This window comes from Heterocephalus glaber, unplaced genomic scaffold (assembly GCF_053883595.1).
Source record: "Heterocephalus glaber isolate CG9 unplaced genomic scaffold, H.glaber_assembly_v1.0 deba00001666, whole genome shotgun sequence".
Classification (NCBI taxonomy): Eukaryota; Metazoa; Chordata; class Mammalia; order Rodentia; family Bathyergidae; genus Heterocephalus; species Heterocephalus glaber.
This window is the reverse complement of record NW_028258406.1, coordinates 19,949,416-20,093,594: the sequence shown is the minus strand read 5'-3', so window position 1 is coordinate 20,093,594 and position 144,179 is coordinate 19,949,416. Positions and strand designations below refer to the sequence as shown.

Below are 144,179 nucleotides of genomic sequence, written 5' to 3'. Positions count from 1 at the left end.
TCCCTTAACATTATGTTTTCAAGTTGTATCCATTTACTCACAAATGCTTCAAGTTTATCTTTCACAGCAGTGTGGTACTTCATTTTGTATAAGTGCCACATTTTCCTTATTCATTTATCTGTTAATGGACATATTTACTATTTCCAAGATCTAACTATTATAAATTGTGCTGCATGGGTATGCATACATCCCTGTAATATATGTTTTGGAAAACACCTAGAATGATATCTGGGTCAAATGGAATTTCTAGTTCTAGTTTTCTGAGCATTCTCCACATACATTTCCATAGTGGTTGTACTAGTTTACATTACCACCAACAATGTAGAAAAGTTCCCTTTCCCCCACATCCCCATCAGCATTTGTTATTAGTAGGTTTTTTGATGATAGTCATTCTTTCTGGGGCAAGATAGTACCTCAGTATAGTTTTAATTTATATTTCTCTGATTCGGATGCATACTAATCCTTGAGAACCACTGGCCCAAAGTCATGATTTCTTTTAGATTACAAAATGGTGACTAATACCATTATTCCTCTTCTGCATTTACTAACTTGAATTCTTTTTTCAAAGTAACAAGAAAATACTCCATGGACCACCAACGCTGGTAAATAAGGTTCATTTTATGGAGGAATGGGATCGTATTGAGAGCTCACAACTTGTGATGCACGCATATTCACTGCTACTGCGTCGTCACTGTTTCCAGGTTTCTTCAGTGGAGAGAGCTTGGAAATACTGTGCTTTCTGTAAAGTGTGGTGGGCCATTCACCATGTATAGTCCTTCTGATCCTGGGACTGTCAAGAGCAGCGTGGACGGTGCCATCTTGTCCCGGAAAAGAAACCCACGCGATCGGGTGAAAGTTCAGTGAGGGCCGAACCCGGTCCCTACATGTCTCCTCAGTCAAGCAGAGTGCCTCGTTTTTATTCATTTACTTTCAAGCTTTGCTTTTCCTTATACGTTACTTTTACCTCTTGTTAACAATACAAGTCTGAATTGTTTAACAATCCAAATCGCAGCCTTTGTCCTTAACTAGCAAGTATAGTTCATTTATACTTTTTATAATTATGTATATATTTAGACCTGCTTCCATTTTAATTTTTTATTTCAGCCTGTCCCATTCTTTCTATAATTACTGCTAGTATTTTTTAATTGATAACTATCTCTTCCCCTTAATAAGAACAAAACTTTATTATACTCTTCATTTCTATTCTTCAACCTATGTTATCATCTACACTTTAATGCCAGATTGTTGCACATATGTTCTCCTCCCCCCTTCTCTGTTACTGGGGATTGAACCCATGCCTTGTCATCACCACACTTGGCTTTTTTTCTTTAGTCTTAACTATTGTTCTAGTCAAACAAATTTTACCAATCTATTTGATCATCTTCACATATTTCCCATAGTAATACTACACTTACTCTCCTGTTTTGGTAACATTCTCCTCTAGCAGGTACCAGGAAATCCCCTTAGTCCAGAACATCTCTTTTTCAAGCATTTTTCTATTCCAGATCCAATCCCTTTGCATCTCTTTCCCTACGATTTTTTTCCCTCTGATTCTTTTTTATTTTTCCTTTGACATACTCAGAAATGGTTACTTTATTTCAATCCAAACAGCTCAGCATCATACAAATGACAGAAAGATCCATGTGTTCAGACTTGGCTTGCTTTCTTGTTTTTGTTTTAATACTGGAGGATAAACCAAAAAAATAAGTAATTTTTATCATTTGTATCCTTCATTCTACTTCACTGAAGGGAAATCCCCAGGGCCTTCAGATAGTCTAGGAAGACCTGACTGTTTCTGGGAGGAAAGTGCAGCCCTGCTGAGCTTTACTCAGAATAATGCATGATAGATTCAACATAATTCCCAGGAAAGAGCCCAGTCACTCCATTCATAACTCCCTCATACTAACCATAGTCATTCTTCTTGATGACATAAATAATGGCTCCTTCCTGAAAGGACAGCTCATCTTCCTTGTCTTTTGTATAATCATAAATTGCCACAACCTTTTCCAAGTAAGACCTTGGTGCCCAGGGTGGGTCCTCCTCAGCATAGGGGTCACTGTACTCGACCACAGCCGCTTCCTCCTCTTCATAATCCTCTGGAGGAGGGGGTGGAGGTGGGGACTCATCAAAGACCGTTCTTCTACAGGTGATGGTGGAGGTGGTGTATCTGAAACTGGATTCTGGCTATAAAAAGGTTCACCATTCATCTGGTTCTGAAGACTTGCTTGTGATGTTATAGAGGGAGGGCGTCGATAGGGCAGGGAGCCTCCTATGGTTGGGGGCGTGTGGCGAGCGGCGGGCCTGTTCATGCTGTAGAACTGAACAGGATGGCCTGGAAAAACACTGGGAGGTGACGGAGTAGGAACAGCAATAGGAACCCCCACTCTCCCACTTCCACTGTTCTCCCGACTGCTGCTCCGACTACTTGGGTGGCTTCCTCCCCTCTGATTCTTATTCATGTACTCAGGCCTGCTATATGTCAGGCACTGTGCTAGGTCCTGATTCAGACAAGTGTATAGGAAGGACATGTGCTTAAGTAAAAGGGCTGAGCATGGTGGCAGTTGAAGTAGGAGGACCACAAGTTTGAGGCCAGCCTGGATAATTTAGCAAGACCCTCAAAATAAAAAATAAAAAAGGGCTAGGGATGTAACTCAGTGGTAGAGTATTTGTCCAGCGCTGGGCTCAGTCTCCAATACAGGGCGGGGGGGGGGGGGGGGGAGAGATAAGAAAAGGGGGAACAGAAACAGAGCCAAGGCTTGGGCACCAAAGACAAACGGGGCCTCCTTTCTCTTGCTTACAAAAGCAGGGAGACAGCACAGCCCTCCGTGATAGATCACCTAAAATGGTGACAGAAACTGTTCTAACCTTGACTCATTAGAACCACCTAAACCAAGGACCTTTTTAAAATCCCCAAAATGTCCAGACACACCCTGTTCCAGTTAAATCATAATGTCTGGAGTTAAAACCCAACCTTTGATATATATTATTTGATTCTTTAGGTAAATTCAATGTGCATCGAAGCTTGAGAACCACTACTTGACTATGCAGGGGAGCGCGAGGTTTAGAATCAGGAGTTTCAGGTTCGATGCTGTTCAGATCAAACAGTCTGCAGATACTGCTAGTAACAACAGGTTATGCTGTAAGCCTCCAGAAAAATAAATAAAACCTTGGCCGGATCTGGGTAGCCTCTGCTGTGCTTTGGCCTAGTTAGCCCCCAAAGTTTGCCATTCAGCCTTGTCCTGGAAGCAACCTTGTTCCTAAAGTCCGCCTCTAGGAGGCGCGCTGACTCCAGATCCTGAGGCTGGAGGAACCCTGAGAGCTTCGGTGCTGGCCACCACCCTCCTGCCGCCTCCCAGGGCCTCCTTGGCTGGGCAACGGGCGGGTGCCACGCTGAGCGCACCCCAACGCCCAGCGTGCTGCACGACTTAACTCTTGACAGTCCTGCTTTTCCTCTCCAAAGAGTAAACTAAGGCTCAGAGAGGTTAAGTAACTGCTCAAGGGCCAAACAGTTTATGGGTTTTGAGTCAGATCTGCTTGGCTCCAAACCCTGCAAAACGTCTTCGTGGCCAAAGGGGGCCCCAAGTGTACAGCCCTCCAGAGGGGGCCAAGGACAAGACCCCAGGGCAAGGAGAGCAATAGCGGCTTTTATTACTTTCTTTTCTCTCCCCGGACCCTTCCCAGGCCACCACGGCCCTGGGTACCCACCCCCACCCCCGCTGTTTGCATTCAGTAATGGTGATCAGTGCTTTAACTGTCCAGCTTTATTCTGAAAGTGAAGGGGATAAGGATTAATTCTTATTCTTCCTTTCCCCCTTCTCCATCCTTAGGCATGGATGATTTCACAGCCAAAAGGATGCTTAGATTGGCTTAGGATAGGGTGTTTTAATTGTTTATTGCCTGTCCATTGAAGGCAGGCACACAAAAAAACAACAGTGTTTCAAAATAGCTACAAGAAAGGAAAAAAAATTTTTTTTTCTGTACTGGAGATTGAACCCAGAGCCTTGGACATGCTAGACAAGTGCTCTACCACTGAGTTACATCCCCGGACCTGAAAAAGGGGTTTTGGATCTCCCCAGCACAAATGACAAGAGTTTGAGATGATGTGTGCACTAATTGAGGTGATGAATATGCTAAGTGCCCTGATCTGATCATCATGCATTGTGTGCACATATCAAAACATCATATTGAACTCCATAAAATGTACAATTATTATACTGTATATCAAATAAAGTGAGTAGTAACTACATATAACTGATGTCCACCCTGCTGGACAGTAGATGTTTTTACCTGAAGACATAGTCTTTTGTGCTAGAAAAACTGACTGATAGCAATTTGGTGTTCTGTGTCACTGGGTTTGTATTTGGAGGCTGTCAGGGTGACATTCCTCAACCCCTTCCTGCAGTCACCCAACCAACACTTCAGGGCCATGCGAGGCTCTGTGCTGAAGCTGTGGAGGGGCAGACCTGACCCAACAGCCCACGGGACGTGCATAACCGCAGAGTGTCACTCACAGGACAACTGGCCTAGAGCGCATATACAGAACTCGCTCCTTAATTGAGACCATGCTCAGTGGGAAAGGGACCAAGAGATGGGGGGAGGGGTTGCGGAGAGGGGAAGGGGATGAAAAAGAATTAAAATGTGTTACGTACATGTGCCAACTCTCCACATGGAATGTCATCATTATGTTCCTCAAACATGTACTAATACAAAATAAAAATTGGGAAAAATTAAGACTGCTCTTGTGGAAGATGCCAATTCTTTCTGGAGTTTGTGTCATCTGGTTTTACATCCATCTTTTTAAGAGAATTAGAACTATTTCGGGAACATGCTCAGAGGCAGGGACTCTGGACCTTTCTGCTGCATTAACCAAACCCAAGCCTGTGGACACAGCCCCTGCCTTCTCTGTTGTAAAATAAGCAACACAGGTGCCTTTCTGGCTCTGTTGGCCTCTTGTGTCACAAGCTGATATGATCCATTACTGCAGCCTTGAAATTCCTAATAGCTAACCTGCCCACACTAAAGCGCTTGGGCATAATACTGTACATTTACAAAATGGCTATACTGAGGCCCATGGGACCGCCCAGCCTCCCTTGGCTTCCCACTGGACATTTATTGTAGGGTCATGGCTCAGGCTCTTTCTGCTTCAGGGCCCCTCCCTAAGCCCTTCCTTTTCTGATGTCTTTGTTGACAGACTGCACTAGCAATGTCTCAGTAAATATTATTGGGTACTATGGAAGGCTGAGACGTTGGAAAGGTGCTTGGGAATAAAGTTATACTAGAAGTTGTGCAGAACAATTTCTCTGCCTTGGTGGAGCCAGATGAAACCGATTATCAGGTCCAAACTTTAGTAGTCTTTCCTTGTCCCCATTCCTGGCTGAGCTCCTTTTCGCACACCCAGTGACTGGAGTCTTAACCCTGCCCACACACAGCTCCCACAGGAGCAGAGGCCATAGCCTCAGACACAGACAGGACAAGCATCAGGGGCTGGCTCTTTCTTTCATGAGCTCTGTGAATGTGGATGAGTACCCTAGTCTCTGAGCCCAGCATTCTTTCCAAAATGAGGACAGGAATATCTAGTAGGATTCCTTCAGGACACACAAAAGAGTGAATATTAAACACTGGCATGTTGTATATGGTAAATAAATGATAATTTTTTTGGTGTAAAGAGTGTTACCTTGAAGGGCTGGAGGTACAGCTCAATGGCAGAGCCCTTGGTTAGATCTTAGCACTTGCTCAGGACCTGGTTCAATCCCTCCAGCAAAATCAAAAAAGAAAGAAAGACAAGAAAAGAAAAGATTACCTTCCAAGGGATACTTGCTGATTTCTTGTTTGTTTGTTTTACAGTATAGTACTGGGTATCGAACTCAGGTATTTGCAATTTTATATGCACAAGGTCCAGTTAAAGGAAGAACCTCATAGTGAATTACAAGTCAAGTCATAACCAGGAAGGGAATTGTGTTTAGAGAGCTTGGTCATCTTTCTACTGCCATTATAACATGGCAAGTGGGCAGTTACCAATAAGAAAAGCAGTTTTGATACTAGAATATAAGAATAATTGATAGAATATTCAGAATACTGCATTGTATTGACTTATCAATGCATTTTGATTTGGTTGGATCATTTGCCACCAAGAGCGGTTTCTTTAGGCAGTTAAGGCAGATACCATGATCCCCATTTCCAGAGATGCTATAGGAAGAAAGAAAATGAGCTCACAGAGGTGAAATGACTTGCTAGGAAGTGACTTAACCCTAGGGTTTGAATGCTCTGGAATTCCAGCTCTCTGATTTTTCTACCACATCCCAACTACAAATGTGAAATATGAACATGCTTAAAAGATCATTGAAAGCCACTGTATGGTCAAGGAACCCAGCTTGACTTGACAGCAGCCAACTTGAGCCATAACTGTCATGATTGTCCCTGAGTAACCCTGGTCGGTTCCCCCCCCCATTATTTCCCAGCAAACTATAAATAGACAAAACCATTAGAGTGGTGTGTGGAGCTTTACCACCCAGACCATTATCAGCACAGGAATGTGCCTGCCATCTTTGATATTAGTTTGAGATAAACCAGGAGCATTCTGGCTTGGAAGTCACTTTTGTCCTGACCTTATGATATGTTCCCTCCTCCTGATCCAAATCAGAGAGATCCACAGGTTTTGCTACCACCCAGGACTGCGCTTCTGTCAGTAAGTCCCCAGTAAATTGTGCTCTGTGGTATCCTAGATCTATCGGTCTCTTTCTTTGGTCTCATGGCAGCTTGGGGCCAGTTCTCATGCCAGAGGCTGGGTTGTTTGGGAACCCGACGTCTCACTGTGGCCAATGCAGCTGTCCTGAAGGAGCACATCTTAGATTTCAGGCTAAGAACTATGGCAGAATGTGGTTCTTACCCGCAGCTTTACCTTCTAGCTGACTTCTCTGGGACATCTTTGCTCTGTGCCATAGACAGACTAAACCTTTGACCTTGCCCTGCTCCTCTTCCAGTTTTCTTCCATCCATTGTTGTGCAGGATACTCCCATCTATCAGAAACCTTCTTCTCCCCCTCACTCCCACTCCCACCCCGACCTTCCCCTGCCCCCAGCCAGATGAGCTCTGTCCTCACCCTTTCCTCTCCCCTAAGCTAGTGACCATTACGGTTTTGTCTGGCTTTAGCTGGCATCCGGATCAGCATCAGCTCCCTCCCCCAGCTGGAAAAGCTTTAGAAAATTGAAATTTCTGGGCCTCACCCCAGAGGTTTCCATGCAGTAGATCTGGGCAGGGCCTGAGAATGCACATTTCTGACCAGTTCTCAGCCATACTGCCACTGCTGGTTTGGGGAGCACACTTTGACAGTTCCTGGTCTAAATAGCTATAATAGCTTCCTACTGCCATGGGACTGCCTTCCAATCTGTTCTCTACATCTCAGTCCAAAAGACCTTTTCAAAATCTAGAGGGGTCATGTAACTTCCTGGAAGTTAGATGTCTAAAAGTCTCCGTAACTCTCCACTGCACCTAGGAAAAAGGCTGTCTTCTATGCACAGCACCTTTGGATGCTGCACAGAGGTCCTTCTTCTTCTTCTTTTTTTTTATTTTGAAACAGAGTCTCACTATGTAGTTCAGGCTGGCCTTGAACTTGCTATATGGCCCAGACTGGCCTCATGGCGATCTTCCTGCCTCAGCTTCCCTAGTGCTGGGATCACAAGTGTACACCACCACCTCTGGCTACAAAGCTCCTTTGAAATTCATGCCATCAGACTAAAACTCTGCCATTCCTCCTGGCAGCTGGTAGCTGTCAGTGTCCTGGTCACTTCTTGCCCCTTAAGTACTGGAGTGTTCTGCTCATGCTCCTCATTTTCTCTAACTGCTTGTTTCATTACTTGGGGAATCATGTGTTTAATACCTTGTCCTCTCAGTTCCTTGACCTTCTTACCTCACATAATCTTTAGCCTTCTACTCTGGAGCATATGTGCCTGACCATGGCATCACCTCTATCATAGTTTAAATATGAAGTGTCCCCCAAAGACTCATGTAATCAGCATTTTATCCCCAAAGTGGCAATATTCAGAGGGGGGCCTGGAGAGATGACTGGATCATGTGGGTTCTAATCCATTGATGAGTTAATTGTCTGGGTGTGCTGTTAGGAGGCAAGTCCTAGTTGGAGGAAGTAAGTCACTGGGAACTTGCCTTTGGAGGGTGTATCTTGTCCCCAGCCCTCTTTTTTCTGGCTTACTTCCTGTTCTTTCTGCTTCCTAACTGCCATGAAGTGAACAGTTTTCCCCCTCCATGCCCTTCTGCCATGATGTCCTTGGAACTAGCTGACCATGGACCGAAACCTCTGAAACAATGAGCCAAAATAAATCTTTCCTTATTTAAACTGTGTATGTCATATATTTTTTCCCAGCTACAGGAAGGTGACTGATAACCACCTCAAAATCTCTATTTCAAGTGCCACCCTTCCTGACTATCTTTTCCTCTCCTTTCAGGTTAGTGGCTCTCAAGTTTCCACTTCAGAAATTCCTTGACTTCATCAATACCCCATCATTTATCATTCATTGGCCCTGTCTATTGACCTCATCTTTCATCTCTTAGATTTTCACTTGCTCCTGACCCAGAGTGTTAGTCAGCTTTCTGTACTATAATAAAGACCTGAGATAATCAACTCACCAAGAGAACAGGTTCATTTTGGCCCACAGTTTTGGAGATTTCAGTCCTATTGTTTTTGGTCCTGTGGTGAGGCCAGCACAACATTGCTGGGAGCATAGAGCAAACCAAACTATTCACCTCATAGCTGGGACACAGAGCAGAAAAAAGAGAAAGAGATCAGGGTCCCACAATCCTCTTTAAGAGCATGCTCCCAATGACCGCCTCTTAAAGGTTCCACTTCTGCCTAATAGCACCACACTGGGGACCAAGCCTTCAACACTTGGACCTTTGGGGGACACTTTGATCCAAACTATAGGAGTCAGTTTAGACTAAACGGTTCATCATTAACATCACTTCTTCGTAAAGACGACCAACTCCTAGAGTCTCTCTTCAGCCCTAGGTAACCCCATCTACCTCCTCTTCTATCCCTGTACCCAAGAAATGTGGGGAAAACACCAGCTAGGCTGAAGGTTCTCACTTTTAAATTGGTGGCCACACACCTCAAAGGTACCTGCACAGTACCCTAAATCCTATATAGTACCCTCCTTATTTAAAAGGTGCCACCTGATCCAACAGGGGACAGGAAGCTTGTGACAAATACAGACACCTAGGCCCCATCTGACAGGTGAGTCCCATCTGCATTGTAACAAGGTCCCCAGATCCCCAGGTCCCCAGATCCCCAGGGGATTCATTTCCACATCATCGTTCAGGATCACTGCCTCAGAGATTTGTTCTCTGAATTACCTGAATAGTCAGTTTCTCTTTTTCTCCTCAAACTTTCTAAGCCCTGGTGACCATCATTCCAAGCTTCCTACTCCATTGAGAATACAGAAGCAGTCACATGGGATTCTTCAATCTTCCCATTGCCACATATTCAACCTGCTTCCTATCTGTCTAAACCCTCCCTTTCCTCCTGGTGCAATGGCAGCAGAGCCCTGCTCTGATAATGGCTGTTTCTTTCTTAGCCTCTCCTGCATCCTGGAATCTCTAGCTGCTCCTTGGGGCTAGGAATGTAGCTCTGTAGTAGAGCACTTGCCTAGCATGCACAAGACCCAGAGTTCAGTGCTCCACAAAAACAATATCAGGTTGCTCCTTGGCCATGGACATGTTCTAGCACCATCTTTTTTTTTTTTAACCTATTTATTTATTTATTTATTTATTTATTTATTTATTTATTTATTTGATTAGTGTCTCACTAAGTATTTCAGGCTGCCCTTGAACTCACCAGGTAGCCCAGGCTGTCCTCAAAGTCAAAGACATCCTCCTGCCTCAGCCTGCTGAGTGTTAGGGTTCTCTAGTACCATCTTAAAAGACTCTTCTGATTCCACAGCTTGCTCCTTCTGCCCCTGTTTTGACTTCACAGCAAAGCTTTAATAGCTTGCAATAGCCTCATAGTCAACCCCTCTCTTCACTGAGGTCTTGACTCAAATGCCACTTTTGCAGAAGGGCCATGGATGCACCTTGAGACCATAATGTTAAAGAGAAATAAAATGTAAATAAAGAATAAAATTAAAGACAGATAATAGGAAGTAGAAAGATAGATCTTTCTCAAATGGGAAGAGGACCAAGAGATGAAGGAAGGAAGGAGGGAGGAGAGGGAAAGGCATGAAAAAAAGAATTAAAATGTGGTATGTGCATGTACCAATTTTACACAAGGAATATAAACATTATATACTATAAACACCACTAATAAAAAATAAAATAGCACATACTTATCCTTATTTAGCTTTAATTACCTAACAGTAAACACCCAATGCACTCTGTATTTCTTTGCTGCCTCTCTCCCATACTGGAATGTAAGCTCCTGGCAGTGGGGACCTTGTCCATTTTTCTGTGAGCCTGACACTCTTGTTGCATAGATGAGCATGGGCCTGTGTAAAAGGCCACATGTGGAAAGAGACATGAGGCCCCAAGCAGGACCCTGACAGAGCAAGACCTCAGAGACCCCTGCATTTGATATGAGGTGAGGGACAGATAACAGTGTCTTTTTCTTCTCGTATCACTTTCATTATCAGGGCTCATTCGTTGGGAGCCTACAGAAATGTACTTGTTACCTCAAGGGAAAATGGAGGGGTTGTTTTTTATACGAGGAGGGAGAATTTTACTGAATCCCTGGCAGTAAGTGTGGCATGATTCACTGGCCTCGGGAAGTCACTGGATGGCTGTGGTATTCACCCTTTCCCATATCCATGCCCAGAAGCAGGGCTTTCCAACACGAAATGGGCTTGACCTCTGTCACCAACAGGACTGAGGAAATATCAATGTGTGGCTTTCAGAATTAGGTCATCAAAGGCATTGCAGCTTCCACCTCACTCCCTCTTGGGTCAAGCACCCCTTAGTGCTCTGGGGAAGCTAGCTGTCATCTTAGGAGACACTCAAGAGTCCCTGGGGAAGTCCACACTGGGAAGAACTGAGGCCTCTGCCAACACCAGCACTCTCTGACCATAAGAGCGGCCCCCAGAGTGGATCCTCCAGACTTGGTCAGGAAGTTTCGTCTTTCCTCCTGTGTTCTTTTGCTTTCTGTGCCCAAATGCTCTGTTGTGTGTTCCTTTCTCATACTTCTCTCTGCAAATCTCCCTTCTCTGCTTACTTTTTAATATGCAATGGCCAAAATTGGTTGCCAGGTGTCAGTCTGCACCAGGGCTTGGCAAATGTTTTCTTTTCAGGGGGAGGTGGTAAATATTCTGAGCTTTGGAGGCTCTATGGTCTCTGCTATGACTCCTCCATTTGATGCTGTCTTTGTGATGCAAAAGCATCCTGTCACCTCACTGGACTGGAGTGGTGGTGTTCTAATAATATTTTATTTACAAAATCCGATAGCGGGCTGAATCTGGGCTGGGGGTCAGGCTCTGGTGTACAGGACCTCATTGTTTCAGGGCCTGATCCCCTTCCAATGGCCAAGCCCTAGTCTGTGCCCAATGCTGGGCTCAAATACGCATGAGTGGAACCACACATGTTGTAGGAAGATCAGGGACAGGGTTTCCAAGAAAGAGATGTGGGTGGTCAAGAGACATCTTTGCACACCACATCTTTGCACACTTGCATTCAGTCTGGTCGTCCATTAGCACTAATTAACTTTGACAAGAACTCAGAATATAAAGATGACTGCCCATAAGTACTTTAGTACACATTATCTCATTTAGCTCTCAAAATAACACTATGAGGGAACTGAAATTCAGAGAGGGTAAGTAACTTGTCTAAGGTCACACAGTAGCAGGGAGTCAAATTGCCTACTCTAATGTCAAAGTTCTTAACCCTTTTGATTCTGCTGTGAAATGCTGCTTCTTAGTTTCTCTGAGGATTCCTGACCTATGAAATGTTTATAATCTCTTTAGATTTTATTTGTAAATTCTCTCTTCCTCTAGTTTTAAATACCTTTCTGAAAAGACTTAGCTGTTGATAAGGCCAATGATGTACTTATTACTTCAATTTTTAATTAAGTGTTTCTACTCTTAAAAATGATATGGGGGGCCAGGGATGTAGCTCAGTGGTGCCAGGCCTGCAAGGCAGGCACAAGGTCCTGAGTTCAATTCCTGGTACCAGAAAGAAAAAACAAAAAAGATTTGGGGCCTGGGAATGTAGCTCAGTGGTAAAGCACTTATCTAGCATGTGTGAGGCCCTGAGTTCAATCACTATTATAGAAGAAAAAAAAAGACATGAGGAGAGAGCTCTGTTAACTGGCTAGAGTCTCCACCTGGCCACTTGCAACTTCATGCTGTTTGGTATCTGTGAGCCACTTATACAATGATGGTCATCATAGTCTGGAGCTGCCATTACTTATCACAAACATACTTTTAGAATCATTGTACATACAGTACAGGATGTTAGGGATTCAGCTTCAGTTAGTCTCTCTCCATCTCTCTTAACTTTTAGATGTTGAAACATGAATAAACATTGTAATTGTCCGTTTACATTGTTATTCAGTAAATTGCAGTGAATTGCATGCATAATTTCTCAGAAGAGGCTGTTATGATCTGAATGCTTGGGTTCCCCTCCCTCAAATACATATGTTGAAATCCTAGCCCCAAAAGTGATGGTACTAGGAGGTGAGGCAGGGCTCTGCCCTCAGGAATGGGGTTAGGGCCTTATAAGAGAGGCTCCAGAAAGCTGCCCTGCTGCTCTTTCACCTTGTGAGGTCACAGCCCTTTGGGTTCTGGAGCCCAGCTGCAAGAGGCCTTATAGTTTCCATTTTCCCTTTTTCAAAATCTCATGTTGTCACATAAGGAAGTCCAAATCAGACTAAGGAATGATGAGATTGATCTAGAAAGTGCCCCAGCTGACAGTCAGCACTACCATCCCAAACATGTGAGTGATACCATCCAAGACCCTTCTATCCCACTCTAGATGGCACAGCTGTATGAGTCACTGCTGGAGAAACCATCAGAAGAACCACCCAGCAAAGCCCAGTTTGATTGCAGAATGGTAAGAAATAAATGGCCATTAGTGTAAGCCATGATGTTTGGGCATGGCTTATTATGTAGTGCTGGGATAATTGGTACAGAGATATATACCAGCATTTTATGGATGTTGTCAGGGGTAGAGGAAGGGGGCACCATTAATATTTAATGTGTAGAATTTCAGTTTTTGAAGATATAAAGATTTCTGGAGATGGATGATGATAATGGTTGGACAACAAATAAAGCTACAAATACCACTGAACTGGTACACCTGAAAATAATTGATAGAAAATTTTATGTTCTATGTTCATTAAATTTTGTATTTTACCAATTTTTTTTTTTGTACCAGGGATTGAACTCATGACCTTGTGCTTGTGAGGCAGGTGTAATGCCACTGAGCTAAATCCCTGGCCCAAAAAAATGTAAAATTAAAAAAAAATGAGTCAGTATTGCAAAACAAGTGAAAAATAACCAGTATAGCATACTTTCCAGTATATGTAATTTCTTTAATGTTGAATATTAGAAGCCTTTGTATCTGATTCCACAAAATAATTACAGGGCCAGGGATTTAGCTCAGTGGTTCCACTGCCTGCCTCGCAAGCACAAGGTCCCAAGTTCATTCTCTGGTACAAAAAAAAAAAAAAAAAATTAGAATAGGGCCAAAGAAAACAAGCTAAAATAGAACATAAAGAAGGGGTAAAAAATGTAGGCTTATGGTTCTCAAACCATCACAGGCTAAATAGGTTCTGAAAAATGTGTACTGAGGCTAAAGTTTAAAAATTAAGTGTTAGGAAGATGTGCTGACCCAAGATCTTTTTCACCCACCAGTGTGTCTGACTCTATGCTAAGTGCTGCAGGTATAGCAGAGAGCACAACAACCTAGCTCCAGCTTACCCAGACTTTCTTGTCTGCCTTGGACCTCTCTCCAGTGGATCCATGGAAGCACCTAGAAAGGTCACCCAGCTAAGAAAGCCAGCTTTCTTAACAGTGCTCCCCCTTCCTACAGTACAATAGCTACTACAATGGGCCCTGACAACTCTAAATCCAGATGTATTCTCAGCCTCCTGTTAGCTGGTTGTGGTCATGGGATTAAATCTTGGACAATGATTTATAAGGAAAAATAACATATGAAAATTCCAGATTATGTCCTTAAAGAGAAGAATCTTGTCCTCCCTTCCCCCAGAGTACAACTGGGCCAGCATGGACTCATGGACCCTACGGATGAGGGGAACTGTCCTTTAACTTGTAGCTGTCAGGTATTTTGTCCTAGAAATGAGAAAGTAACATGAGACATGTGCCTAACAGTTAGGTAGACCATTAGAGAGAAGAATGAGGACTCTGGGAGGTGCTTCCTTGGACAGGACTCCCATGAAAGGGCATAAACATCTGCTTCTTTAAGACCACTATTATTTGGTGTCTCTCTGATCAGACATCCAGCTGAACCCTTATGTCTCACTGGAGCCTGGGTGGCTTCCTCCAGAGGTGACAACATGAAGGATGAGCAAAAATTGGCCAAGTGAATGAGGGAGAACCTTTGAGGTGGAGAAAACACTTGAGCAAAGGCTGAGAGGAGGCAAAGAACCAGGAACTGAGGAAACTGGGTAGAACATAGAGTGTAAAAGTGTGTGCACTGCATGCGTGTGTGTGTGTGTGTGTGTATGTGTGTCCTTTGATCTGTTCTTGGGGCTATCAGTTGGGTTTGGCTATCCCATATAACCTGAGCCAGCCTGGAACATACACAATGGGTAAATGAGATGACCGTGTCCAGGAGAATTGGAGACTGTATCATGAGGGAGGGTATATCACCAGGCCGAGGGGCCACTGATGCCTAGCTTCTGCCACTGTCGTGCAAGATTGCAGGCCAAGGTTGAAGGAGCAGCCCATTTTTTCTAGAGAAGTCAGAAATTTGATTATATTTGTGAAACTGTTGACTTTTCAATGTAGGCCAATTAAAAACAATAAATACTGTGTATGCCCCATCCGGCCCATGGGCTGCCAGCTGACATTCTTGGCTTTAGCTGCTCCTGCTCCTCTGCTGAGCTCTAACCTTTTCTCTCTTCATTCTCCAGAATCGGCAACTTTCTTTCAGGATTGTGGGAGAGGGCTGGATTTGGGATCTTCAAAGGGCTAAAAACAGCCCTCTTCAAATGTTGATTCAATTTGGGTTAATATCATTGCTGAATCTTACACCACAAGTTTTAATGACACTTAATGAGAAACTGAATTTTAAAAATGAACATAATTTCTTTGAGAATGCAAAGCACTGACTGTAGTGACAAGGAAGAAGGTCAGTGAATGTTTACATGCTACTTACCATAAGATTTAAATTAAGATTAAATTAAGCTATACTTTCATTCTGAAATTGGGCATCATGTGGTTATGTTTCTGATTATGTAGAAGGATAAATCTTTCTTGTCATAGAGTTTAATTTCAATAATTCTCCCCCAAGGACTGTTGATTTATAGCCTTGTGACTACGCATATTTAGTAGGGAAAATTGCCTTTCTTAAAATGTTTGTGGTAAAGAATGTTTATTCACTTAAAATTATCACCACTGTGGTTTTTACTAGAAGGTTATTTGCTCACCAGCATTGTTATATACTTGTGCTGAGTATGACCTCATTGGTCTAGATACAAATAATTCAGCTAGTGTATAGATGTCTGTTCCCTTAGTTAGTTATGGGAAGTATCTGAAAACCTTTCTTCCCTGCCAAGGAAATTTTTCCATGTAAAGAAAGTTAGTGATTCTAATAGATTCCTATTATTGTTGTTGTTATTATTATATTTTTGTGGTATTGAGGATTGAACTCAGGGCTGTTCTACTACTTAGCAACACTCCTAGCCTTTTTCATTTTTAATTTAAAAACAGGGTCTCACTAAATTGTTAAGGCTAGCCTCAAACTTGGCAATCTTCTTGTCTCAGCTTCCTCAGTGGCTGGGATTACAGGCATGTGCCACCATACCCAGCTTCTAATAGACTAGTTTTAAGCACAGTGTAGGTAGTTTTTGAAATGACTCCTGCCATGAGACCCATGGATTGCTTTGTGGCTCAGACTAGAGGGTGGCCAGCATGGGGACTTATCTCTTTTCATTGCTTCAAAGCCTCCCCTGCATCCCTTTCATCTCCCCTCACTCTTGCTGCCTTGCATTTGCACCTCCAAGGACATTAGCTTTCAGCCTGGAATGTTTATTTTTTCAGGAAGCTTGACCAAGTTATTATCTCCTGGAGGCTTAGTTTCCTCACATGTAAAATAGAAGAAATAGCAATACCTATCTCACAGGGGTTAAATGAAATGATTCATGTAAACGACATAGATCAGTTTTCAGCATCTAGTAAGCATTCGATAAATTTTAGTTATTGTTGTCTAGAAGAGGCTCTCAATGTGGCAGCTGTGGGTTATGTGGTACAGAAAGCCTAAGTAACATTCCCAGGATCGCTTAGTGGTCAGTGGATGAAATAGGACAAGAACCCAAAGTGAAGTACTTCTTATACTTGAGTAAACTCAAGAATATACTATTTATGAACACTAACCATTATAAACACAATACATTATTAATAACATAATGAACACATATAACAATGAACAAAATACATCATGAATATTAATGTTCACAAACTAAACAATTGGTTTTATTTTAATAAAGTGGTCCTGAGCTTGGCCAACTGTGTCACCAGAGTATACAATAGATACAATAAGCTGTGACTTCCTGGGCACTCCAAAAGTCATTTATTAGTTTATTTATTTACTGGTGTTTGATGTTTTGAGGCTTTGAACCGATAAGCCTCCTGCTTTAGCCTCCCAAGTGCTGGGATTATAGACAGGCACCACCACATCCAGCTGTAAAAGGCTGTGACTCTTATTTATACAAGTCCTTCAGGGAAGGATAATACCTTGAATTTTGTATGTAACAGTTGTCTATCCAACTGCTTGTGCATAGAAAACCCTATGGGAAAAATACCACTGCATAAACAAATTTCTAAGAGTGCTTGTGGATACCTTAGGGAATATTATATAATAATGGTGCCATGGGAAATGGCTCAGGAGGGATAAAGCAGCTACAGAGTCCTAAGAGACAGAATTTGAGAAGGTATCAACAATTTGTAAAAAAAAAAAAAAAAAAAAAAAAAAATTGAAGACAGGGCAAACTGAGGGTCTGAAATTTAATGTAACTTTTAAAAAATTTTCAAATTAGTCCTGGGGGTTCCTAATACTGCTCAAACTGGCAGCTGATCTTGGCATTTTTCACCTGATTCTGGTTTTATTGGTATGCAGAATCAAGAGTTGTGGGATCAAGGAGGCTTTTACCCATATTTCAAAGGAAGGCCTGGTAGGCCAGGCAGGAGTCCCTGAGAAGTCACTGTGTAGAGCTGTGGAGATGAAGCCAAAGGTGTAGTGGAGACCCCAGGAAGTTGGAGATGCCAGGAATATGGATCATTTACTGAGGAAAGATGAGAGTAGAGCCAGTCCAAGAAAGAGTTCTCATGAGCTACAACCACAAAGGCTATAGGGTGGAGCTGCCCAAGCGCTCAGGAATTTACATCTTGCCACCATGTGCCTTGCATGCCAGGCATGGAGCTACAGGACTAATGTTTGCCCTGATGGGTTTTGATCTTACTTTGGCCCAATTCTTTTCTATCCCCCTATTTCTCCTTTTTTGGAATGGGAATGTTTACTTTGTGCTATGTACCTTGGGATTATATCATTTGTTTTATATTTCTACAGATGTTCACAACTAAGAGTTTGCCTTGAGTCTCAGAAGAGACCTGGACTTGGACTTTTGAAAAATACTGAGGCTACTGTGTTCTGTCTTACATGGTGGCCCATTCTCATGCTGTGGGATGTACTTCTTTTCCTACTTTTACTTGGCCCAAACTTACTGTATAGAGCCTGTTTCTTTTTCTACCTTTAATAAAACTTTGCTAGCATTTTAAAAAAAGAAAGAAACTTGCTGCAACTGTTGAGATTTGGGATAAGGTATTATTATACTCCAGTTCAACTCAAAATAGTTGTATTATGTTGGGCAGAATTATGAACTTGCTATTGTCTTTATTTGGAGAGTAAGTATGGCTTAAGGAGATGTGTTTGGGTGTGAAGTTGACAAGGATGGATTGTGACCATTAATCCTTATATGTCAGCTTCACTGGGTTAAGAAATGCCTAGCAGATTAGTAAAGCACACTCCTGGATATATCTGAATAGGTCATAGAGGCATGGGCTTGAGAACTATATATGGTCCCTCACTCATTCTTCTTTGGCATTGTTCCCTGCTCTGCTTTCTGGACACTATGTACTAAGCAGCTTTGTTACACCACTCCCTTCTGCTATGAGGTTTCTACCTTGGAGCCTGCCAGCCATGTACTGAATCTCCTGAAACCATGAGCTAAAATAAACCTTTCCTTTTTTAAAATTGTGGATATTGGGTATTGTGTTTCAGTGATGGAAAAGCTGACTAATGCAGAAAATTTGTACCAGAGAAGTGGGGTTGTTGCCCTAAAGAAGGGCCTCCTAAGGAATGGGTTCCCTGGGATTAATTTCACTGTGCTTAGTTATCCTGGCACTCAGAGGCCACAGCATCTATGGTCAGAGGGGGCCTGGCCAGTGCTTCTGCTGACAACAGACCTTAGCATTATCCATGTGATGCTGGTATGCAAAATGTAAGAACAACTTTATGACAGCCTTTCTCAAAGTAAATATTATTTTAAAGGGGGGTAGCTTGGGATGTAATGGAGTGTTTATTTCACATGTGCAGGGCTCCAAGTTCAATCCCCAGTACCACACATACACACACACACACACACACACACACACACACACGCACACAAAAGTACAACCCTTTGACCAGCTTCTCTGCAGACTATTCCATAAGCAATATCTACTTCTTCAAATAGCATTTAATAATGAAACTAACTTAGGGAAATGAAAAGACACAAAGTATGGAGTTCCTTAAGGGTTGCATTTCTTCACCATGCAGTGCCTAGCATAATTTTCAGACCTCCTACTTAAACCCTAGCCTTTTTTTTTGTACTGGGGATCAAACTTGGGACCTTGTGCTTGTGAGGCAGACAGCAGAACCAATGATCTAAATCCCCAGCCCAACTCTAGCCTTTTTGACCCCTTTTTCTCAATATCTTTTACTGTATGTGTCTCCATCTTCTCATTAGGAAATTACAACAAATATGGGAGAGATATAGATAATTATAAGAAATTATTCTGTGCAACACTCTAGCAATACCTCTGAAAGTACAGGGAAATTAATGGCTTCCTAATAAAATATAACTATAAAACTGATCTAAGAAAAAGAAGAAAATATAGACTGCTACTCACAGAAGAGATTAAAAAGATAATTTGAATCTAACAGTTGATTCCACCAGGCCCAGGTAGCTTTGCATCTGTGTTCTACCTACCCCTAGGTACAGTAGTATTCCAAGTAGCCAATTGGAGAACTGTTTGCTACTGGCTTGCAAAGAGATAAGAAGCTTGCACTAGAATATCAGTCAACACATTGCTTTCTTCATCATCAGCAAAGTCTTGCTTTAAAAAAAAAAAAGTTGAACTCAACAATAGGCTTAATGGAGAAGTCGATTTACACATTAGCACGTGCAGTGCATATTTGATTAGCATTGCTTTATGAATGTATAATTTATTTTTATTTATTTATGTAATTTATTTCTATTTCTATTTAAACTATTTCAGGCTATAGGGGGAAAGCCTAAAATATTTTATAAAGGTATCTTAATCTTAAAATCTAAGTAAGATACTAACAGGAAAAAAAAGAGAAGAGGGAAAAAGAATTCTAGATACTGGTGATTTGCAGGGGAGAAGGCAGAGCACTGGCTCTGGAGGAGATTACACTCTAATGGAGGGAGACTGGCCGTAGCATAAAAACAAAACACTGACATGTGCCATGAAGAATATAAAAGAAGGTAATGTGACAGTTATTGGGGTAGGGAGAATCTACTTTAGCTCCTATAACAGAGACTATCTTTCATGAAAATATAAAACTTTTATAATTGATACATGCACTTGGTACAAAATACAAAGGTTATACATTATAAGAGGTTGCCCATTTGGGGAAAGAGGTGGAAATTCCAAATCACTGACTCAAAAAATATTTTGGAGCTGGACAGAAGTAAGAGTTGAGGGTGTGAGCTGTAACCTTTCTTGCACAGAGCATTTCAGGGATGAGATCTTTAAGGGCCTTAGAGCCAGGAACTAATGCTCCTGTATTCATGAACAATTTAAATTTCTGGAAACTCTTTGTTACCACTTGTTATTGCAGATGTTAGTTTGTTTAAAAAAGCTTTTGGAAACCAGGCATGATAGTGCATGCCTGTAATTCCAAGCACTCTAAGAGGCTGAGGCAGGAAGATTACAAGTTTCAGCTCAGCCTGGGCAATTTAAGGTCTTAGCAAAACCCTGTTTTAAAATAAAATTGACAAATGGAAAGAAAAATGACAAATAGAAAAAGAAAGAAAGGAAGGAAGGGAGGGAGGGAGAGAGAAGAAAAGAAGGAAAGAAGGAAAGAGAAAGGAAGGAAGGAAGCAAGGAAGAAAGAAAGAAAAAGAAAGGAAAGAAAGGAAGGAAGAAAGGAAGGAAGGAAGGAAGAAAGAAGGAAAGAAAGAAAGAAAGAAAAAGAAAGAAAGAAAGAAAGAAAGAAAGAAAGAAAGAAAGAAAGAAAAAGATAGGTTTTGGAAGACTTGTTCTTCCTCATAGGTTACATAATCATTATAGAAGAGCAGTGGGAGGACGACAAAAGACTGCACAGGCACTAGATCCCTACTATGTACCAAGTTTGTGTTACTTCACTTCTTTGAAGATCCAAAACAAAACTATCTTTCCCAGCAATGAGACAGCCAGGGACTTTCTCCTGTGGGAAGAGTGGCAAAGAGCCTGGTGAGGACTGCTCTAGCCTCAGCTCCTCCCATGTTGCTACTTGCTACATTGCCTCCTTCCTAAGTCACCAAAATTTTCCCTTTCACACCATTTTGTTTCACCCTCTGACAAAGGCTGTGTTCCCAATCAGGCTTGCACTTTGGTGCCTATCCTGTCTTCAGCCTGCCTAGTCCAGTCTTAGCAAGAATCTTGCTAAGTCAATTTAGCAAGTGTCCCCTTACTCTTGAGATTTGGTCACCATTGATATCTGAGCAAGATTCTTACCCATCTCCTTTGATGTCTCAGGCCTTAGCTACCCTTTAGCAAGAATTCACCTCCCCTTGATGTCTCCTCCGGGTAATTTTCCATCCACTGACCTCTCTTTACTCTGCTTCTAGGCAGTAATGTCACATTTTCCCTTACTGTGTTCAGAGTTCAGATTGATCTCTTTGGCCTATTGCAATAGTTTTAATAAAGTCTTCTTTGCTCTTTTAGTAAAGTGTCAGAATACTGTTCCTTGAATACCATTATACCTTGCACATCAGGATCCCCAGAATGAGCTTTTGCCATTGTCCTCAGGCTGGCAAACTGGTCAAATTTGATCTCTGCCGAACTGTCCACTCTCCAGTCTTTCTCTTGCTGTTAGTCTTAGTCAGCTCTTATCCCTCAGATTGCCACTGAGACCCTTTAGCACAAGGATTGCTATTTTCCTATTGCATGATGGGTATTACAGTGCTTACTGAATTACACAAATTCTTTCATCTAATCCTAACTTTAATGCTGAGGTGGCTGTTAATATCCTCCCGAGGAGCACTCTGATTCAGACCATTTATATGATTTGTCCAAAACTGTCCCACTAATATAATGAAGCTAGGATTCTAATCTGGATATTTCACACTCTAAAATGCTAGCTTTCTCAGGGAGGCATATCAAAGGAGAGACACTGTGAAAAGCAACCCATAATTGATTAGTGATTTGACTTAAACTAAGAAACATCTTTCCTTCCTTTCCTCTTCATCTTGCTTCCTCCATTCAAGGCTCTCCTTGTTGGAAAACAATGGCAAGTTTGGCTTTGATATGTTTAGAACAATTCTAGACTGAACCAGAAAGCTTGACAGCTAGGGGGACGTTGCTTCCCAGAATAAGATCTTATTAGAACTAAATCCCAAGTTTGACTGACCTGAAAATGTGAGTCCACCAGGGGGCATTTTTCTGAGAATAAACCAAACTCCTTTCTGTCCTTTCCTTCCCACCCAGATGGTGAACACCAGGGAAAAGATGTCAGAATCCAAAATCTGCCTCACCCCAATTCCACCACAACTTTGACTCTTTGTGCCTTCTCCCAACTCCCATTATGAAAAGACAAATGGTCTTTGTTGAAGATGTTCACAGAGTTGTCACAACCCTTGCAGATAGGAGAGAAGACTCCTTGGCTGGGCTCCAGAATGTAAAGCCAACTGCCTTGGGCTTTCTCAACCAGCACATTCTCACATCTTACAATGTGTCACAGCTAGGGTGCAATTTTCTGTGTCAGAGAACTTATGCACTTCACAAGTTCTTTCCAGCATGATTGTCTCTGTTGACACCTTTTCTACTCTCCTAGCAAACAAGAGTATCCCTTTAAAAGCATACCTTTCCTTTGATCCCTGTCTAAAACTCCTCCTGGGAAAGCTGAGATCAATCCATCAATCAGAGTATTGATTCTCTACTAAGTGCTTTCTTTAGTTTTTTAGTTTAATTTTTGAATAGATGATTTATTTATATTATAAAAATGTCAAAACAACAATAAAAAGGTATATAGGGAAATGTAAATCTCCCTTTCACTTCTACACCAATCTGTCACAGATTCAGGGAAGTTCTATGCATATGTAAGCCCTGTTTTCCCCTTTTTACTAGTAATGTAATAAATAGTCTGTTTTTCACCTAGTGTATCTGGGGGATGGGCCCATTTCTGTTCAAGTAGATCTAAGGGCTTTTGTGGCTATAGGGCATTGGCTTTTCTGGTGGACCAACATTGTCTGAGGCCAGGGACTCTTCGAAAATCTTGACCTCGGGTGATATACCCTACTGTCTTGCACTAAATGTATGGGAAAAAACACAGAGAAAAAAGTGCTGGTTAGAAACAGTAGAATCAAGCAGTTGGTTAATTACAAAGATGCTCAGGGAAACAGCTCTAGTGAAAGAGCATACTCTTCTTGCATTTTATATGGGCTTTCACTAGCCCAGGGACAGGGTTCACCACCTCCCATCTCCTTAGTTTAGGAGCCTAAAGTTTTGGAGCCTTCATGTCCAAGAAAAAGGAGGCCAGCTAAAGTAGAGATTTGTCTCAGTCTTCACATGTGACAAGGTAGTAATTGTTTGTAATTCCAAATTTCTTTTAGTCAAGCTATTAACTTTTGGTTCTCATGTGGAGAAGCTGTGATAGTTCACAGTTGAGGACATGGGGGTCAAATGTAGAAGGGGGCAGATCCCAGGATGAAGGCTACCTTGGAAATGAAGGGGGATGCCACAGTGGGAGAAGTGGATTTGGATGTGAAGTGCAGGCAGATTCCTGATACCGCAGCCTGGGCCCAAACAGGGACTACCATACCCTTCCTCTAAAGCACACCTTCTACCTCATGGGTTAGCACTGTCCCAGGGCTGGGAACCTAGGAGAGGTGGTTCCCAGGAATGAAAGGTACTACTCTAACTCCCAAGGAAAGGAGCCTTTGGTTTTCTAATGCCTGCGGTAGCCTGAGTGTTACCTGCAAACCCAAGAAACCTCATTCAGTGCTGCTCATTCAGGTTCCAGTCAGAGAATACCCATGTTGCTGTCTGCCCTCACCCCTAGTCCAGTAAAATGCACCTCTCTTTTGATGACATTCCAATGAAGTAAATAGATGGAAAACAAAGTATTAGTAAGCAGTACACAGGGTTACAGTGTAGTTAGACTATAGTAAGCATAGAAAACTCAGGTAGGAAAGGTGGACAAAGAACACTGGGGAGGGGAAGGGGTTCCATTTCAGTGTTGGCTAGGGTGTTCAAGGATGGTCTTACTGGGCATATGGCATTTGGACAGAGACCTGAAGGACATGAGGAAGTAAGCCAGCAGTGTTTGGGGACAGAGGACAGCAAGGAAAGGAACTGTTCCTTTAGAGACACAGTAAGCAGGGGAAAGTGGCATGTAGAGGAGAGGAGGAAGAAAAATATGAGAACACAAGGGTCTTAGACCACTGAAAAGGCCTAGAAACAGTGGCTATCCTGGAGGCAACAGATACCCCAGGACCAGTTTGCAGGCTCAGAATTCCATTTGTCACTGAAGGAACCAGGGCTTCCCTAGATACCCACTGATTCTAGAGCTGGGGAAAGAATGGACATTTTTGTCCTATGAGAAAACAAGGAAGCTTCCAAAGATGACTGGCTTGTCTAAAAGCCTTAAGTTAGCAGTCAGTGGAAAGAGACTCCCACTGTTCAAAGATAGAATAATATGAGCATCTGTAATGGATTGAAATAAATCAAATATGTTAAAATCCACAAGTTTATAATTATGCTAGGAAAAAAAGATCTCTCATAGGTCACCTTTATAGGTTGCTAGGGAACCAACTCATTGCTCTGAAAACTGGTTTAAAAAGGGAAAGAATCCAGCATTTGTCTTTTCTGTGTGAGCAGTATTTCAGATAGCTAAATTGTTGTTGAAGGCAAGGTCTTTTAGAAACATTTTAACTAATAGATGAAGGGGAAATTAGGATACTATAATTCTGCATCATTAGCAAGAATAGGTCTGACTGATGACCATCAAAGGTTAGTTAAATCTATTTGGGGAAAGGCTGATGGGGACTTTATAATGGATGAATCAAGCTGGCAATACTTGAACCCACTAATTAATCTTAACATGACAAAGAGGAGACAAACACACACCATGTGTTCCTAATGTGATGCAATCAGAAGGTCACAGCACCACCTATAATATCAAAATATCAAGCTTGAATTGATGAAGGATCTACACCTAAATGGACAGTTCAGGAAATAAAGGCCTTAAGGAAGCATGTTGAATGCCACCACAGGGATGGAATCATCAAATTCAGAATGTGGGAAACTCAACAGGACCAATGACCCAGTTTCTCCAAGAAATAAATTAGAAAGAAAAAGCAAAGAGGGCAAGGACCTGGTAAATTAAAAGAGACCTAAGAAACATATTAGCCAATTGCACTATGTGGATCATGTTTGGATATTAATGTAAAAAAACTATAAAAAAAGTTACAAGAAAATTGAGGAAATTTGAACACAGATTGAATGCTTGATATCAAGAAATTTTCTTTTAGGGTTAATGACTTTTTTAAAAAACAGAGTCCTTGGTTTTCAGAGATATATAAAAAATGTATGAATGAAATGATATAATGTCTATTATTTATCTCAAATAATTCAGTGAGGTGAAAGGAAAGGAAGGAAGGGACAAGGGTTGGGAGAAATAGATGAGATGGAATTTCCGCATATTGATACTTGTGAGGTTTGATGTGGGCCCATTACATTTTTTTCTGTTTTCTCTGTTTGAAATGTTCTGTAAAGTTAAAACAACAACAAAGTCGATGGAGGGATGCCAATTACATATATAGAAATCATAAGGAAATGTTTCCTATGAGAAATAGAACTCAGCCCTGATTTTCTAACTGCAGGAGTAAGAAATAGGTCACCACTTTCGTACCATTTCTCCTTTGGTAACCAGTAATTTAAGGTAGCCACTATAAGAATCCTTTCTGTGAAAATAACATTTCTTTTCATTCATAAAAGAGCTAAAAAGGTAGGATTTGTCTTGGAATATGATTTGTTGAGTGGAGGGTAGACTTTTCAGGTATCTCAGCAATGACCAAGACCAGCACTTTGCCAGAGGATGAAACCATGAGAGAAGTGCGGCATGTTTCTGTGTCAGCCTCCTTTTCCCTCTCAATTCTCCCTATCTCTTCCATACTGTTTTGCCGCTCCCACGGGCAGGACTACTGTGTTCAGATGAACAGCCTGTGTGTACTGCACGATTCCAGGCAGTCCTCTTGGAAACTTCTCTCCTCCTGTCTTCTCTGTGTATGACCTTTTCAGTTCTAATCAGGATTATTTCCCCAGGACCTTGCCTTTAGTCTCTGATAAGGTCAATGAGCAATAAAGATTTAAAGCATATTAGGTTTTTAGATTGGTGTGACTGTTAATCCTGATACATAAACTACGGAGCTATGGCTTTGGGTACTATCTATGTTTTCTCAGCCTTTCCTCTCTGATATTCTTCCCTTGCTCTGCTTTCTGGCTGCCATGAACTAAGCAGCTTTGCTCCACCATGCCCTTCTGCCATGGAGCCAGCTGACCAAGGACTGACACCATGAGTAAATTAAACCTCTCTTCCTTCAAGTCCCATGTGCAGCAGAGAAGAATATGTATTCTGTTGTTGTGGGGTGAAACATTCTGTGCATATCTACTAAATCCATTTGTTCAAAGGTTTGGTTCAGCTCTGACATTCCTTTGTTGTTTTTTTGTCTAGTTGATCTGTTTACTTGCAACAATGGAGTATTGACCTTTCCCACTACAATTATATTTGTGCTTATCTGATTTTTCATATCCATTAATGTTTGTTTTATATAGTTGGGTATGCCATATATATTTATATGTTTGGTGCATATATATTTATGACTTTTATCTCTTCCTCTTGGTTTGTTCCCTTAAAAAGTATGTGGTGACCTTCTTTGTCTCTTCTGATCAGTCTTGGTTTAAAATCCCTTTGTTTACAAATAGAATAGCTACCCCTGCTTTTTGGGTGCCTGTCACACAGAGTATTGTTTTCCATACATTAAATTTCTTTTTGAATTAAATTTGTTTCTTATGTACAGCATATTGTTGGATCTTGTTTTTTGATCCATTCTGCCAAACTTCCTTTTGATTGGTAAACTGAGACCATTTGCATTAATGGTTATAATGGATATGTATTGACTTATCCTTGTTATATTCTTTTCCTGCTGTTGATTCCTTTTCTTTCTCCTCTGTTTAATTGCCTGCCTTGCCTCGTGGATTCATTCTATTGGGTTCATAGAATTATTGTCTTTTTTCTAGAATATCCTTCAGAACCTTTTAGAATGCTGGCTTGGTGGTCATGAATTTATTCAGGTGTTCTTTATTATGGAAGTATCTTACTTCTCCATTCATTTTGAAAGATAATTTTGTGGGGCACAAAAATTTTGTGGGTTGGAGGTTTTTTTTTTAGGGCTTGGAATTCTTCACTCCAAGCTCTTCTTGACTTAAGGGTTTGGGTTGAGAAGTCTGCTGTGATTCTGATGGATTTTCCTTCTAGGTGAATTGTTTCTTTTTCCTAACAGCTTTTAATATTCTGTTCCTGTGTTGAATTTTTGGAATATTGACTATTCTATACCTTGGTGTAGTTTTTTTTTCTAATCATAGCTAATTGGAACTCTATGTGCCTCACTTATCTGTATGTTGAATTCTTTTTCCATCGTGGGAAGTTTTCTGCTGTTAACTTCTGTGAACAAGTTTTTTTTTTCCCCATTAAGTTTATTGATACATTTTAGGTATAAAATATAGTTATATACATCATTGGGATCTTGTACCATTACATGAGTATCTTGGTTCTTATTTTTTTCCCCTTCTCCTGCCCTCCCTTCACCCCCTCCACCCTTCCCTATTTGCAAAGACTTTGTTTCCATTTTTTTCCTTTTCTCATATTTTTTCTTTTCCCTTTTTTCCTTTCCCCTACCCCTCCCACTTCCCCTGCTCCTTTAGACCTTTACTTCCTATTACACAATATCAATCATATTTTTAAAATTAAAATATCAAGATCTAGGAGACATTACCACAGATTTTACAGAATTTAAAAGGATATAGAAAGCATATTACAAAAATCTGTTTTGAAATAAATTTGACATCTTCTAAGAAGTACCTTGGAAGACAAATTAATGAAACTAACTCTGGAGAAAATATAAAATTTGAATAGCACCTATTAAAGAAAGTATATTCCTAGCTTGAAAACCTACCTATGTGACAACAACAGGCTCATATACATTTTAACTGATAAATTATATCAAACATTTAAAACAGAAAAAAAAGAAACACTTCTCCCCTCATTTTAGGAACTCAACATTGTGCTAATCCTAAAACTGCATAAAGATAATAGAAGAAAAAAGTATGAACATAGATAGAAATTTGTTTAACAAAACAAACTATTAGAGGTCAGATCTGGCAGTATGTAGAAAGTGGTTTTATTATAGGGATGGCAGTGTTGGTTCAGCATTGGAAGATGTACTCCAAAAAGTCACCATTTTAACAGAGGAAAGGAAAAAGCTATATGATCCTGTCACTAGTTGGAAAAAAAGTATTGGACTAAATTCTACAGCTGTTCATGGTAAAAGCTATCAGGAGGCTAGAAGTAGAACAGAACCTTCTCAACAGATCAAAGACATGTACTCCATACTTCCAGCAAAAACACCTTATATGAATGGAGAAGATGCAATGTTTTCTCCCTAAGGTGGGGAACAAGGCCAGATATGCCTACTCTTCATCTGTCCATTAAACTTTGAAACATAGACCTAAACCAAAATAGTCTGGCAATAAAATGACACAATGAGGATAGTATTGGCAAGGTAGAAGCAAAATCTTTATATGTAGATGAAATGATCATCTACAGAGAAAATACTAAGAAATCTCTAGGAGCCCCTAGAACTTGTATTTGAATTTAGCAGGATTAGAAAACACAAGGTATATATAAAAATTCAGGTCTGTGTATACTTGCTATAAATGAAGAATTGGATATTGAAATTTAAAAGTTATGTAGGAGTACAAAGGACCTAGAAAAGTAAAAAGAAAAAGAAAAAAAAATTGTTGGAAGACATTTAGTACCTAATTTTAAGACTTCCTCTAAAGCTGGAGTAATCAAGGCAGTGTTGGTGTAAGGAAAGACATATAGATCATTGGAATAAAACAGAGAATCTAGATATAGAACCACACATATATGGTCCACTGAGGTTTGAAAGATTATTTAACAGTAACATTTTGTAGAATATAAACTCAATTCAAGAGTAGAGGAAAAGATAGTGTTTACAGCAAATGACACTAGAACATCTGTTATCCGTATATAAAAAATTAACCTCAACCCTTTATTTCCATACATAAAAATAACTTGAAAGGATCTATGAACCTAAATATGAAAGACTAAAACTATAAAACTTTAAGAAGAAATTATAAAGGGCCAGGGATTTAGCTCAGTGGTTTCGCTGCCTGCTGCACAAGTGCAAGGACCTGAGTTTGATCCCCGGTACCAAAAAAAAAGAAAAAAAGAAGAAGAAGAAATTATAAGAGAAAATGTTTATGAATTGGGTAGGCAAGAACATCCTAGGATATAAAAGATGATATATAAAAGAAAAAAATTGATAAATGAGATTCCATCAAAATTTAGAACTTTAAATGACATCATCAAAATGAAAAGTAGTCAACCATAAACAGACCATATTTACAATGCATATAACCTATGACCAGAATATATAAAGAACTCTTACAGCTCATTAATAGACAACCCAATTAAAAAGTAGACACAAGATGGTAAATAGCCAGTACAGCACAAGGAAAGGTGTGCAATACTAGAATCCGAAAAATACTTATCAGTACAATAATAAGATTAAGTTATACACTCATTAGGGAGATGAAGTTAAAAGTTTTAAACGCCTTGTCATGACTTTTTCTTTTTGTTGGATTCTCCCCCTTTACATTTAATTTGTCATGCCCAGTGAATTCATTCTGCTTGGCTTCCTGGGATTGTGATCTTCATTGTCTTTTCCTAGGATATTGTCTAAAATTTTTTGGCGTGCTGCTTTGGTATTCATGAAGTTCTGAAGGTGCTCTTTATCATGCAAGTATCTTATTTTTCCATCAATTTTGAAAGATAGTTTTGCAGGGTACATCAATCTGGCTTGGAGGCTGTTTTCCTTTAGGGCTTAAAATACATCACTCCAAAATCTTCTTGCCTTGAGTGTTTGTACTGAGAAGTCTGCTATAATTCTGATGGGCTTTCCTTTGTATGTGATTTGTTTCTTTTCTCCTACTGCTTGTAAAATTTTGTTCTTCTGTTAGGTTTCTGGAATCCTAACAATTATATGACTATGTGTAGATTTTTTTTTGATCAAGGCTAGTTGGAGTCTTATATTCCTCACTTATCTGTATGCCAGGTTCTTTTCCCCTCCTTGGGAAGTTTTCTGCCATCACTTCTGTGAAGAGTTTTTTTATGTCATCTGCACTCTCTCCTCTTTCTTCATTGACTCTGATCTGTCTTATGTTATTCTTCTTTGCATCATCTAGCAGCTGCTGGATTGATTTCTCGTGGTCCCTTACAATTTTAAAGCAATTTTTCTTTTTATGGTCACTAATTGCAATCTTATCTTCTATATCTGAAATTCTGTCCTCACATTGGTTCATTCTGCTGAGTAGATTTTCAATGGAGTTTTTAATCTCCTGCAAATCTGTTTGTATTTGTTTTATGGATTCCATTTTTTTCCTATGTTGAGATTTCATCATGTTCCTCAGCTCCTCTATTTTTTTATCTGTGTCTTCTCCAGATGTATTAATCATGTCTTGCACTATGGGCACAATCTCTGCTGTTATGTGAGAAATTATTTTTGATTTCATTTTTTCCAGATTCTCTTTTGTTGCCAGTTCAGGGAGTCCAGGTGATTGAGTATCAGATTGTTCCATCTTGTTTCCCTTTGGGGTTGCTGTAGGTGATCTGGAAGTCTGTTTTGAAGCTTGTTTACATGTCTTCTCATTTCCATGTGAAGGGGGGTGTGCTGGTGGCGCCCACGTGGCTCACCTCTTCTGCCCTGGGAGCGGTGGTATGGTGGCCCAGGAGCCTCCTCCTGGGCACTGGGATTGACTCACCTCCTCTGCCCTGGGAGCAGTGGAATGGCAGCTGGGGAGCCTCCTCTTGGGAGCTGTATGATAACTTTTAATTTGCCACCTTTAACCATAGGTAGAAAACTTACAGTTATATAACTAAATCTAAAACAAATTAAAAATTATATACAGTAAATATCCCCTTAATACAGTGATTTTACCATCAGAGGAGAAAACTTAAAAGGGGTAAGGGGAAAAAAAGAGAGAAATAAAATAAGAGAAAGAGATTAGAAGCAAGGCTGAAGGACAAAGGAAGATTACCTGAACTTTGGGAAACTAGTGAAGAAAATATGAGAGTAAGAAAGAAATAGAAAATGAAAAGAACAAAATAAAACAAAAAAAATAAAAGCAATGTCCACATTCATGAAAGAACAAAAGCAATCACTCAAGAAAGAGTGAAAAAAACAAAACCAAAGGGAAAAAAGAGAGCTCTCTCTGTGATGTTGAGTCTGTGGTTATCTTCAGGGGTTTACAGTTTTGTGGTAGTGTCCAATTCAGGGGATGTCCCCACTATCATTGGTAGATAAAAGAGGCAGACAGAGCTCAATCCATGATGGATGATCCCAGCAAGCCTGCAGTAGGAATAAGGCAAGGTACTGATTCTGGTGCTTTCAACTCTACAGAAGTTCAGGCTGATCCTCATCCCTGGTTGTGGGGTTTGAGCCTGAGTTGTTCAGCCTACCACATTCTGGGTGTCTCTTGCCAGCCTGACTTTGGCTCCCTGATCCTCAGTGTCTCCCACGCTTGTCCCTCACCCAATCACTGGGAGCCCTGAGATGAAGCCAACAAACGGCTGCTCCAAGTCCTGGGTTCAGTTGGCCCATCCCTAAAAATGACATTCAGCCAAGCACCCACTCCAGGGGACATGGCACACGCTTGAAATGGAGTCACTCTCCAGCTGTCATAGCTCACTGCTCCATTCCACTGGTGCATTTCTCCCTGGAGGCCTCTGGAGTCACCTGCCCTTGCTGTGTCTCTGCAGATTGGAGCCTCTTCTCTCATGTGATGAGCTGGGAGCTGGGAAGAAAGTACAGTTTGCCACATTTTTCTGCTTTGGGGTCTATCTCTTCACTTCAAAATTGCTCTCCAGTTTTCCCTTCAGATCTTTGTGGGTTCCAAGGATTCACCTCCATCCTTCTTTTCTTCCCTAAGTTGTTAAATTCCAATGTCTGATTTCTGAATCTCAGAGAGCTTGATTTGTTGTTGTTCAGCGCTCCACCATTTTCCTGGAAGTCCCTTTGCTGGTATTTTATAACTCTTTGCAGGTAGACTCCTATGATGGTTATCATGATTGTCAACTTGATTGGCTTGAGAAATGCCTAGATAATCAGTAAAGCCCACTTCTGGGTGTGTCTGTGAGGTGTTTCCAGAGATGAAAGGCCTATGGGACAGACCTATGAGGGGGAGGATCAGCCCTGGATGTGGATGGCACAAACCAATAGTCTGGGGCCCACAGGGAATCAAAGAGAAAGGAGGAAGAATCCCACAGCACATTTTTTTCTGGGGGCTCTTACCTCCTTTTTCTGTTTCCCATCTGCCACAAGATGAGCAGCTTTCCTCCCCCTGCCTTACCACAGGCCCACAGCATGGACAGAAACCAGCGGACCATTGACTGAAATCATGAGCCAAAAATAAATCTTTCCTTCTTTAAGTTGCTGTTCTCAAGTATTTTGGTCACAGTGATGGAAAGCTGACGAACACAACTCCTTACTTCACATAGCAGGTAACTGCTCTTGGGGCAAGAACATTTGAACAAAGAGGAATTTGTCATACACCTTTGCTAGCTAGAGGCCCAGTGGTTTTTAATTTGAGTGTGGGAGTTCATGAATATGCTTTAAAATTTTGTGATTCCCTGGCAGCTATATGTAAAATTTTGTGTTCATGTACAATTATTTAGAAAGAGGATCTACAGTTTGGCAGATAAAAGGCACTCAATAAATATTCCTTCCAAAAACTCACAATACAATTTTAGAATTCAGGATTCTTTAGAGAAATGGTATCAATGGGATGTGTATATAGAGAGAATGAGATTTAAGAAATTGACTTAGCTTAAAATCCCAGCACTTGGGAGGCTGAGACAGGAGGAATGCAAGTTTGAGGCCAGCCTGGACTACACAGCCAAAGCCTATCTCAAAAAACAAAACAAACAACAGTGTATTAGCACTCTTAGAGGCCAAAACCGGAGAACCACAATTAACATGCACAATTTAGCACCTTATCAAAACCTTACTTCAAAATTTTAAACATAAATAAATAAGAGTTGGGGATATAGCTCAGTGCAAAGGCCCTAGGTTCAGGCCCTAGGATTTGGGCGGGGGGGGGGGCACACAAAATTGTCTAAAACAATTATGGGAGTTGCAAGTCCAAATTACAGGGTGGGCTGGCAGGCTGGAGACCCAGAAAGAGCTAAACATTACAGTCCAATCCTGAAGGCTGCTGCTGGATAATCCCCTCTTGTTCAGCAGAGATCAGTCTTGTTTGTGTTCTATTTAAGCTTTCAGTTGATTGGATGAGGCCCACCCACATAAGGGAAGGCCCTCTGTTTATACACGTCCACATATTTAAATGTTAGTCTCTCTGAGTGTGGTGGTGCAAACCTATAATCCAGCCCTCTGGGAGGCTGAAGCAGGAGAATCTTTAAAATGTTTTTAAAAGGCTGGGGATATAACTCCCTACTAGAGTGCCCATGGGTTTGACCTCCAATACTGGGGGGAAAAAATATCAAAAAACACAAAGAGCTTGTTTCATTCAAAGATGCCCTCAAAGGGCATTCAGAGTAATGTTTGGTCATACATATGGGCACTGTGACCCAGCCAAGTTGACACACAAAATTTACCATCACAGAGTCTTTGACCCATATAAAAGGCATTAAGAACTACTGTCCTAAGAAATTTCTATCATCCTCCCCCATCTTTATTCAGGTTTCATCGCTCATGTGGGGTTCTGTGCCAAGTCCTTGGAATAACTTACTCTGGTGGCATGTAGAAGGTTATCTTCTAATAACTCCCTTCCAGGGACTTCCATTTATTCCACACTGAAAGAACTGGGGCAGGAATTCCCAATTCAGCTTTAGGAAATGTTAAATAATGTTTTTTAAAAAGCATTACTGTTCTTTGAGAAATTAAGAAAAAGTGTTTTGACAAAAATCTCCAGAAATTATTGTTTAATCAAAACATTTTAATTTTCCTTCCCTGAATATGTCAGTGATCATGTAATTGGCTAGGGTATACATTGTTCATGTTTATATCTTACATTCCTGCTTCTAGTCATTTGTCTTGAAGATATCCCCCAGTAAAGTGAAATTCTTTGAACTAGTGTAGGTACTCATTAACTGGTGGTGTCATTACACTCTATTTTGTTTGATTCCACTAGTACTAAACCACCAGCTAGCCCTGGTATGAAAAACAGCCCACATTTATTTCTCTTTTAAGACTGTCACCTAACTTTTGACATTTCTGCTTTGCTTTCACAGACAGAGCTGCATTTCAGAAGACAGAAGATTGGGGCAAAAATCTTCCAATGTTCTGTTTTTGGATTTGGTTTTTTGCATAGGTAAAGTCTAATGAATTAATCCAAATATCATTCTCTTCCAACTTCCTTTTGTGTAACTTAATTTTCATCCAAGAGTCCAATGAGCTCTGTCTTCAGGAAAAGGGCTCTCTCTGTCCATTGCTCTGTGGTGCCCCCATTCAGCTGTAAAGCAGTAAGGCTGTGCCCTCCTTCTTTTCCCCGGGAAAGAAAGGATGTTCTGTTTTGCAAAAAGTATTGAAGGACCTGGATGAGCCAGCGCTGCTCTATTAATATAAAATGAGTGTATTCAACAGCTGTTGTTTCATTGCTTTCAGCACAGTCATTGAAATGCTTGCAGAATAGCCGTGGGTTCCAGGTAGGAGGGGCCATTGTTTATGTCCAGACCACCCAGCATGCAGGTCAGGTAATGGGCCTCACACATGACCCCAGCAGGAATTTGATTTCACATGAAGAATGTCACATGGCTGGGCTGGGTCCCTGGAAAAAACACTCTCCTTTCCCTTCCTACTGACTTTTGTCTCCCCATTATTTTCCTTCTCTTACTTGACCACTGATGTCCCCCTAAAATCTATTCAAAAGAAATTACCAAAGTAAGTTGAAGTTAAAACAAGTTCAGTTAAAAGATTGCAAACTTCAATTGTTTTGGCATAAAGTTAGGCTTTTGCAGCTGCCTACACCATGACTTGCTTTCGCGTTCAATTTTTAGAGATCCTTAAAACATTCATCCTCCATCATGGAAGAGAGGATGTCAGGGAGAGGCATCTGCTTTGAGCAGCAAGCTCCTCACTTTCTGTGCACACAAATTACCTGGGCAGGGTTTGGATCCTGTAGACCTGGGAAGGGTCTACAAGAATTGATATTTCCAAGGAGCAGCTGGAGACTGAGTAACTGAGGGGCAAAGGTCTGAATCCAGTGTTATTCAACCCTTTCCATTTTGCAGGCCAAGTTATAGAAAAGTCAGTCCAAATAGATGATTAGGGTGGCAAAAACTTCTCTCCTTAAAACTAGATTCATTACTAAATACTGCAGAAATACATATGAGGATAGAGTATTGGGTATGCTCATTCTTTAGGAAAGTTTCTTTCCTTTCTACTGATGGATTATTCAACCTTCATTGACACTTTTGCTGATTTTTGGCTTGTAAGTGCAGGACACCTATTTTCCATTTGGATCCAGTATCCATCCTTTAACCACCTTTCCTAGGAAATAATACATTTCTTGAGAGTGAAATTCCAAAACTAACAGGCTGGAGATGGCAAAGAAGAAAGACAGTGCCTAGGTGTTTGATGATATTGTGGTATCCCTGAATTAACCAAGCCTGGAAAATATACTTCCAGACATAATAAACATTATTATTTAGGGTGTATTAGGTACATATTCCTGTCACTTTAGTATATGAGGTGTGATCAAAATATAAATTGAATGTTTAATTTTAAAAAATTTATTACAGTGAGACACATTGCCATTAATTTTCTCCAAAATATTCCCCCTCACTTCAAACACATTTATTCCATTATTCTTGCCATTCTCTGAAGCAGTTCTGAAAGTCCTCTTTTGTGGGTGTCTTTCTGTGGTTTGATAAAAAAATGTGAATGCTGCTGCCTAGTGTCATCCAATGAAAAGGCAGGCTTGTAAAAAAAATTATGGTGTGTCCTCATCTGTCTTATTTATCAGATCTGGCTCTATATGACTCTGGCTCTTTCTCAAAATCAAAATAAACATGAAAGGTAAACATATTGAATGACTTCAGGATATTGAGGCAGCCAGAATAACACAACCAAAGACACTCATAAAAGAGGACTTCCAGAACTGCTTTAGAAGGTGGCAAGAATGATAGATAAGAGTGTTCAAAGCAAGGGGGAGTATTTAGAAGAGGATTAATGGCAATGTGTAATAATATTTTTAAATTGAAATACTAACTGTATTTTTCAATCATGCTGCATCCATTGAGCATAAAAATGAGAAAGCTAGGGCCAGGGATTTAGCTCAGTGGTTCCCGCGCCTGTCTTGCAAGCACAAGGTCCCGAGTTCGATCCTCAGTACCAAAAAAAAAAATAAAAGGAGAGAAAACTAAACTTCGTGGATGGGGGAAAGGAGAAGAGAGAAGCCACTTCAGTTGAGCATGTAGTATAAATTTCTGTTTCACTCCTTTGGGAGTCTGTAAATTCAACATGGCTCTTGAATATTTTTGATGCTCATGATTTTTCTTGGGAATTGAGGAATGGCTGAAATCTACACTGAGAATTGGTCCAAATGGAAAGAGGTGCACACCTGGGAACAGCTACACTACTAGGTAAAATAAAGATAGGTGATATGCAATAAATAATAATGCCTTTAGTGCTGTATTATCAGCATTGTCTTAGCCCCTGATGGATACCTGGAAAAGAGAAGGAAACTAGATGCTCATGGGTAAGGCTGTCCTTGAGTAGAGTCAGTAGATGGCCTCAAGAAGAAACTTATGACCCAGACTAGATGAAGACGGCAAGGGTCCAAGCACCAGCAGATGAGCATATGTTCCAAGGGCACCCAGAATGGCTACTATAACCTAGAGATGGGGCAGAGGGAGTGTCACAATTACTAGAATTAAGGTCTATGACCAGAACAGGCTCAACAACTTGATTGGAAGTAGCTGCCTCACTTCCCCAACAAGAAAAGACCTGGTCCCAGAGCTCAGCTTGGGATTGCCCTTCAACCTTCCAAATAGAAGGAAAGTTTCCTGAAGAGTGACACACACATACTGTGTATGTGTGTGTGCATGTGTGTGAATAAATATATGTAACTCCTTGTTGCATTTGAGAGGTTATGTAACTAATATAACTATGTATGTGTATGCACATATTTGGGGATAAATATATGTAACTCTGTCATTGTCTCTGACTTTCTCTTTGTATGTATGTATGTATGTATGTCTTAGTCTGTTCTCTGTTGCTATAAGAAACACCTGAGTCTGAGTAATTTATAAAGAATAAAATTTTATTTAGCTTGTGGTTCTGGAGGCTGGGAAGTCCAAAAGCATGGCACTGGCATCTGATGAGGGCCTGCTTAGTGCATGATAACATGATAGAGAGCATCATGTGATGAGAGAGTAAATGTGCTAGCCTAGGTCTCTTCTTTGAATGAAGCCACTAATTCCATCATCAGGGCCCCACCTTTATAACATCATTTAGTCCCAGTTATCTCCCAAAGGACCTATCTTCAAATACCATGAACATATGAATTTGGAGATTGTTTTCAAACATATAAACTTATATTTTGGCAATGCTGGGATGAACCCAGGGCCTCTGACATGCTAGGTAAGTACTCTACCACAGTGAGCTACACCCACATCCCCAAAGGCATGAACTTTTGGAGAACACATTCAAACAATAGCAATGTATATCTCCTTGTCTTACTTAATCTTCATGAAGAACCTTGGGTGCCTACCTAATTTATCCTAATGACCATGGGAGCCCTCAAAATCAAAGATTTACTTTGGTCAAAGGATATAACAGACATCATGTTTGAACTGATGCTTTAGAGGTCATTGTGTATGTTTCTACCTTCTTTCTTGCTCTTTTCTAACACAAGGGTGACATGTCCTCAATAGGGGCTCCTCCTACAGCCTTGGTCCATGAGTGTGAAAACAGAGCAAAAGCAGAGCCTCTACTCAGGGAATGGCAGACATGTAATGGCAGAATGAGAAACATTGGTTGGTATGAGCCACTGGAGTTTAGGGAAGTATTTGTTATGCAGGTAAAACTGACAGATAAATCTGGACAGTCACCCAAGTTGCCAAACCAGGAGAAATAGTAAATCACTGTTTTAGGCAGTTACAGTTAGGATTTTTCTTTGTAAGACAGGAATAAATAACTGAAATATGTAGATGCAAAGGAGAGATGTCAGCTTGAACCAAAGCATGGCACACAGAGAAACTAAAGTTGAGAAATATCAAAGAGATGCACTAGAATTTTTCAATGACCAATGATAAGATTTAATCAAAACGTGGAATTTATCTTTTTAAGGCACCCAAAATGTTCAGGACTCAAATGATGTCCCCAATTTTCTCCCCCCCTCCCCCGCACCATCCTCTTGCTTCCCCTTGTTTGGGTTGTTACTCAGCTCTGTGCAGTACATTCCAGCAGCCTAAGATACAATCTTAGCTTTGTGTCTTCCCAGGCTCAAGCCCAGTAGACATTCTGGCAATGCCTACACAAGCCTAAGACTCACTTTGGACTGGTTGAAGTCAGAGACCTATCCCTGAGGCAAGAATCATGAGTGCTGGGTGGAGACAGAAGTAGCAGGGGAAGAAGATATGTAGGTTATAGGTCTTTTTGTTGAAATGCAAATGGGCTTTTAAAAAGAGAAATTTATTCATTCATACAACTGAAAGAGAAAATTCATCCACCGTTTCAACTTCTGGTATGATTTTATTTAGAGCTAAAATCATGTCAGTGAGATTTGCCTCTTGACTTCAAAATTACTGACAGCTGAGATACTCTCCCTACTGGGAATTTTAAAAAGCAAAGAAAAAAGAGTTTAATGATAGTAAATCAAATGGGGGTTTGGGGTTTCTAGTTTTAATTGATTTCTACAACATAATGGTATAATATGTTAGTCTTGAGATATGGTCATAGGTTTTTGTGTAGAAAGGAATAAGGGGTGTTCATGTAAGTATATCTTCATTGCAAAGGCAAGAGTATAGAATAGAGCTAGATTATCCAAGCTTAGATTTTAGTTCTTGTTATTATTAACATTTATTTGCTGTATGATCTGGAGCAAATTGTTTAACCTCTCTGTACCTCTGTTTGTACATCTGTAAAATGGGAGATATTATTGTGCCTACCATATATGATTGTTGTGCACACATGTGACTTACTTAAAACAATGCCTAGAACATATGACATACTTAATTAATGTCAGCTAATTATTATTCTCATTTCTATAGGGCAAATGATTACTAATAAAGACATTTTCTGACTCTGGATAGCAGAGGTTGGCTTAGTTCAGATTTTTCACTTGACAATGACAGAGTGACTAGAACTGTATTTGCTGATATTGTGCATTAGAAAGTACTCTTACCTCATTCAGCCATGTGTTTTTGTGTACCCTGGCATGTTCCCATCACACAGTGGGCTGCAGACTTCTAAGAGTGATAACTGCCTTCATTTGTACTTTGCTGTGTAAAAGAAAATGGACATAAAGCTCAACTAAAGGTCTAGGGAGAGAACAAAGTAAAGATTTCTTAATTACCCTATTTTGCAATCTAGCTTTGAATAGTAAGGACAGAGAATTGCCCTCTATCATCTCATTGCATAATCTTGTTTCTATTTGTGTGTTTCATTTTTTTTTTTTTGAGAAGACTGGAAAAATTGGACTGTCCAAGTAAGTGAAACATTAGCAATTATTTGAACTTCAAGTCATGATGAGTTTTAGGTTACTCATAGGTTCCCTTCTTCATTTTTGTTTGGGTCATTTTGTATAGTTGTGGTTGATGCAACGATTGCTCATTGAGTCTGGCTGTATCTTGGCTCTGGGTGCTTGCATTCCTAACTCTGATGTGCCCCTCTGTGAGGGCTGCAGGGATTAACCTCTGTGAGCACATGATCCACAGGTCTATCTCCCTACTTTGGATGCTGTTGCACAAGGCCACATTCATCTGAAGCGGGGTGGTGCTTAGCTAAGTTGAGGCATTTTGGAAAGTGCTAGGATGTGTAACTTACATGGATTTTATTTCTAAGCTAAAGTGGAGCTGGGCATGAATTTTGCCTCCTTGCTCTGAAAGTTAAACTTAGATAGCTCACAGATTTCTTGTATAAATACAGACATTTGGCTAACATGTTACTGAATTAAATGTCAGGGTTGATTTGGGAATCAAAAACCTCCTAGGTCAATTTATGCATTTAAACCTGAATCTAAGTTTTCTCCAGGGTAATTCAAGTTGTTTTGTGCTAATAGAAGCTTGATGTTGTAAATGAACAAAAAATATATAAGTATTCTATGATGTTTTAAATTTTTTTTTTTTTTTTGGTGAATAGCAAGATTTATTCAGTACTCAGGATATGAAGATAGTGCTCATGTCTAAGCAATCTGAATCTCTAAGGCTGGAAGTTTTGGTCCCTAAGCATTAATAATAATAGTTTATTAAGCAAGTAAAATCCACTGGACATTATACTGATCATTTTACAGGAGAAGGTATTTGTATTTTTATTTTATAGTTTAACTGAAGCTTTGAAAATTAAAGAAAGTTTCCGTGGTCAAGAGCCTAATAAAAAATGAAGGTCTGTCTATTGCTAAACATGGTTTCCTTCTAGGGCAGCCATAAAACTTTCTGTGATAATCTTCTTTATCTCTGCTACTCAATTTAGTAGCTGTAATATGGTGAGCACTTTAGATGAAAGTAGTAGTGTTGCTGAGGAACTCAATTTTTAATTTTAGTTCATTTAAATTTAAATAGGTATATGTGACTACTAGTTACTGTCTTGGACAGCCCACCTGTAGGACATCATGCTGCCTGGTCTATAAATGCTCAAACTACTGTGATCTTGTGTCTAGCACATCTGGAAAGCAAAGAGAAAATGAGAAAAAGCAGTTGGAGAAAAAAAAAACACTTATCCAAATTTTTTTTGGTACCAGGGATCGAACTCAGGACCTTGCGCTTGTGAGGGAGGCACCGGAACCACTGAGCTAAACCCCTGGCCCGACACTTATCCAAATTAAACTTATTTAAGCTGCAGATTTGAAAGGGAGATATACCTCAAAGTTAAAAGATTCATAAAATTTAGGTAAGAAAACTTTTTTGTAAAATTTCTTGTCTGGTTTATTTTAGGATTATTAACATATTGATAACGCTGATTATAAGGGACATAGCAATTTGAGAAAGGGAGAAAAATGTGCCCAGAACTGTATTGATAATGCAGACTATTTTAGTTCTCTAGGTATTTTCGAATATAGGGAATCACCAGTTCCCCAAATAGTGGGGAGAAAGGAATATGTTTACAATTAAACTGATTAACCAACCTTTTGATTTCTATCTTCAGGTGTCTCCTGCCTCTCACTGTTTTCTATAAATGGCTTTAGAACTGAATATTAACAAACCAGATTTCTTGTTGCTTCTTATTAATCAACAGAGTAGGTTTCCTACTCATATGCAAATAATAAACAGTACTTCCATTTATGTGACCCTTATTTTGCTTAGTAACTGTCCCCAAATGCGTAAGTAGTTGTGTGAAGAGATCTTGTGAATTGTCTCTTTGTCCAGCAGCAGATTCACACAATATCTTCCCATTGGTCACTTCATAGTTGTCTTGGTTATTAGGTTGACCATTGAGGTATGGCAGTGTTTTTGTTCAAGAAACCTTTATTTTGTTAATAATGGCCCCCAAATGCAAAAAAAAAACTAGCAAAGCTGGTGATTTAGATATGCCAGATAGGGCCGGGGATTTAGCTCAGTGGCACCGTGCCTGCCCCGAAAGCACAAGGACCTGAGTTCGATTCCCAATGCCTACGGGAAGAAAAAAAAGATATTCCACAGAAGCTGTACAGTACTTCTTTTAAGTGAAATGATATAGGACTCAATACTATCTGTGATTTCGGGCATCCACTGGGTATCTTGGAATATATCCCCCATGGATAAAAGAGTTCAACATATGAGTTTTGGTGGGCCACATATCTTCAAATCATTACAACAGGGGAGTGAGAGAAATAAGACTGTACAAATAGAAAACAGTAAGTTCTGCAATACAAAACAGCAAGTTCTGAGGTTCAGAGAGAAGGAAATGACTTCTGGATGGGAAGATAGTGCTATTGCTCGGGTATTGGTTGTCTGTCCCTCAAGGTTTCAGATGTTGGGAGCTTGATTCTAAGTGTGGCAGTAGTGGGAGGTGGTGGAGTCTTTAAGAATGGGGTTTGGTGCACCATAATTATGTCATCAGTGATGCTGCTCTCAGAAAGGATTTGCACAGTTAGTTCCCATGAGTGCGGGTTGTTATAAAAGATAAAGATGGGCCCTTTCCTGCTCTATGGCTTCCTGTCTTGCCATAGAATCTCTCCCTCTCACATGTGCTTCTGCTATGATACCATGTACTATCTGATGATCCAGTCAAGTGACCCTCATCAGAGGCTGTACTGAGAGAGAGCAGCCTGATCTTGGATTTCTGACCTCCAAAACTGTGAGCTAAATAAACCTCTCTTCCTGATAAGTTACCTGGTCTCAGGATCTCAGTCATTTTGTTACAACAATGGGAAATAGACAAATACAAATAGAAACACCTAATACCAATATAGCAATTTTTAAAGCACTTTCATATGCATTTTTGAATTCGATTTTCACAAAAATTCAGTGACTCAGATCCTCATTTGTAGTTGAGAAGAGGATTTAGGGAAGATAAGTGATTTGCATGGCCTTATTGTAGTAAGGAAGTCAGCCCTTGGATTCTAAAGTTCCCTCCATTGTACCATGTAGGGAAAGCTTCATGGAAAATGTGATCATTCAGGGTAAGTATTTAAAGAGGGACCAATTTTGATAGGCAGAGATAGAAGCAAGTCCTTCTAGGTAAATTTAACACCAAAGATAGGGAAACTGGAAAGGTTAGGACACAACTGGTAAAGGATAAGTAGAACATGTTAGCTAAAGCATGAGCTATGAGCTGGGGAGCCAGGAATAAGAAAAGTATACTGCACTGTGGCTGTATCACATATGATTTTAACCATCAGCTTGAGAAGTTTAGAAATACTATGACAGACAATGCAGAGGGGGAGGATATACTGATAAGGATCAGAGATAACATCAGGAAAATCTGCAGAAAAGAGTCAGATTATTGTGGAGAATGGTGAAGACAAGAGGACCAGTTAGGAGGTGAAAAGGCAGTCTTGTGGGTGGCCTGGAAGAAAGACAAGTTCCAGAAACATTGAGTGGTGTATTAACATGGTGACTGGGTGAGAGCTAGTAAAATGAAGATGGTTCTTGGCTGTGCATACAGTCCCTAGAAGAATGGTTATGCCTTTCGCATAGCACAGGATTTGAAGAGAGAAGCTGACTTAGGAAGAAAATCACAAGCTCCTGTTTGGATTTGTTGCGCTTGTGTTGCCTGTTGCACTGTCCACTAGCGTGGCACCCTGCGCCTTAAGAAGGTGCCCAGTGAGTCAGAGGAGGGAGAAGAGTTTGACTGACCACCCAGGCTGAGAGCCCTTCCTTCCTGTCTCTGAGCTGCTTCCCTAAATCCCAAGGCCTACTCTCTTGCCCCTTCATACCTGGGCCTAATGAGTAGAATGCTTAGTATGTGGTGATGCTCAAAATATGCTTAAAGTACATCCATTTTAAAGAAGTATTATTGGAGAAGTTTCAGGGCAGGGGTGATGATTACAGTAAAGTAAAAGAGATAGAGATAGTTTCTGACAATGAGAAGGATCAAATTTTAGAGGTGGTTATTTCTCAGAGATGAGGGAGTCTGAGGTCTGCTGGGGACTACAAGTGCTATAAACTTGGTGAAGTTAAGAATTTGGAGAGACACTGGGGCTGGGCACCAAATGTGTGGATGCAGAAGCTACCAGGCATACTGGCAAAGAGTGAAAATGACTAAGTTAGACCCAGGGAAGTAGGGGTGCTGCTCTGAACCCTGCCCTCCTAAGAACCTCTGTCTAGTTCTCTTTTGCGCCATGGTACAAGGGGACTATGCCATTTGAACCTGTGGGTCTACATTGATTTCTGGGTAGGAAGATGCGATTCTCAAAAGGTCAACCCTGTTTTCAGGGTCCTCCCTGCCTTCTTGCCTGGGCCCATCCTCCTGGGGACATAGCACACTACTGTTTTGCACACCCTTACACCTGAGCAATGAATAGCCAAGGGGAAGCTTCTGAGGTGGGTAGGGAGTTGTAGCTGGAGTTCTGGGGCCCAGTGGGCAGGATTGGATGTTCTAGGCAGGAGTGTGCACAGATGTTCTTAAAAAGTCATTCCAGGGAGATAGAGCCAGGACATGGAGGAGAAAGGAACTAGTCAGGGAGCAACGTGTTGCAGGATGGCAGCCAGATCTGCTTGCGCTGCTACGTTCTGAAGCAGAACTCCACAAAGTCAGGAAATTTAAATTCAAACCTAGATTTCCAAGTTGTTAAGGAGGTGCATTTGTCAATGTTAAAGGTTAGAATATATTTTATTTAAGTTTGTAAGCTTGGTTTATAACTTTTACATGTGACATGAAGAACTTCATTTATAATCTTGCCTGGAGACTGTAAAACATTAAGTGTTAGGAATCGGCAGGTTAGAAAGGCCTTGCTACTATGGCCTTGAGCTTCCCTCTCTTTTCTTAACACTCAACAGTTTCTAGATGATTATTTGTTTTATTGTCTATCTTCTCTGGTAAATTTGGAGTGTGGAGGCAGAAACCAGGCTGTCTTGCTTACAAATGGATTCTAGCACTGGTGCAAAGACTGACAGTAAGTGCTTATTAAATATGTCCCAAAAAGTGATTTTGAAAGACAGTTTGAAGAAGGGCAATAGAAGGGACTTAAGCAACTTGAAAAGAGAATACCTGCCAAATTATAAATCTCTCTCTCTTTTTATTTTATTTTTTCAGACAGGTCAGGCCATCCTTGAACTAATTGTGTGGCCCAGGGTGGCCTCGAACTCAAGCAATCTTCCTGCCTCAGCCCCCCCAGTGCTGAGGTTACAGGTGTGAGCCACCACGTCTGGCTTCTATCTCTGTAAGAACCAGAACTGAGTCAATGCACTCATTCTCAGTTACAGGTAATTTATTTTTTGTTTCCTGGAAATAAGTGGTTAGATTAGAGTTTCACTGCATAGTTCAGGCTGGCCTTGAACTCATAGGTAGCCCAAGCTGGCCTCAAACTTGTGGCAATCCTCCTGTCTCAGCCTCCCGAGTGCTGGACAGGGACTCGCCACTACACACAGCTGAGGGTTGACTTTCTGAAGTGCGTGGGTCTCTGAAATACATTTTAAAATTTGGTCATTCCTTCGATGAGCCTAAAAGAAGAGGCTAGACTGGACAGTTTGCGGAGGAGGGCCTGAAGGCTACCCCAAGGCTAAGATTAGGTGTGATAGTGGAACAAAAACTGTTCCACAGAAACTGCCAGTGTGAAGGTTGCAGATCACAGCTCGGGAGGATGATGAAGAAACCGGGTGACATTAGAGTGCTATTTTGTTCCACAGGTATTTACTGAATACCTACGGCGTGCCAGACAGTTTTGATGCGAGAGATTCATCAGTAAACCCACCAAAGTCTCTGTTCTCATTGAACTTAATTTTAGCACAGGACCAGAGGTAATATACACATAAACATGCGTATCACATACATACACATGTATACGTGTAGTGGAAAGCTATTTATAAAGCCGAAGGAGAGCAAGGAAGAGGGCTTGAGGGTGACTGCTATTTGAAGAGACCTAGAAGATATGGAGGAGCAAAGCACGCAAGGCAGTTCTCTAATTTTCTAGGCTGCGCAGAGCTAGGTGCACCTCCCAGGAGCCCCGCCCCCTTCTCCGATAGGGTGCAAGGTGCGGTCTCCTAGGAAGCTCCTCCTTCTCCTCCACCCATTGGCAGCCCTTAGGCGGGGCTTCCCGCCCAGCCCTCAGAGCGTTCCGCGCCAAAAGCCGAGCGCACAGCGATCCCAGCATGCCCCTCGTTCTCTCTGGGCGTGGAGAGCTACTCTGGCCGGAGCCAGGCATGCTAGGAAATGTAGTTGGTGTCCACCGCCCGGAGCCTGGGGGGGCGGTAAAAGCTGCCGAGTCCGGTTTCACTTCTGGCACAGGACTTGCAGCCCCGACGGGAGGCCATCCTGAGGAGTAGAGGACAGTCATCCCGAGAACCAGTCAGGGAAGCGTCTGGGCTGCTTGCTCCCGACAAGCGCGCGCAGCTCCTCAGAGCCGTTCCCGCCCCGTCCGACCTGTTCGGCCCGGCCCGACAGTCGGCCCTCACCCACCCCAGCGCTGCTGCCACCTCGCGCTCGGAGGCGTCACGGAACGTGCACTCCCTCCCCCTCCCTTTCCCCCCTCCCGACCTCTCCCTCCTCCCCCTCCCGCGCTGAGTCTCGCAGCAGCCGCCGCAGTCGCTGGAGTAGCCGCCGCCGGAGCCGCGCGCAGCCATGGCTGAGAACCCCGGCTTGGAGAACCACCGCATCAAGAGCTTCAAGAACAAGGGCCGCGATGTAGAAGTAAGTATGCTTCCGCAGTCTGGGCCGGCCCGGTTCGCCCGCCTGCCCACGCGGGCCCGGCGGCGGGAGGGGCGGGGGGGCCAGCTCCGGGCTGGTTCTCGCCGGCTTGCGGTCAGTCGGAGTTGGCCGCCACCTGCGGTCACTGCGGCCCGAGGCTGGGTGGAGTGGGCAGCGGGACGCGAACTGGCCTGCAGGCGCCCTCCGAAGCCGCCGGCGCGGGGACCGGGAAATGCTGAGGCTTTCGGCCCCGTCACGCGGGTGCGGCCTGGTGTCGGGGAGGAAGGGATGTGGAGCTGAGGCGGGGTCCGCGGGCTGCGCAGGCGGGAGCACTGGGATGCTGCCGCCCCGGGCCGCCCACTGCACCCCCGGGGGCCAACCGTGGCTCGCGTCCGTTGTCCGTGCGAGCTTCCGTTCCGCGCAGGCCATTCCGTGCCTTCAGCGCTGCCGCACATGGAGCATGGGCTCTGCCGGTCCCCGTGCCTACCTTCTGCGAGCCGGGCCCAGGCGGGCGGTGGCGGCCCGCAGAGGGGGGGTGGGGAATCTGCCGGTTAACTGACTTGAGGGTGGTGGATGGGGGGAGGGCAGGATGGGCCAAGATCATTTTCTTATATTTCAGTGCTGTTCTTTGGACCAGTCGTGTTGAACTGTTCCAGCTCATGCTCCTGTTCCTGCTGGCATTTGGAGCGAGCTAAAGGTGGACAATAGTTTACCATCTATTGTGTTGAGGCTTTGGAAAAGAGATTATTCCGACCTCTCCTCTTAGGACTTCTTAGCCTGTCTTGGAGTGGAAGTGTGCATAGGATCCTGATTTCTTTGACATGTTTTACTGAAATAAATTGGACACATAGGTTTACAATGTACCTCATGCATCAAGGTGTTAGATAGATCTCCCAAGTGGTTGCAAAACTGTAAACAGTCATTGTGATCACTCCATTCCTTGTACTTAGCATGTTGCCATTGTCTCATTAAGGTGACATTAGCAGATACTATGTGCAAACTCGGCTTATTGAGACAGCGCTAGAGGTCTCTCTGCAGCTACTAAAAGCAACGAAGAACCTTACAATTCATAAACTTCACTGGGACCCTGACCTCTGTATTTGATAGAGAGAAAATGGTTTTGAGTCCCCACCATTCTTTTCTAATACTAGGTGCCATGATTTGCAATTCTGTAATTTTTGCCAGAGGGCTAGTGTTTATTTTATCCAATCTTAAAAAGAGGAGTCAGTGAGGTAAATATACTGTTCAGCGTTCTGTTTTGTGGAGAAACAAACTCAGGCCATTTTCCAGAGCTACAAAATTAAATACTAATTGGGAAAAATCTAGAGGAATATCTGTGGAATTCCTACGAGTGAAGCCAATAAAGGTCATTTATCTCTGTCTTGATCATGCTTAAATTTCATTTGTGAGAAATAGTTGTAACCAAAAGTGAAACTTAGAGGAGCAAGGAATTTTGGAACTGCCTCCTGTTATTGATCTACTTGATGACCAGTTAATTTTGAACTTTTTCTGCTAGTAATTTTTCTTGAATCCTACACTTATTATAAAGCAAAACTTACATAGTTTGAAAAATATTCATTGTTTGTTACAGAAAAACTAATAGCATTCTTTTACTCTTGGATATTGGTACAGCTTTTTGTCTTATTTCCCTGTATTAATGTGTTCTGGGAGCTTAGTGATATCTACTAAGCACTCTTGCATGTAACAGGTACACAGCAAATACTTGCTGATGACCAGAATGTGATCAGTGACTTCTGGATATATGGTTGCTAAGGCATTCAGCCTGATAGTGGTCACAATAGTACATTTCCCAGGACATAGGAGGATAACTAAGACATGAAATAGCAGATATTCAACTGGTAGTTCTGTGGAGCAGACAGTATGCTACACTGACAGTTTTATCATATCTCATATATCCTTAAAGCAACTTTAGGTATGGCTTTATCCCTGCTTTACATGAGAAAAGTACTGTAGATGCAGGCTCTCAGCATGTTTATGTAGTCTGCACAAATCACGTGGTTGCTATGAGCATTCACTCACTGTCTATTGGGTGTCTAACAATGTTAGATTCTAGGGATACAAAAAAAAGAATAAGATTGTATACCACAAGGGGTTTATAATGTAATGGGAGTGACAATTACAATGCAGTAAATACATCAATAAGTATTATAATATAGGTATTCTGAAAATGCATGAGAAGACCATAACTTGAAGTTACTAAGTGGTCAGGGTCCTTGCCTGGTTGATTCTTTATGGATGAATGGGATGCTTTCACTCTGACCCTGAAGAGTGAACATTAACCTGGGAAGAGCAAAAGAAGGGGCGAAGGAAGGAAGGAAGGGAGGAAGGAAGGAAGGGGCATTTCAGATTTGAGAGAGCACTCACTGATTGAGGAGTCCTGAGAGAATGCAGTAAGGTGGTGAGGTTGGGGAGAGGGCTGGATTGCTAGAGATATGACCAAAGGGAAATCTGGGGTCAAATCTGATCAAGGATCTTTATTATAAATTTAGACATAATTAAGACTAGATACCTATCTAATTTAGTTTTATCCATTAGAAACTATTACATTAGAACTGTACTTGGGGCTGGAAATTTAGCTCAGTGGTGCTGCCACCTCCCTCGCAAGTGCAAGGTCCTGAGTTCAATCCCCGGTACCAAAAAAAAAAAAAAAAAATGAAAAGAAAAAAAAGAACTCTACTGCAGTTTAGCTCTGTGACTAAGTAGTTGTGATTATTAGTAAGATTCATTTTGATATCATTCTCTTTTCACATGTAGGATAGACACAAGATAAAACAAATTACATGACCAGATGACATACAAATTAGGTGCAAGAATAAAATATATTATTTTCTAAAGAAAATAAAAGGGTAGAGTTATGCAAGGGGATTGTGAATAGAGAGTTGAAGAAGAAAAATCATTTCATAATCATTCACTCAAGAATGACTTTAGAGGAGGGCCTTTTAAGAGGTTTTGGAGGAAAAAGTAAGATTGGTGAATCTTACAGGAAGTTTTACCAAGCTTGAAGGGACCACATGAAAATTTAGAGAATAAAGATTATTCAGACGAAAAAGAAGTCATTAGGTTAAGGAGTGAGTTCTTGTGTAGGTCTAAGAGTATGTTTTACAGCAGAGTTGCTTGGAAGGTTTTACTTGATAGGAAGAGTCTGAGGAATTTATTTCAGAGCAAAGTGGTGGTGTAACATGATTAGAGCAGTGGAAAAAGATGACAGGACAGTAATATGTAGAATTAGTCTGGAGGAATAGTACTATTATCTGGTCTGCAAGGAGAAATTTTTTGAAAGGTTGAGACTGGAATTAGCCACAACCTGGAAGGAGAATTTGATGATCCTCCTACACCCATTTCTTGTTCTTACTTTTCTGTGTGAACCTTACAGAATGGGATAAAGGTTATCCTGAGGTTTAAATGGAGGAAGGTGCATGAATAGTTAATCACTCGTTGCCATTTGTAGTTGGGGTGGGGGAATGGATTTTGTAGCTAAATCTAGGAAGCACATAGTGAAAAGGAAACTTTAATTACCTTTGTTCTGAAATGTGTGTTTTTCATTTAAGGCACTGCTTCTTAAGCTTGTTCCTTTTATTTATTTATTTTTGGTACCAGGGATCGAACTCAGGTCCTTGCACCTGCACAGCAGGCGGCGAAACCACTGAGCTAAATCCCTGGCCCAAGCTTGTTCCTTTTAAAGAAAAAAATTTAACTTTTAAAATATACTTATGGAAAAGTGTGCAAAATAGAAATACTCTGTTTAATAAATACTTTAAAAACAAACACTCAGGTAATTGCCATCCAAGTTAACTTTCTTAACATTTAAGTGTTTACAATGCACTAGTGTTAAGAACTTTGTGGATTATTTATTTAATCTTCACAACAGTCCTATGAGGTAGGTACTATTATTATCCCCATTTACTAATGAGGAAAGAAGGCCCACAACTCTTAAGTAACTAGCCACATGTAGTGTGACACAGCCTAGGCTTATATCCGAGCATGATGAATTGAAAGCCAGAACTCCTGCTCACTCTGCTGTCCTCCACAGGGCCAGGGTTGAGGGGTGTCCTAAGACTTGACATATATGAAACATATCTGAAAGTTAGTAAACTGGGAACATACTGGAAATCTTGACTATATCATAGAAACTCCTAGTTTGATACTTTAAAGCCTTGCTGATAAAATTTTTTTGATATACTATTTATTATTTTTTCCTGGTACTGGATTCTTTGCACTAAGCTATATCCTCAGCCATTTTTTGTTTTGAGATGGGTCTTTCTAAGATGCGCAGGTTGGGCTTGAGCTTGTGATCCTCTTGTCTCTACCTCTCAGAGTGCTGGGATTTTTTCCCTGTTTTATTAGGACAGGGTCTTGCTATATAGTTGAGGCTGGTCTTGAAATCACTATGCAGCTGGCCTTAAACCTGTGGCCATACTCCTGCCTCTGCCTCCTGAGTACTGGGATTACAGGCTTGTACCACCAGCACCACCAGCTCAGATACAGTTTTAATGGTACTAATGGCTCCAGCCATTCTAGTGCATTTCCCGCTTCCTAATTGATAAAACATGAAGTTTTTCAGGAATCTGTATGTCATAGCAAATACACTGTAGTTTCCTTGAAGTCACTAACAGAGCGTATATTCTTTTCTGCTTCTAACTCTTGGATTACTATATTTTAGTTGGCTTTGCAACTCTTCTTCCTATCCATTGAGTAGACCTTTTCTTGCTTATATCAGTAGCTCCCTTAGCTTTAACATTTCAATGTGTGTGTGGGGGGGCTTCTATCTGTTTTAGTCATCTGCTGAAAATTTTTCACATGAACATTTTAACAGCTTCTCAAGCTCAATGTGTTTAAAGCCATGTTCTGCCTTTGTTTTGTTTTTTTCTGTTTATGGTGTCATTGCCCTGTGACCTGAATTCGAAACTTGAGAGCCTTCTTGGACTCCGTCATCTTCCACATGTAGTCAGATGTCAGTCATGTAGCTTGAATCTCTGTGCTCTTTGGATTTGGCTCTGCCTCTCTATTCCTTTGCTTCTAGTCTTCTTTAGGCCTTATTACTTGGCACCTGGCAGTTAAAAATTTGGCTCCAAAATAGTGTTCTTCCTCTAGTTTATGAAATTTTTCAGGGAGCCCTATGCTTGATAATTTCTTCAGCTTCAATCTTCCTTCTCCACTCGCCCACCCCTTTAAGCTCTAGCAACCCAGAACTTCTTATTCGCTTATACATAATCTGAGATCTCACCCTCCCCTCCTTGCCAGGGCTATTTCTAATCTCAGGACTGTCCTGCTGACTGGAATATCTCCCTGCCTCCTGTCGCCTGGCTAATTTGCATTCCTTTTAAATGTATAACTCTAGGTTGGGTACCTTTCTTCTCTCCTGAAAGAACTCTGGGTATATCTTTCTCATTGTAGTTATTGCAATATATATTAGTAATGTATTTTGTTTTTGCTAGTTGTGAGCTTTTTGAGGGCACAGACTCTACATCTTCATTGTCTGCTACTTAGTATAGAGGCTAAAGTAAACACTAAATATTCCTTGAATAAATACATGCATATTAGGTACCATTGGACAGTAACTGGACACTGTCTCAAAAAAAACCTTTTTGTTTTATTATTTGTTTAGAAGGATGGGAATGAGTGTAGGCCAAATTGAAGAAATGAAAGCCAAAGAGACTTAGGGACCTGGCCAGGAAATTAAATGAAGGAGCCTAGGACAAGGAGAAGGTTGTTATGAAGTAACAGATATAAGTCATGGTCAGTTCTTGAAAGGGTCTCAGGTAGAAAGGACGTGAACAAATATAGACAGAAGTGAGCATGAACTGCACCAGGAAAACTATTAACAGATTGTGCCTAGCGGTCTCTATTTTTTTTGACAAAGTTGTCTTCAGAGTGTGAAGGGTCTGAGAGAGGCAATGCTTGAAGGAAAGGTACTGTGGGGGAATGCAAAACAGAACCTGTCTAGGAATGGGGCCCAGCTGAGGATTAAGTACAGATGGTCCTTAAGTTAAAATTTTTTAATTTGCAATTTTCTGACTTTATTATGGTACAAAAGTAATATATGCCACAAATTTTTAATCTGAATCTTTTCCCAAGTCAGAGAAACACAGAACAGTGATAGCCCAGTCAAGCTGTGCAGCTCCTTTTTGGCCATGTGATCATGAGGAGCTGTAACCTACTTCCAGTGCAGTGTTGGGCAAGCCTATGGCACGTGTGCCACAGCAGGCTGTTTGTTATCACTGAAAGCTCTAAAAAGTTCACCATCACTCTCTATTGTGTGTGTTGCTCAGCTCTGGATGCTCACTGCTTAGGTATGTTCATTTTTGACTTAGAATATTTTCAGTTTACAATGGGTTTATGAGGATGTAATCCTGTGTTAAGCAGAGGAACATTTGTTATTTTGGCTGCATGAGTACTTTTTAGTTGATTGTGTCAAATATAGCCGTGAATGAGCATTCTGGATTATAGTTAGGATTGTTAAACTAAATTAAAAATGTAGAAGTCATTCATTTAGCCAAATTTTTAAAACAACAACAAAAATGAACTAGCAGGAATATTGGAATTTAATGATTCCCATTCCTTTTTTCCCTTCCACAGATATGAGAACTTAGGGCAGAGAGAAATAATGGTAGTTATTCATTCCCCTAATTGGTAGCCAAGTTTCCTGATTTCAGAGTATCGAAAATACTTGTTTTTAGAAAACTTTAAATATATATAAAAGTAGAATAATATACTGAAATCCTATAATGTACCATTTTATTACATTATAATTTATGGACAGTTTTTTCATTCATATCTGTATCTACTTATGTCTAGATTTCTTTTTTTTTTTGGCTGTACCAGGGATCCAACTCAGGACCTTGCACTTGTGAGGCAGGCACAGTGCCACTGAGCTAAATCCCCGGCTCCATTAGAGGGTTTTTTTTTTAATGTCTAGATTATTGTAAAGTGTGATCTAACAGTGTTTCATCTGCAAATATTTTAACATACTGTATATGCTTAAAAGGTAAGGCATATGATATTCTCAGTGTTTTTTTTTTTCTTTTGAAGCATAACTTACAAGGTTGTTATTCCACTTGAAAACCCAAATAATTGTCATATAAATTAAATACCCATTTTAAAGTACAGTGTAGAAGTGGTGTTTCACACACCTGGTGTTTTTACCTTGCAATGTCATATCAAGACTGTATTTTTCAGGCCAGAGATTTAGCTCAGTGGCACTGTGCCTGCCTTGCAGGAGCAAGGTCCTGAGTTTGATCCCTGGTACCAAAAAAAAAAGACTATATTTTTCAAACAAAAGTTATTGGGAAAGGCCCTTGAGTTCCTGCTTCCAAAAACTCTGGAAACAAAATTGACTGAAATGAAGTCATTTGGAAAGAGGCCCTTGATCCTAGACAGATCCCGTTTGCATTCCTCAAAGTACCTTTCCTCAAGTACCTGCCACATAACTTTTAGACCAAAATGAACATTGCTGGTCAGTTATTTGTATTTGAGATGTGATATAGGAAACTGATAATATTTTAAGTATTTTTTTTCTTCTCAACAAAGGAATAATCTCTCCTTGATGATATTATGTGGTTAATTTTTTAACTTCCAGAGATAATAGAAGTTATTACTGAATTAATGGACTTTTTGTAAATAAAGGCATCTTCATTTCAGATAGTGATTTTTTTTTTAAATGGAAATGACTAGGGAATACCATGTTACTTTGGGTCTCTGATGTATTCCAGTTGACTTCAGAAACTTAACAAAGTTTTCTTATCAGATGCATATAGAATCATTAGAATGGTAGAGGGACAAAGTGAGACAGCTGTGAATTTGTGCTCCTGAGCCTCTTATATTGAAACAGTGTATACTCTTTTGCAATTGGAGTCTCAGAATCACAAAAGAGGTAGAGAGCCAACTCTAGGATATTTTTGTCATGTTTATGGTGGATATTAAGATAAACACCTTCCTTATCTTTAAGATAATAGACTGATGGGAGAAAGCTGAGTTGATGAGTATGAAGGTAACTGGGCCTGGATTAAAATAATTAATTAGATAAAACTTATATGTTCATCTCAACATTTGAATCTTCAAGAAAAAAAGGAATTACGCAGTCTGAGAAGTATGGCCATGTTAGCTAAATCTTTTTCAATTTTGTGAAATGGTTTTTAACTGTGGCACCTAGTATTTTAAACAAAGGTCAGAAAAACACAGGAAAAGGATTAAAGTGTATTTTTATTGAATAGTTTTGTTTTTTGTTTTGTTTTGCTTGTTTTTTGAGACAGGGTCTTGCTATGCACTTCAGGCTGGCTTTGAACTTGCCATGAAGCCCACTCGAGCCTCAAACTCACGGTGATCCTATTGTTTTAGCCTCCAGAGTAGAGACTGAGAGTAGCTGTGACTACTGGTGTGCACTACTATGCCTGTCTTTAATTGCATATTTTGGGAATGGTACTTGATAACATTTATTAGTGTAGTAATCCATTAGTAGTTAAGTATACACTTACTATACCTCTGTTTTCTCTCCTTACTATTATTTAAAAGTTAAAATTTTTTAGCAGGAAGGAGTTGAAAATAAATGATTCTAAATGTGAAAATCTTAGCATTCAGATATATTCACAAATCTTAAGGAGGACGTTTATCATCTGTTAATTCCCAAGTAGGATTACCTTATTTCATGCTAGAAATGTAAATTTACTCCTGTGTAATGAGAATAAATTCTCACTGACTAAAATCCTTAAGCAGAAGTGAAGATCATTTAACATGTTTCCTCACTCCTTTGAGCAATTTTTTTTTTTTTTTTGGTACCGGAGATTGAATTTAGGACCTTGCGGCTGCAAGGTAGGCGCGGTGCCACTGAGCAAAATGCCCAGCCCTCCTTTGGGCAATTTGTTAGTAACAATAGTGTGGTCTTTGGTTCTGTGTTGAGTTCTGGGCATGTTATTTTTGCTTGGAATAAAGGAATTGGTACTTGTACACTAAAGTTCTGCAATGACTGGGTGTTTGCTTTTGTTTTCTAACTCTTTTGGATGTGGGTCTAATTTTCTGTATTCTCTTGAGCTTTTGAAACATTGGAAAAGTGGGAGAGTTGAGAGATTTAGAGCTAAATTAATCCAGTTTTGAAGTACAAAGGGAAAAGGTACACGAGGTTTAGAGTGTGATTATGGTGTAGTGCAAACAGGATTGTCCTTGAAAATGACTCACCCCAAGTTCAGATTGAACAAACATGTATTGTGCAAACTACCTTTTTTCAATATTGTGGAGAATAGGGAAATAAACATGAATGAAACAAGATCCCTGCATTCAAGGGGCATTTAATCTAATAATGTAAATAATACAGCTCTCAGTAACTGTAAGATGGTATGTGTAGTTTAATGAAAATGAAGGTGGTTTGGGAACATAGAAGGATAGATGTGAATTACAGAATCTGAGCTTAGGGAAGGCTTCATAATGGAGATGACATGAACTGGGACTTGAAGTTGTGTGGCTAGACTAAAGTCTGTAGATTAGAATAGCACAGATAAATTTTTTTCTTATGCTAGTTTGCTGGGAACAGTGCACAGCCATGTAGATGAAGTTCCCTCAGGTTTGTCTTGGTGATCCCAAGAATTAGCATGGGAGCCTTATTCGATCAGTTTTTAATCTGATATGCCTTCCAGAGGGTGGTCAGCTGGGGACTTGGGTGGTGGAGCCCATGCCCATGCAGCCTTACACCTTTGTATAATAAACATTTTCTGTGTAGGCCAGGATTTGAAAAAGAGTGGGAAGCACTCTTTTAGTTCAATTAATGACTGTGATTGTTGCCAAGTATTAAATTCTAGTATAACTATAGCATCTAGGGAACCGCATTCATCTGGCTTGAAATTACCTTTTTTTTTTCTTCACTGGTTGTATTTAAGAGAAGAAATTGGAGTCTCAGCTGACTTGTGTCAACGAAAGGGACTAAGATGACTCTAGGAAATGAATAGTATGGGTACTGTAGACATTCAGAATATGGTTCCTTTTGTTTTCATAAGGTAGCAAATATCTGGTGCTTAGAGTTGTTTTAGGGAGAGATTCCGCAGCTTCCTGTTCTTCAGTTCTGCCTACCAGACTTTTTTTTTTTTTTTTGGTACATTTTAAGTATACATTTATGTTTCTCATTGGGAACTTATACCTTTATATGACATATCTTGGTTCTTATTTTTTCCCCATTCCCTGCACTCCCTTCACCCCTCCACCCTTCCCTATTTACAAAAACTTTGTTTCTATTTTTTCCATTTCTCATAATTTTTCCTTTCCCTTCTTTCCTTTCCCCTACCCCTCCCACTTCCCCTACCCCTTTGGACCTTTTCTTCCTGTTTCGCATTATCATTTATTCATTTTAATCATTGGTACATTTTAGGTATACAATATAATAACATTCATCATTTGAAATTTGCACCTTTACATAATCTCTCTTGGTTCTTATTTTTCCCCATTCCTCCACCCTCCTTTCAACCCCTCATTACTCCCTATTTACAAAGACTTTGTTTCCATTTTTCCATTTTCTCATATTAATTCCATTCTCTTCTTTCCTTTCCCCTACCCCTCCCATTTCCTGTTCCCCCTTGCCCCTTTTCTTCCTAGTTCACATTATCTATTATACCTTTTAGTCCTTATTTACACTTTCTCACACTAGAGAAACTAGTCGACATTTACACATGTGTGTCCTATTTATTTCACTTAAGAGTATCGCCTCAGTGTGCATCCATTTAGCTATAAATGCCTTTAATTTCTCGTTTTTTAAGGCTGAGTAGTACTCCATTTTATAAAAAACCACATTTTCTGTATCCAGTCTCCAGTTGATGGGCATTTGGACTGTTTCCAAGTTTTAGCTATTACAAATTGTGCTGCTGTGAACATGGGTGCATATATATCATTGGCATATGATTCTTTTAATTCTTTGGGGAAGATACCCAGCAGAGGAATAGCTAGGTCAAATGGGACTTCCAGTCGTAGTTTGAGGTATCTCCATACTGATTTCCACAGTGGTTGCACCAGTCGACCCTCGCACCAGCAGTGGATTTCACCACAGCCCCGCCAGCATTTATTATTGGTTGATTTCATGATAGCAGCTATTCTTTCTGGAGTGAGGTGGAATCTCAGCATTGTTTTCATTTGCATCTCTGGAATGACCAGTGATGGTGAACATTTTTTCATATATTTATTTGCTGTTTCTACTTCTTGGTCTGAGAAATGTGTGTTCATTTCAGATGCCCATTTTTAGATTGCATCTTTAAATCTTGGAGGTCTGATCTTTTTAAGTTCTTTATAGATTCGAGATAGTAGGCCTTTTTCTGAGGAAGAGCAGGTGCAGATTTTTTCCCACATTGTGGGTTGTCTCTTCACACTGCTGGTGGTTTCCCTTGCTGTGCAGAAGCTTTGAGATCCCACTTGTTGATTGTGCTAGATCACGGGCAACTGAGGTTTTGTTCATAAAATCTTTTCCTATGCCAAATCTTCAAGAGTTCTACCTAACCTCTGTTCCAGCCGGTTCAGCATTTCTGTTTTAATATTTAGATCTTTAATCCATCTTGATTTTAGTTTAGTGCATGGTGAGAGTTATAGGTCTAGTTTTAGTCTTTGGCAAGTGGAAACACAATTTTTCCAGCACCATTTATTAAAGAGGCTATCTTTCTTCCAGTGAGAGTGTTTGCCTCCTTTATTGAGGACAAGATGTCTGAGTGTGTCTGGAGTTGTTTCTGCATCTTCTAATCTGTTCCACTGGTGCTCATGTCTGTTTCTTTGCCAGTACCATGCTGTTTTTATTACAGTAGCTTTGTAGTATAGTTTCAAGTTGGGGATTGTGATGCCCCCTGCCATGTCTCTGTTACCTAGGATTGCTTTTGCTTTTCTGGGTCTTTTCTTGTTCCAAATGAATTTTTGGATTGTTTTCTCAAGGTCTGTGAAGTATGCTGTTGGGATTTCAATTGGGATTGCATTGAATCTATATAGCAGTTTTAAATCTATATAGCAGTTTTGGAAGTATGGCCATTTTCACTAAATTGATCCTTCCTACCCAGGAGCAGGAGATGTCTTTCCATTTTCTTTTTTTTTTTTTTCCCGGTACGGGGGATTGAACTCTGGACCTTGCACTTGCGAGGCAGGCGGTGGCGCCACTGAGCTAAACCCCCAGCTCCATTTTCTGATATCATCTTCAGTCTCTTTTCAGAGTGCTTTAGTTTTCAGAGAAGAGGGCTTTGATTTCTTTCGTTAGGTTGATTCCTAGGTATTTCAGTTTTTTGGATGCTATTGTGAAAGGAATTATTTGCCCTATTTCTCTCTCAGTGAGTCTGTTGTTCATGTAGAGGAAAGCTATTGATTTTTGTATGTTGACCTTGTATCCAGCTACTTGACTGAATTTGGTTATTAAGTCTAGAAGACTTTTGGTAGAGTTCTTGGGGTCTCCTATATAGAGTGTCATATCATCTGCAAATAATGAAAATTTGACTTCTTCATTTCCTATCGTTATTCCTTTTATTTCTTTCTCTTGTCTAATTGCCATGGCTAATGTTTCCAAAACTATATTGAACAAGAGTGGTGACAGTGGACATCCTTGTCTTGTTCCTGATTTTAGTGTGAAGGATTTCAGTTTTTGACCATTTAGTATGATACTGGCTGTTGGTTTTTCATAGATAGCTTTTATCAGATTGAGGTAGAGACCATCGATTCCAATTTTTTGTACAGGTTTTTATCATAAATGTGTGTTCAATTTTGTCAAATGCTTTTATTGCATCTGTGGAGATAATCATATGGTTTTTGACCTTGGCTGTATTGATATAGTGTATTACATTGATTTGTGTATGTTGAATCATTCCTGCATCCCTGGGATGAATGCCACTTGGTCAGGATGTATGATCTTCTTGATGATCTTCTGCAGTCTCTTTGCCAATATCTTATTAAGGATTTTTGCATCTATGTTCGTTAGTGAGATTGGCCTATAATTCTCTTTTTCGTTTGGGTGTTTCTCTGCTTTGGGGATCAAGGTGATGCTTGGTTCCAGGAATGAATTTGGGAGTATTGCTTCCCTTTCAATTTCATTGAAGAATTTAAACAGTAGTGGCAGTAGTTCCTCTCTAAATGTCTTGTAGAATTCAGCAGTGAAGCCATCAAGACCTGGGCTTTTCTTAGTTGGTAAGTTTTTAATTACATTTTCAATTTCATTGGTTGATATTGGGTTGTTTAGAACATTTAGGTCTTTCGAAGAACCAACTCTTGGCTTCATTTATTTTTTGTATTGTTCTCTTAGTCTCCGTTGCATTGATTTCTGCTCTAATCTTTATAATTTCCTCCCTTGTACGAGCTTTGGGTTTGTCCTGCTCTTCTTTTTCTAGAAGCTTGACGTTGAGCATCAGGTTGTTTAAGTGGGCTCGCTCTGTTTTCCTAATATAAGTATTCACTCCTGTGAATTTCCCTCTTAAGGCTGCTTTCATTGTGTCCCATAGATTCCGATATGTTGTATTGTCATTGTCATTTAATTGAAGGAACTGTCTGATTTCTTGATTTCCTCTGTGACCCATTGGTTATTCAGAAGTGTGTTGTTCAATTTCCATGTGTTTATGAAGTTTTTGTGGTTTCTTTTGCTATGGATCTCCAATTTCATTGCACTATGGTCTGATAGTATACAGGGGATAACTTCAGTTCCTTTGAATTTATTTAAACATGTTTTGTGAGCGAGTATTTGGTCTGTTTGGAGAGTGATCCGTGTGCAGCTGAAAAGAATGTGTATTCTGATTTTGTGGGGTGGAACACTCTGTAAACATTTGTTAAGTTCATTTGTTCAAGAGTTCAATTAAGTTCTAGTATTTCATTACTTATTTCTTGTCTAGTTGACCTATCTGTTTGTGATAGTGGGCTGTTGAGGTCCCCCACTACAATTGTATTTGTGCATATATGACTTTTCATGTCCGTTAGTATTTGTTTTATATAGTTGGGCACACTACTGTTTGGTACGTAGATATTTATGATTGTCATCTCTTCCTCTTGGATTGTTCCCTTTACAAGGATATAGTATCCTTCTTTGTCTCTCTTAATCAGTGTTGGTTTGAAATCTACATGATCTGCAAAGAAGATAGCTACTCCTGCTTTTTTTCAGTTCCTATCACATGGAGTATTGTTTTCCACCCTTTAACTTTCAGTCTGTGAGTTTCATTTTGAGTTAAGTGTGTTTCTTGTATGCAGCATATTGTTGGATCTTGCTTCTTGACCCATTCTGCCAGTCTGTTTCTTTTGATTGGTGAATTGAGACCATTAACATTGATGGTTATAACTGATACATGTTGAGTTATCATTGTCATGGCTTTTTCGTTTTGTTGTATTCTCCCCCTTTACATTTAATTTCTTGTCGCGCCCAGTGGGTTCATTCTGCTTTGCTTCCTGGGGTTGTGATCCACATTGTCTTTTCCTAGGATATGATTTATGATTTTTTGGAGTGCTGGTTTGGTATTCATGAAGTTCCTCAGGTGCCCTTTGTCATGAAAGTATCTTATTTCTCTATCAATTTTGCAAGATAGTTTTGCAGGGTACATCAATCTGGATTGGAAGCTGTTTTCCTTTAGGGCTTGGAATATGTCACTCCAAGCTCTTCTTGCCTTGAGGGTTTATATTGAGGAACCTGCTGTGATTCTGATGGGTTTTCCTTTGTATGTGGTTTGTTTCTTTTCTCTTAAATGCTTGTAGAGCTTTGTTCTTCTATTTGGTTTTTGGAATTTTAACAATTATATCCCTATGTGTAGATTTTTTTTGATCAAGGGTAGTTGGAGTCCTATATGCCTCACTTATCTGTGTGTCAAGTTCTTTTCCCCTGCTTGGCAAGTTTTCTGCCATCACTTCTGTGAACAGTTTTTTTATGTCATCTGCACTCTCCTGTTTCTTCATTGACTCTAATCAGTCTTATGTTATTCTTGTTTGCATCATCTAGCAGCTGCTGGATTGATTTCTCATGGTCCCTTATAATTTTAAAGCAATTTTTCTTTTCCTAATCACTAATTGCAGTCTTATCTTCTATATCTGAAATTCTGCCCTCACATTGGCTCATTCTGCTATGTAGACTTTCACTGGAGTTTTTGATGATCTGGAAATCTATTTGCATCTGTTTTATGGATTCCATTTGTTTCTTATGTTGGGATTCCATCATGTTCCTCAGCTCCTCTCTAGTTTTATTAATCATGTCTTGCACTACGAGTACAATCTCTGCTGTTATCTGAGAAATTATTTCTGATTTCATTTTTTTCCAGATCCTCTTTTGTTGCCAGTTCAGGAAGTCCAGGTGGTTAAGTATCAGAGTGTTCCATCTCATTTCCCTTTGGGGTTGCTGTAGGTGATCTGGAAGTTTGGTTTTGAGACTTGTTTAGGTGCCTTCTCATTTTGATGGGGGCTGGGGGGGTGCTATTGGCACCCGGAAGCCCCTACCTCTGGACTGGCAGTGAAGACTTTTAATGGTAGTTTGGCTTTATTAACAGTACAGCAAATAAAGTCACCATTTGTTCTTGATTACCATTAGAACATGAAATGAACAAGTACAGCAGCCAAGTAGGTGTCATGTAAACATTATGGTACATTTTATTCACTTATTTACCTATTCACTCTTAAAGGTTTGTTACTTATTGATTGTTTAAAATTTTTTTTAAATTACAGTGTTTATCAACTGCCACCTTGATAACTCAGCTCCAAGTGTACAATTATAGTATTAATAGAACAAAAATTTCATGTTGGTAATTATATATCATAAAATTTATCTTTGTGGCAAAATAATTTAGGAAGGGTTTTAAATAATTGAGTACTTTCCAGTAGAATAGTGAGCATTTTTATAGAGGTAATAACACAAATGTTCAACTTGGTGAGTTTGACAATTACTCTTTTTAATCACTGTTAAAATCAAGATGTTTATTATTTTTGTCTCTCCAAAATATTCCTGCATGTCCCTTTGCAGTAACTTTCTCTTCCTTACAGTCATAGGCAAATACTAATCTTCTTGTCATTATAGATTAGTTTGCCTTTTACAGAATTTTTAAGAAATGTTATAGCATATACTTCATTATGTCTGGCATTTTTTGCTTAATATAACATTATGTTACTGTTTTGTGTACTTGAAGTTCATTCTTTTAATCCCTACTCATACTTCATTGTGAATATACTACAGTTTTTTAATCTATCTTCTATTGTTGAACATTTGAGTTGTTTCCAGTGTGTCAGTTGTGAGTAAATCTATTGTGATTGTTTGTTTACAGGTCTTTGTGTTGTTTTTCTGCAGCATAAATACTGAGGAGTAGAATGCCTAGGTCATTTGGTGTGTGTTAAATTTTATAAGAAACTTTGCAATTGTTTTCCAAAGTGATTGTACTATTTTGCTTTCCCACCATGTGAACACTAGTTGTTTTACATCCTCACCAATAGTTGGTTTTGGCAGTCTTTTAATTTTTGTCATTTTTAGTGAGTGTAATAGAATCTTATTATGGTTTTAAATTTGCTTTTTTGTTTGTTTGTTTGTTTGTTTAGTTTTTTGAGACAGGGTCTTGCTGTGTAGTTTAGGCTGCCCCAAATTCACTATGTAGCCCTGGCTGGCTGGTCTCAAATTCATGACAAGCCTTTTGCCTCAGCAGCCTGAGTTCTGGGATTATAGGCATGCAGCACCACACCCAGCTCTAAATTTCTATTCTTTTTATGATTAAGGATGTCTGGCATTTTTAAAAAAATGCTAAGTATAGGCCAGTTATATATCTTTTTAGAAAACATTTTGCCTAAAATTTAGGTTATTACTGCTTAATTATAAAATCATAAAAGTTGTTAAAAAATATAATCTAGATACAAATTCTTCATCATATACATATATTGTGAATATTTTCTCCCAGTCTGTCTTTTTATTTTCTTAACAGCATCCTTTAAAGAGCAAAAGTTTTTTCGCTTTCAAAGTACATTTTACCAATTTTGCTTTTATGGTTCATATTTTCTGTGTTCTAAGAAATATTAATTACCCCAAAGTTTCTGTTATGCAAATATTTTTCTCCTATGTTTCCTTCTAGAATTTGTTCTTTTCACCTTTTACGTTTAGCTCTATGATTCATTTTAAATTAATATTTGTATATACTGTAAGATAAGGCTTGGTGTTCATCCAGCACCTACTGAATGACCTTAGCACTTTTTTTGAAAATCAGTTTAATCATTTATGTGTGGCTCTATTTCTGAACCTTATTCAGTCTTACTTATCCATATGCCTATCCTTATGGCGTTACCACATTGTCTTTTTGCTTTAGCTTTATAGTGAGTCTTGAAATCAGCTTATATAAATCCTCTAATTTTGTTCCTCCTTTTCAGGTTGGTTTGACTATGTATCAGACATCTGTAAAACACGCCACCCAACAACAACAAAATATTCTTCCTTTTCTTTTGTGGGTGTGTGTTCTGGGAATTGAATCTAGGGCCTTCACATTGAATCTGGGCCATCCCCAGTCCTTTTCATTGTTTTAGTTTTGAGACAACATCTTCCTCAGTTGCTCAGACTGGGTTTAGGCTTAAAATCTTCCTGCCTCAGCCTCTAAGAGTGCTGGGATTACAGGCATATACTAGCACAACTAGCTAGCATATATATCCTTTTAAGTCAGCATGGAACATTCTGCAGGATGTTTGTAACAAAATGGAACATTCTGTGTAATGCCATTAAAAAAAACTCAACAAATTAAAAACATATAAAAATTGCACTATGTTCTCTGATGACAGTGAAATGAAATTAGAAGTCAGTAACAGAAATTTAGCAGTCTTATAAATAATGTGGAAACTAACCAACATACTCCTAAATTAATCAATGAGTAAATGAATAACAGTAGATATCAGAAAACACTTTGAGATGAATATAAATGAAAACATATCAGCATTTATTGGAAGCACCTAAGGCAATGTTCAGGAAAATGTATAGCTGTAACTACCTAAATTAAAAAGAAGAATGTCTGCAAATCTGTAACTGTCCACTTTAGAAGTTAGAAAGAGAAGCAAAAACTAAACTTAAAGCAAGCAGAAGGAAGGCAATAAAGATTAGAAAGGAAGTAAATGAAATAGGGAATAGAAAGCAATAGAGAAAAATCATTGAGGTTAAACACTTAGTGGATAGGAGAAGTAATAGCATTTAAATTTGGAAATTCTGATTACAACCTGTATACACAAAAGGGAAACAAACATCGATGACTACCTACTTTATAACACAGATGGTGCAAGGTGGCTGTTCATATTTCTCACTTAATTCTCAAAGAGTATGAGTGAAATGTTATTTATTGATAGGGTAAAAACAGTAGATAAAGCAAGATCAGTGAGAAAAGTGATGAGCTCAATTTTGAGTATCATAAGGAACTTGTTCAGATTTCTGGAGAGTGTTCAAAGAGGCACTTTAGCACAGGAGAAAAAGATCTGGGCTTAAAATGATAAGCTGCTTAAATCCCCAAGGTTGTAGGACTTACTTGGAGAATAAGCCAAGATCTGTTTACTTAAAAACACAGCAGTTTATTTAAAGAAAGCTACATTTGAAGGAGTGATTTAAGTCTGATACGGAATTTTTTTGTCCACATTAGTAAACCTGTAGAGACAAAAAAATAGATTATTTGTTGCATGAGACTGAGGTGGAGGATAGGTAGAATGGAGAGTGACTGCTAAAGTATACAAGATCTTTTTATGTAATGATGAAAATGTTTTACAATTGGTTGTGATGGTAGTTATACCAACTCAGTGAATATACTAAAAATCATTGAATTGTACACTTTATATAGGTGAATTTATGGTGAGTTATATCTCAGCAGTTCTAACAAAAAAACTGCTTTTCATATTTTGATGTATTAATCGTATCCAAGAGTATATACAAGTTAGCCAAATAATATACAGTACCATTTCAACACGAGGTAGATACAAGTATTTCCATATATTTAAAGATAAACTAGATCTTTCATAATAATACATGTATTTTGCTTATAATCTGACTGGAAAGTTATATATCACTGCACATTTCAGAATTCATCAGAAAACATCTAGATGGTACAAGTATTAGGGTAATTGAAGCATATATTGATTTGGAGGGTGAATAGATGTGTGGGCCTCTGGGTTATAGGCTAAATCAAGAAAAAAACAAGATGGTTAGGTAGAGGAGAAAAACCAAAGAGGAAAAAAAAGCAGAAGTATGATATGGAGGTTGGAGAGATGAAAATGTACAGGTGGTTTGAACAGAGTTCTGCAGAGGTGTAACCTAGATAGGGATTGTGTTCTATGAGTAGAAGGTTGTTGATCTTGCTAAGAACAATATCAGTAGAATTTTTGGATGGAAAGAGCTAAATGAGTGGAAATCACCAGGCATGGTGGCACATGCCTGTGTAATCCTAACACTTGGGAGGCTGAGGCAGGAGGATTGCAGTGAGTTCGAGGCCAGCCTGGGCTACATAGCAAGTTCAAGGCCCGCCTGAACTACATAGTGAGACTGTCTCAAACAAAACAAAACAAAGAATTGAAGTCAAAACAATGTTGACTACTTTTTAAAGAATATTGGCTGAAGAGGACAATAGTGAGAAGAAAATGTAGATTGAGGATTTTTTTTAAAATGAAAAACACAAGTATATTCACAATAATGGAAAATAAAGGATAAAAGGTAGGGGACAGTTGATGAGGATATTAGAGTCAGAGCACAGATAGCCACTCCCCTCTTGGAGTATCATTTTGATAGGATGAAAGGATGTTTGAGGATGCAAGTTATTGGGAGTAAGATCGGGGAAGAAATTTGGATGTGCCTGATGGAAGTTGCGGTAGTTACTACTGTCTATTGGTTTCTCTTTTCTCAGTAGGAGGCCTGATCTGCTGAAAAGGAGAGAGATATGGAAAAGGAGGCTTGAGAACTGTAGCTTTTTTGTGTATATCTAACCAAGGAAGCTTGGAAAGATTTCCAAATAGCAAACATTGAGAATGTAATTGAGGTTAGAGACCTAGAATTTGTAATACCCATAATTGAAGTTAAGCAATTCGTTTTTCTGTTGAAGCATTTTTAGAGTGAGAATTTAAACAACCTAGGGTTAACTTTTTGCCAAGATAACCATATAGAAGCAGAAGGGCAGAGGTGTTGAAGTATGAGGACTATTAAGAAGGAAGCAAAACCAGGAAGGGCTTCGTAGATTGGGAGAAAGTCAAGGATCTAAGGGATTAAAGTAATTTTTGTGGGCCTAGGTCAATTGTGAAATTGCCAGTTAACAGGAAATTGTTCAGTGCCTTAAATTGGATCTGTGGAAGTTCTCACGAGTTTTTGTTGCTAGAGATAGGGATACCCCAAATTAGAGAACTGTGTACAGCAATGTCCTCATAGAAAAACCTGCCCATTTCATGTAAAATGTTGAGCATTTTATAGCTTTTGAATGCAATGTGAAACATCCAAAATTCATCCTAGTTGGAATGATGCATCACTAGCTGTTTTTTGATGAAAGGATTATCACAGAATTGAGTCATAGTGAAATTAAAACTTAGAGGGGGAAAAAAAGCTCATCCGTCTGTGCCTGGCCAGCTTCTTGAACTGGACTGTTTGAAGAGTTATTGATGACACCAATATTGATGAAGGATGTTGTTAAGATTTGAATTGGAAAGGAAACTGACCCACTTGACAGTCTTCTTCAGTGAACACCAGGGAGATGGTGATGGGAGAATTAGAATGGGCACAAGATGATATGGTTAGATGGCATAAGTCTTGTCTACAACTGGGGAGAAGCAATATAGAGGTAGATGAAACATTAATCCTGACACAGGTAGAATATGAGAGTATGAGTTGTGTCCATTAACGATGATGAATGAAGCTGGGCACAGTGGCATCCCCTGGTGATCTTGGCTACTTGGGAAGCTAAGGCAGGAGGATCCGAAGTTCGAGGCCAGCCTGGGCAACTTTAACAAGACCCTCTTTCAAAATAAAAAAGGCTGGTATTTTAGGTAATTTCCTTGTTGGTGAGACAAAATACCTGAGACCTGCAACCTTAAAGTAGGAGGGTCTTATTTTGACTCCCGTAGTAGAAATTTGGGTCCTTGCATGCTTGTCTGGCTCCAGGCAAAAGTGGCATGATGAAAGAGTCTGGCAGAGGAAAGCTGCTCATCTTGTGGCAGCCAAGACGTAAAGAATGAAGGTAGAATCTGGGAAAGGAGATAGACCCTTCCAGGTCATGTCCCCTGTGACCCACCTCTTCCCACCAGACCTCACCCCCCATAATCCATTCACCTTCCAAAAGCCCTGCCTATGAGCTCCTGAGGCTTCTTGGGGGATGTCTAGATATAAACTGTAACAGCTGGGGTTGTAGCTCATCAGTAGAACACCTTCTGGGTTCAATTTTCAGTACTGCAACAAACAAAACCCACAGTATCATTTGTCTCAGGCATCCTCTGAAGTATTGTCTGGCTTCATTTTCTGGATAAAAAGAGGTAGAGAGGCCAGTAAGATTCCCAGAATATCATAAAGTTTGTATATGGGAAAATAAGAATTCAAACTCAGGGTGACTCCAGGGCAAATGTTTCTATTTTGTTGTGTAAAGTAATAGTGCACTAACGTAATTTGTCTAATATATACCTATTCAAGGCATGTGGAATAATTTACATTGTTTATAATTATCTTTGAGGAAAGTTATTCAGTAGGATTTTGATGCTTTCTAATGTGATGGTGATTGTTTTGGTATATATTTTGTTTAAGTGTTAACCTAGCAATGGTTTTGTTAGTGTGTGGTTCCTGGCCTTAGCATCAACATCTTTGCCTCAGAGCTGTTGCTCAAAAAACCCTGATAATGAAGCCCAACTCTGTATTTTGATAAGTGGTATTACTCTGCTACAGACTAAAGCATGGGTGTCCAACCTTTATGGCTTGCCAGAGCTGCATTGAGTGAAGAGGCATTGTCTTGGGCTGCATAGAAAATATAGGATATAGTTAATGTATATAAATAACAAAACTTCCTTTTATAATATTTCTAGTATTAGCGATGTTGTATATGTAATTCTAATAATATCATGAGCAAAAAACTTTTTGGTACATTTCAGTGCTTCCTATACCATAGCTTATTGAATTATTTTATAAAATAACACAAACTCAAGTTTTGATAATTTAAGAAAACAACATGTTGCTTTAATAACACACAGGTACATGTAACATCTGAGAAGCAGAGGTTTCCATTCTTCTGACTGTGTGGTGGGTGGAGTGGATGGAGTTAGTATTTGCATTGTGCCCACCCTTACACAGTGATCCTTCATCACCTGAGAAGTGTATGTATGAGTGCCAGTCGAGTTATGAAAAATACCACTAAAAATGACACAATAATGTTTTAAGTTTATGATCTTATGGGGCCAGGCTACTACCTGTCTTAGGTCGCATGTGTATTGTGGGTTGGACATGCCTGGGCTAAAGTGAAAATCTCTAACTCAAAGCAAGTATAATACTGTTTGGGAAGATGAATGAGAGTATGAAACAGATACTGAAGAGGTGTTGAGGTTGTTGTTTTTTTTTAGATTACACTCTGAGTTGAACTCTGATGGAGAATTATTACTATTAGCTTGTCTTTATGTGGCTTCAGTTTGGTATATTGATGCTAGAGGGCACAAATGAGATGGGAGCCAAATGTCAGTGGGTCACAACTGTTATTAACACAAAATGTAATGGCAGTGCATTAAGGGGTTTTTTTTTGGCCTTTAAACAGTATTAAAAATACGTAATTTTACACACAAAATAGGTAACATGGATAACAAATTTGGAAGCAGTAATATTCATGAATCCAGTATCCAATTTAAAAACTAGAAATTATGGACCAGGAATCTAGTTTCTTTTTTATTTTTTTTCCATCATGGAAAATTAGTTGGCCTAGAATCATTTACTAAATAGTCCTTTTCATAATACCAACTCTGTCATGTCAAGTTTCTATATGTTTTTGTTTGAGGGTTCTTATTGGTAAACTTATTTTCCACTTTAATCTGTTTGTTATATATCCATAAAAGAGATTTCTTTTTTACAGCTAAATATAATTAACAGTAGTAACTTAAGATCTGCTTACTATAATTAATTGATAGATCTCTTAATCTATAGGTTTCCTCTTCATTTCTCAAACTGCCTTTTTCCGTGTGTGTGTGTGTGTTGCTTTTTGTTATTATTAGAGAAATGGAGTTGTTTCTCTCTGTTCTCTGTTTACTGTAAATTGGTTGTTGGATATAGAAAGCTTAATCTGTTGATTTATTGAGATATAAGTCACATACCATATAGTTAATTCTCTTAAAGGATACAATCCAGTGGATTTTAGTATATTCATAGAGTTGTGGAACTATCACCACAATTTTAGAATATTTCACCACTACAAAAAGAAACCTTATGTCCTTCAGCAGTCACACCCCACACCCCACCCCTCCTCCTTTACTACATACATCTAAGAAGTCTTTCTGTATGTATAGACTTTGGACCTTCATAGAAATGAAAGTATTTAATGTACTGTATGGTCTCTTGGGACTGGCTTCTTTTACACATTCTTGCATTTTACTAGTTATGTATGAGTACTTCATTTCTTTTTATTACTGTTTTACTGCATGGATATTTTACATTATTAATTGTTCATCAGTTGATGGACATTTGGGTTTTCACCCTTTTGCTATTGTGAATACTGCCACTATAAACACTTGTATATAAATTTTTGTGCAGACACAGATTTTCATATCTCTTGAATGTATACCAGGGGTAGAATTGCTGGATCATATGGTGGGTCAGCTTTCCATCTCTGACAAAATATTTGAGAGAAAAACAACTGAAAAAGGAAAAGTTCATTGTGGTTCACAGTTTCAGAGGTTTTAGTCCATGGTTGGTTGGCTTTGTTTTCTAGGCTTGCAGTGAAATGGAACTTCATGGTTGAAGGGCATGGTGGAACAAAATTGTTCATCTTATGGTGGGCACAAAGTGGGGGTGGCAAGATAAAGTTCCATGCTCATACTCCATCACCCTTTCCCTACAACTAGGGAAATCTCTTGTTTCCATCACCTCCCAATTATGCCTTCAAATTATGAGTCTGTCAGTGGATTAATCCACTAATGAAGTTAGAGCTGTAACGATCCAGTCACCTTCCAAAAGCCCACCTCTGTGTATAGGAACCTTTTGGGGAGCATTTTAGATCCAAACCATAACATAAGGTAATTAAATGTTCAATCTTTGAGGAATTGCCAAACTATTTTCCTGAAGTGCTACACCAGTCCCACCAGTAATATCTTGAGAGTTTCAACTTTACTTTTCTACGTCCTTTTTGAAATTTATTTATTAATTGTCTGTCTGTCTGTCTGGTAATGCTGGGGGTGGAACCCAGGGCCTTTCCCATGCTAAGCATAGGCTCTACCTCTGGGCCCAGTCCTATTAGTTTTAGCCATACTAGTAAAGGTCTCATGGATTTGATGTACATTTCTTTAAAATGTTTACTGGCCATTTATTTATCTTTGGGAAACTTATCTTATTTAGGTTCTTTGGCCAGGTTTTAATGGTGTTACTTACCTTTTTATTAATAGTCATAAGGGTCCATTATAAAGTATATGATACTGAATTCTTTTCACCTTTTCTGTGGATTGGCTTGCTTTTGATTGTCTTGGGTACTATTTACTTTTGATTGTCTTGGGTACTATATACTTCTACCATGAAGTACATAATGTCATTTGCTGTTGTGACATTAGCAATCACTGATGATCATTGCCTAGATTCATTAATTTACTGATGACAGTTGTGAGGTGATGGTATTTAAATTCTGTCATATCTTTTTTATTAGAATTCTGAATTTGAAGCTAGTAGTAGTAGTTAGAAGCATATTAAAGATATTTCCCTGCCTTATTACTGTCATTGCTTTTCAGAAGTCAACTTTGCAATGAATACTCAGTTGGTAAGTTTAATGGGCACAATATCCTTTAGGCTTTTTATTCCAGAGCTGCAAGGGATGATCAAAATTATATGGTGAATGTTTAAAAATTTATTACAGTAAAAAGATAAACTGCTATTAATCCGTCTTAAAATATTCTCACTTCAAGTACATTTGTCCCATCATTTTTTGCTACTTTCTGAAGCAGTTCTGGAAAGCAGACTTGTAAAAAACATTATGGTGGGCCGGGGATTTAGCTCAGTGGTTCTGCCGGTTGCCTCGAAAGCGCAAGGACCCAAGTTCCATCCCCGGTACCAAAAAAAACCCCAAAAAACAAAAGAAAAACCCCAAAAAACCATTATGGTGTGCTCCATCTACCTTATTTACCACATCTAACTCTGTGCAAAAATTCTGGCTCTTCCCAAAAGTCAAAATGGCCATGAAAAGTAAACATTTTGAATTAACTCGGGACATCAAGGCAGGTTTGACAGTGTAACCAAAGACACAAAAAAGGACTTCCAAAACTGCTTCAGCAAGTGGTGAGAATGGTGGGATAAGTGTGTTCAAAGCAAGGGGAAATATTTTGATGGGATTAATGGTAATGTGCCTTTTACTGAATTAAAAAATTTAACATTCATCATATTTTTCTGTCACACCTAATTTTCTAGCTATGTTAGTATTTAAGGGCAGTCTTGTATCCTTGTGCAGTCTAAGAAGCCAAGCAAATCCTAAAAATTGTTTTGTCTTTTACTTTGTTTTCTTTAAATAAAATTTATACGCTTGCTTCAGTTAGCATGCTCAGGAAAACAATCAGTAGCCCAAAGAAGCATAGAATAAATATCTCTGTTGCAGGGGGTTGTTCTTCTTTTATAGTCTTATTGAGTATAATTTATATTCTGTACAATTGACTGAATGTTAGTATACAGTTTGATTTTAGTAAATTTGTAATCATCACCACAGTCCAGTTTTGAATACTTTTGTCATCCCCCTCCCCTGAATTTCCCTTTCATACTTTTTGATATTATTGATTTATTCTCATTTTAGATAGACTCTTTTTTTTTGGTACCGGGGATTGAACTCAAGTCCTTGTGCTTGCGCAGCAGGTGGCAAAACCACTGAGCCAAATCCCCGGCCCTAGATAGAGATTCTTAGCCTGGAGTTAACAGCTTTCTGATGGCCTCAGAACCGCCTGAAATTATATGCCAACAATATACTGTATTTTGGGGGGGTTTTCTTTTCATAAATTTTTTCTTTATTTTTAATATACTCTTCTAAAGTGACCTTTATCAGATTCTTAAATTTAAAAATTTTAAATATCAATTATATAAATGCACTAAAATTTGAGTTTATCTTATTAAAGAGATTCTGAAATTGTTCTTGTGACAAACACTAGAGAGGAAAATTATGGGGGTGTATGCTATTTTAAAAATACTTAAACTATGCTTTATAATTTGCTAATAAAATACAGCCATTTATAAGCAAATAAAATTAATAGAGAATTCTTTTAGTTATTTGTTGCTTTTGGAGGATTTAATTTTTTTTTTCAATTACTTTTTTATTAGTACACATTTGCACTACACAATGTTTACATTCTTTGTGTGGAGTTAGTACATATATTTAATACATCTTAATTCCTTTTTTCATCCCCTTTCTTTCCCCTCCCTCCTCTCTTGCCCCCTCCCATTTGAGAGAGCTCTATCTCCCTACTTCCTATTATCTGTCCTTTATTTTGCTTTTTATTTATAATTTGAGTTTCTCATAAAAGAGGAACTGTGAAATATTTAAGATTGTGTGTCTGATTTATTTCACTTAACATTATGGTCTCAAGATGTATCCATTTTCTTACAAATGATTCATCTTTATGGCAGAGTAGTGCTGTATTGTGTGTAAATACCACATTTTCTTTTTCCATTCATCTGTTGATGGACATAATAGGCTACTTCCAAGATTTAGTTATTGTATTGTGAATTATGCTGCTATAAACATAGTGATCTGATGCTTTTTTTTTTTCAGTACTGGGGATTGAGCACAGGTCCTTCTGCTTTCGGGGAGGCAGCAGAACCACTGAGCTAAACCCCTGGCCCTATCTGATGCTTTTTAAAGATAATTTGTCTTTTTTCCTCTGGCTTCTTTTAGGGTTTCTCTTTTTTCCCTTTGGTGCTGTGCAGTTTTACTATAATATATCAAGGTGTGCATTTATTTTAACTTTGCCTCTTGGAATTTTTTTTTTTTAATCTCTAGCTCATTGCTTTTCATCAGTTGTAGAAAATTGTTAGTTATTATCTCTTCAAACATTGTTTCTGCCCAATTCCTTTTATCTTTTTGGATCAGAAGCATTATTTGTAACTCACTGTATTTCATTTCTCTTCTGTATTATTGTCATCATGCCTCTTATTTTCTAATTTCTTCTGTCTTAAAATTCACACAATCTCTTAAACTATATTAAATGTGCTATTCCATCTTTTTTTAGTTTATGATTTTGTGTTTCAGCGATTATTTTCCATATCTCAAAGTTTTATTTGGTTCTTTTTTATTTTTCATTTTTTGTTTATTTTACTGATCATTTCTGATAATTTATTCTGGCTTATTAATATCTTCAATTTCATTTTTCAATACCTTAAATAGTTGCTATAGTTTTTACATTTTCTGACTTAATTCCAGTATTACTCCAAAAAGGGTGAACTGATAATTTTGTTGTTGCCTTTCATTCTGACTTATGGTTATGATTCTATTTATAATGGCTTATTTTCTTGTGTTTGGTAACTTATTTAACCCTGAGAGACCAATAGAACTGATTTTCTGTAGTAAATATGTGCAATTGTTTCTGTTGAGGAATAGTCCATTTTGGCCATTTTGAGAAGTCTTAAGGTTTAGCTCTCCAGCCTTGCATCTGGGGCAGGGCTTAATTTCCACTCCTAGTATGAAATAGGCAGCCACCCTTATACTTTTCTTTTCACTTATTTACTTTTTATTTCTTCCTCCTTAGGTTTAACTTTACTGACTCCCCTCCCTTTTACTATTTTTATGAGTTTAGGAGTACATTACAAATTTTTTTTGTTACAGCCAGAATTCAGTTGTAATAGAACAGATGACTTAAAGTAATGAGGTCTTCCAGAAGTGACATACACTTTTTTTTTATTAAGAGGATATGTTACTTAAAATATGAGGACTTTTAAAAAAATTAAACACAATACCATCATCATACTCCCCCCACACACACACACTCCAAAACCCTAACAATAATACTTTTAAGCCTACCAATTATCGAATCACTGTTTTCTAGTTGTCTGAAATTATTTTTATACATACACACACACACACACACACAAACACATATATTTTAAGTTTGTTTGGATCAGTGTCTACATAAGGTCTGTTTTAGTCAGGGTTCTTGAGAGAAAATTGATAGTAGATACAGATATATAGAGAGATATATGAGGGGTTTTATTAGGGAAATTGTCTCACTTGATTATGGAGGCCTGTGATAGACTGTTTGTGTACTGGAGAACCATGTAATCCAGTAATATGGCTCATTCTGAAGCCAAAGCCCAAGAGAGGGGACATAGGAGTAGGTGATAGTGCAAGTCCAAAGGCCAGAGAACCTGAAATTACGATTTCCGAGGGCTAGGGAAGAAAGCAAGAACTCGTTCTTTAATTTGCCTTTTTGTTCTATGTGGGCTTCCAGATGCTTGGCTGATACCCACCCACATTGTTAGCAGATCTCTCCATCTCAGCCCACCAACCCAAATGCCAGTGTCTTCTAAAAGTATCCTCACGGACACACCTGGGGCAGTCTAATCATTAGTCAGATAGGGCAAAATGAGGGACTTTAGGTTGCAGCAAAACTGTGCATAATGGGGAGGATAGTAGTTCTTCAAAGAAAACTGGTGCCTATAGGACAGGAGAATGAATCATAGGTGACCAAGCTCCATCTTCCTTCCATCTTTCACAAAATTAACCGAAGAATACCCAGTAAAACAAGAGTTTTGGATTTCTACCTAATTATAGCTTATTTAAAATCTAAAATTGACCCATCCCAAGCCTTAAGTTATTTCTAAAAAATTTTTAAGTCTCAAGTGCTCAAGACCTTAATTATATACTAGCATTACCAATATTTTGATGCTTATGTATTCTTTATTTTTCTTCTTAGACAATGCGAAGACACAGAAATGAAGTGACAGTTGAATTACGAAAGGTAAGGGTGGTACACGATTAAAGAAAACTAATAGAGCTTTCTGATGTTAAAATTCTGTATAACTTGAATTAATGAAAATTCTATGGCAGATTAATGGTCCTCCCTAAAACCACACAGCCTAAAAACATATCTTTAGGTTGTGATGATATATACTCATAGCTTCCTTTTATTGTAGGAGGCACTATGAGAAGTACTTTACCATTATTAAAATCTTCACATCAGATGGAATAAAATGCTTTTTCCTTGATAACTTTCTGTGGGCTATGTGCTAGAGAGGATTCTTTCCCTCTTTCCTATGTAAAAGTTACATATATTGTTAAAGATACTTTAAAAAAAATTAAATCTTAACCAATGGAAGGTTACTGCTGTTAAGACTTCCCCTGCTGGCTTGAACCACTGGCAGTACCTGCATAACTATCCCATTGGGTGGCTTGTAACACCCTATAGAACTGTCCCATGCTGCCCTAGAGGATAGTCATTCATGTACCACTGGTGGTTCAGAGCCACCCAGCAGCGAGACATACAAATTAACAGCCCCATTGTGAATGTGTTAAAATTATTTTCTTCTATTATGTTTTGGAGGACTTTAGAGTTACGTTCATCAGATTATGTTTTCATGTGAACCCATTTTAGTTGAAGCAAATATTTCAATTGCCAATCAATAAAATACACACAATTAGTTCCTGCTTATGTATATACACTTTCTAATAGTAGATTTGGTGGCGGGGGGGTTACTGGGGATCAAACTAAGGACCTCAAGCTTGCCAGGCAGGTGCTGTATTGCTGAGCTAAATCCCCGACCCATCTAATAGTAGATTTGAAACTTATTTTGAACCTTGGTTTTTAGATTAGATTTTTTTTTCCTGATCTAATTCACTCTCAAATTCCTTACTATATTAAATTACCATCTCTGAGCTCTTCAGTTTTAAAGAGAAGGGATGGCTTGATTTTGAAAGTATATACTCTCTTGAGTTGCCAGAATTCAGTAGACCTATTATTTAATAATTATTTAATATGTACTTTGGATCAAAATACTGGCTAGGTTGCTCTTCAAATCTCTAAACTTTGAGTACAGTTCTGTTTGCTAGCAGGACCTTGTAGTGGTGTTCACAAGATCTTCATCAGAAATTTATTTGGTTATTCATACAAACATCACTATTTGATCAACTGCCTCATGGAGTTGCACAGTACATAAAAAATCATGTAACTAAATATATCTTTACAACTTGTGAATGATGCTGTGGAAGAAAAGTAGCTATGAAAGTTAACGGTAAATTTTTGTGAAATTGGAGATTCAAAGATGATTTGTCTGAAAAAATAACATTTAACCTGAAACTTGCAGGATAAATAGGAGTTAGCGTTTTTGTTTTTTTTTTTGGTGCCATGGCTCAAACTCGGGTCCTTGCGCTTGTGAGGAAGGCAGCGGAACCACTGAGTAAAATCCCCAGCCCTAGGAGTTAGCTTATTTTTTCTAAATGTTAACATAATCAAGTTTTGAGTTTTTGTCCAATATCAATATCATGCTCTCTAATATAGTATGTGGGTTTTGAAATCCATTCTTCATGCCCCTTTCCACTCATTTTTTTGAAATTGAAAAAATGCTTGCTAATTACAGTGTCATGTTAATGCCTAATTCTTTAGTTGACATACAATTTTTTGATAATCACATTTGCAAGTTCTTTCAGATTCTTAGGTTATTTGGACCTCAGAAATGAACTAAGCCTTAGCTGAGTAAAATAAAGTGAACTTCTTGCCAGTTTTAATACTTAGAACTTAGCTAACATTTTTTAAACAAGTAACACATGTACAAAAAATTCTACCCATCTGAAATGTACAGCTTGATGAAAAAATTTTATAAATAGGCAAAACAGCTCCATCAGCTCCCAAATTAAGAAAGAAAACACTATCACACAGCCTTTTCCAAGGCCCTGCTTATTCCTAGAGGCAGCAATTACCCTGATTCCTAAAGCCATTTTGCATATAAGGAAAATATAATAATGTATCCTGTTTGTGTCTATTTTGTTTTGTTTTGTTTTTGTTCATCAAGTGAAGATCCTTCTCCCTAATAGAAGCAATAGAAGTAAAATTAGAATCAAGCAATTACTTGTTTATTGTCATCTGTTAATGGTGCACCATTTGCCCTTTGATATATAGGCCTTTACTTTTTCTTTTCATGCTTGATCATAACTTTCAAACGTTTGTAATAGTTTTGGTATATTCAGAAGCCTCTTGTTTTAAGGGCTATTTTAGTCCTTCTACTAGACATACAAATGAAAGCTATTCATTTATATTTATATTTGGTTATTTGTTCCCCTTTCTGTAATTTATAGAATTAAAAATTCTTATTTGTCAGAGCACATCTTTTTGAATATTCACCTTGGCTACATTAGAACCTCAGAACCCTGCCCCATTGCCCCTAACAAAACACCACCCCACCCCCAGCTAACATTGCTTTTCTGATTGCCATGATTACATTTCTGAAAATCCTTGTAGGACTGAAAATGAAATTAATCTCAAGTAATTCCTTATTTCACCTTTAAGAATTCCCTAGACTGGGTACTGTGGCACACACATGTGTAATCCCAACTACTCAGGACCCTGAGGCAAGAGAATGGCAAGTTCAAAGCTAGCCCGGGCAGTTTAGCAAGACACTGTCTCAAAGTAAAAAGGGCTAGGGGTACAGCCCAGCACTACCTGGGTTCAGTCACCATTACTGGTGAAAAATAAATCCTTGGGTAAGCAGTAAAAACTAACTTCTTTTTTAAACAAGCCTAGACTTCAGGCAAAGTTTAGTTGATTTTGATGATTCTACAGAGATGTGGAGAGCCCTTTAAGAGAAGATTCCTCTACTATTTATGGTCAGTGTCTGTCTCTGATTTCAGACTTCCTGTAACCATAGCTCCATTGAGGAGAAACTCACAGTGGTACTAATGTTGAGACTCTTGAAAATACAAGAGAGCTAGTACCCAGTGTTTTATTAATGAGCTCTGTCTATTTGAGAAATTGAACTAGTACGTCTTAGTTATTTTTCTTGTTGCTGACTCAAAATACCCAACACCCACAAGTTAAGGGAGGAAAGGTTTATTTAGCTCACATTTTGTAGGAGTTTCAGTTTATAGTTGGCTGGCTCCAAGGCAGGGTGGCATGGCAGGGGGGCCCCGCAGAGGAGAAACAGTTCATGCTAGGCGGAAGGCAGAAAGGCAGCAAAGCAGTGAAGTAGTGAGGAAGCAAGCAGCAGCAAGTGCACTCTTTCTGTCACTCATATTCTATCCAGGCTACATGCCCTTATGGCGGATGGCACTCACACCCAGGATGGGCCTTCCTGTTTATCCGCACTCAGAACTATGACAGACCAATCAGTGGAATAATTTAGTAATCACACACTCTTAATCCCAGCATCACACACTCTAGACCCAGCCACCTCTGAAAGGCCCCACCTATGACTACGTGAGGCTTTGGCGGAATATCTAGACACAAGCCATAACACACACAGTGTCATAACACCATCTGGTAACTCACTTCACCCCATAGGAAGTTTTTTTGACTATTTTATTTTTTTTTAGATTGTATGTTTCTAATGTTAGATATGTAGCTAATACTCATTAAATGCTAGTATTCAAAAATTAAATTGAATTATTTCTTAAATTTTGTACTTATATTTAAATCACTTATTGAAGTTTCAAGAAAATACTATAGACACACAGCAGTGCTGTTCAGAATTCTTGATCTGTGAGAAGTTAGGGAACTTGTGCCAAATGGAAAACAAAGTACTGCTTCCTTTATTAAAGAGGCTTTTCTGAGACAAATGGAAAGATACCTCATACTTATGTATTGGAAGAATTAGTATTATTAAAATATCTTAACCACCCAAAGTGATTTACAGATTCAATGCAGTGCCTATCAAATTCCTTTGAAACTTTTCACAGAAATGGAAAAAACTATAAAATTGTAAAATTTGTATGAAACCATGGAAGACTTTGAATAACCAAAGTGATCATAAGCAAAAAGAATAAAGCCAGTGACATCACACTATTGGATTTGAAAAATTTTAAAACTAGTGTATAGCAATCAAAATAGCGTGGTAGTGACATAAACACTGACACATAGACCACAAGAACAGAAGAGAGAGCCCAAAAATAAATCTGCATGTTCGTGGTCAACTGGATTTTCAACAGTCACCAAGAACATGCAATGGGGAAAGGATAGTCTCTTTGATAAATGGTGTTGGCAAAACTAGATATCCCTGTGTGGAAAGAAATTATGCATACCATATGCAGAAATCAACTTTAGTGGATTAAAGACCTAAACATAAGACCTGAACCTGTAAAACTACTGAAAGCAGACTTCAGTAAAAAATTTTGTAACATTGACATGGGCAGTTATTTTCTGGATATGACCCCAAAAGCACAAGCAGTGAAAGCAAAGTAGACAAATGGCATATTGAACTAAGAGGCTGCACAGTAAAGGAAATAATCAATAGAGTGAAGATACATTTCATGGAATGGGAGAAAATATTTGTAAACCACACATCTGACAAGGAATTAATATCCAAAATATGAAAAGAAGTAAAATAACATAAAATCAAGAGAACAGTCTGATTTTTGAAAAAAGGCAAAGGTCCCAAATAAACAGTTCTTTAAAATAAACAAAGCACAGAAATGGCTAACAGGTATATGAAACAATTCTTGTCACTGATCATCAGGGAAATTGAAACTCACACCTGTTAGAATGACTGTATTAAAAAGATAATAAGTGTTGGCAGGGATATGCAGAAAAGAAAACTTATACATGATTGGTGAGAATGTAAATTAGTATGGTCATTATGGGAAAAGGTGTGGAGGTTCCTCAGAAAATTAAAAAATATAGCTGTGATCAAAAAAACTTCATGACTGGTAAATAACAAAGGAAATTAAATCAGTATGTCAAAAGATTATTACAGTCCCATGTTTATTTGTAGCATTATTCACAGTAACCTCAAACTTAGTAGTCTAAGATTATTTTTCTTTTAAGCCGTGAACAAATGTTTGATTTTACTAAATTGTGCTTCTGCATCTAATGAAACTGACATATAAAATAACTGATTTTTCCCCTATTTACCTTATTTTCTTTCTTTTTGATTTTTGTGAGTATATGTATATGTACATTTTTTCCCTTGAATTGGTTAAATTGCAAGCATGGTGCCCCATTACCCTTAATATATCACTTCATATTTCGTAAAAAGAGAAAAAGTCATGCTTTCCCACATAGCCACAGTGTACTTATCGAATTAATATAGGTAAAATTCTATCATCTCATCTGTAATTAATACAATTCAGATTTTGCAGGTTGTTCTCAGCAATATCCTTTGTAAGTCAGAGATAAAGTCCAAGCTCAGACATGTCATTGTCATGTTTCTTCAGTTTCCTTCAGTCAGAACTGATCCTTTTTCTTTTACAACTATATTTTGAAGAGTACAGGCTTGCTTTTTGTGGAATAGCAAATTTGAGTTTGTCTGACTTTTCTGTTTGTTTATTTAGGTCAGGAATACCACAGAAGTGATGTTGTTTTCTCAGTGCAGCAAACCATGGAGCATAGAGTGTTGATTTGTCTTTTACTGCTGGTGATATGTTTTATCACTTGGTCAAGAATGCCATCTTCCAGATTTTTTGGGGTTTTTTTTTTTTTATGTGGGAACCACTGTGTAAAATATTGATGGGTGGATTTAAATATTTGTAAAATGCTTTAATTTAAAAATAATTTAGAATTGGCTATTTCAGTAGTTCTAAAAAATTATATTGTGATATAAGTAGAAGTTAGTAAACTAATGAAAAGCATACACAGGCATTTATTTAAATATGCATGCCTTATACGTAGCACCAAAATTGGTGGTGTACAGATAAGCCAGGAAGATTCAGATATATATATATTTCTAGTTTACATTTTCTATTTGACCTGAATTTTATCAGAAATATTAATACCTCTTCAATAACTGTTATATTCAAACATTTTAATAAATATTACATTGAACAAAAGCCAGGTGTGGTGATGTGCATCTGTAATCTCAGCTACTTGAAAGGTTGAAGCAGGAGGATTGCAAGTTTGAGGCCAGCCTGGGCAACAAACTGGTAAAACCCTGTTCCAAAAAGTTTTTTAAAGGGCTGGATGTGTAGCTCAGTGCTCCTTGGGTTCAGTTTCCATTACCCCACCCACAATCATGTATGTGGGTAAAATATTAGAATTATATCCTTTGAAATTTTAACTTCAAAAGGGTATTGGAAGTCATTAAGTAGGTCTTTTGATGTAATTTATGTCTATTTCATAGCAATCAAAACTAAAAACTCAGAGAAAATTGATGACTTACCTAGAGTTACATAATGCATGAAACAGCACAGGTTGCTATTACAAATAATGAAATCTTATCAAATGTTAAAATTGATTTACTAGTAGAGAATTGTTGTTTGTAAAAGCCAGATAACAAGAGTTACACATTCCCTCTGGCTTGATTCACCAGTGGTACATGCATGACTGTCCTATTGGGCAGCTTATACCACTGGTGGTACAAACAGATCTAATCACTTTTTTTTTTGAACCAGGGATCGAACTCGGATCCTTCTGCTTGCAAGGCAGGTGGTGGAACCACTGAACTAAATCCCTGGCCCCAGATCTAATCACTTTTATTGGTCTTTTTACTAATAAAATTAATAAAAGCCACCCAATGGGACAGTCATGTGTGTACTACCTATGGCTCAAGCCTCCCAGAAGTAAGACATATGAATTATGCCCCTGGGTGAATGTGTTAAATCTGAGATGATGGCAAGTAAGTAACGTTTATTTTAATGAATTCACACTCCCCACATTCCCAGCAAGTATACATGTACACAATGTAATACACAACCCTTGAACTTTTCCTGTTAAATTTGCTTCTTAATAAATTGCTCCAGGCAACTGTTAGCCATAAGTAGATTAAGATGACATGTTAGTTGAAATGTATTTGCTATATGCTGATAATAATACTGCGTCCCCAAATTTAAATTCTCAGTAAAGATTAGGAAGTAATGTTAATGCTTAGTGAAGTGTGTGTGTGTGTGTGTGTGTATGTGTGTGTGTGTGTGTAAAGGCTAGACTGTTAGCCAGTTAATTTTGTTACCAAAGCCAGAATTTGGCCATTACATTAATTTGCAATTCATACATTTAATTAATATTATCTTCATATATTCAATATTTGTTTCATCATTGCTGAATAAAGATGAAATAATTTTAATAGATTTCTCACTAACAACAGCCTTCATGAGTTCTTAAGCATTTATTGGTTGCCTTTTAGAACAAAAGAGATGAACACTTACTGAAAAAGAGAAATGTTCCCCAAGAAGAAAGTTTAGAAGATTCTGATGTTGATGCTGATTTTAAAGCAGTAAGTGACCTTGTTTTCATAAAGTATCTTTAAAATCATTTTTATAGTAACCATGAGTTTCATTTTTAATATAAGACCAATTTTATGATGATAATTAAGGCATAATCAGCTTTTAACATGTAGAATATTTAATAAATGTGGTTTTGCTAATAAACTTTACTGAACTATCTTTTTTTTTTTTTTAAGCAAAATGTAACACTAGAAGCTATATTGCAGGTATGTTATTAATCTCAATTTGAAGTGTTTTGAAAGTGCTCGCTTCGGCAGCACATATACTGAAGTGTTTTGAAAGTTTTTTGTTTTTTTTAAAATTTCTGAAATTTACATTTGGTGTTGCAGAATGCCACAAGTGATAACCCAGTGGTCCAGTTGAGTGCTGTCCAGGCAGCAAGGTAAATACTAATTTTTCCAGAGGAGGAATCATGTTTGTATGTATGTATGTACATATTTAGGTTTTTTTGTTTGTTTGTTTGTTTTCTTTTTGGTACCGGAGATCGAACTCGGGTCCTTGCGCTTGCGCAGCAGGCGATGAAACCACTGAGCTAAATCCCCGGCCCTATATTTAGGTTTTTTTGAGACAGGATCTTGCTATATAGTTCAGGCTGGCCTTGAACTTGCAGCAGTCCTCCTGCCTCAGCCTCCTGAGTGCTGGGATTACAGGCTTGTGCCACCACTCCAGGCCCATAATTATGTTATATTTAAAGTGTTTTAGCTGATAGTCCAGGACAGAGATGGCAGACCTTTTAGAGACTGCCCAAACTGCAACCTAAACACTTACTTATTGCAAAATGCCAACACTGCAATTAAACTTGAGTGCTGAGGTTTTAGTTGAGAAAAAAACAACTGTTGCTGGGTGTGGTGGCACCTGCCAGGTATCCTAGTATTCAGAAGGCTGAGGCAGGAGGATTGCCATGAGTTTGAGGCCTGCCTGGGCTACATAGCAAGACCCTGTTGTCGTCCGTCCCCACCGCCCCCATCCCACCAAGCCCCCGAAAGCTGTTATCTGGTGCTGAGCTGCTGGGGTGAGAGGGCTCTGCATGCACACTGTGGCATGTGTGCCATAGGTTTGCCACCACTTGTCTAGAAGTACATTATTATTTGTATTCATAGTTAGAAAATATATAGCAATTAATTTCTTATTTCTTATTTTTACAGAAAACTGTTATCCAGTGACAGAAACCCACCGATTGATGACCTAATAAAATCTGGGATTTTACCAATTCTAGTCAAATGTTTAGAAAGGGATGATAAGTAAGTATGGATTTAATTCCCTATTCACTTTTTCAGTTAAAATTTGTGATTTTTTAAAAGTATGTTCAATTTGGTTTTTGATTTATTTATTAAGTTTTATAATTATGTACTTTTGTGTAATTTTCTTACTCTGTGATCATAGTTAGCAGACATGAAGTACTTATATTTTTAATTTCTGAAGACTATATTTTGTAAAAAATATTTAGCTCCTAGGAAATACCTGTTTTAGTTTATCTCAAATAACACTCTTAACGCTCTTTATTAAGGTGATTTTTTTTAGCAGTAATAATGTTGAAACAACCCAAATAGTATTTGAGTCACCCTTTGGTTATGAGTCTATATATAGATTAATCAATATAAAGAGTTTCCAGATGTAAGTGGCTCTTATATACCTGGACTATTCCAGCTGATCACTGATACTCTGTGTAGTCTTTAATAGAACTCCAGCCATGATTAATTTCTGATATCATTCTTTTTGTTTGGAGTAGTAAAGGGGCAGATTGTACTTATGAGAAGGGGATAATTGCCTCTTGGTATCTTTTTTTTGGTACGGGAATCGAACTCAGGACCTTGCACTTGCAAGGCAAGGGTGGCACCACTGCTTGGTATCTTAAGGTACTGCTTCACTTCCATTTGTGTTTAGAGATACCTCAGGGGTGTGTCTCAAACTTCATCAGTTTGAATTAACTGGGGAGAATAAAGTGGTACCTTGATTAATGAACTCAATTCTTGCTACAATTTTGATCAAAAACCAAACTGAATGAGAACTGAATCAAATTTCCCCATAAGGTCAACATTGAACCTAACCATTGAATTTGATTTGGTTCTTATCCAGTTTGGTTTACAACCAGAATCGTGAAAGAATTAAGTTTGTAAACTAACATACCACTGTATAAGCTTGAACTCCAAAATGCTTTAAAATAAATGCTATTTTTGTATTTAAGAGCATTTAGACTGAAATTTGGATGTTTTGCTAAATGTTGCCCAAGGAATTTTCGGTAGACCAGGTAAAAATTGTGATATATAACTTTTGCCACTAGGGGTTGTTAGTATTTGAAAATACTTTCTGCTTCCATCTTGTGTCACATCCCTCTCCATTGCCTACATGTACACCGTTAATGCTTTTTAATACTATTGTGTTTTCCATAACAAGGTTCATTTAAATAAAAGGATAAGTTTTATTTCAGCTATTTAAAAATAAATTCTGTCCTACCTTTAGAGCCCCCTTTCTGTTGGTCCCCCTTTCTGTTTTTTTCTTCTTTTTCTTTTCAGCCTTTGGCATAGACTCATTTGTGTGAGAGTATCTGTGAAATGGAATATATAAAGAAAAGTACTCTAAAATATATACAGCTTAATGAATAATTATAGAACAGAGACCAGTATAACTGCTACCCTGAGCGAGAATAAAAATTGCCAGTGGTTTAAGTAAAACTTTATGGATTTCTTATGGGAAGTTGTATTACAGTGTACAAGACCATAGACTTTAGACCCTGGTTTAAATCCAGGGGTTGTGCTGGATGTGGAGATGCACATCTGTAATCCTAACACATAGGAGGCTGAGGCAGGAGGATCACTGTGAGTTTGTGGCCAACTTAGGCTACATAGTTCAAAGCCAGTCCGAACTACATAGCAAGACCCTGTCTCAAAAAACCCCAGGGGTTGCTGTTGACCAAAACACATGGTTTTTGAGCCTCAGATACCCTATCTGTAAAAATAGGTGGTTGTGAGGAATGGAAATAATCTGTACAATTTAAAGTTCATAATAAATGTTTGTTTGTTGTTAATTTGTTCATTTATATTTTTTTATGTCTTCTTTCATTTGACATGACATCTCAGAAGACTCCCTGGCTTTTTAATTTTATTTTTCATATCTTCCCATTTTCTTGTTTATGGCCCCTATTTCCAGTATTTTGGTAAATCAGCTAAATAACTCTTTCTTCTTCCAGTCTAGGGTACCATATACCATTTATTTGTCATCTTTCCTTTTATTGTCCATTTATTTCTTTTGCTGGCTGTTTGTCCGCCTTCTCTGGTTTTCACTTAAGGGAATTCATATTCTTTTATCTGTTTTTCCTAACAGTGTATATAATTTCCTTTTATTTCTTTTGTGAAACCAGGGATGAAACTCAGGACATTGCGCTTGCCAAGCAGGCACCGGTGCCACTGAGTTACATCCCCAGGCCCCCCACCCCCCTTTTTTGGTACCAGGGATCAAACTCAGGACCTTGAGCTTGTGAGGCAGGCGGTGGCACCACTGAGCTAAATCCCTGGCCCTCCTTTTAACAGGTCTTTTATCAGGTCTCTCCAGGTTTTAACTTAAAAAAAAAAACATTCTTCTAAGATTATTGTCATTATTTCCCTTTTCAATAGCACTTTGTCCTTAGTATGTCTATAGAATAAGTTATAACTTCCAAAGCCTAGGATTTGAGACACCTTCCTAACTCCTACTCTTCAAGGACCCGAGTTCATTCCCCGGTACCAAACCAGACCAAAAACACTAACTCCTACTCTTCAACCCTAGCACACACACACACACACACACACACACACACACACACACACACACACACACACACACACACACACACACACACACACACGCACACACACACACACACACGCACACACACACGCACACACACGCACACACACGCACACACGCAGCCTGTATTTTTTTATGTCTTCATAGCTTCACTCTTCTTGATCCTAATCCTTATTATCAGTGTACATTAAAAGTGTTCTGCCTGTGATACTTATTTTTTAAGCTGTCCCATACACACACGCATGCACAGATTGAGCCCAGGACTTCCAGCCCTTTTTATTTTGAGACAGGATTTTGCTGAGTCACTAAGTTACCCAAACAAGCCTGAAACTTGTGATCATTCTGCCTCAGCCTCCCAGAGTGCTGAAGTTACAGGCCTGTGCCACTACATCCAGCAGTGCCTGCCTTTTTAAACCTGTCTTTGAAAACCTAATACGCAGCTTTACAATAGCTTCAGTATGTAGTATAGATGAATATTGGAGTGGAGTCAGATGGCATCATAGCTTTGAGACTAGCATAGAGGCTGTGGCAGTGAGTGACTCAAGTGATGATGAGGGCTTCAGGTAGCACAGTGATATTAAGGATGAATCTGGAGTAAGAAATATTTAGGAGGTAAAATTATCATGACTCTCTGATTAGATGTTTTGTCTGGGAGAAGAGGGAGACGAGACATGGTGATTGGCTAAATGTTTCAAATAGCAATGGACATAAAGAGGTTTATAGTGACTGGCTTTAGAAGGCAGTGAGATACGCAGGTAGAGAATTGTGGCAGGCGGTTGGTGTAAAATTCAAGACAGAGATAGTCATAAATCTAAGGTTTATAAAGTTTGGAGGTAGTTATATATCTAAAGTAAGAATTTTTCTGGGTGTTGTGGTGCACACCTAGAATCCTAGCACTTCAGAGGCTGAAGCAGGAGGATCGCTGCAAGTTCAAGACCAGCCTGGGCTACATAATGAGTTCAAGGCCAGCCTAAACTACATAGTGAGACCTTGTCTCAAACTACTCCCCCCAAAAAATTAAAAATTAAAAACTAATTCATTATTATTATTATTATTATTTTTACAGTCCTTCATTACAGTTTGAAGCTGCTTGGGCATTAACCAATATAGCATCAGGAACTTCTGCACAGACTCAAGCTGTTGTACAGTCCAGTAAGTCAGTTAAATTCCTTACTGTATGAACTTTTAAAAAAATGATAGCAGGGAAGTGCTTTGTTAAAAACTGAATTTTATCTTATAAAATTTCTAAAATGTAATTTTATTACTTTGATGGTTGATATCTTTTACATGGCTATCAATCCATCATTAAATAGTTTAAATTGTGCTTACCATAAGAGTGGCTTACAGTTATTTGATGTGGTGACAGAAACTGACATATCCCTATAATAAATTTCCAGTTTGGTTTTAGTGGTAACAGCAAGGGAACAGATTTTAGAATGGGGCTTTAATAGAAATTTGAAAGTAAATTTTAACAAAATCTTTTTTTTTTTTTTGATACGGGGATTGAACTCGGGTCCTTGCACTTGCAGGGCAGGCAGTGGAACCACTGAGCAAAATCCTCAGCCCTTGTTTTTATGATTTATTTCTTGACTGTTTTCTATTTCTGATAAATGATACTGGTCTGATATTTTACAGAAGTGATAAGTGAAATTATAAAAATGGGTCAGTTAAAACTTCATATGTTGCTGGTGGGAATGTAAAGTGTTATACCTGCTTTGCAAAACAATTTTTCAGAAGGTTAAACATAGTTGCTGTGTGACCCAGCAATTTTCTTAGGAGAAACCAAGAGGGATGAAATATGTCCACACAAAGAGTTATATACTGGGCTGGGGATTTAGCTCAGTGGTTCTGCCGCCTGCCTCATAAGCTCAAGGTCCCCAGTTCGATCCCTGGTACCCGCCAAAAAGAGTTATATACAAATTTTTATAGCATCACTATTCATGAATAACCCAAATGTCCATTATCTGATGAGTGGGTAAACAAGATGTGTATGCAGTGGAATACTGTTCAGAAGTCAAAAATGAAGTACTGATGCCTGCTACATCATTGTACATCATTGATGAAAAACATACTAAAAGAGGGAAGCCAGGCAAAAAACTACATTCAGTGTGTATTGGTCACTTTCCATTTCTGGGACAAAATACTTGACATGCACAACTTCAAAGAGCAAAGGTTTATTTTGGCTCATGGCTGAAGGATGTGGTAGAGGAAAGCTGCTCAACTCATGGCATCAGGGAACACAGAGCAGAAGAGCCAGAGAAGAGATGTATTCTTCAAAGGCATGCCCCCAGTGACCTAATTGCTCCGATAGGGCCCCACCTCTTAAAGGCGCATTAAGCTATAAACTCATCAGTTGGTTAATTCATTGATGAGATTGTTGCCTTCATCTTCTAATTGCCTGTCTGGACCCCACCTCTGAACATTGCTGCATTGTGGATCAAGCCCTCAATACATGAGTCTTTAGGGGATACTTCATGTTTACACCATAACATGGTGTGATTTAATTCATCTGAAATGTGTAGAATAGGCAAATCCAAAAGACAGAAGCATTTATTTAATGATTGACAGGGCTGGGAAAGTTGGTAGCAGAGGAGTTAAATGAGTGATGGCTGCAGATTTGAAATTTTAGCGGGGATGATAGCAGTATAAAATTGGATTATGGCAGTGACTGTGCAACTCTGTATAAATACTAAAAAATATTGTATTATACACTTGAACTGATAAATTCTGTTTACAGTATGGATTTTAATAAGAACATCAAGTAAGTAATATAAATAGTACACAGATAAACTAAAAATATCCTAGAGGTAACTCAGATTTGAAATTTAAGAAGTGATCTAGCTTATCCTGGAAATGAGTATAGGCTTATGTAAAGAGTAAGAATTACACACCTGTAATCCAGCACTTTGGGAATCTGAGGCAAGAGGATTGCAAGTTCAAGTCAGCCTGGGCAATTTTTTATCAAGACTTAGTCCCAAAAACTTTTAAAAAGCGCTGGAAATGTAGCTCAGTGTAAAGGCTTTGGATTCAATCCCTAGTACCTCAAAACCAAAAATATATATATAGTCATGGATTATTTAAGATATAAAATAAACCTTATGAGGTTTTTGTTTTGTTTTTTCCTGGGATTGAACCAAGAGCCTCACATGCTAGGCAAGTACTGTGCACTGAGCTACTTTCCCAGCCCAAAGAAATATACTTTAAGATTACATGTTGGGAGTAGGAACTTTTTTTTAAGTGAATTATAAGAATGATTTTGTGCTGCCTTTTTCCTTTCTTTTTTTGTAGGTAATGCTATAATAGCAACCTTTTAGATTCTCATTTTATTGGGGAAAATATTGAAATTATTTTTAGGGTAAAGATATCCTTGCCATATTTATTCATCTAATGAACTATAATGGGGGCAACAACAATGTGCCAGACTCTGTAGTTAACTTATTTAGGCTGAAATCTATAAACTCTTTAGCATTTTGCTAGTGTAAATACTCGCTTTTCTTTATTACAGATGCAGTACCTCTTTTTCTGAGACTTCTTCATTCACCACATCAGAATGTTTGTGAGCAAGCAGTATGGGCTTTGGGAAACATTATAGGTAAGTTGCACTTAGATTTAAAAAGTCCAGTTGAGAATCTTAATTAACTTTTTTTCTACATTGGCATACATTGCATACTATGTTTCCTCTGAATTTAATATAGGTTGACTACTCTTATAAATATTAACTTAAGGTGATATCTCATAAGTGTAAAAGGTACACAGTTTGAATCAAGAATGGTAGGTTAAATTTGTGTTCCTCAAATTAAAATCTGGAGAAACAACACTGGATGCCTTTGAATAGTGGTGAGGAAACATAGAACATCAGTGTCCCAACATGAGCCATTGCATACATTTCAAACTTTCTCATCCTGGATGTAATTTTTTTTTTTAAATACAATTTTCATTTCTGTAGGTGATGGTCCTCAATGTAGAGATTATGTCATATCACTGGGAGTTGTCAAACCTCTTCTGTCCTTCATCAATCCCTCCATTCCCATCACCTTCCTTCGGAACGTCACATGGGTCATTGTAAATCTCTGCAGGAATAAGGACCCCCCACCGCCTATGGAGACAGTTCAGGAGGTAAATGAAGAATTGTAAAGGCCAGATGGTATATTTTCCCTATGTTTATGCTTTAGGGATTCATACACAGAGAATGAAATAATGCATATGCTGATTTCATTGCAGGTATGAGACTTTTTAAGTAACATACCATATTTAATTATACTCCTGTGAAACTAAAGTTGAGTGTCTTACACATGAACAACTGTCAGTTCATTTTAATGTTTATTTTTTAAATGACAGTTATAAAAAAATACATACCAAATATTCAAATAGAAAAATGCAACACAAGAAAAGAAATGTAAGGAAGAGGAAGAAAAAAATTTCAAAGTTTTATTACTGCATTGCTTTGTTGGTATAATACTAAAGGGTGGGATTGCTACAAATAAAACTAGTATACGTATATGCAAATGTTCTTGAGTGAATTTGCCCTAAGTCTGATTGATTTCTGACAAAATTAGTGTTCTTAAAAGTGTGACATACTTCATTTTAAGTCTACTAATGAAAACAGAGTAAAAGCATTTCTATTTACAGCTAATGTCTAAATGGATCTGAGTATTTTGAGGTTTTAAAACTCCTAGGAGGGTTGCCTAGCATGTGGGATGCCCTTGGTTCAAGGGTAGGAGTGTCATACGTTTTTATTCACTTGATTGTGTAGAGAAATGTTGATTATGTATCTTTATAATCCACATCTTTAGCCAGCATCTGCTACCTTTTGTTGTTATGCAAGGGTGGTACCCTGGGAGTGATTTAAAAATAAAAATGTCTTCTAGATTTTAAAAAGAGACCTGTAAGGGCCAGGGATTTGGCTCAGTGGTTCCACCACCTGCCTCAGAAGCCCAAGGCCCTGAGTTCAATTTCTGTACCAAAAAAAAAAAGAGAGATCTGTAAGGCCCGAATTCAACAAACAACTATTATATTTTGTAATTTTCTAAAGTAAAGTCAAAGCTTTAATATTTCCCAAGTACCTTATTAAATAAAAATGTTATTTTCACTTTAATCAGGTGAGACAATGATGACAGTTTTAAGAGTAACTTTTCTTACAGAGTTATAGTTATGTACTTGCATCACCATTCTTTTCACTTAACATTTTATGTTTTGAGATTATTGAAAACAGGTTTTTTTTTCCTTTAAGGTACATTAATCTCTGCTAGATTTACTTGAATATTTTGATTGATCATCTGAAAATATGCTTTGAGTTTTTCAGATTGAATTTATTGGATTTTCATTTTCCTAATAGATATTCAAACAAATTTAACATTGTCTTTCTTTCCTACAAACATATTTATTACTTTTTGTGTCAGTTATTTTTACAAAGACATGTCCATCAACTCTAGTGTTATTCATTGTTTATCTTCTTTCCACAGATTTTGCCAGCTTTATGTATCCTCATATATCATACAGACATAAATGTAAGTATAGCAGAAGTTAACATGTGTAATTTGTTCTTGATGGGACTGGAACGGTTTTTAAATAAGTGTCACACTGTTTTATCAACTTGTCAATCTTCTACAATGTATAAATAGTTTTTGGAAATTGAGTTAAGGTTAAATAAGATTATAACTTAAATCAGCAAAAACACTAACTTTAGAGATGCTCCCAAATATGTAGCTAATTTTTGTATAGTAGTTCCCTCTTGCCCACAGTTTCATTTTCTACAGTTTCATTTAACTATGGTCAAAAAATATTAATCAGAAAAGTACAGGGCTGGGGATTTAGCTCAGGGGCACCGTGCCTGCCTCGAAAACGCAAGGTCCTGAGTTCAATCCCTGGTACCCCCCCCAAAAAAAAAAAAGGAAAGAAAGATAATAATGTACATAGTGTTTATTGAGAGTTGAAAATGTGCCACACACTGTTTTAAACACTTTTCATGTTAATTCTTTTAATTCTTAACAAAAATCCTATGAGATTGGTACAACAAAAATCCTGTGAGATTGGTACTGTCATTTTCTCTATTTCCATTATTTACTAATATGGATTTAGATAAAAGGAGTGAAATAGTTAAATAACTTATCTAAAGTCATGCAGCTGGCATGAGTAGAATTTTGTCAAGTTAAAGTAATTTCAGGAACTCAAGGAAAGATGGTAAGGACCCAGGAGAGTACATAGAGGTTTTAGAGAATACATTATAAGTAAATAATAACTCAGTACATTAATTTGCAGAGCTTTGAATCTTTATCTTGTAGTGAGTGTGGGGTCATTGAAGATTTTTTGTAGAGGAGCAATACATGTGTTACACACAGGTATAGTTATCTGCAACAAAAGAATAGTAAGAGGAGGGCAATTTTTGAGTGTTATGAGATCGAGTATAACCTAGAACTTTCCAGGAAGCAAAAGACGATACAGATGTAGGATTTATCAGAATCTAAGATATTGATTAAAATATGGACATTGAATAAAATTGCATAGGGTATGCTGTACTTCAGAAAGGGCTAAAAATAGAACTCCCAGGAATTCCTTGCATTTGAGCAGTGGAAGCAGGAAGAATGAGCAAAGGAATTTATGAAAGTAGAGTGATGAAAACATAAATTATGAAACATAAAAGGGAAAATATAAGACAAATTTATCAGATTCTAGATAATATGGTTTCTTGGCTACCACTTTAGGTTATATATTTTTTTTTCTATAGCTGATAGAGAACTAAAGAATAAATGATCACATTTATATTTTGAATTGATAACTCATACTACTGAAGGACAGAATAGATTTTAGGGGAGATTAGAGTTAGTAAGGCAGACAGGTGGTAGTTTTGTGGTAAGGATAAGAAAAAGTTAGGGCCAGTGAATAGAGCTGAGACATTAGTAATAGGAAGGCTAGGAGAGATTTGAGAAATGCTTGGATGATAAATTTGCTAGATTTGATTTTGTTGGTGAGAGAAAAGAGACAGGAGTAATAGCTTTCTAACTTGGATTTTAGAGTAAGATGCAACAGAAAACACGAACAGCAGCAAAGAGAGGTGTAAAAAAACAATGGAATGAGTTAAGAATTCATGAAGTGATGACTAGTGAGAATGTTGGAGAAAGGGCTGAGTTGGGATCTGGAGACATTTAGGTGGGTTTTGGATTTCAGTATGCCTTTGTGGCATTAAAGCAAACCTAAATATTGACCCTTAGATCTAGAGGGGAAAGATGACTGGTTCAGGTCAGTTTGTGTTTGTTTACCTTTCTGTTGTGTCGCTTAAAGTTAATTTGCTATCATAGTAATTTTGGAGTATCTGGTATTCTTGTCCTTTTGAAGTTATTCATTCATGGCCTGAGATGACACAATTTTCACTGTCAGCCAACATCTGATATAAATTGAGTTTATTTTGCTGCTGATACAAATGAAATTAATCAGTTGTGGCAGATTACGTGTGTGCTAAGACTTGATTATTGGTGATGAGTCTATTAGGGATCCCCAAGTCCACCTGTAGGTTTGATGATTCACTAGAACAACTCACAAAAATCAGAAAACCTATTACACAAACAATTTATTACAGCGAAAAGATATAAATTAAAATCAATAAAGATAGGCAGAATGGATGGATTTCAGAAAAACCAGGTGCAAGCTTCCAGTTGTTCTCTCCCAGACAACACTTAATTCTCTCAACCATGATGTGCAACAATATGTATGAAGTATTGCCAGTCAGAAGAACTCTGGAACCTTGTATCCAGGGGTTTTGTTGGGCATCAACCACATGGCATGGACAGCCCATGTGACTGGTCTTACTCAGTCTCCAGCCCTTCCCAGAGTTCAGACTGGTACAGCATGGCCCACAGTGTGGGAGTCAAATTAGCAGTGTTTTTTATATAAATTGAGCTATTTACATAAATTATCTGGTACATGGGCCAGGGATGTAGCTCAGTGGCAACAGTGCCTGCCTGATAAGTACAAGGCCCTGAGTTTGATTCCTGGTACCAAAAAAGAAAGAAATTATCTGGTACAGCACAGAGTGTCAGATCTACACAGAAATTGTTATCAGGCTCAGCTTGCCTCACAGGAGTTGATCCAGGGAAGTCCTACCTTTGTTTTTGTTTTGAGGCAGGATATTGTTTTGTAGTTCAGGCAAGTCCTTTAGCTGAGCTATTCTTTTACAAGACAACTATTAGAGACATTCCTGTGGTTTACATTGTTATAAGTTTTCAAGAAGATTGTCAGCTCAAAACAGGAAACTAGAATGGCCCAATAGTCTTGTGCTGTGAATTTAAATTTTTAAAAAGTTTTTTAAAAAACATTTTTTTATAAAGACGCAGTATATTACAAAACAGTACAAAAGTGTGCAGTTGGTCTTGCAGGGGTCCAAGTCCTGCTATGACCTGACTTCCACTGGGCTGAGTTACTGTCATGGAATTCCCACCAAAAACCATTAACTGATCTCAGTCTAGAAGCTTTGACTATATCATTGAAACCCTCTGTGTATTACTTACGGGGAAAAAAAATGGTTTTCTGTTAATAGAAGGGGCCATTTAATGAAAACAAAGTTATATTTCACTTAGTAGTCTCCTAAAACATCACGGGGCAAAGTGGGATTCCACACTGCAGGATTCTTTGTATACAGGTTTTATGTATACATGGTTTATTCATACTCACTGTTATGGATAGGCAGGGAGTTTCTCAAATTTTGTAAATCCTAATGTGGCAGTTAACATTCATGTGCATTTCCATGTTATTGGAGGTATATTTTCATGGTAAATTCCTGGAGGCAGGTTTGTTAAGTCAGAAAATGAATGCTTTTGTAATTTTATTACATACTGCCAGATTCCTTGATTTAGAGTTGTGCCACTTTGCCTTCTCAGCAGCAAGCAGCATATAAAAGACACATCCAGGGCCAGAGATTTAGCTCAGTGGTTCTACCACCTGCCTCACAAGCACAAGGTCCCAAGTTTGTTCCCTGGTACCAAAAAAAAAAAAAAAAAAAAGACATCCTACATAACTCTCCTAAGAGTGGTACATTTTAAATTTTTGCTAGTCTTAAGAGGTGAGAAAGGTAAGATAACTGGCACTTACTAGATTTGGCATGTAAATAGGTATCTGTTGCCAAGCTAAAACATAAAATTTAGTTCCTTTTTGTGTCATCACTCCTGACCATACGTATTTTAAGCATTTAAATAAATACACCAATGATTTTTTTCTTTTGTACTTTGTAGATTCTTGTAGATACTGTTTGGGCTCTGTCATACTTGACAGATGGTGGGAACGAACAGATACAGATGGTTATTGATTCAGGGGTTGTGCCGTTTCTTGTGCCCCTTCTGAGCCACCAGGAAGTGAAAGTTCAAGTACGTACTTTAAAATTTTTTTCTTGCTTACATAGAATTGTTTGCTATAACCAGTGAGCTTATACAGTACAGCCAGGCTTCAATTAAGACAGTTAGCACTGATCCTCACTCAAGCTTTCCCTGTTAGTCTCCTGAGTGTGATTTTGTTGATGTCCAAATGTTTCTTAGGCCTAGATCCTTTGCTAAGTTTCAAGACCATATAGTCAATTGTTCTTGACCCCTTAGACATACCTTCTAAGAATTCCTTCAAGCATTCTATCGCCATTTCAGCCAGACAGAAATGAAATGATCATCTTCTCCCACCAAATTGACTTCTCTTCTAGTATCACCTTTCAGTGGACAGCATATTCTAGGCTAGATTCTTTTATTCCTTTCATTTTACATTCTTTTCATTCAGCTCTCAAATCTGCCCTTTGTCTGTCTAGAGCCCTCGAGCCTCTGGTTTAGTTTAAGGTTTATTTTCTTTGTCCCACTAATTTTAATAGCTTCCTAACTACACATCCTGTCTTTCTCCGACACTGATTAGGGGTAAGGGGCTATTAGGTCTGCTAATCACACTTCTGCTAAAGTCACTTTTTAGTTGGAAATGTGTGCTCATTAGTAATACATATGAATAGCTATTTTAAAACTGGGACCTTAAGAGTTTTTATTTCAGTTTTCTATTTTTAAAAATCTTTTTTCTGGCTGGGGATGTAGCTCAGTGGAGCCTCGTCTGTCTGGCAAGTGCAAGGTCCTAAGTTGAGGGGTGGGGCCAATCTTTTTTTCTGACAATTTTTCACAGTTTTTCCATAAAGTTCAATTTTTTTCATAGACTATTGCTTAGATTTCAGAATTGCTCATTCTGCTTATTGCTTTGTGTAAGGATGGAATAAATATTAATCAGTTGTTCCTTACATTTTTAATTTTCTCAGGATTATGAAAAATACAGAATCAATTTCATGATAAATAACTTTAAAAATTTGTTTTTAATCCCTGCCCTAGACTGCAGCACTCAGAGCTGTTGGCAACATAGTGACTGGCACTGATGAGCAGACCCAGGTTGTCCTCAATTGTGATGTCTTGTCACACTTCCCAAATCTTTTATCACACCCAAAAGAGAAGATAAATAAGGTAAGGCATGTGTAATGTCCTCACCCATTATATTTCTTTCTCTTCATTTATCTCATTTTTAACTGTCCTGTTGTTTCTATTGTTACATGTTTGAGTGTGTTTTTTCTTCAAAAACATTGCAATTAAGATGAGAATTGTTTTAAGGTGATCTATAATTTTATGTTCTAACTTTTAACTGGTTCCTATAATTGCTATTCTGATTATCATGGGATTTAAAAATACTTTTTTAGACTACATACGTTTTTATAGATTGAACAAATCACCGGTCATTAAATTAGTAGCCACTAGTGAAAGTACATGAAAAGCCTCCCACTTGACTGGCTAGTATCTCTTTAAGCAAATAGATCATAATTTAATCTGCTACAGAAATAGAGTGGACCCTAAGCTGGAGTACCTAAATTCCAGATTATAAAAAGTTGTTCTATATAAGATTTCAACCTTAAAACACACATTTATTGTTAGTTGTGGTTTTTCTATCTGGTGTATCTCCCATAACAAGTTTCAAGATTTATCCATTTAGTAGTATTTATCAAAAGTTCATTCCTCATTATGCTGAATAAATACCCTGTTGTATGTGTGTTCCATATTTTGTATATCCACTCACCTATTAACATTTAGGTTGTTTTCAATCTTTGGTTATTATGTATAAAGCCATATAAATAGCTGTATGAATCTTTGCTTTCATTTTCTTTTCATTTCCTGGATATATAGCTAGGAATTGCTGGGTCATGGTAATCCCGTGATAGCTTTTTGAGGAACCACCAAAATGTTTTCCAAGATGGTTGTACCATTTTAGATTCCCATCAGCGATATATTAGATTTTCAGTCTCTCCATATTTCACCAGCATTTATTTTCCATTAAAAAAATTATTATAGGCATCCTAGGAGGTATTGAAGTGGTATCTCATTATGGTTTTAATTTGCATTTCTAATGCAATTTTATCTGCCTGAAATGCTGCCTTCCTCAAACCTAGCAGAATTGATCATTTCTTCTATGTCATAAATGTTTACATACTTGCTTAACTATAATTTGATTTGGATTCTCATAGAACAGCGTATTATCAAAAGTTATATTTTGTGGATAAACCTGTTCCGGTGAATACAGAGAAACCAGAGACTCTCAGTTATATTTATTGAAGAAATTTTAATATTGGTGATTTTTATGACTGAGTGTATTCCATAATTGGAAAAAACTTGGAAATAAAAAAGCCAGACAAAGGGGTATATAAAGACATTCTGGCCTGGAGAAGGAAAAGGTTCATACAGTTATGTACTCGGGGTCAGCAAGCAGAAAGTTGCTTGAAAAGTTTTTCATCTTGAGAATTTGTAACTTACATCTTGAGACCATTGTGAGATCCTACAGGTAAAATTTACCAACATGATTTTTTCCCCTTAGCATTTTAATTTAAAAATGTTCAAATCTACGGAACTTACAAGGAAGGCAGCCAAGGTGTAGTGGTGCACACCTGTAATTCTAGCACTCAAGGAAGCTAAGGCAGAAGAATTTCAAGTTCAAGCCTACTCTGAGCAACTTAGCAACTTAATGAGATCCTGTCTCAAAATGAAAAATGGAGGGAAAGAGCTAAATGTGAAGGCCCTGGATTCAGTCCCCAGTATCGCAAAAAGGATAAGGGAGGAAGTGGAGGGAAGGAGAACACTCATATCCTTTAAACACAAATTGACCAGTTGTTAACATCTTACCACAGTTGGATGGTAGAATAAATTTACAGTTAACTCTTTCACTTGTGGAAGAGAAAGAAGGTACACATTTGACAATAATATTACAGTAAGCCTGTTTGTGCTTTGTAAATCCTTTAATGTTACACTAATACAGTATTTGTTATTTAGACCCATTGTAAACTAGTTAGATGCTTAATTTCTATGAAATACTTGATGACCGTATTTTCTGAATAGCTGTTTTTAAAATAAAGCAGTTCATCTTTATTACTGTAGTAGTTTTAACAACATACTCCAAAACTCAGTCTTGTACTTATTTCTGCCATTTAGCGGGAGCTAATGCACAGAAATGTAAGCTGCATGAATGAAGATTTTGGTCTGTTTTGTTCACTGGCATATTACAATTGCCTAGAACAGTGGTGGCGAACCTATGGCACACATGCTACAGTGAGCTGTTTATATCATTGAAACCTCTATAAAAGGTTTGCCATTACTGGCCTAGAATAATGTGTAGCTTGCAGTAGGCTTTTGTGTTATTGAATGAGTAAATGCCTCGTTGATGGGACACAGATTTTATAGATGAAAATTTCTGTATAATTTATTTTAAATGGGAGATCTTAGACAACCAAGTCATTTTTTAAATGTAATCATTTTTAACATAACTCAGGTTATTGTATATATAAAATATATTTAAATATGTAAACGTATAAAAGCACTAAAAGATATACTTTTTCAAATAAAACTGTGCCCTGTATTTTGTCCAATTATAGGAAGCAGTATGGTTCCTTTCCAACATAACAGCAGGCAACCAGCAACAAGTTCAAGCTGTAATAGATGCTGGATTAATCCCTATGATTATTCATCAGCTTGCTAAGGTTAGTCAGATTATGAGCTCATCATTTCTTCTAATCTGTTATAACTAAGACATTCCTGATAAAAAATTCATCTTGTGCCTTTTAACCTTCAGGGAGACTTTGGAACACAAAAAGAAGCTGCTTGGGCAATTAGCAATTTAACAATAAGTGGCAGAAAAGATCAGGTGAGTTTGGAAAAAAGTAACTATCATAGTTGTTGCTTTTGGAAAGTACACTAGTTTCTCATGTTTAGGAGTTGCTGATTGTTTTTTATCTGTACTGTATTCTTTTTGGGTAAAAGAAACATAAAAATATTTCTTCTTTGTCTAGGTTGAGTACCTTGTACAACAGAATGTGATACCACCATTTTGTAATTTACTGTCAGTAAAAGATTCTCAAGTGGTTCAGGTGGTTCTAGATGGTCTAAAAAATATTCTGATAATGGCTGGTGATGAAGCAAGCACAATAGCTGAAATAATAGAAGAATGTGGAGGTAAGAATGGATTAAAGAAAAAAGTAATTGAGGGCTGGGGATTTAGTTCAGTGGTTCCGCTGCCTACCCCGCAAGTGCAAGGATCTGAGTTTGATCCCCGGTCCAAAAAAAAAAAAAAAAGTAGTTGAGCATTGCAACTCTAAAATAGTCATTCCTTTAAAGGTAATTTATTAGAAAGAAAATCAGTAGGGTACATAGTCTTGTTGAATGATCAAAATATATTGCTGTTCTTTACTTGCTATATTAGCATTCCAGAAGGATTCTCCAGAGACTATTAGTTCCTGAGATTGAGATAGAGATTGAGATGGTGGTCAAAATCACCCCCCTGATGATTGATTGCCATTGCTTTTTAGGAAACACTAATATTCTTTGTATTGAGTTCATTTTCCAGTGCTACAACAAAATACCTGAGGCTGGGCACTTAGAAAGAAAAGAGGTTTATTTAGCTCACGGTTTTAGAAGTTGAAAGTCCAAGACAGGGTGGCCCTATTTGTTCAGCCTCTGATTAAGGCTTCAAGGCAGTTGGCATCATGGTGGAATGCATGCAGGAGGGAAACAATGGAACTGTTTTGCCATGACAGTCACAAAAGATATTGCACGGAAGAATATTATTCAGGTTTTAAATTTATAAATTCATGCAGCTGATGCATGGAGTAAATATATTGAAAATACAAATGAAGGCATTCTCTGATCACTGTTCTAAAAAATTACTGGCCCAGGTTTATTGTGACTATAGGACATAAGAATGCTATTCACTTTTTTAAAAGTTCTTAAAATTTAAAACTTCATCTTCTGGTCCAGGGACTTGGCTCAGTGGTTTTGCTGCCTGCCGCGCAAGCGCAAGGACCCTAGTTCGATCCCTGGTACCAAAAAAACAAAAAAAACCCAAAAAACTTCATCTTCTATTTATATCAATTAATGATTTTTTAAAAACTATTTTTTGTAGTTATATAAAATAACAAAACAAACAAAGACTTAAAAACTACCATATGAGTCTGAGTATATTAAAACAGTCTTGGGAGATCACAGGTCTAGTACTGTCACTAACTTGCCTTTTTACCTGAAATAAATCCCTTTCTGTCTCTGTGCAACCGTTTTTTAATCTGTTAAATGGAATGTTGAGGTGTATTTTAGGTTGCTTACCTCAAGGACCAATGTACTTTGAAGGCTTTAAGGAAGAAGAAATTAGTACAGTGTTGACTGTGGTTTATCTGTTTCTTTAGACTCTCATGTTTGGGGGTTAGGGTGTTCTGAAATTCCTAGGATTTTCCCACAATTAGAATGTGCACACTTTTAACCAGCCAACTATGAACTGAAACCTCTAGAAACTGTGAGCTAAAATACACCTTTCCTTTAAAACAAAAGCACACCCACTTTTGATGACTGTCTCCTTAATTGTTTTTTTTTAATCAGGTTTGGAGAAAATTGAAGTTTTGCAGCAACATGAAAATGAAGATATATATAAATTAGCATTTGAAATCATAGATCAGTATTTCTCTGGTGAAGATGTAAGTATATTTTAAATATGGTGTGTCTGCATATTTACTACAAATTTTCTTTATCATTTATATTTCCTAAGTATATGATATATTTATATTAGCTACTCCATCAATCATTTCTCTTTGTCCAAAACTTCAATATAAGGTACAGTTTTAAGTTGTTAAAAGAATTCTTGTTGCATTTGTAATCTGTTAACTGTGAATAAATAGTAATTACAGAAATGATGTATGCTTAGATAGGTTAAATAAATCTGCAGATACAGGAACTTAAGAAAGGGACAGTTTTTAAATGTGTGTTCAATTTTAACTTATTAAATTTCTTAATAAAATTATTACTCATTTACCCAATATTTTTAAGTGATTATTCATATAGAAGTCTCTCCTAAGAGGTAAAAAAATTAATTCAGCTCATACCATAATTACAGTATTGAACATAAAGGATTTTTCCTTGCTTTAATAGATCGATGAAGATCCTAGCCTCATTCCTGAAGCAACACAAGGAGGTACTTACAATTTTGACCCAACAGCCAACCTTCAAACAAAAGAATTTAATTTTTAAGATTAATTGAGTGCAGCATCTTCCTCACATTCAATATGAAGCACCACCAGATGGCTCCCAAATGATAAGAAAACAACAGCAACAAAAGGCTCCAAAACATACATGCCTCTTCGTTTTGATGCTTCTAAGCAAGCCATGTCTCAGTCACTTTGCAGTTGCCAAAAGTCACTTTCACATGGACTGTAAATGCATATGCATGATTTCTTAAACTGTTTTAGAATTCTCCTTAACAGTCTCAACTACCCTGTTTTCCCATTCCCTGGTGCCACATGCTGACAACTGCAGTCTCCAGTTTAGGATATTCCATACTGATGGCGTGTCAGCTGCTCACTGATATTCCTTTGGAAAATGGTGCGTTGTGGATCAAGACACTTTGGTATGATGCATCTTCACATTGGAAGACTAAAGAGGTGCAGTATGATCTGAGCCTCCACCATTGTCCTCCACAAACATATTTTCATACTCTTTATTTGGAAGAATAGATTTTAAAGTACAAGCCAAATGATTTTCATTGGTGGAACTGACACAAAAAAAAGTAACTTAAAAACAGAAACTTGGTTATTGATTAAACAGATAAGTTTAAAAAACAAAACAAAACTGTACTTCATATACCAGTAATTGATGTGTTTATTATCTGCCTCAGAAGCCAGGGTTGGAGGAAGAACTTTAGATATGGATGGTAATGCTTTCACCGTTATACATAATTTTTAAGAACACCAAGCCCTATTTGACCACTCATTTCAGCCTGTGTGTTCCTGCTGTTTTGAAGTAATCAAATGCTGTGCATGGTATTTTACCTGAGCTGCAACCTGTTACAGACTTGAACTTCTGTTTCAGTTGAAAGCAAGAGTCCCTGACTACAAAGGAAACGCAAAAACAAAAAAGCCAAAAGTATTTTTAAAAAGCAAACAAAAACTGCAAAGATCTAAAATACCCATTGGTGATGTTAAAAGTCTTGCTTTCAGCTTTCAGGAGTTAATATTTTTTGTTTTAATTTGATAATTGGATATGGTTGATTTATATTGGGTTTAAACTGTGGAGCTTTCATGTTTACTGTAATTTAGTCTTAAAATATTTTTTACTAGTAACCAGTGCTTTTGATAATGTGGTTGGCAACAAACCAGCAGTTATTTAGAAGAGTTGTAAGACTTCATTGAGTATTGGGAAAGTTACTTCACATCCTACTCTAAAAGCATTGGCACATATTAAAAGACCCCCCCCCCCAAAAAAAGATTCAAAACAGGGATCTATGTAGAGGAATAATCTGTGGTAATTTGACAAAACCTGATTTGCAGTGATCTTTTAAGTAATTCTGGCATTACTATTTAAAGTCAGTGCTTTTGGTAAATGTCTGACCCAGATATTAATGGACAAATAAGGATTTGAAATTTTTGAACTGAATAATTTGTACTGTTGCAGAAATGGATTTGTTGCTCTTGTTTACTGGGTATAATTTCCCAATGTGTTGATGTGAAGGGATAGAAAAATATAAACTAATTTAGTTATTCGATGGGGATGTATTTACTGTGATGAAGATGAGACAGATTCCATCAAAGCTTTACAAATCAGCTGGGGTGTTTTCACTGATAAACAACACATAGCAGGTGTGCATTCATTACAAGTATATGTATCTGCCAAGGTGGAGCCACTTTAAAGAGTGAATTTTGTCTTGTATCTAAGGTAGATACAAGCGTATGTTTAAACTGCAAGATTTTTACTTGCTAGAGAATCTGTTTTAATATAGTGGTTTGGCCTCTGATTATTTATAGGTTTTATAAATTTTAGAATCAATTTCTCTTTAAGGTGGCTCAGATTTTTCAACTCTTGTGCACATAAAATTGAGTTGAAGTTCATTGTGCCTTTTTTTCTTTATCCAAATTTTGAGTTAAAGCTTCATATGGTAACTGCATCCTGTTCAGACACTACCGTCTAGATTTTTGCAACTGTGTGGTGTTCACTAAAAGTAAGAATAACAAAGCAAATTAAGGTCACAAACTTCGGTGAAACCCTTAAAGTCCAAATCTTCTTGATATTGTGAATTGTCCCCCTTTCTAATTTCTTCTAGACTCTCCATACTTAACTGACAGTTACCTTTTGAAATTTTGCACACGTTCAGATTAAAATTGGGCCTCTACTGTGATGATTCCTATTTCCTCTTACGTTTTAATGCAGACTAACATTTAAGTGAACATTAACATCAAGTAGTGCAGACATATGTATGCATTTGCTTGATTCAATTTATTGTGACCTTATCAGTTTTCAATTGGAATTGCACCATTTCGTAGATAAAGGAAACTAAGTATATTGCTGCACTTTTAAGTTTTCAAAACAGTGTTTAAAAATTGCATTGTTTTGTTTTTTTTTTTAACTCATTTGAAAAAGACTAAAACCTTCTTTCAAAAGAGGCATCTAAACATGTTCCTAATTTTGTATATGGGCTTAGGTTTTGTAACCAATAAAAAAAAAGCTGCTATCAAATATGATAAAACATTCAAAGACTTATTTCTGAAAATAATTGCTTAGCTTTGTTTTCCGTATGTATGGTTTAGATTTGGAATTGTTTTTTAACGTATCAATCACAATAGGAGTAAAGCATAAATTACTCTTTCATTGTATTTTGGTATCTCTTTCCAGCTCTAACAACAATGACCAATAACTGCTAGAGAACATTTTATGACAAAAAGTACCATTATTTACATTTCCTAAGTCGCCATGACAAAGCACCACAAACCAAGTGATTTCAAACAATAGAAATTATCATACAATTTTGGGGTCTAGAACTCCTGGGCCATATTCTCTGGGCTGGAAAAAATCCTCCTTGCCTCTTCCTAGCTTCTGGTGGTGGCTGGCAATCCTTGGTGTTCTTAGCTGGTAGCTGCATCCTTCCGTTCATTACAAGTCCCTCCCCTTATGTATCACAGATTTTTTTTGTTTCTTTCTTTCTTTTTTGCAGTACCTGGGATCGGACTCAGGACCTTGTGCTTTCAAGGCAGGCATGGTACCACTGAGCTAAATCCCCAGCCCACTGATAGATTTAAACACTAACTTAGAAAAAGGCCATTTATGTGAGAAGATGTTATGATTATGGCTTTCATGAAACAAAGCAAACTTTAAGGCCTGACTAACCCTTGAAACCATGTAACTTATAACATAGAAAATAGTAGTTGAAATAAACCTTAAAGTTTTAACTTGTTAGGTAGATTTTGTGGCTTTAAATGAAATCTTGGATTAATTTTTTTAAAAAGAGCAGCCAACCTTTTGAGTATAGAAATACTATTTTTGTATAATGCCACTTCAAATTATTTTTGAAAGAAGTCAGTGTATAAGTAAATAAATGTGATAGTACTCATATAACCTTGCTATCATTTCCTTCAGAAGGGGCATCCTTTTCAGGGGATTATTTTATCATTGCAGGTAAATAAGACAACTAGCATGAATGTCAGTTTAACTGATTGTTAATTTTTTTAACCTTGTTGAACTCTGGGAAATTTAAATCTCTTTGAGGAATGGAATATAATTATTATAAATTCTGTACATTAAGCTATGAGTCTTAAGCTATATGACCCAAAGATATGTACCTACCACTTACTTGTCTGAAGCTTAAAAGGATCTCTCCATCTCTCCTCTCCCTTTTTTTCCTCTCCCTCCCTCCCTCTCATATCTATCTGTGTGTCAAGAGAAAGTATTTGGGGAAAGGATGTAGGAATGCAACTTGTTTCTACAATTTATTTGCTCAAGAAATCCCTCGACTAACTTTGGTTTGTATTGAGTTTCTCAAACACTGCACTATTGACATTTTAGTCTAGATAATTCTTTCTTGTGTGGTGTTTGTCCTGTGCACTGTGGGATGTTTAACAACATCTCTGTTAGTGGGACCTAATGCTCCTCCCCTAGTGAACATGATGAAAAATGTCTTTAAACATTTTCAGATGACTCCTAGGGTCCAAAACCTTCTTGTTATGAACCATTAGCCAAATGCAGTCCTGTAGAAAACTGCTCAAATGAAGCAGCGTAAATTATGACTTTGTTGTATAATGCTCCCAGACTTACCTCAGATGCATAATATAAACAGGAAACAAAAATGTACCTTTTCTTCATTCTGAGTTAGGAAAAGTCACAGACCAAATCACCCATCTATGGGAACTGTAAGGTGTACTCTGCCTCATCTATTGCAGGTTAGTGGACAGGGAGTAGTCACCCTCTTAAATGTATCCTGTGGCTAAAACATGGTTGTATAAAACAAATGTATTGATTGACTAAATCTTTTCAACACTACCCTATAACAGTGTTTTTCAAACACTTAATTGAAGATCTTTAAGTTCTATGGGGAAAGCTGGGATTGTACTAGGAAATTATAACATTGAAAAGTCAGTTCTTGAAGCCTTGTGAGAGTCTGGCTACCATAGGAAACTTACAAGTTTATTATTAAATGATTAAGGGAAACTGGGTTGGAGGGTATAGCTCAGTGGTAGAACACTTGTCTAGCATGGGCAAGGCCTCGGATTACTTCCCAGCACCACACACAAAAAAAGAAAAGGGAGTGGGGGGATGCAGGGGAACTGTGGCTGAGCCATGCTGTAAAGGAAGTGTTCCCAGCAGGGGATTTCTTCTACATTGTCCCCTGCCCTGCCCTAACAGGTTGACAACCACCTTTTTGAGTACTTCTCTTTCCTCAAATTGTACCGAAAGATACATCAGGCCTTATACCAAGAAATACATTAAGCCATAAGATAAACAAGGAACATGTTCATGGAACAGCAATTTTACTAGATGGTAAGTTAAACAGTTTTATAGTAACTAAATCTAAGTGGTATAAAGGAAGGTACACATTTTACATAATGTTTTAAAGATACAGTCAGACTTTTGAGGCAAGCCATTTTATGGAATAGAGGTGAGAAAAATTTAAGAAGCAAAAGAAATAAAGGGAACTTGTTTTACTTTATTCACTAGCTTTAGTTGCTATAAAGTTGTGTTTTTTGTTTTGGTATCTGGGATTGAACTCAGGACCTTGTGCTTGCCAGGCAGGCATGGCACCACTGAGCTACATCCCTGGCCCTTAAAGTTGTTTTAATCCTGAACAAAAATCCCCCCTCTTAAATGTCCCATCATTATAAATTAATCATTTTGATTGGGACCAGGTTTTTGTTATTTGCAGATAGCAAAAACTGCTGGTTATGTGCTCCTTCCTTTAGCCAGAGTACCCAATGTGTTTCTTCCCTCAGGGTTACAAAATCTTTGCTGAACCTGGTTCTCGTCAGCTTATACACTCTATGGTATCCCAGCAATAAAGAGTGGTGCAACTGGTTTCTGGGTACAGTTGAATGGGAACATTCTATTATCTGGATGTTTAATTCTAATGTGGAAAGTTTTCAGTTATTCCATATTTCTGTTTTTTTTTTCCTCCTGGTCCTGGGGATCAAACACAGGACCTTGCACTTGTGAGGCAGGCGTGGTGCCACTGAGCTAAATCCCTGGCCCTGCATATTTCTATTTTGGAAAGCTTCATAATTAGATTTATGATAAAGTAACAGCCTCAACTTTCTTTTTTTTTTCTTTTTTTTCTCAATATAAAGTAACAGCCTCAACTTTCTTTTTCTCCTCAGCTTTCTTTTTATTTTTTGTTTGTTTTTGATGGTCAGGATTGAGCCCAAAGCCTGTTTTGGTGTTTTGTTTTCTTTTTGAGACATGGTCTCACTGACATGCTACATTGCCTAGGATGGACTTGAACTTGTGATCCTCCTACCTGAGCTTCCCTGAGAGCTGGGATTACAGGCATGCTTCACCATGCCTGGCTCTTATCTATACATATCCTTTCAGTGTCTTCAGACTTTTATGAATAAGCACTTTGAGCCTTCAGAAATATTCAAATACTGTTTTTGAGCTCCCTATCCCATGCAAGATACTGTGTTAGGGCACAGGATACTTTTTTAAAGGTCATAGGAATAGTAAAATAATATTTATGATAAATATTAAGAAAAAAGTGTCCAATGATACACAAATAATAGAAGGAATTAGCTTCATGAAATGATAATCAGGCTGATGGCGAGCCCTTGCTAAGTGCTAGCCACTGTTAGGAGCATCACACAAATGTCAATTCAGTCCTCCAACAACTCAAGTGAAGGTTTCGTCAAGCAGAGAAGTTAAAATTTCCCCAAATAACACAACTAATTGTGGTAAAAAGCCTGAGTTACTTGTGCAGACTGACTGAAAAAATCTTCCCCCTTTTTTTTTTTTTTTGGTACCAGGGATTGAACTCGGGTCCTTGCGCTTTTGGGGCAGGCAGTGGAACCACTGAGCTAAATCCCAGGCCCTGAAACAGCTTTCTGACAGTTGTAAGAGTATACAAAGGCCATGTGGGAAGTATCATGGCCAACAGTGCAAGGGAACAAGAGCAAATCAGAGTCTATTATAGAAGGATTAATAGGGTTAGGGAGGGACTCAAAAGATAGACCCCCACAGTCTGGTGAGTCATATAGAGGATTTTTGCATCCTAACAACAATGGAGAATTGTTAAGAGTAGTGATAGAATTTTTCTTTTTTGGGGGGGTACTGGGGATCAAATTTGGGTCCTTGTGCCGGTGGGACCCCTGAGCTAAATCAGTGATAGATTTTTAAAATAAGGATCATTAGTTGGTAAGGAAAGGACGGAAATCCCCTTTGATTTAGTGAGAGGTCACTGGTTCCATTAGTGTAAAACACCAAAGCAAGAGATGGTCTTGCACTAAAGCACTTGGTTCATGAAGTGCATAAATAAGAGATGTTCAGCTGCTAAAACAGACTGCAGTGGGTAGTGCTGAGCTGTTGTCGATGGGGAGAGGGAAGTGTCAAAGATGATTCTAGGTTTCTAGATTACATCAGCTGTGTAAATGGAAGCAACATGAGACGGAAAAAGAATCTGACACGAAGGAAGGGTGATGAGTACAATGGGTTGTGTTGCGACCTCCAAATGGTTGTCTAGTAGGCCACTTGGAAATACTGGTCTGGAGTTTGAAGGGGAGTCCTGGGTCAGAGAAAGGGTCCAGATGAGATTTGAGTTCTCCATCTATTTGGATGGTTATTAAAATAGGTGAGGATGAGACTGTCCAGATGTGGTGTTTGGGGTGAGTTGTAGAGTTCCAACATTTATTGGCATGTAGTGGAGGACAAATTTGGAAAAGAAACTGAAGAGATGGGTTAATGACCTAGGAAGAAAACCCTGTATGTTTTCTCAGCTGAGATTTGAGTGCCCATGCTGCTAAGCAGTCAGTCACTCAAGGTAAGGACTTGAACTTTACTCTGGGTTTAGCGATCGGGAGATCACTGGTCACCTTAAATGAGAGCTGGGTCAGTGTGAAGGTAGAAATGAGTAGAAAGGACTGTGGAGCAGGGGTGGAACATGAAAAATCATTTATTCATCTGGTTTCTATTTTTCTCTGAAGGGGAAGGCAGGGTGGTTGCTAAAGGATGTGAGAAAATTGGTGGGAAAATGAAGTTGACCATACAAAAGAAGAGTGATCAGTTTGCTACGTTGCACAGCATAGGCGGCAGGATTGGCCATATGCCTTCAGTTGATACTTAATTGGGCAATTAGTATATGCCAAACTCTCATAGGTGAAAGAGTTACAAGCTAGTCAACCTCTGGATTTATGGAGCTTTCTAGTGGCAAGAGACTAGCAGTAAAACAAAACATCATCTGATGGTATCTGCTACATAAAATATTTATAGGAAGTGAGTAGAGGAAAGGTTTCAAACTTGTGTCTACAGTAACTTTAAAATTGTAAAATACACATAAAATTTACCACCATTTTTAAGTTAGTAGTTTAAGTTTTATTCACATTGTTAAATATTGTATATTTAAGTATATTCACATTGAGTATATTCAAATCTCCAGAACTTTTTGCATCTTGCAAACTTGAAACTGTCCTTTAAACATCTCTCCTGCTCTCCCAGCCCCTGGTAACCATCATTGTTTCTGTCAATCTACTTTAGATGCCTCATATACGTGGAATCTTACAGTGTTGTCTTTGACTGCCTTATTTCACTGACCTCAGAGGGTTGATCTGAAGTTAAATAAAATAACATAAATCAAAGCATTTAGCACCAAGCTGATATAACTGCTTCCTCCCCTCCCACAAACTTTTATTGCTTTTCTGGATTTCTTTTTTCTTCTCCAGTACTGGGGATTGAACCCAGGGCCTTCTCACTGAGCAGCATCTCCAGACCTTTAGACCTAAAAAGGAAAAAAAAATTATATATATATTTAATATATAAATGTGTTATATATAATATATATATTCCCGCCATCCTGCCTCAGCCTCCCAGAATGCTGGGATTACAAGCGTGCTCTACAACTCCAGGCTTGGATTTTTATGCACGGTAATATGATCAATCAGCCTCCAGGGCTTTAAAAAGCCTGATGGTTGCTGAAAACACGTGTGCCTCGAACCTCTCCAGCAAGACTTGCAAGGTCTACTTACAACCTTTTGTTTACCAAAATTTACCCACCCTGTTAGCAAAAACCATGCTTAAAATGTACCAATAAATGTTCATATATATGTGTGTGTGTGTGTGTATATATATATATATATATATATATATATTTTTTTTTTTTTTTTTTTTTTTAAGCAAACAAAAAAAATTCCACCAACTGGACTTCACTTTGTGGCTCAAAGTCGTTAAAAATCAAGCCCTTTTAAAATGTGTATCTCTATTGCCGATCCTTTGGAGCTTGGTCTGGAAACAGGTTTGGCGGAGACATCTACACGAGTTGGTAGGCCCCTGCAAAGCAGGAATGAGTAAATCTTCGGGTTCCCCAGGACAGCCACTAAGCTAGCGAGAGGGGAATCCCCGCCCCATCACCCGAGGGTACGCACCCAGAGGCCCCGCCTGCTCCACCTTTCTCTCTACTCGCTCTCATCTGGGCGTCTGTCTCTGCGGCCGGCGGAGAGCCCGGCACGCGGCATGGGCATCAGCTGGGAGCTGGGGGCCTCTGCGGGCCGCTCGCTGCTGCTGTGCTCCGGGCTGCTGGTGGCGGGCTGCGCGCTGGGCCTGCGCCTGGGCCGCAGGCAGGGGGCGGCCGACCGCGGGGCACTCGTCTGGCTCTGCTACGATGTCCTGGTGCACTTCGCGCTGGTAAGTGCTGTCGCCTTGGGCCACAGCCTCATGGGACGGCCCCTCCCATCCCAGGGTGTGTCCTGGACCGGAACGGGGAAAAGGGCAGTGGCAATGAACCCGGACCCGGAAGGTACCTGGAAGCCTTGATGCGGGTGGCCTTGGTCGGACGCTGGATGCTGTGCCGTCCCAGGCCCTGATTTCCGTCTGTGGACAGAGCGAGCCACTGCTAGTGCTGCCTGCGGATTCCTTTACCAAACCTAAAGTCCCTGAAAATTGCTAAAGGATTGACTGGATGTATTGTGTTTTATTTGTAAGCTACTCAAAGGCCAGAACCTTGGCTTTCTTGTCTTTTGTACACAAAAATGTTGAACTAAAAAAAATAACGATAGCTGAGATCAGTTTTGTTTGGGGGTTGTTGTTTTTTTTTTTGGTACCGAGGATCGAACTCGGGACCTTGCTCTTGCAAGGCAGGCGGTGGAACCACTGAGCTAAATCCCTGGCCCCCATTTTTTGTGTAACAAATTCTGGGCTTGCATAGAGACAAATAAAAAAACCTGTGCTTTAATCATAATTTGTTGAGGGTCTGCTGTGTGCTGGGCACAGTATTGTGTTTAATATTTCTGATCTTTACACATCCCGTCAGCTAGTTATTATTGTCCCCATTTTACAAAGGCAAAAGCAGCCCCCTGCAAAGTTAGGTAACTTTCCAGTGCCACATAGCTGGCATGATTCTGAGTTAGTTTAGTCTCTGACCCCAAAGCTTGGCTGTCACTCCATACTTTAGGAAACATGTCCTTAAAAGTTCATTGTACTTAATGACTAACCAGTAGGGCTACATTTAAGGGACTTCTATTGAAGTTTCCCCAGAAAACACTTTTTTAAGTTTTTTTTAAAACCTCTTTAAAAAATTTTTTTAAATTTAAATTTGAACAGAACTTTGGCTAATCTGAAGCCAAAATCCATAGTACCTATTGAGAAAGAAAAAACAAAAAATAACCGTCTTCATCTCTGGACATTTGCCAGTTAAAAACATTCCCATACTAGGTGCTGCTGGACTGATGAAATTCCTTCCTAACAATCAGTTCATGGAGATAAGAGACCATGAGTATTTTCCTCAGCTCTGTGTTTATAAAACTGATTTTTAAACTGTCTCTTGAATACAAGCCCTCCCAAAGAACAGGCAGTACAAGTTGTTAGGCCCACTTAAAGAAAAAAGTATTATTATAATATATTTTAAACGTACAAAAAAGATATGAAAATACTAAAATATATGCCTATATTCCACCACCTAACTTAAGTCTGCTTTTCAAGTACAGATCATTGTAGGTAACATGGCACATACCCTGTTTGTGGCACTTTGAAGTATAGTCTGATGTATGGAATTACTGTTCTGTGTGAATGAATACACCATACCTTAGCTCTTCAAGTCTAAGGTGTCCTTTAGACTTGACTTAAGCAGTTGAGACCTACAAGAAAAGTACATGAGTATATTCTCTTGGTTGGGCCTTCCAGTTATACCCAGAAATAAGGGAGGTGCTAACACTGGAAAGTAGAGCCTCAGGGAGAACTGAAACCACAACACACTTCCCTGGAACCTATGCTTCTTCTCCTCACCCCTTAAACTTCCCAAAGGGAGGGGAAAAAGCCCAGGTTTTTTTGCTGCCATCCAACTACCCTGTTGGACAGCATTTCAAGCCAAGCATTCCCAGAGGTGGTTTACCTTGAAGATGTCCAACCAGAGGGTGATAACCTTGGGCTCCAGCCCTGGTGTTTCAGTCACCCCAGTATGGCTAGCATGGAGGGCAGGCTAATTTCCCACCAGTGCACTGGGAGAAGCCATAGCAATTTACCTAAATAAGTGATTTGGCCAGGTGCCATGGTGCAGGCCAGTAATCCTAGTACTCTGGAGACTGAGGCAGGAGGATCAAGAGTTTGAGGCCAGGGCCAGGGATTTAGCTCAGGGGTGCTGCCACCTGCCTCACAAGTTCAAGGTCCCAAGTTTGATCCCCAGTACCAAAAAAAAAAAAAGTTTGAGGCCCGCCTGGGCAATTTAGTGAGACCTTGTCTCAAAGAGTGGGGGTGACTGGTGATATAGGTGAGTGGTAGAGCCCTTGTGAACATGCTCAAAGGCCTGGATTCAATCGTGTCATGAAAGAGAGAGGGAGGAAGGAGAGAAAAGAGAGAGGGACAGAGGAAAGAAGGGTGAGTTTGGCTCACCCTTTCTCATAGGTCTTTATGAGCCTGTCAGGCATTGGGCTTTTCCCTCGTCTGCAATCTAAGCATAGCATTCTAGGCATGGCCTGGGCATGAGGCAGGATGTGCAAAGAAGAGCTTGAATATTACTCTGTAGTAGGAAGCCACTGCAAGATTTTGAGCACAGAAGCAGCGTGAATGTGGTTTTATGATATGTATTTTTGGACTTTGCCCAAAGTTGGCAGTTCATAACTCCCATAGTTCTTATTTCCTAAATAACTTGAAAAGTCAGGTGAAAGTATTTGGCTTTTATCCTTCCTGAAGCAGCTTTGGAACAGCTTCAGATTAGTAAGGTGACGGTAATGTTGGGGTCTCAGCAACGTCTAGGCCTCAGATAGCAAAGTCACAATGTGACTTCCTCTTGCACTCTTTCATGTACTTCTTTTTCTCCTCAAGGTCAGCATAGAAACTAGAATTTCTCTTCTCTCAGGTGGATCATAGCAACTAAAAGTGTAATCTTTCCCTGCCTTTCTGTCTTGGAACTAGCCATAAGGAAGTTCTCTGGTCTCCCTCATTTATAGATGATAAGACCCCCATTTTTAAAAAGGGGGAAGGAAGAAATGATGTGTAGAGAAGCTAAAAAGAATCTGCAGACTGGCCTGGCTGGGTTCCCCATTCAGACTGCTGCCATTTGTTATGGTTGTAATGCAAAATGCCCTCCACCAAAGGCTTATTGTGTGGAAGGCTTGGTGGCTGATGGGCTTTGGGGAACTGGTTGGATCATGAGAGCTCCAACTTCATCAGTAGATTAACCCAGTGATGAGATCATCATTTGATGGCATTATGGGGAGATGACAGAATGGGAAGTGGGGCCTGGTTGAAGGGATTAGATCATGGGAGCATGGACCTGGGGACTATATCTTGTTCTTGGCCCTTTTCTGTCAGACTCTTTCCCTTCTCTCTGCTTCCTGGCTGCAAGGAAATGAGTAGCTTTTCTCTGCCATTCCTTCCATCGTTATTTTTGTTTGTTTGTTTGTTTGTTTTTTGAGATGGTCTCATTATGTAGTTCAGGCTGGTCTTGAACTCACAATGTAGCCCAGGCTGGCCTCAAACTCACTGTGACTCTCCTGCCTTAGCCTCCCAAGTGCTGGGATCACAGATATGAGCCACCACACCCGGCACTGCTATAATATTATTGCCTGCCCTCGTGAAACCATGAACTACAATAAATCATTCTTCCTTTAAGTTGACTTTCTCAGGTATTTTGTCTCAGCAATGGAAAGCTAACACACCATACCCTTTTTCCCAAATCACACAGTACACAGTAAACACATAGCCTTGCCTGTCAGCTTGGAGCATGGCTGTGAGAAGTAGCCTGAATCTTTTGACAACTTGATCTCTGACAAGTTTGTCTCTCCCACATTTTTGTCACCATGGGGTCTGCCCATGCTTGTTCTTCAGGCTTATCATGGAAGCCTGGGGCTTCAGTGTCTTCCTCGTTCTCCAGTCATTCTACCTTAACACTCATGGGTAGTTTTTGTCTCAAAAACCCTGAGCCCCAGTGTCTGCTAACTCCTGATTTATTTGTGTATTTTGGACATTACCCTTATCCAGTTAACATTACTGTCACCTCACCTTCCATGACTGTAACATAAGTCTCTTCCTTCTATTACTTGCTTTATCACTAGGTCTGAGTTGCCTTTCACTCAGTCTGTTCCTGTTCTTGTTTTCCCTTTCCTTTTTGGGCATTGACGTCTTCATGGGTTTTGCTTTAAGACATCCTTTCTAGTAAATGATTTGTAGTCCTTGTGCTGTTTGCCAGACCTGGTGAATCACAGCTGGCATAGCTCTGTGTTGATATTGTAAAGCTTAGAAGTGCTGCCAAATCGAAAGCTCTCATGGGGACCTACCATCCATTTTCCTTAGCGTACTAGATAGGCATCCCTATACTTCTGCAGACCAAACTTCAGTCTGTTTTCTAGCATGATGAACAAGACAGTATCACCTAACAAGGGAGAGCTGTCTCTGCAGCCCAATCTCAGAATGATATCCTGTTCTCATTGACTGTTCCTCATTTCCACAAATATTCGAGTGCCTGCTTGGATGCCAGTGCTGTCATAGGTATGGACAGTGGATGGCCCACGTCCTCTTAGAGTTTATGGGATAGTAGAATTTTTCTCCTCTTTCATGTGAAGAACAGTAGTTACTAGTGTCACTGTCAGTGTGAAACCCATATGAAAAATCTTTTGCAGATAAATGCCAGGAGAAGTTTATCCTAGAAAGTTGATTTATTTCTCTCTTGACAGCAAGAGCAATGTAAATACAGTGGTACCTCAATTTACCAACTTGATTCTTTCCATGATTCTGGCCCCAAACCGAGTTGGATGAGAACCGAGTCAAATTCAATGGTTAGGTTCAATGTTGACCTTAGGGGGAAATTTGATTTGGTTCTCATCCAGTTCAGTTTATGACCAGAATCGTGGAAAGGATTAAGTTCGTGAACCGAGGTAACACTGCATCTCTCCCCTTTGATTCTGGCTTCCTGAAAACTGAGAACCACATTAAAACTATAATAACAAGAAAAGATGGTCTTTATTGATATAGTCTTATTGAGCTCTGATCTAGATTCTTATTCCTTTTTTGTGACTAATGTTTTTTAAATTCTTACCATTACTGTATATTGAATATTTTTGCTGTACTTGATGCAAAATCTTTTTTCTATTGAAGAAGTGTAAGTACTTCAAAAACTTTTAATGCTGCACAGTGATTTTTATTTCCTTTGAGATGGAAAAGCATTCTAGGGGAAATATCTCAGTCCCTGTTTTTTTTTTCTTCATAACCCTAAACACAATTTCTAATTATCTGTTTTCCTCTCTTTCTCCAGAACCTGCATGGTGCCTGGTATGTAGGAGTGTTTAATGTATTTGTTGATATTGAATGAATGGAAGAATGATTCTACCATTTTAACTTATAATTTATATTTTAAGCCTCAAATTGTTCAAATATCTAAGATATCAAAATTCTCTGTGTTACACAATGTCTTTAAAACTAAATTTGTAAAAGTTGCATATTCCAGTGTTCACTGTAAAAATGAAAAACGTTTATGAGCAGAACTCTGCAACCTAGACCCAGCCTGCTGGCAATGGCCCGGGCCCTGGAGAACTTCTTGTGGAAGCTTAATCATGCCAGCCATGGCTTCTGGCAAATGGTGGTGTTGAAGACTTGGCCCCATGACGGGAAGAGCTTTGGCATTTTCAGCACTTTGGGCAACTTCAGCAGATAGCAGGCACCGCCTCAATAAGATAGATTTAAAGGTACCACCCATGGCCTCCCCCACACATGTGGAGTTGCTTCAAGGCTGCAGGTGCCTCTCACATCTTCATTCTGCCCCCTCTTGTTTCCCAGGGACTGAGGACTTTCCCTGGCTGAGTTGGTCACCTGACTTGCACCTCCTCTTTCACCTTCTACTAGTGAATCTTTCCTCTTATCCTTGTCCTCCTCTGTCTCTACCAGCTTTACCTCTTCTCCTTTCTCTCATACCCTGTCTTCTCCCTCCAGAAAAATCTCATTCTGGAAAGTTAAGCTCAGCCATTGTTCTGAATCACCAAAGGTGAAGAAGTAGCAATCTGAAGAGATAAAAACAGCACTCTACTTATATTTGAACTAAGGGAATTAGGCAAATAAGTGTGCTTGTGTATCCTAATTTTTTTTTTTTTTGGTACCAGGGATTGAACTTGGGACCTTGCACTTGCAAGGCAGGTGTAGTGCCTCTGAACTTAATCCCTGGACCCCCATTTTTTTGTTTTTGTTTTTGTTTTCCCATACTGGAGAATGAACCCCAGACCTTTGCTGTATCCCCAGACCTTTTTATTTTGAGACAAGATCTCTCTAAGTCACTGAGTTGCCCCAGTTGGGTTCAAACTTGCAGTCCTTCTGCCTCAGCCTCCTTAAGTGCTGAAATTACAGCCTGTGCTACCACTTCTGACTTATCCCATGTTTAAAAAATGATTGTTAGTTCCTTATGGGAAGAGAACTTTATGCACTTTCACAGGTGTGCTTACTCTCAAAAGCACAGCCTCAAGTCTGATGGCCTGAGGCAAGGTTTAATCACTATTTCCATAGTTCTTAGTGAAGTCTATCACCTTGTTTCACAAGGGGATTTTGAGAGGGATAGGAGAGGCACAACCTCCCTTTTTAAGCTTGGAAACAAGGACTGTTACTTTCCCATTTTTGCCTTTTCTGTGTCTTGTACTGCCTAGCTGCATAGTTTACTTGATTCCATCCCAAAGGCCTCAAGACCATTTATGACCATCAGCCCCATCAGCAGATGTGCAAAGTAAGCTGGCTAGAGTGGTAGAGATGGGCTTATCTCTGCCCTCTGGGAAATGAAGACCCCATCTACACAGCTCCATTAGTCTCCATGCCTTCAGCCACTTCCCATGACATGGTTTCTGTCCTTGTCAATCACCTTACCACTTGCTGTAGGTTCCTTTTTAAATGCAGTGCCAGTAACTAAACACTATCCCAGAGGGGGCCTGACCACCATTACAGAAGCCCTGGGACAGGGTTATAGGTGGGGCAGAGTATGGGCTTTGGGGTGCAATACCTAGGCCCTTGAACATCAGCTCTGCCATTTGCCAATGGGAAGGCTTGGGCTGTACGCTTCCCTTAGGGCAAATCCTTTCTGTAATGAGGAACAGAGGGAAAGAAGGAAACTTTCTGTCTCCGTGTCCTTATCTGTAAATCATGAAAGTAATGTTTACTTCAAAGGGTTGATGTGAGTATTAAATAAACCTTTGTAATTTAGTGTGGTGCTTCTCAAATTTGAACTTGCATGAATCACCCAGGGGTCATTTGAGATTCTGCATTGGCAGCAAGTTCCCAGATAATTCATAGGCTGTGCTTCATGGGTTACATTTGAACAGCAAGGATACAGGGTGCTGGCCCTTAGAAAAGTTCATCGAATGCAGTTTTCCTTTTTTAAAAAAAATTTTTGTGTTTATTAGTACCTGTTTGTAGTACATAATGATTACATTCATCATGGGGAGTTGGCACATGTATATAACACATCTCAATTCTTTTCATGTCCCTTCCCCTCCTTCCCTCCTATCTCCCTCTAGTTCTGTCTTTCTGTGACTCTTAGTGACTCCTCCTCACCATAGTCCATGCTTAGATTGCCTGTTAATTTTCATCCTATTCCATATGTAAATATCCGATAATTAAGATGAGCCCTGGAAGGTTTCCTGTCTCATCTTTTGTATGCGTGTGCAGGCATGTGTGTGTGTATTTGTGTATGTGTGTACCTGTGTGTGTAGTGCTAGGGATTCAGGGGCTTGCACTTGCTGGGAAAGTGTTTTATCACTGAGCTACATCCCACCCTTTTTATTTTATTTTGACGTGGTTTCTCAACTAAGTTACCCAGGTTGCTGTCCTCAAAATTGCTATCCTCTTGCCTCAGCTTCCTTAAGAGCTGGGATTTATGGGCATGTGCCAGGCCCCCTCCCCTCTTGCTATCTAATCCTTAATCTGAGAACAACCGTCTCAGCAGAGAGAAAAGTATATTCCTAATAGGGGGAGATGCTAAGTCTTAAATCCAACACTAAGCCTATGTGTTGTAGGAAGGGTAGAACTTCTCGGACTGTTTTGACACAGAAAGAGCCAGGACAGTTCTGAACAGATAACAGCTGCTGGGCATCATATGAAAGTTATCATTTCATTAGGTGGTTGAGGGCTGGGGCGAGAACATATCTGCAGTCTCTAAAGCCTTGTCGTGGTGAAATGTAGGAGGCTACAGCAGCCAATACCTCCAGAAACAGTGATGTATGCTGTTGCCATGACAAAAAATCTGGTATAATTAGGCTAAGATTTTGTGAGTCAGCATTGAAAATGCTAATAAATGTTGGCAGGATTTATGCACTGATTCTATTCTTGCCTGACTTTATTCTCCCAGTCTTAATAATGAATGTTGAACTGTTTTCTCTTGGTCTTCATTCAAAACAAACTTCACAAATACAAACTCAGCCTCATTTTGTGTTCTTTTTAAAATTTCTGTAAAAACATCTTTCTGCTAAATTTTTTCGTTCAGGATTGAAATGAGTAAATTGAACATTCTTTGTAAATCAGTCATTTAATTAGAGATTACAGTAGCTCACACAGCTAGGATGTTTATTTTCTCTGAGCTTTTGACTCATAGCCATCTTGAAGGCTATTAAATATGTTGTCACAGGTACAGGTCTGGAATACTGTAAGAGAAAAATTAGACTGGCCTTTGTTATGTAGTTTTACTTGCTATGATATATTTTAGTTTTAAAATTGATTTTGTTAGCAATTGAATTATATAGATTTTAATTCAGACGTGTTTTAATTGTTCAGTAAAAACTTTCCTATATTTTTAAACAAATATCTTTATATACAGAGCTTTCAATTTTTAAAAATAGAAAAACATGGAATGTTCCTTATTACCCTCTGAGTTAATAGAAAAAACTATTAGGAAGAACTAGCAGGAAGAAAATATTTAAAATATAACTATGTAATACAAACATGAAAAATTTCTTGAAGGTGCCATGGAACTTTCTAGGAAATGAGACTGGAGGTCAAAAGGGAGATTTTTTTTTTTTCCGGTACCAGGAATCAAACTCAGGACCTTTGGCTTGCCAGGCAGGCGTGGTGCCACTGAGCTACATCCCGGCCCAGGAGAGAGACTTTTATCCTTTACTTTGCACCTTTTTATAGTTTAGAAGAGCCTTTCAGCACGTATCACTTTCATAATTTTTTAAATGTTAGAATATGAAAGATAACCCCCCAGAGGAAACATCGGAAAAGTAAAGCTGCTGAAATAGCATGCCATGGAGACTGGAGACGTTGCCTAGGACAGCTGATGGTGAAAAGAGAAAGCATTAATAGTAGATGCCACTGGCTGTCAGGGTGAACAAACGCCTTCACAGCCCCTCTGCAGTCCCCACAGACAGAAAGAGAATGCACTCTGCATGTGTCATGCAGATCCAGGAGGACACTAGGACTGGCATTTTGATGCCTGGCCCTTTGCCAAAAGAGCAGATAATTTAAACAATAAAATAATATTTCATTTAATTTTCATTTAAAAATGGCCTTTGGGTCGGTCTCCTTACTTTCATCCAAGTGTCTGTTTTAACCAACATGCTGCTAAACCCAAATATGACAGTTCCTGTTGCTCCTATCAGGGAATGCTTTGCAATTCTGGGATGTCATCCCCTCCCACCAGGTTGAATCCCACCATCGTTGGTGTGTGTGTTTGTATGTGTGTGTGTGCACTCGTGAGCACTTGATGCTAGAAGGCAGTTTTACTCAGCTATCTTCCACCTGGCAGGAGTGCCTGCAGGTGAGCATTTTTGCCCTGTGGTTTGTTGAGGCACAGATAACAGGGAACTCACAGTTATTAGTAAGGACTACTGAAACACCACTTTGATAGGAAGGTGCATCTCTTGAGGTGCACTCTGCCTGCTGTGTGCCACAAGAGCCTTTGCTCCACTGCTTGGTTAGGCTGGTGTGGACACAGATATTCGGGGTCACTTAGGGTCTGGAGATGTTCTGGGAGGAACAAAGCCTTGGGCAGTCTGCAGTTCCTTCAGACCACTGTGATTGGAGCCTCCTGCTTGCTTATTGAACGCATGAGGGCACGGGGCTCTGGGACCACAGGATGAGTCTGGAGTTCAGAAAGGCCGGGAGCACCTTTCCATGAGCTCTCACTGGTAGAGGGCATTGTGACTGACTTTCTCTAGTGGTGCAATGTCTGACATTGACAAGTTGCTATATGTTTTTTTAAATTGTTGAACAATTTCAAATATTCACAAATATAGAGAGACTAGCACAAGGAACAGATACATCATTTTTGAATTTTATTACCCTTGCTTCATCAATCATTTATTTCTTTTCCTCTCTCATTCCTTTTCCTCCCTTTCTACCCCTCTTCTTCCTTCCTTTTTCTTTTGTTATCACTGAAATATTGGCAAGCCAGTCTAGGCCTCATGGCAGTTTGCCCTATGTAACGAGTAAGTCTCTCTAAAAAGTCAGTTTGTGCTTCATCAGAATAGGTGCCTGCCTCTCGATTGTTATAGGAATGACAGTCCAGGACTCTGTGTAGCAACAGCATGTCCACCAGTCAGGGAATACACCTGGGGATCACGATGACCTTCACCTCCCCATGGTCATGGGCTTTGGCAGGCTGAGACTCCACAACCTTCCCTTTGGCCCTATCACACCTGACCCTCTGCTGATATTCTCCCTGGCCACTGCACAGGGTCCTCACTCACCCTTCAGACAAGCAATTACAAATCTTCCAAGTGCCAGGCTCAAGGCTGCCAATCAGGGAGAAACTATCAGAAGATAGTTCTAACTGCTTATTATTCACTCATTGAGCCATTCACCCATGAGGCACTTTCTGAGAGCTTTACTCTGCTCCTTTTATTGATTAGAGAACTGAAGACCTGTGTCTACCTGTGTCTTAATTACTTTCTCGTTGCTGGGACAAAATACCCAACACCCACAAGTTAAAGGAGGAAAGGTTTATTTTGGCTCACAGTTTGTAGAGGTTTCAGCTATAGTCTGCTGGATCCAAGGCAGGGCAGCATGGCAGAGGGGCATCACAGAAGAGAAACAGTTCATAGCATGGCAGGCAGGAAGCAGCAAGTCTTGGTTCTTTTCCTTTTTATTCCATCCAGACTACAAGCCTATTGGTTAGTGCTACCCACACCCAGGGTGGGTCTTCCCTTTTCAGTAAATCCATCATCCACACCTAGAACTATGCTAAACCAATCAGTGGACTGATCCAGTACCATACACCCATGATCCAGCCACCTCTCAAAAGCCCCACCTATGAGCACATGAGGCTTTGGGGAGACATCTAGACATAAACCACATTTCAGAGAAATAGAATTACTGTAGCGGGAAATGTAAAAAAACAATTTTTTATAATTCACTGCCAGTGTCCAAAGGAAATAAGTTCCAAGACCACCTGACACCAAAATCCACAAATGCTCAAGTCCCTATACTATAAAATGGCATAGTATTTGCATATAACCTACACACATTCTCCTGTATACTTTAAATCATCTCTAGGTGACATAATACCTAACACAATAAATATTATAAATAGTTGTTATTCTGTATTGTTTAGGGAATAATAACAAGGAAAATAAGTCTGTACACATTCAGTACAGATGCAGCCATAATCAGCCTAACTGTAGTTTCCACCCACGCTTGGACCCGTGGATGTGAACCCATGTTTACAGAAGGCCAATTGTGCTTGGTTTTGTGTTGTTTAACCTTGACCATATCTAGAGTCTCTCTCAGCCCTGCCTTCCTGATATGGCAGCAGCCTGCGGGGGGCGTTCTGCTGTTCACTTCGCACCTTTCCTCCAAGCCTTAGGACCTCTAGCACTCCTGGAGCTCACATGTGACTTATAGTTCCAGATGGCTGGATCCTGGGCTACCTTATAATTAAAGACTTTTGGAGCTGATAACCTTCCACTGTTGATTCTTCCAGTTAACATAAACTTCATGGTCCAGAAACTAGAAATATAAAAAAGAAAAAAAAAACGCTTTATAGCTTATTTAATATAAAGTATGAATTCATGGAAGGAACTGTGTTTGTCTCCATTCTCTGCAATTCTACCAGTAATTTTGGCTCATAGCAAATAAGAATTAATGTTTTCAATAACCCTGATTCTGGTCTTTGTGTGATTAGAAGAGATTTGGCTCAGGAGTCCCCAAGGACTCTTTAGAACCATTAATAGCTGCACTCATTCTGAAGCTAGGCTCTGTTTCCCATGCTTCATTTATTCAGGTTTGCATTGAGTCTGATCACGGGGGAGGATGGCTGGCCTTTGTCTGCTGATTTACATTTCTCCTAAGTTCCTTTGGGATCACAGCAGACCAGTCTGAAAGCACAGAACCTTCCAGAGATGTCATCTGGAACCCTGGTAGTGACACACTCACCACTTTTCATTGGATTCTTTCATGACTTTGATCTGAAGGTCCTTCTGGTGGTGGGATGCTTAAGGGCTCAGTATAAGCCAGTGGTGGCTGCTATGGTTCAGGTGTCCCCTTAGGTCCATGTGTTGGAAGTTTGGTCCCCAGGGCAGTACTGGGAGGTGGTAGAACCTCAAGGGTTGGAGCCTACTGAGTCTTTGGGTCACTGGGGCATGGCCTCAAAGGGGATTACAATAGTTCTTGTGGGACTGCTGGGTAGTTCTCATGAGAATGTTGTTATGAAAGGACCAAGCCCGGTGCCACCCTCTTTCTTCCTGGCTTAAGAAGTGATCCTTCCCTACAGATGCTCTACCATCAGCCATCTGCTGAGGACCTAGAGTCTGTACTGTGCCATTTGAAATTTCAGCTTCCAAAACTGTGAGCTAAATAAATCTTTCTTATAAAGTTAGCCTATCTCAGATACTTCGTTATGGTAACAAAAAGCTAATACAAGGGTAGACAGGTTTGATGGTATGTGGAAGGGATACAAGCTTTTAGAGTTATTTTGATGAAAGGATCAAATACTTGATAAAGAGAAAAGCCAAGTGTTTATGGATCTGTTTGGCTTCCTTTTTATATAACACATAAGAGCAGTATCCAGGTGAAAGGCCACTGCACCAGCTAGGAAAAATGTGACCTACCATTTGGACAATGCCAGTCTACACTGCCCCATATCTGTGATGGTTTTCCTTCCCCTATTACATAAGAACATTTTCTTCATGTAGCAAATGGTTCAACTAAGGACTTTTGCAAGCTGTGCCTCTGGACCCATTTCATCCCTGGTATATCTAAGAAAAATTTGAGAACAAAGAAAATTTGGTGAGTCAGCTAATCTCACATGGTTCAAGGGTAACAGGATAGCTGTGCAAAGTCAGGAGAATCAGCCTGGCCTTGTCTGTGGAAGCTCGCCATATGCCATTTGTGTGTTTGGTGTTTATTGCATGTAATCAACACACGAGCCTGCCCTTACGGAGCTTTATTAGTGAGGGAGATAGAGAAACCACTGTCCTGCAGTTTGGAGAGTGAGTGGCAGAACTCTACCCAGGTCTGTAGTTGGCGTGAAGGAGAGAAAGAGTCACTGAGGGTTTAGAGATCCAAGAGAAGGTTACAGAGCAACAATGGAGTGGGCACTCGAGACTCATCGCAGAACAGACCCTCGCTCCCATAATAGCTTGACTGATCTGTTCTCAGATTCTTAAGGTGGTGGCCTCTGCCCTGCTTTGCCCAGACCTCTGCCTTTGGCAGGATTATTGGTTAATCTTCCCCATAAGACAGTCTAGTCAGGTACTGCTATGGTCTAGATATGATTTGAGTATGGCCTTCAAAAGGTGGTAGAACCTTAACAAGGTACAGTCTAGTGCAAGGTAATTAGGTCAGGGACACCACCTAGGAAGAGATTGAATGCTGGTCTTGAGGAATGAGTTCTGGGAGAGCAAGTCTGGCCCTTGGATCCCTCTTACTTCCTGTTTGGCCATGTGATCTCTCCCTCTCTCACACACTCTGGCCATTTGCCATGTTATAGTATCAAGCAGATGCCCTTGGACTTCCAGAACCATGAGCTCAAAAGAGATTTCTCTTTTCTGTGAAAGTACCAGGCCTCAAATATTTTGTTATAGCAAAAGGAAATGGACTGATATCTCTATTTTAAAACTTTTACATTCTTAACAATTCGAAAACCAAACAACTCAAAGATGGACAAATTATTTGAATAGGCATTTCTCCAAAGAAGATATACAAATAATAAGCACATGAAAAGATGCTCAACATCACTGTTAGGGAACAGCAGGTTAAAATCATAAGATACCACTTCACATCCATTAGGAGAACTATTATAAAACAACAATAACAATAAAGAAAAATATAAGTGTTCGTGAAGAATGCAGAGAAATTGGAACCCTGATACATGGCTTGTGGGAACATAAAATGGTGGCAGCTACTGTGGAGACTTTTCCTTGTTTTCCCCACTGGTAACATTTTGCGAAACAGTGGTATAACATCCCAACCAGGTTATGGACATTGATGCAGCGCACCTTATTCACACTTCCCAGTTTTAGTTGTACTGTCATCCATATGTGTGTGTGTGTTAAATTCTATATGATTTTGTCAACTGGGTAGGTTTGTGCATCAACCACAGTAGTCAAGACACTGAACAGTTCCAACACCACAAGAATCTTAGTGTTTTCCTTTTATAACTACACACAGCCTCACACATACACACACCCAGCTCCTGGCCCCAGGCAACCATTGATATTTTCTCCATTTCTAAAACTGATCACTTTGAGCCAGGAATGGTGGCACATAGCTGTAATCCCAGCCCTCAAGAGTCTGAGGCCACAAGTTCAAGGCCAGCCTAGGCCACACTGTGAGTTCAAGGTCAGCCTAAACTACATAATGAGACCCTTTCTCAAAAAAAACCAAAATAAAATAAAATTTATCATTTCAAAAAATGTTATAATAAATGGAATCATTGGTTTCCTCTTATTGCTGAGTACTCCATGGTTTGAATATACCGTGGTTTTTGTAACCATTCACCATTGAAGAACATCCATGTTTTAGCTATTACAAATAAAGCTGTTATGAACATCTGTGTATGTGTTTTCATGTGAGCATAAGGCTTAATTTTTCTGGGTTAAATACCCAAGCATGCAGTGGCTAAGCTACGTGTTCACATCCTCACTAGCATTTGGAATTGCTGCTGTTTTGTATTTAAGCCATTCTGATAATTATGTGGAGATATCTCATTGTGGTTTGTATTTGTATTTCCCTGGTGTTGAACACTTTTTCATGTGTTTATTTGCCATCCATATATTCTCTTTGGTAAAATCCCCCCTACCCACCCCCTTTTGTGGTTCTGCTCTACATCCTCAGTGGTTTATTATTATTTATTTAGAGACAGGTCTCACTAAGTTACTAAATTGCCCAGGGTGGGCTCAAACTCACAATCCTCCTGCCTCATACTCCCATGGTGATGGAATCACAGACATGTTGCTACCATGATTACACATTTGGAGGTCAGAGATAAAAGACCAAGATCAGAGAACTGGCAGTTTGGAGGAGAGAAATAAGTAGGTTTTTGTGTAGGGGCAGGGTATGTACATTCCAGTGAAAGAATCAGTGCTTCCTGAAGGAGGTAATATCTGATCACCATTTGAAGGCCTGAATATATTTATTACTATCTATCTATATCTATATCGATCTACTGCCTTTACACATAGGATATTAATATAGTAAGAACTGTACAGTATATTCTAAACCTTTACAGGGCAACCTTCTTTTTAAGTAATTCATTATGCAAACTTGTCATTAATTAAAAGTTAACAAACACTGAACATAAAACATCTTCCTAGGTTCTTGAGGAGTCTAAGATGGAGATGACCATATTCCAGATCCAAAGATATATGATCTAATGGAAGCTGATTATCCATAACAAGCTGATAGAAACACAAATCTAGTCACTGGAGAATTATAGGGGAGTAAGAAATTAATGCTCAGCAGGAGGTTAGAGAAGGATTTTTGGAAGAAGGGGAGTTTGAACTGAGATTGGAAAAATGAGTAGAACTTTAAGAGGTAGATCAAAAGGGAACAAATTTCATGAAAGAAATCTTTTGTAGTAATGGTGATCAAACCCAGGGGAGTACTACTATTGAGCTACATTCTAGCTTTTTATTTTCATTTTGAGACAGGTTCTTGCTGAGTGTCCCAGGTTGGCCTTAAACTTACAATCCTCCCGCCTCAGTCTCCTGAGTCTGCCACTGCACTCAGCCAAAAGGGAACAAATTTGTCTTACACTCAGATCCCTACATGTTATTAGCTTCCAAGTCTCCATCTTGCTCTTACCCGCAGAGTTGCTTCTGAGGAAAGGTCTTCACCCTAGTGTCAGAATTCGTATTTTGTTCATGGGTTCAGTTAAAGAGGTGCTGGGGAAGTTGTATCTAGTTTTTGGATGAGTTCCACAGTCTGATTTTATAAAGTCTTTCATCCTATAGATGGCCAATCTGAGGTCAAGTTCAGCCTAGCCCCAGTGCCCCTACTCTGTCTAGAAAGTTCCCAAGCCTGGACAAGGGAGTGATGTGATTTTTCTCGTTATGGTCCCACTAAAAATAAAAATTAAAAAAAGTGAAGTGTTATGAAGTAAGTGCACTGGGGAGTATTGACTTCATAAATAGCAATATTTTTACACAAATCTTCAAGGAATTTTTACATATATTTGGATAAGCCACGTTTACCAATTAGTGACTTGTAAAGAGTGTCAAGAAAAACAGCTGGGCATTGTGGTGCACGCCTGTAATCCCGGTGTGCACTCGGGAGGCTAAAGTAGGAGGATCACAAATTCAAGCCCAGCCCAAATTAGCACGTTAGAAAGATCCTGTCTCAAAAAAGAAGAAAAGGAGATTTGGGGCTGGCTTGATGTAAAGGCCCTGGGTTCAATCTCCAGGACCAGGAAAAACAAGTGTCAAGAAAAGACAAGATAAACCAGCTTCAAAAACCTCTGCTCAAGCCAGGGTATGGTGGTGCCTGCCTGTAATCCCAGCATTCAGGAGGCTGAGGCAGGAGGAGCAGCCTGAACTACATAGACCCTATCTCAAAAAAAACCCCTTCTGTTCAGCATAGATTAAAATGGTAGGAAGCTGGAAGATAATTATGAGATGGGAAGAAAATCAGATTTCTTCTTTCAATCAGGAAAAAAAAAGGCAATTACAAGCTGTAGAATATGTAAAAATATCTTACGAGTAAGTAAGTCATGGTCCAAATGTGAAGCAAACCACACTATAGCATGACTTTGAGACATTCATGAAGAAAGGATATTCCATGTCTAAAATTTTCCTTAAGTGATACAAGGTCAAGATGGTGGATTTGTATGGAAAAAGATTGTGATCATTGCAGTGAACAGTATTTCTGTACTCGCAATATTGTAAGTGCTGTTTAGGATCCTCTTAGAGAAGACAAGTACATTTACAGAACAAGAATGGAAACAGTCAAACACACCCAGGCGTATGAGGTAGAGGTGGGGTCTCTCATGGTCTTCTTAAACAGTAGAAAATTCGGATACTGCGCCACATTGATGAATGAGTGAGCTGAGGTTTTCAGTTTATTATTTAAGATACAAATTTGGGTAACTAATAGAAGAATAGCATAATTGTCAAAAAGTGGATGGAGTGGAAAGGAGAGGAGAAGTACTATATTATAAATTAAATAATAACTTTTCAGGATGAGCAGTCTAAAGAAATAAAGGCTTATTTTGAGTTAGGAATAATCGCCAGAACCAGTTGAAAGTGAAAGCAGTACTAGAAGTGAGGAGAGGAGAGGCTGAGAGAGTTTTACTGTCAGGTATGAAATTGCTTTGGTGAAAACAAATGAGAAAAAACAGTTGTATTGACCAACAAGAAAATGTATTCAAAGGATCAAGCAACATAGTATCAGATATACCTAAAAATTCCAGTTGTTTAATTTATGAAAGTTAGGTAAAGAAACACTTCTGTGATGGGAAATTTAGTATAACTTCAAGTATTTCACTACCTAATGTCAAGAGAAAACCTGTAAGCATTTTAAGTTTTCCTGAGTTCACCCTCAACTCTGGTATAGACATTTGATTGCCATTTTTGTTACAGAGAGAGCTTGGGTTTGGAGTTCTTTTTTTTTTTTTTTGGTACCAGGGATCAAACTGGAGACCTTGAGCTTGCCAGGCAGGTGGCAGCACCACTGAGCTAAATCCCACCCCTCTTCTTTGTTTTGAGGTAAACAAAATGAACTGCTATGAGTTTTTTCCAAAGATTTAAGGTGTCTGGAGTTATATAGATCTTATTCTATTTAATATATAGTTAAGCTCTTCTCATATTGTGAGATTTCCACTTATTTTTTCCACATAAGACAGTTCTGATTTTATGATGCCAGTCACTGAAAAATGACATTCACTATAATTTAGCTTGGGACATAGCTATTGCTAAGGTTCAGGTTGCCAGACTCCAAGATCACACCTGCAAGTTCATGTTGGTGTCTACTCCCAGGCTGCTGCCCAGCATGTGGGCACTGATGGATGCTGCTGTGCTGTGCCCTGTGTATGCAGGGCATTCTTCGGTGCCATCCTGTGGTTGTGATGCTCAACTAGAACATGTCTTCATTCTCTTCTCTCCAGGAAGGCCCTTTTGTCTACTTGTCCATAGTAGGAAACATTGCCAATTCCAATGGCTTGATTGCATCTTTATGTAAGTAATTAAAAACATTTGCATTTGAAATGACAGAGATTAATTCTAAATGTGACCATCAATGAAATGAATTCCTGTATCACATACTGTATGATTCTATGTCAATGAAATGTTCAGAATAAGTGACTCTGTAAACACAGATAAGAGATTAGTGGTTGCCTAGGGTTGGGGGTGAGGGGAGGAGCATTGTAGGGAAGAGGAAAGGAACTGCTAATGGGTCAGGGTTTCTTTTGGGGGTAATGCAATTGTCTAAATTCGATTGTAGTTCAAACCTGTGGGTGCATTAAAGCCCATTCTTTAAACAGAAGAGTTGCATGGCATGTGAATTATACCTCAATAAAATTGTGTATAAAAAACATTTATGTAAGTGCACATTGAAGAGCTTGGAGCATTTAAACTGGGTGGGGTTTTTTTTCATACTTTTAATATCAACTTTCTTTTTGTTGTACATCAGTATTTGTATTTTTGTAGTTTCCCAACTCCTCCTGCCTTGTGGTTATTAACTAGTTTTCCCTACTTCTTCATGCCTGCTGTAAATCACCCAACATTCAATCAGTTAGTGTCGCTTCCCACCATGTTCTGTGTTGGTACTGAAGTAAATGAGCCACCTAGCAAGCAGCATCTTTGCTACTTTTGTAAAACTGCCTTGCTCAGGATAACTGCTTTCAGATTCTGTGCTCTAATTCTTTTTTTTTTTTTCCATTAACTTTATTGATACATTTTAGGTATCTAGTACAGTTACATTCATCACTGGGATCTTGTACCTTTACATGTTTTATCTTGGTTCTTATTTTTTCCCCATTCCCCTGCCCTCCCTTCATCCTCTCCGCCCTTCCCTATTTACAAAGACTTTGTTTCCATTTTTTTCCTTTTCTCTTATTTTTTCTTTTCTTTCCCCTAACCCTCCCACTTCCTCTATTCCTTTAGACATTTTCTTTCTATTTCACAATATCAGTTATACATTTTGATCCTTATTTACACTTTTAGTTTTTCACACCAGAGAAACTATTCGGTTTTTACATGTGTGTTCTATTTATTTCACTTAAGAGTATCGCCTCAATGTGCATCCACTTAGCTATAAATGTCTCTAATTTCTCGTTCTTTATGGCTGGGTAGTACCCCATTTTATTAAAAGAAACCACATCTTCTTTATCCAGTCTCCAGTTGATGGGCAATTTGGCTATTTCCAAGTTTTAACTATTACAAACTGTGCCGCTATAAATATGGGTGAGCATATATCACTGTGGTATGATTCTTTTAATTCTTTTGGGAAGATACCCAGCAGAGGGATAGCTAGGTCAAATGAGACTTCCAATCCTGGTTGTTTGAGGTATCTCGAACTTGATTTCCACAGTGGTTCCAACAGTTTGCATGTTGTGTCCAGATTGTGAAGTCCCAGAGACCACCAGGAGGCCGTTTCCGATGTAAGCACACAAGGGTCGTTTATTCAAGCTTAAGCAGGGACTCTCAACTGTCACCGACACAGCGGATCGAGATTGAGAGCCCTGAGTCCCTAACTAGCAGGGTTTTTATTGAGAATACAACAAGCTTTGGTTATTAGTAGCCAGGTGATTGGTTAATACTTAATACATATGAAGTGTAGGGTTTTGGTTGGCTAGGCTTTGGGGGTCGAAGGGGATTACGTATTGGTTTTTGTGAGGGAGAAAAGGGGCAAAGATTAATGGCCGGTTGTTACATACTGATCGTTAGCAGACCCACTAACTAATGGCCGTATCTATCTTGTGTGGACAGTCAGCTCATTAACTGCTTATCCTACAGATAGTGTGCCTGGAACGCTCTCTCCCCGGGTACACAGGTGGTTGGGTAATAAACTCAGGAATTTCAAGTGGTGAATTTCTAGTTTAAGCACAAATTTGAGAGAACAAAGGAGACGGCTCCAAAATGGAGTCGGCTCCAAAATGGAGTCATTTTGGTCCCACATGCACTCCCACCAGCAGTGGAGCAGGGTTCCTTTCTCTCCACACCCCTGCCAGCATTTGTTATTGGTTGATTTCTTGATAGCAGCCATTCTTTCTGGGGTGAGGTGGAATCTCAGCATTGTTTTCATTTGCATCTCTTGAATGACCAGTGTTGTTGAACATTTTTTCATATGTTTATTTGCTGCTTTTACTTCTTTGTCTGAGAAATGTCTGTTCATTTCAGATGCCCATTTTTTAATTGGGTCTTTATATTTAGGGATCTGATTTTTTTGAGTTCTTTTTATATTCTAGATAGTAGACCTTTGTCTGAGTAACAGTCGGTAAAAATTTTTTCCCACATTGTAGGTTGTCTCTTAGCTCTGTTGGTGGTTTCTCTTGCAGTGCAGGAGCTTTTTAATGAGATCCCAGTTGTTGATTCTTTGTGCTAGTTCCCGTGCTACTGAGGTTTTGTTCGTAAAGTCTTTTCCTATCCCAATTCTTCGAGAGTTCTACCTAACTAATCTTCCAGCAAGTTTAGTGTTTCTGTTTTAATATTTAGATCTTTAATCCACTTCGATTTTAGTTTAGTGCATGGTGATAGATAGGGGTCTAGTTTTAATCTTTGGCAGGTTGGAATCCAGTTTTTCCAACACCATTTATTAAATAGGCTATCTTTCCTCAGTGAGGATGGTTGGTTCCTTTGTCAAAGATGAGGTAGCTGAGTATGTCTGGAGTTGTTTCTGTATCTTCTAGTCTATTCCACTGATCCTCGGGTCTGTTTCTTTGCCAGTACCATGCGGTTTTTATCACAGTGGCTTTGTAGTATAGTTTCAAGTTGGGGATTGTGATACCCCCTGCCATGTCTCTGTTGCCTAGAATTGCTTTTGCTATTCTAGGTCTCTTCTGGTTCCAAATGAATTTTTGGATTGTTTTCTCTAGCTCTGTGAAATATGCTGTTGGGATTTCAATTGTGATTGCATGGAATCTGTATAGCAGTTTTGGAAGTATGGCCATTTTCACTATATTGGCTCTTCCTACCCAGGAACAAGGGATGTCTTTCCATTTTTTTTTTTTTTTTGGCACCGGGGATCGAACTCAGGTCCTTGCGCTTGCGCAGCAGGTGATGAAACCACTGAGCTAAATCCCCGGCCCCATCTTTCCATTTTCTTATATCCTCTTCGATCTCTTTTTTTCAGAGTGTTGTAGTTCTCAATGTAGAGATCTTTTGCTTCCTTTGTTAGATTGATTCCTAGATATTTCATTTTTTTGGATGCTATTGTGAAAGGGATTGTTTCCTTCATTTCTCAGTGAGTCTGTTATTTGTGTACAAGAAGGCTATTGATTTTTGAGTGTTTACCTTGTATCCAGCTACTCTACTGTATCTGTCATTTAAGTCTAGAAGTCTTTTGGTGGAGTTTTTTGGGTCTTCAATGAGAGTATCGTATCATCAGCAAATAATGACAGTTTAACTCCTTCCTTTCCTATCTTTCTTCTTTTTATTTTTTTCTCTTGTCTAATTGCTGAGGCTAATGTTTACAAAACTATATTGAACAGGAGTGGTGATAGTGAACATCCTTGTCTTGTTCCTGATTTTAGCGTGAAGGTTTTCAGTTTTTGACCATTTTGTGTGATGTTAGTTGTTGGTTTTTCATAGACAGCCTTTATCAAGTTGACATAAAGACCCTCTATTCCATTTTCTGCAGGGTTTTTTTTTTTTTTATCATGAATGGGTGTTGAATGTTATCAAATGCTTTTTCTGAATGTTTTGAGATGATCATATGGTTTTTATCCTTGACTTAATATAGTGTATTACATTTATTGATTTATGTATGTTGAACCATCCTTGCATCCCTGGGATAAATGTGACTTAGTCAGGGTGTATGATCTTTTGATGACCCTCTGTATTGTGTTTGCCAGTATCTTATTGAGGATTTTTGCATCTATGTTCATTAAGGAGGTTGGCCTATAGTTCTCTTTTTTGGTTGGGTCTTTCCCTGGATTTGGAATCAAAGTAACACTTGCTCCCAGGAATGAATTTGGGAGTATTGCTTCCCTCTCAATTTCATTGAAAAGTTTAAAGACTAGTGGCAATAGTTCTTCTCTAAATGTCTTGTAGAATTCAGCAGTGGTGCCATTGGGACCTGGGCTTTTCTTTGTTGGTAAATTTTTTATTACATTTTCAATTTCACTGATTGAAATTGGGGTGTTTAGGATTTTTTTTATCTTCATTCAACTTTGTTAATTCATATGTATCTAGAGATCTGTCAATTTCTTCTGTGTTTTCCATTTTATTAGAGTACAGGTTCTCAAAGTAGGTATTGATGATCCTCTGGATTTCTGCTGGATCTGTTGTGATGTCACCTTTTTCATTCCTAATTGCATGGATTTGAGCCTTTCCTTTTTTGATAAGGTTGGCTAAGGGTTTATCAATTTTATTTATTCTTTAAAAAAACCAACTCTTTGATTCATTGATTTTTTTGTATCATTCTCTTAGTTTCTATTGCATTGATTTCTGCTCTGATCTTTATAATTTCCTCCCTTGGTCAAGCTTTGGATTTGTCTTGCTCATCTTTGTTTGTTTGTTTGTTTGTTTTTGGTACCGGGGATCAAACTCGGGTCATTGCATTTGCGAGGCAAGCGGTGGAACCACTAAGCTAAATCCCTGGCCCTGTCTTGCTCTTCTTTTTCCAGAAGCTTAAGATTCAGTATTATGTTGTTTATTTGAGCTCGCTCTGTTTTCCTAGTGTGGGCATTCACTGCTATGAATTTCCCTTGTAGAACTGCTTTCATTATGTCCCATAGATTCCTGTATGTTGTACTGGGGTTATCAATTAATTGCAAAAACTGTCTAATTTCTTCTTCAATTTTCTCTATGACCCATTGGTTGTTCAGGAGAGTGTTATTCAATTTCTATGTGTTTGTGAAGTTCTTGCAGTTTCTTATGCTATTGATCCCCAGTTTAATTGCACTATGATCTGATCATATACAAGGGATAACTTCAATTCCTTTACATTTACTTAAACGTGTTCTATGAACTAGTATGTGGTCTATTTTGGAGAATGACCCGTGTGCAGCTGAAAAGAATGTATATTCTGATTTTGTGGAGTGGAACACTCTGTAGACATCTATTAAGTCCATTTGTTCAAAAGCTTGGTTCAGTTCTAGTATTTCGTTGTTGATTTGTTGTCTAGATGATCTATTTGTGACAGTGGGATATTGAAGTTCCCCACTACAATTGTATTAGTGCTTATTTGGTTTTTCATGTCCCTTAATATTTGTTTTGTATAGTTGGGGGCATTAGTATTTTGTGCATATATATTTATGATTGTTATCTCTTCCTCTTGGATTGTTCCCTTTACAAGGATGTAGTGACCTTCTTTGTCTCTCTCTTTTTTTTCCCTTTTTCCTTAAATTCTTGTATTGATACATTTTAGGTATACAGTACATTTACATTTATCATTGGTTACTTGTACCTGTACATGATGTGTCTTGGTTCTTATTTTTTCCCCCATTCCCTGTCCTCCCTTCACCCCCTCCACCCTTCCCTATTTACAAAGACTTTCCATTTTTTTCTTTTCTTATAACTTTTCCTTTCTCTTCTTTCCTTTCTCCTTCCCCTCCTACTCCCACTACCCCTTTGGACCTTTTCTTCCTATTTCAAATTATCAATTATTCATTTTAATCATTTTAATCCTTATTAACACTTTCAGTTTCTCACACCAGAGAAACTATTTGGTATTTACACATGTGTGTCCTATTTATTTCACTTAAGCCTATGGCCTCAATATGCATCCATTTAGCTGTAAATGTCTCTAGTTTGTCATTCTTTGTGGCTGAGTAGTACTCCATTTTATTTTTTAAAACACTTCATTTTCTTTATCCAGTTTCCAGTTAATTGCCTTCTTTGTCTCTCTTAATTAGTTTTGGTTTGAAATTTACTTTGTTTGTAAATAAGATAGCTACCCCTGCTTTTTTCTGGGTTTCTGTTGCATGGAAAACTGTTTTCCATCCTTTTACTTTCAGGCTATGAGTTTCTTTTTGAACTAGGTGCGTTTTTTTTGTATACAGCATATTGTTGGATTTTGCTTCTTAATCCATTCTGCCAGTCTATTTCTTTTGATTGGTGAGTTGAGGCCATTAATATTGATGGTTATAACTGATATGTATTGACTTATCATTGTCATGTTATTTTCCTGTTGTTGGCTCTTTTTTATTTCTCCCCCTCTCCTTTTAATTTCTTGCCTTGCCTGATGGGTTTGCTCTCTTGGGCCTCATGGAGTTATGACCTTCATTTTCTTTTTCTAGGATGTTTTTTAGAATTGTTTAGAGTGCTAGTTTGTTATTCATGAAGTTTCTCAGGTGTTCTTTGTCATGGAAGTATCTTATTTCCCCATCAATTTTGAAAGATAATTTTGCAGGATACATCAGTCTAGGTTGGAGGTTGTTTTCTTTTAGGGCTTGCAATACCTCACCCCAGGCTCTCCTTGATTTGAGGGTTTGGGTTGAGAAGTCTGCTGTGATTCTGATGGGCTTTCCTTTGGATGTGATTTGTTTCTTTTCTCTAATTGCTTGTAGTATTTTTTCTTCTGTTGAGTTTCCGGGATCTTGATTATTACATGTCTAGCTGTAGATTTTTTTTCTTATCAAGGGTAGTTGGAGTCCTATATGCCTCCCTTATCTGTAAGTCAAATTCTTTTGCTCTGTTTGGGAAGTTTTCGGTCATTAATTCTGTGAACAGTTTTTTTATGTCATTTGTACTTTCTCCTGCTTTTTCATGGACTTCTATCAGTCTTATATTATACTTCTTTGTGTCATCTAGGAGCTGTTGGATTGATTTCTCATGGTCCCTTACTAGTTTTAACAGATCTCTCTTTTCATGGTCACTGACCACCATCCTGTCTTCTATATCTGATATTCTGTCTTCAGATTGGTTCAGTCTGCTGTGTATGCTTTCAATAGAGTTTTTAATGTCCTGGATATCTGTTTGAATCTGTTTCATTCTGTGCTGTAATTCTACATTGTTTATCACATATTCCTCCCACCCCTCACCCCTGTGGTGTTGGGGGTTGGACCCCGGGCCTCTTGCATTTGTCATCCAGAAGCTTGACACAACAATAACCAGCTTCTCACTTCTTGGTTCTCAGGTAGAATGTGTTGTTAAGTAGATAAAGAGAGAGTTATGCCTTCAAGCAGGAAGACAGGCAGTGCCACAAAGATGTCTGCACTGATATCTTTTTATGCACACAAAAGTTACTCCTGGGTTCCGGGACCTATGGTGATTATGCTTATCGCTGTTTCTCCTAGGGGTTACTTTGGAATGTTGATATCTCTGAAATGTCTTCCTTGTTTCTTTTGGGTAGTCAGTGTTCTTCATATGATTATATGCCTTAATCTAAATCAGGTCTCACCCCAAGGAGGGAGGGCCTTTACAGAGTGCTTCCCTTTCTGATATCACTGGATGTAGGCCATGGCACCCAGGAATACTGTGTGCCTTGTTCTGGAAATAGTTAGCCAGGTTGCCAGATACCTGAAGGAATGTGCACAGTATGTAACTTCAAATTGTCACTGTGCTCTGTGGGAGCAGTTTAGGTCTGAGACCTAACAAATGATTATAAGTGTATTATTATACATTGAAGTCTTTGTTCCTTTACTTAATCTAACTGGCAAAGCATGCCCTATTTACCCATTCCCCAGCACTTTGTCCCTCAACCCTGCTAATGTCTACTTAAATGCCTAACACATTCTAAGCACATGCGTACCCCTGAGCTAGACCCCCAAGCCAATCACATTTGTTTCACATTCCCAAAATAATCTCCTCCAGCCAGAGCCATATGGAACTTAGAAACTTCTAGAGAATTGAGTCAGCTACAGTTAGTGCTTCTGAAAACACTTGGGGACTCCCCACCTCATCTTGGTAGAAGTCCTGCTAATTCAGTTCCCAGGCTAAGCTTACTGCACCTGTACACCATGCTGTTCAGTGTTTACATTAAACTCTGTTGATGGATGGCTGTGGAAGCCCAGGGTCTAAAGGACCCAGCTTGAGTCACCATCCCTCCCTGGTGAGCAGTGTCCCTCTGGTCCCCTGTGTCACAGGCCATGCTACTACCTCCTACTCTGGCTGCCCTGAACAGCATCAAAGAAAATGAAGAGGCCAGATTCAGCTCAAGTCTATGAAATGTGACTGTCTAACATGTTCTTTCTTGATTATCTTCAAATTAGAGAAGTAAAAACTCATTTAATGAAAGTGCCTTTTATTTACATAAAAACAAAAACCCAACAGATAAAGTGAGTAGTGTTCCCAGGCCCCCAAATAGACAAAACTCTCCTGAGAATCTTGCTGAAATAGATTCTGATCCAGATGGTCTGGGCCAGGACTGCCTAGACATGGCCCTGTGTACTGTCCTTGGCTTCTCAGGTTGTGGCTGGGCTGTAGGCAGGACAACCCTCACCATGTCCTCATGGCCACTCTGGTAGAGCACACAGCAGTGCGTCGGCTAGTGGGAACTTCCTCCAACCATCAGTTTTAGTGTTTTCCCTCTAAACCTCTGCTTATGCCCAGTTACCAATCCCAAGATAAATGGAAGCAATTACATCATCACACTTTCTTTTTTTTTGGTACCAGGGATCGAACTCGGGTCCTCACGCTTGCGAGACAGGCAACGGAACCACTAAGCTAAATCCCTGGCCTATCATCACACTTTCTAAGGCTCTTGTTTGCCCTTTAGTTGTACACAAATTGTTTAACAAGGTGGGGGAGGGGGGATCAAAGTTCAGCAGCATAGAAGGAGATGCCAGAGGCTTGACAGGCTGCACTGGTGGAGAGCAGGGCCTTCACTCTCTTCTCTGCCTCCCTGCATCCCCACACACTGTGTTCTTCAGCCTTGCCAACTTAACTGTAGTTTCAAACACACTGTTCTCTCAGCGCCAGTCCTTTGCACAGCACCTCCCTGGAACACTCAGACTTCTCCCTAACCAGTTTCAGAGCACCCACGCACCCCCCCACTTAATGTAAGACCTGAAATCAGCCTTCAACATTCTGTATGCCTTGATAACTGGTAAAATCTAGAGCAGTGGTGGTGAACCAATGGCATGTGTGCCACAGCAGGCTATTTGTATCACTGAAGGCTCTAAAAGGGTTGCCATCACTGATCTAGAGAATCTAAAGTAGCCCACTGCAAATGTCCTCCCCATTCTGCTTCCATGGATAAAGTTCCTTTGACATCAGCCCTCTTGATCACTAGGACCAGGAGTAGTGCCTGCTTGTCCTTACTGTATGGCCTTCAGGTCCCTGCCAGCCTGAGTGACTATTCAAACAAGCTAATCACATCCTCTCACAGGAACCAGGGTTCTGCCCATCCTCCTGTTACTACCAGGCCTGCCTCCTTGGCCCCTGGTACAGCCCCTATGTAGCCTTGTGCAGCACAGTGCCCCCCTCCCCAGTCTGACTGTATGACTAACAATAAACTGCCATCCCTTTTACTTATCCAGTGTCAGCTGTTGTGTGTTCAGCCATCCCCATGACCCTTCACCCGCAAGATGAAGAGGAAGTGGACAAAAAAACCCTCCAGGGACTCTTCCTTCATCTCCTTCTTTGGGCTTCAAAGCCACTTTCTCTAGGTCCCCATGTTCTTCATCCATCACTTACCACAGGTTTCAGCCTCCCTAGAGTTAGCAACTCAGGCTGCTGTATTCTCAAGGCCTGGCACAGGGCCTCCGAAAAGATTTGTTGAATGCTCAGAAAAGATTTGTTGAATTAAAGAATAAATGGATGAGGCAGACATGGTGACACACACACATGTAATCCTAGCTACTCTGGAGGCTGAGGCAAGGAGGATCACCAGTTCCAGGCCAGCCTTGGGCAAAGTAGCAAGGTTCTGTCTCAAAAGAAAAAAATAAAAAGGAATAAAAGGGGCTGGGATGTAACTTAGTGGTAGAGTGCCCTGGGTTCCAACCCCAATATTTTTTTAAAATGGAGATTTTTTTTCTTAATGTCACACTCCAATTATTCTGTGTCCGGAAACATTGACATTTTATATAAGTAATGATTTAGGTGCTCTACCTGGCACATTTTACCAATTATATGAAAGTTTACATTTATGAAGGAAATGTTTCAGTATTCTATTGTTTTCCCATTAGCATGGTTACTTCAGAGCATGGTAGACAGTCAGCTAAGGACAGGCTGATGGCTCTGGTATCCTCATGCAAGACCTCCCTGCAGCCTGTGACTTGTATGTTATCTCACTAAATAATGAGCTTGTTTATTGTCCTTTCTCTCAGGACAGCCTTTCATGAGAAACCTTTATTCCTGGTCCTGAGGGATCACTCCTCTGGCCATTATGAGACTAGAGTTTTGCACTACTCAGATCAGTGAGATAGGGGGGCTCATTTTTGAGCATTTGTGCCTTTTCATGGTAATGTGAGAGCAGTCTTTGAAGGCAGAGAGGCTTGGGAGATCTTAGGACCAGCATGGATTACTTTTTTTTTTTAATGGTGCTTTTTTTTTGAGCCAGGGTCTTGCTCTGTAGTTCAGGCTGGCTATGAACTCACTCTGTAGCCCAGGCTGGTCTTGAACTCACAGTGATCCTCCTGCCTCAACCTCCCCAGTGCTGGGATTACAGGCATGCACCACCACACCAGGCAGCAGGATTGCTTTTATCAATTAAAAAACTAAAAGAGCAGGGAGAAGAATAGCCTCTGTGGTGCCTAGCCACCCATCCAGCTGTAAGAAGACATTCCAGTCATGGGTCTGGAAAAATTCTTAGGGCATATGTTGTGCTCCCCACTCAGCACAGCTGAGGCCATTGCTAGCAACCCCTGTATCCCCAGAGTAGACTATAATGCCCTCTCTGTCCACTTTAGATTCACTCTACATCAACACTCAATTTCTCTCCATTTATGGTAGCAAATGTATTTTTAAGTAAACATTTCCTTAATAACAGCTCCCCACATCTAAATTATACTTACAGACTTTAAATTAAAATTTTACACTAAGCAATTATAATATATTTACCAAGATTGTTATTAAAGATTGTATGTACAAAATCTCACTATATTAAATTTAGATTTCTTCTGCTCCCAAGGGAAGATGCCAAAGGTAGAGAGAGTACATATGTGCAAGCACTTTAGAAACTTTATATTATTACATAAATATAGCATACTATTGTTACTTTTGCTTATGTTGGAGGAAAGTCCTAGGGCTTTTCTTGCCTTCTACAAAGGCACTATGAAAAATACTTTAGAAAAATAGAGCACTAAGAATTCTTTTTATATTCTTTAGGTGAAAAGATCATTTCCATTAACTTTCAAAAAAATGCTTGCTGGTTAAGTAACAGGTATTTTGAGTAACAGATATTTTGTCCTTAGGGAAAGAATATGGAAAAGCTGATGCAAGATGGCTTTATCTTGATCCAACCATTGTGTCTTTGGAAATTTTGACTGTTGTCTTGGATGGGTTTTTGGCATTGATCCTGATTTATGCCATAGTCAAAGAGAAATATTATCGGTAAGTGCCTTTCTTCTGTCTGGCTGAAAAGAGGAGAAACATTAGCTGTCCCAATGGCTAAGTGACATTTAGAGTAGGTTGTAACCTCACTTATTTGTGAGATAAAGTAGAATAGAAATGACAATTGTTTGATACTGGATAAGGGTCATAGTGTCACCAAGATAATTTTGTACCATTTGAAATAAAGAAATATGAGAAATAAGATGCTGTAACACCATTCTTGCCTCTACAGGCAGTATCGGGTGATTAACCACTGTATTAGTCACTTTCCTATCTCAGGAACAAAATACCTGGTACCTAAAATTTAAAGGAGAAGTTTGTTTGGCTCATGGTTTCAGGGGATTCAGTCCACGCATGTTTGGCTGGCTCCAAGGCAGAAATGGCAGGGTGGAAAGGGATGGTGGAGGAAAGCTGCTCAACCCATGGCAGCCAAAGAGCAGAGAGTGAGAAGGGAGGAGCTGGGGATAAGAATACACCCTTCCAAACCATGCCATCTCAACCAGCCCCACCTCCTAACAGCACATTCAGCTACAAATTCATCAGTCGGTTAATGTTCCCATGATCCAATTCAAACACCCCACCTCTGAACACATGAGATTTAGGGGGGAAAATTTAGATCTAAACCATAACAATTACCAATATTTTGGAGAAAAAGACATAACATTTCAATCTTCTTTCTCCAAAATCACTTTAAAAAAACACCTATCCAGTGCCAGGTGTGGTGGCAAACACCTGTAATCCCAGCACTTGGGATTTTGAAGCCTAAAGAATGCTGCAAGTCGAGGCCACCCTGGACTATATAGTGAGTTCAAGGCCAGCTTGGACTACATAGCATGACCAAAAATCAAAGAAAAGAAAAAGAAAAGACAAGCTATTCCACTTGACATAAATTCTGTTGTATGTTTCTGAGTTACACATGCAAAATAAATAAGAGATCTTTTCAGAAGCAGGTTGTGGAGGACATGGGAGGGCAAGTGTGGAAAGAAGAAGGAAGAAGCTGAAAAATTAACCATGCTCCAAGTCAAACTCAGAGATTCTGAACTTGCCTCTTTCTTTCCCTTTTCTTTCCTTCTGAGAGACAGAGTGACTTGGGGTGGCAATCCTGGGGATGATTCCCTAAAACAACATCTGGTAGCACAACTGCATTCTATTTTCTACTGTCTCATATTGAAGAAGTAGTGTGTAAAGCTCCATCATAAAATCTCAGATTTGAAAGAGCCCTTGACGATCATTTAATTCGTTTTTTGACCACCCAGTTTTCATATAGCCATAAAAATTAAACTTATCCTTGGTGCCTTAACAGTTTTGGCTCTATGCCATGACTGCAGATTTGCTACATACACCTATTGTCTGAAATATTTGTATTTGCATCATGGAATACCTACTCTGTGTCAGGCACAGTGCTTGACCCTTTACACATCACTCCACAGTACTCTTTGAGAAAGGAACTACTATTGTTTTCTTTTACGGTAGTGATATTGGGGCTCATGGAGAGATACATACTCAGCTCTTTCCTTGCTGGGCTAGATGTGACTCCACTAAATCTTTCTCAGAATAGTCCAGGATACCCCAGAGTACTTATTTAATTCAGAGGATATTATGCTAGGAAGAGCAATATTGCTTCTCCAAGGAAAGAATGAGTCCTTGTTAATTAGGTTGACTTGCCCATCAAAGGAGTGCTACACAAAACCTGAGGTTCAACTTCAGAGAAGTTTTTGTAGTGAAGATTGTATTAAGACTGCCCTTAGAAAAGATGTCCTGGGCTGGGGATTTAGCTCAGTGGTTCTGTGGCCTGCCTCAAAAGTGCAAGGTCCTGAGTTTGATCCCCGGTACCAAAAAAAAAAGAAAAAATATCCTAATTCAGTGTGCCAAACTGTGCTGAGCTGGAAGTTTGATTCCTTGCTTCTTTCTCTTCAACAGGCATTTCATACAAATTACCCTGTGCGTCTGTGAACTGTATGGCGGCTGGATGACCTTCTGCCCAGAGTGGCTTATGGGAAGCCCTAACCTCAACACCAACAGTTGGCTGTACTTTTGGGTCTACCTCGTATTTTTTAATGGTGTGTGGGTTCTAATTCCAGGACTGCTGCTGTGGCAGTCATGGACAGAACTCAAGAAGATGCATCACAAAGGAACCAGTGTAGGGAAAAAATCTCGGTAAATTTTCAAGATCATAAACACTGCTATCTTGCATTAAGAGCCAGGATGAATCAAACAGTTCAGTCTACACTTTCTTTTTATATTGTTCTGAGCAACCTATTTCAAATTGGTTGTGAGGTGGCAAATTGTTGGTTTTTTTTTAATTAAATGGCAAAAGAAGGAAAAGAGAGGGCTGGGAGTGTAGTTTATTGGTAGGGTGCTTGCCTAGCATGTGCAAGGCCCTAGGTTCCATTCCCAGCACCATAAAAAAAGGGGAGAGTGAAGAGAATTAATTTTAACTTTAACTTGTAATAATATCACATTTAATTATACATTTTTTATGGCTGGTATTAATTGTTCCACATTAATAAAACCAATTAGAACATTATAAAGAGTGTTACGTTAATTTTTTATTCTAAAGAACATGTTGCTTCCTCTTTTAATCTTCTCAGTAGTCTCTTTTGGTTGCCTTTGTAAAACCAGAATGAAATGAGTTTTTCTGTTTTACATTTGTACTTTTCCAAATTTGTGAACCCAACAGAACCATAGTAGTAGAAACTTATGAGTGGGCTGACTCCTCATGGTAAGCATGGGCACCCATAGACAGACAGACAGAGTGGTTCTTCTGTCCTTTTTCAAGGTGGAAGATTTGAGATACTTTACAGAAATACATTATAAATTATGATAAAAAAATAAATCATGAGGGCCAGGGATTTAGCTCAGTGGTTTCACCGCCTGCCGCACAAGCACAAGGACCTGAGTTCGATCCCTGGTACCAAAAAAAAAAAATCATGAAATGGGATACAGGGAAAATGAGAGTGAAAAATAATAAGATGAACATAAAGTTAATATGCAAAATTAACAGTCTCTGTAATCAGTG

At 38.9% G+C, this 144,179-nt stretch overlaps 2 protein-coding genes and 1 pseudogene across 5 annotated transcripts; 2 read left to right on the top strand and 1 right to left on the bottom strand.

Moving 5' to 3' along the window:
• Positions 1–1,798: 1,798 nt before the first annotated feature.
• On the bottom strand, positions 1,799–2,459 carry LOC101697587 (abl interactor 2 pseudogene; annotated as a pseudogene).
• A 43,495-nt stretch (positions 2,460–45,954) lies between these two features.
• Positions 45,955–104,735, top strand: Kpna3 (karyopherin subunit alpha 3). Of its 4 annotated transcripts, none has more exons than XM_087197352.1 (18): positions 46,333–46,468; positions 71,318–71,346; positions 75,473–75,517; positions 82,818–82,907; positions 83,094–83,123; positions 83,247–83,299; positions 84,063–84,158; positions 87,767–87,852; positions 90,206–90,292; positions 90,647–90,816; positions 92,163–92,207; positions 95,922–96,053; positions 97,035–97,163; positions 99,611–99,715; positions 99,808–99,879; positions 100,025–100,187; positions 101,601–101,695; positions 102,147–104,735. In XM_087197352.1, the coding sequence occupies exons 2-18, from the start codon at positions 71,332–71,334 to the stop codon at positions 102,243–102,245; spliced, it is 1,512 nt and encodes a 503-aa protein (XP_087053478.1). In that variant the 5' UTR covers positions 46,333–46,468; positions 71,318–71,331; the 3' UTR covers positions 102,246–104,735. The 4 variants fall into 4 exon arrangements, with proteins under 4 accessions (XP_004844209.1, XP_087053478.1, XP_087053479.1 ...); XM_087197353.1 differs by lacking the exon at positions 71,318–71,346 and adding an exon at positions 47,085–47,162 and having other exon boundaries at positions 46,341–46,468; XM_004844152.4 differs by lacking the exon at positions 71,318–71,346 and having other exon boundaries at positions 45,955–46,468.
• A 6,377-nt stretch (positions 104,736–111,112) lies between these two features.
• On the top strand, positions 111,113–143,691 carry Ebpl (EBP like). Its single transcript, XM_004844153.3, has 4 exons — positions 111,113–111,356; positions 129,670–129,739; positions 141,022–141,160; positions 143,081–143,691. The coding sequence occupies exons 1-4, from the start codon at positions 111,186–111,188 to the stop codon at positions 143,319–143,321; spliced, it is 621 nt and encodes a 206-aa protein (XP_004844210.2). The 5' UTR covers positions 111,113–111,185; the 3' UTR covers positions 143,322–143,691.
• The last annotated feature ends 488 nt before the right edge of the window (positions 143,692–144,179 follow it).

Coding starts and splice junctions, on each gene's coding strand:
- Kpna3 (XM_004844152.4), top strand. CDS start 46,400: ATGGCTGAGAACCCCGGCTTGGAGAACCACCGCATCAAGAGCTTCAAG. Junction 83,300..84,062: donor AGTGCTGTCCAGGCAGCAAG/GTAAATACTAAT, acceptor TTATTTTTACAG/AAAACTGTTATCCAGTGACA. Junction 99,880..100,024: donor TAAGTGGCAGAAAAGATCAG/GTGAGTTTGGAA, acceptor TTCTTTGTCTAG/GTTGAGTACCTTGTACAACA.
- Ebpl (XM_004844153.3), top strand. CDS start 111,186: ATGGGCATCAGCTGGGAGCTGGGGGCCTCTGCGGGCCGCTCGCTGCTG. Junction 111,357..129,669: donor TCCTGGTGCACTTCGCGCTG/GTAAGTGCTGTC, acceptor TCTTCTCTCCAG/GAAGGCCCTTTTGTCTACTT. Junction 129,740..141,021: donor TGGCTTGATTGCATCTTTAT/GTAAGTAATTAA, acceptor TTTTGTCCTTAG/GGAAAGAATATGGAAAAGCT.